The 105,793-nt window shown below is 47.9% G+C and overlaps 11 protein-coding genes and 1 long non-coding RNA gene across 15 annotated transcripts; 9 read left to right on the plus strand and 3 right to left on the minus strand.

Moving 5' to 3' along the window:
- Window positions 1-569: 569 nt before the first annotated feature.
- Window positions 570-1,537, plus strand: LOC137904004 (retinoic acid receptor responder protein 2-like). The gene is made up of 4 exons (XM_068748175.1): window positions 570-764; window positions 832-936; window positions 1,035-1,136; window positions 1,248-1,537. Exons 1-4 carry the CDS (start codon window positions 570-572, stop codon window positions 1,335-1,337), a joined length of 492 nt encoding a protein of 163 aa, XP_068604276.1. The 3' UTR covers window positions 1,338-1,537.
- Window positions 1,538-6,034: 4,497 nt separating this feature from the next.
- On the plus strand, window positions 6,035-6,546 carry LOC137903855 (B-type lectin plumieribetin-like). The gene is made up of 2 exons (XM_068748017.1): window positions 6,035-6,124; window positions 6,280-6,546. Exons 1-2 carry the CDS (start codon window positions 6,035-6,037, stop codon window positions 6,544-6,546), a joined length of 357 nt encoding a protein of 118 aa, XP_068604118.1.
- Window positions 6,547-9,131: 2,585 nt separating this feature from the next.
- Window positions 9,132-9,643, plus strand: LOC137903857 (B-type lectin plumieribetin-like). Its single transcript, XM_068748020.1, has 2 exons — window positions 9,132-9,221; window positions 9,377-9,643. The coding sequence occupies exons 1-2, from the start codon at window positions 9,132-9,134 to the stop codon at window positions 9,641-9,643; spliced, it is 357 nt and encodes a 118-aa protein (XP_068604121.1).
- Window positions 9,644-11,554: 1,911 nt separating this feature from the next.
- Window positions 11,555-12,314, plus strand: LOC137903819 (B-type lectin plumieribetin-like). Its single transcript, XM_068747974.1, has 3 exons — window positions 11,555-11,582; window positions 11,693-11,786; window positions 11,939-12,314. Exons 2-3 carry the CDS (start codon window positions 11,697-11,699, stop codon window positions 12,206-12,208), a joined length of 360 nt encoding a protein of 119 aa, XP_068604075.1. The 5' UTR covers window positions 11,555-11,582; window positions 11,693-11,696; the 3' UTR covers window positions 12,209-12,314.
- Window positions 12,315-13,549: 1,235 nt separating this feature from the next.
- Window positions 13,550-16,060, plus strand: LOC137903831 (B-type lectin plumieribetin-like). The gene is made up of 4 exons (XM_068747989.1): window positions 13,550-13,812; window positions 15,245-15,329; window positions 15,439-15,532; window positions 15,685-16,060. Exons 3-4 carry the CDS (start codon window positions 15,443-15,445, stop codon window positions 15,952-15,954), a joined length of 360 nt encoding a protein of 119 aa, XP_068604090.1. The 5' UTR covers window positions 13,550-13,812; window positions 15,245-15,329; window positions 15,439-15,442; the 3' UTR covers window positions 15,955-16,060.
- Window positions 16,061-17,444: 1,384 nt separating this feature from the next.
- Window positions 17,445-32,098, plus strand: nrbp2b (nuclear receptor binding protein 2b). The gene is made up of 18 exons (XM_068747756.1): window positions 17,445-17,564; window positions 26,694-26,816; window positions 27,357-27,458; window positions 27,536-27,625; window positions 27,844-27,884; window positions 27,968-28,062; window positions 28,175-28,198; window positions 28,307-28,393; window positions 28,693-28,748; window positions 28,836-28,931; window positions 29,021-29,153; window positions 29,326-29,428; window positions 29,515-29,565; window positions 29,652-29,787; window positions 30,117-30,170; window positions 30,342-30,405; window positions 30,710-30,765; window positions 30,897-32,098. The coding sequence occupies exons 1-18, from the start codon at window positions 17,445-17,447 to the stop codon at window positions 30,981-30,983; spliced, it is 1,518 nt and encodes a 505-aa protein (XP_068603857.1). The 3' UTR covers window positions 30,984-32,098.
- A 1,642-nt stretch (window positions 32,099-33,740) lies between these two features.
- LOC137903695 (poly(U)-binding-splicing factor PUF60) lies at window positions 33,741-41,644 on the plus strand. Of its 3 annotated transcripts, XM_068747831.1 has the most exons (12): window positions 33,745-33,761; window positions 34,341-34,440; window positions 34,643-34,738; window positions 35,495-35,584; window positions 36,088-36,138; window positions 37,179-37,340; window positions 37,437-37,529; window positions 38,602-38,815; window positions 38,899-39,131; window positions 39,699-39,813; window positions 40,644-40,891; window positions 40,984-41,644. In XM_068747831.1, exons 3-12 carry the CDS (start codon window positions 34,658-34,660, stop codon window positions 41,281-41,283), a joined length of 1,587 nt encoding a protein of 528 aa, XP_068603932.1. In that variant the 5' UTR covers window positions 33,745-33,761; window positions 34,341-34,440; window positions 34,643-34,657; the 3' UTR covers window positions 41,284-41,644. The 3 variants fall into 3 exon arrangements, with proteins under 3 accessions (XP_068603931.1, XP_068603932.1, XP_068603933.1); XM_068747830.1 differs by lacking the exon at window positions 34,341-34,440 and having other exon boundaries at window positions 33,741-33,761; XM_068747832.1 differs by lacking the exon at window positions 34,341-34,440 and having other exon boundaries at window positions 33,750-33,761; window positions 38,899-39,089.
- A 1,133-nt stretch (window positions 41,645-42,777) lies between these two features.
- Window positions 42,778-76,846, plus strand: scrib (scribble planar cell polarity protein). The gene is made up of 42 exons (XM_068747791.1): window positions 42,778-42,936; window positions 56,868-56,985; window positions 57,946-58,024; window positions 58,127-58,216; window positions 58,464-58,520; window positions 58,703-58,766; window positions 59,318-59,392; window positions 59,564-59,708; window positions 60,167-60,285; window positions 60,401-60,600; window positions 60,766-60,932; window positions 61,044-61,171; window positions 61,255-61,380; window positions 61,461-61,646; window positions 61,753-62,109; window positions 63,307-63,369; window positions 64,759-64,848; window positions 64,923-65,000; window positions 65,079-65,396; window positions 65,836-65,916; window positions 66,024-66,272; window positions 66,404-66,514; window positions 66,593-66,769; window positions 66,835-66,951; window positions 67,065-67,253; window positions 67,382-67,501; window positions 67,584-67,640; window positions 68,336-68,416; window positions 70,708-70,779; window positions 70,973-71,026; window positions 71,191-71,313; window positions 72,145-72,195; window positions 72,749-72,908; window positions 72,994-73,177; window positions 73,248-73,337; window positions 73,415-73,597; window positions 74,730-74,869; window positions 74,986-75,023; window positions 75,266-75,340; window positions 75,968-76,022; window positions 76,116-76,142; window positions 76,708-76,846. Exons 1-41 carry the CDS (start codon window positions 42,778-42,780, stop codon window positions 76,127-76,129), a joined length of 5,040 nt encoding a protein of 1,679 aa, XP_068603892.1. The 3' UTR covers window positions 76,130-76,142; window positions 76,708-76,846.
- A 1,846-nt stretch (window positions 76,847-78,692) lies between these two features.
- kif9 (kinesin family member 9) lies at window positions 78,693-82,209 on the minus strand. The gene is made up of 16 exons (XM_068748270.1): window positions 82,114-82,209; window positions 81,699-81,870; window positions 81,300-81,622; window positions 81,132-81,215; window positions 80,966-81,058; window positions 80,749-80,896; window positions 80,605-80,669; window positions 80,462-80,539; window positions 80,317-80,385; window positions 80,133-80,237; window positions 80,011-80,066; window positions 79,680-79,766; window positions 79,408-79,593; window positions 79,125-79,339; window positions 78,908-79,054; window positions 78,693-78,814 (listed from the first exon to the last, which is right to left on the minus strand). The coding sequence occupies exons 1-16, from the start codon at window positions 82,207-82,209 to the stop codon at window positions 78,693-78,695; spliced, it is 2,046 nt and encodes a 681-aa protein (XP_068604371.1).
- A 2,077-nt stretch (window positions 82,210-84,286) lies between these two features.
- LOC137903622 (uncharacterized) lies at window positions 84,287-85,088 on the plus strand. The gene is made up of 3 exons (XR_011105786.1): window positions 84,287-84,333; window positions 84,510-84,563; window positions 85,045-85,088. It is a non-coding gene; the product is annotated as an uncharacterized lncRNA (long non-coding RNA).
- Window positions 85,089-86,969: 1,881 nt separating this feature from the next.
- On the minus strand, window positions 86,970-89,111 carry cdv3 (carnitine deficiency-associated gene expressed in ventricle 3). 2 transcript variants are annotated; one of them, XM_068747950.1, is made up of 5 exons: window positions 88,732-89,111; window positions 88,006-88,082; window positions 87,509-87,639; window positions 87,225-87,387; window positions 86,970-87,137 (listed from the first exon to the last, which is right to left on the minus strand). In XM_068747950.1, the coding sequence occupies exons 1-5, from the start codon at window positions 88,906-88,908 to the stop codon at window positions 87,014-87,016; spliced, it is 672 nt and encodes a 223-aa protein (XP_068604051.1). In that variant the 5' UTR covers window positions 88,909-89,111; the 3' UTR covers window positions 86,970-87,013. The 2 variants fall into 2 exon arrangements, with proteins under 2 accessions (XP_068604051.1, XP_068604050.1); XM_068747949.1 differs by having other exon boundaries at window positions 86,975-87,137; window positions 87,225-87,390.
- Window positions 89,112-91,654: 2,543 nt separating this feature from the next.
- tmem108 (transmembrane protein 108) lies at window positions 91,655-96,992 on the minus strand. Its single transcript, XM_068748271.1, has 4 exons — window positions 96,908-96,992; window positions 93,776-94,579; window positions 92,737-92,888; window positions 91,655-91,771 (listed from the first exon to the last, which is right to left on the minus strand). The coding sequence occupies exons 1-4, from the start codon at window positions 96,945-96,947 to the stop codon at window positions 91,655-91,657; spliced, it is 1,113 nt and encodes a 370-aa protein (XP_068604372.1). The 5' UTR covers window positions 96,948-96,992.
- Between the last annotated feature and the right edge of the window lie 8,801 nt (window positions 96,993-105,793).

The raw sequence follows: 105,793 nt of genomic DNA on the forward strand, positions 1-105,793 counted from the left end.
TAGCTGGTTTCCAACACGTAAACAGTCAAAAAAAAAGAGACGGATGTAATTCAGGTGCACATCCCAGGAGGTAGACGCTGCCTTCTGAAAGTCACACATTTCTCAGGAGGCCCCAAAGGTCAATGAACTTAGTCGCTGTAGCTGTTTACGTCCACTATGGGGCAGAGTTGAGTCCACCCCGTACCCCAGCACACTCCTGTGCATACATTGGGTCTTGTTGGTATATTATTGCTTTTTTTTTTTAACATGGTTTATTTCTGGAGCGAGGCCTTCCAGTTTTCTCCTTCAGCTTATTCCTTAAAAAGTCTTTGAAAATAAGGACAAAGACACAAAAACAAAAACAAAACACTTGAAATTTGACTCGTGGGCATCTGTTATTTAATTATTATTTTTATTTTATTTAATTCCATTGTGTTGCATGTTTTTCTTGTTCTTTTTTTAAATAAAGCCATTTCTGTTTCCGGCTGGGTTTCTGCCGGGACCAAAAAAAAAGAGGGCTGGATGTCCTTTTGTCCTCGGGAGTGGGTGGGCTGTCCCTTCACTTCAGTTCAAACAGACGCATGAGAAACATGGCTGCTTTGCTGCTGCTGCTGTTCGGCCTCCAAGCGTTGATCTTTTCCGGCAACAGCCAGGAGAACAACTACGACAGACTCCCCGAAACCTTCAGGAACGGCGTGGACCTCGCCCTGGAGAAGCTCCACTCCCATGCCAGAATCCAGCACCATTTTCTCTTCTTCAAAAGCGTCTTACAGTCCGACATGGAGGTAGAGTGCAGCATGTCCTCCCGCCCGTATCGGTGTTGACTGTTTATCTTTGCTGTCTGCCTTTCAGCCTGGGTTCGATGTGAAATATATCTACCACCACTTTTACCTGAAAGCCACCCGCTGTCCAAGAGGAACGACCAACTCCACGTCTTGTCGGTTCAGAAATGACAGAGTAAGTTCTGCCTCATTGATGAGGGGGGGGGGGGTCACAGGTCTGTCCCTAAGCGCTCCGAGCGCTGTTTTGGTGTGTGTGTGTGTCTTTTCACGCAGCCGCTGATGGACTGCATAGCGTGTTACAAAACCTTCAGAGAGGCCGTCGAGCCGGAGCCCAAACCCTACATCCACTGCGTCCACAGGACGACCCTCACGCCGGTCAGTCCGCTCGCCGTGAAGCCGCGTGGGCTCTTACGCCTCGTTTGTGTTGTTCCAACGATGGACACGTCCTTTTTTGTGTGTGTGTGTGTGTGTGTGTGTGACCGGCAGGAGACGAGGAAGACCAGAGAAAAGCACTGCTACGAGCTGGGATACAGGAGCGGAAGCACGATTCTCCTGGCATCAACGGGAAATAAGTGAACGCCCGGACCAATCGTTTCTGTTGTGTTGCCTTTCGGCCTTTGTTTTTGCTCTCTACGTTTAGATCAGTGCATTAATACTAAAGTATTCAAAGTAGTCTTTCTTGTTGTTATGTGATTGGCTCGGCTTGTTTATCTGTTTGTTTGTTGGGATTATGCAACAAACAAAAAAAGTATTTCACCGAAGGCAACCCCCCCCCCGCCAACAGAATTACATTTTGATAATGACTTGAAATTGAAATGGAAAAGATTGTATTTTGATTTTTTAAAGGATTCTTTTATAGACAATATTGAGAAATGTGAGACGAAGACTTCAGAGATGAGATTAAAGCTCCTCCACCGACCGACGTGCACGGCCATGTTTGTTTGTTTGGTCCGACCTTTGGAGCCAGAATGAAGAGCAGTTCGATGGTTTGCGTAGAATAAACGTGGTCCTTGTAATTTAGCAACATGTCAGTGACGCACAACTTCAAAACAAAAAATGAGGGTTGAAAGACAAGGTCATTGTGACGACCTTCACCTCTGGAAACGGTCGTCTCCCCTGCAATGGGACAATGTTCATCTAAAAGTATGAACATTAGGCCAAACCCCTGCATTCATGTAGGCCAGAGCCTGAGCCCCCCCTAACCCCCCCCCCCCCCCCCCCCTGCCGTTTGGGAACGATCGTCTCATTACCCCCTTTCAACAAAGACAAAACAACTAAATTCCTGCCTCCACGTGACCCCATTTTCCTGGGAGCTGATGAAGAGGAGCCTAAAACAGTTCATGACCTTCATGTTTGTCCAGAGGTCATTGGCACGTCGGCCTCGTTTTCCAGGAACCGGGACTGCTCATATAAAGCGCGTCCCGGAATACGAGTGTGTCATTATTCTGCTTTTGTTTCTGTGGAATGTGTTTTTGTTAAAAAACTAGTTTCAACCCGCCTGGGGGGGGGGGGGGGGGGGGTAATGAAAGTAAACAGGCGAGCTCCGTTCCTCTTGCGTTCCAACGCTGGGACGCGTTTTTGGACGTGCGCCGGGAGCGAAGGTTGATCTGCGCCCGCGCCGCGCTCTTCGCGCACACACTGATGGTGATGAGGAGGATGAGGATGGCTGCTGGTCTGCTGCTGCTGATTTGCGCCGGAGCTTTGCTGCGCTCTGCCGAAGCGCACAATCTTTACGACAAGCTGCCCGGTTACTACAAGAAGGGCGTTGATCTGGCGCTGGAGCAACTCGACGCGCACGCCGCCGTGCAGCACCATTTTCGCTTCTTGAGGAGTCTGGAGAAGTCCGACATTGACGTAAGGCCAGTTCGTGATTTGATCGTCATCGGGTTGTTGATTCTTGTTGTTGGACTTGTTGTTTTTCCTAAAAAAAAAAATAAAAAAACTCAAGAAGGAAATAAATTTGAGAAAACCTGGAGAGACAAATGTTGAAATTTACACAAGTAATAAAATAAGATTCTTCAGGTTCGTTTTTTTCTTTTTCTTTTTTAGCAGGTTTGATTTCAGTAAAAAAAAAAGAAAAACTTTGCCATTTTGGATCGATGATGATGATGATGAATATATTTATTAGATAGAATGTTGGAGTACAAGTACAGTCAAACATCCTGTCTCCGTTCTGCCCCCCTGAGTGAAAATCAAAAAAAAAAAGAAGTGGTTTCCAATAGAATTCCCGACAGGATCATCGTCCTCAGAGGATGAACCCGAACGAAATATCAGCATCTATTGCGTCCGGGGCAGATCGGATTTTGCTTTTTCTGCTCTTTCATCTCGCAGGGCGGCTTCGGCTTGAGGTACATCTACCACCACTTTTACCTGAAGCCCACCAGGTGCGCCAAAGGAGCGCCGCGCACAGACGCGCGGCGATGCGCCTTCAGGAACGACAGAGTGAGTGCACGTTAAAAGGCGCGCCCGTTTCAGTGTCAGCAGCGTCACCTTGTCGTTTTCTCTTCTGAATTCCTCCGCAGCCCGTAATGGACTGCGCAGTTTGTTACAAAGCGGCAGACGAGCGGATCGAAGCCAGCCCCGTGCCCTACGTTCACTGCGTCCAGAGACCCAGGATGACGGAGGTATCAACGTTCGTGCGTGTCCGGCCTTGTTTGTTTCCCGTCCGCGCGCGCGCACTGATTGTGAAATCTCGTTCCGAGAACACGCGCGGTCACGGGATCCGTTTATCCTCTCTATCCTGAGGAGGATCAAAGACGTCCTGCAATGAGTCCTCTCTTTGTGTCTTGCTGCAGGAGACAAGGACAACCAGGACAGAGACCTGCAGTAAAATGAGCTACAACAGTGGAGCCCCGACACTGTTGGCGTTGTCGACGCGCTGAAAACTGCAATACTCGTTCATGTTGTAGTAAAAAACAAAAAAAATACTTCTTAGCATAGCCACAGAATGTGCAAATGCAGTGACGTCACCTGGCGTTTCCTGAATGTTGTCAGTCTGGTGTCGCTTATCATATAAAATTATAGTCTGGATTCCCCCCCCCCCCCCCCCCCCCCCCCCAGGGCAATAAACCAGGGTTTGTGTCTGAACTGAATCAAAGTGCTTTTTCACGTTTTTTGGCAGGAAGGCTTTTATTTACAGTTTTCACGAATGTAATGTTTCTTCTTTTAAAGGATAAATATTGTGTAATAAAAAAATAAAAATAAAATGCATTTATGTTTGTTTGATGTGTATAAAGCCGTCCAACAAGGTTCTCGCACCATAACTTTGTAGTGAGTGACACGATGACTCAAATCTCCAGATAAAAAAAAAAAAGAAGCCTGTTCTGATGCATCTCCCAACCAAACACAACCACCATTTGTGTGATGTTTGCACTCTGCCACTTCCCAGCATTTGGTATTTGTGGTTTTGTCGGGGCTATCGGGTGCAAAGTGTTGTGTTCGGGTGGATACCCACAAAGAGGAGCTCTCTTTTTGTTGTCTCCATCTGGAGGTGATGATCCGTGGCAAATTGTTTTGGAGCTCAAACGACCCCAAGAAGTAATAAAAAGAAAGTCATCTTTTCTTGTCAGTTTGAGTTAGAACAGTGATAAGTTTACTAGGTGAATACTCAAAATACATCATTTGGGATTAAGAATCCTCAATTACTGTTTTTTTTTTTATATATAACTCAACAACTTGTATCAGATGGGTGCTTCCACAAAGAAATAAACAGAGACCCCTTGTGGTGATGGCGATTATTGCACGTGAGGATGTTCACTATCTTGACTGCTCCTGATCTTCCTCGCACCTGGCTCTCTCATAACACTAATAATAATAACACATTTTATTTATATAGCGTTTTTCTAGATACTCAAAGTCGCTTTACAAGAAGATACATAAATTTAAAACAACAAAGCAATAGAGACAATAAAATATGAATATGAAAATGAATTAGATACAATTACAATTAGACATTAAAAGCAATTTTAAACAGGTGAGTTTTGAGTTCTTTCTTGAATGCGTGCAAGTCAGAGCCGGCTCGGAGTGGTTGGGGTAGTGAGTTCCGGAGTGTGGGGGCAGCGATGGAGAAGACTCTGTCTCCCCAGGTTCGGAGCTTGGTCCTACAGGGGGGAGGGACAGGAGGTTAGCGTCGGCGGACGGAGGGAACGAGATGGGGTGTGATGGTGGAGAAGATCTGTGAGGTGTGAGGGGGCCATATTGTGGAGAGCTTTGCGTGTGACGAGGAAGACTTTGAACTGTATACGCTGGGGGGGCAGTGGAGGTTTTGAAGGATGGGGGGGGGGGGGGGGGGGTTGAGGAGGAGAGCCTTGGGGAACACCCTGCAATAGGGGGGCAATGGAGGAGGAGCAGTGGTTGATGTGAATGAACTGTTGGGTGAGCTGAATCTGGGAGGTGATCCTGAAGAGGCGCAGCCATTGTGCTCTTTGTTTAAAGATTCTTAAACATTTATTTCAGCGATGTTTCACCACTTTTTCTATAATTCTGTACAAACAGCTTTACTTTCATCAGAATGGTTGACTCCTTGCCTCCATCCTCTGTCTCCACCCTGCACTTCTCATTTTATGTTCAACCAGTTGTGAAATATTTCTATGGAATTATTTCTCATGGTTTCGCCCTTCGCCCTTTTGTTGAAGCAGATTGACTTCTAGAGAACTGAACACGTTCTGAGATAACAAATCGTGTCCATTCTCTTGCTCAGAGTTTGATTTGGCACAAACCTGCGATAATAAACTGATTGAGAGGAACAAAATACAACATTTTTGACTGGCATGATTTTGTGTAGAAAATCAAGTTGGTCAGATGAAAACAACAGAATAGAATATTTTGTTCCAGAACGTTGATAAGGACTATATAATTTTACATTTCATCACTGCATTTAACTCTGATATTCTGACAGAAAACATTCAAACAGTTTTAGATTGTTTGAAATGGAAAATAAAATTGTAAGAATTTAATATATGATTTGAGTTTAGGAATTAAGAGCGACTGAAACTGTGGTAAATTTGATTGTTTGCACCCAGAGGTGTGGCACACCCCTCTTTGACTCCTCCTTCTGTCTCCTCCCACATTTCAGGTGTATAAAAAAGCGTTTTTAACTTCTTTCACTTCACTCCTCTTCCTCTGCTTGCAGTCTGACTGAGGTTCAACATTCAAGCCTGTGAGTATTGACAGTATTTGTATTATTTTTTGCACTTATGGATTAATTCTCATACAACTATGAATTATTTAAATTGATTTATCAACAACATAATTTTTCTTGTTGTTCCAGAATCATGAGCAGGAACTACATGTCCAAAAATGATGAGCTCCGCAGGGGAGACTTCATGGTGTCCAACAACGGAAGGTGGAAAGCTATTTTCCAGGTAAGACTAAGAGGACTAGATTGTTTTCAGTAGGCTGACAGAAGTCCATTAAATTTCACATTAATCTACCTGGTTGATAAAAGATGTTTAAAAAAACATCATCCAGTTTCTAAATATGTTTTTAATGCATCCAAACGTGTCTTTCTGCCCTGCAGGATGATGCTAACTTTGTCATCTATGATGATGGAGAGGCCACCTGGGCTTCAAACACTTGTAGGTCAGATGGCTTCCGCCTGTGTCTGCAGGGTAACTGCAACCTGGTCCTCTACAACAAAAATAATGTCGCCAGGTGGATGTCAAAGTCTGGCAGGTTGGAGACCAACATGTGTCACCTGCAGCTGACCGACGATGGGAAACTGGAGCTGTACAGGGAGGCAGAGAAGATTTGGTGCTCTGCTGAGAGCACCGGGAAGATCCTGTAAAATGTTGTGGTGACATGAATAAAGTTGAAGTCATCTTTACAAGAATACATGAATTGAACAAATCGGATCTGTGATGTGGAATCCAATAAATGCACATTGTCAGAAATTATAAATCTGTTTTTTGCTTTCTTTATGCCGTTCTGAGGAAACTGTGATAGAGGAAAGCTGAAAGTGGTGTCAAATGAACCGACTTCAGTTTTTGGTTGAGAAAAGAATCTGCTATGTTTGTTTTCAGAAAAAGAATATTACAAATATAATTGTTTTTTAATATGTAAAAATATTTCAGTCAAGAGGAACAATTTATATATATATATATAAAAAAGTAATTGTTCATCGCAACAGATGATGATTATGGAAGGGCAGCTCATCGGAGCAACAGCGATCATATTTATCTCATCTGCCCTCCATACATTTACTACCTTCTGGACACCTTCCTGTCAAAAAGTGCATCAATGACTTCCATTAATATCTCGATTTATTTATTTTAATTAATCTCACTGCCATTACAGTAAATAAACAATAAACAATGCATTCTCTAATGTTAGGATTTTATTTTGAAGAAACCTATTGATAAGTGACATTTTAATTTCTGTTTTCCCATTGCAGGCCGATGCATGAAATCCTTCTATTCATGTCATGTTTTTGTTTTATTTCTGAAAATAATTAGTAATTAAAATATTTTAACTGGAATTTAAAAAGTTAAAATACTGAAAATGATTTCATGTTTGTTAGTTTTAAGTACGTTTAAAGTTGTTTCAGTCATTTTTGAAAAAAACAACAACAACCGGCTTCCTGCCATCTCCAAAAAACATGCAAATTGGGTGAATTGGTTACACTAAATTGCTCATAGATGTGTGTATGTGAATGATTTTCTGTCTGTGTGGGGCTCTGCAATGAACCGGCAGCTTGTCCAGCGTGTGTCCGTTGACTGCTGGGATCGGCTCCAGCACGACCTGTGACCCCGTAACGGACAAAGCGGGTCAGAAGAAGAATGAAGGGTTTAGAAAATTATAAAAATACAAAGAAAACTAAATATTCAAACACTGCATTGACATTACAGTATATTCACTCACACACCGTTTTGAACACAGTACATCTAAAAAGATCAGATGCAAAACAATGTGCAGGAAATGGACTCTGGTGTGAGTGTGTGTGGGTGTGTGTAGGTGTGTGTGTGTGTGTAGGTGTGTGTGTGTTCTATGGTCATTCTTCATCTATTCATCCTCCTGCCAATCCTTCTCTTATCTAAAACAGGTGTGACTTCCACAGAACTGATCTATTTACTTTGTGATAGCAAAGTGTCTTTGAGCATCTTTGGTTGAGTTTACGCAACACCAATATGGTTTCTTTCTGTGTGTGTGTGTGTGTGTGTGTGTGTGTGTGCTGTTATAGCTGCATGTACAGTGATATAATATTTGATTCTGGAACATTGCTGAGAAGTAAAGATTCTTAAACATTTATTTCAGCGATGTTCCACCACTTTTTCCATAATTCTGTACAAACAGCTTTACTTTCATCAGAATGGTTGACTCCTTGCCTCCATCCTCTGTCTCCACCCTGCACTTCTCATTTTATGTTCAACCAGTTGTGAAATATTTCTATGGAATTATTTCTCATGGTTTCGCCCTTCGCCCTTTTGTTGAAGCAGATTGACTTCTAGAGAACTGAACACGTTCTGAGATAACAAATCGTGTCCATTCTCTTGCTCAGAGTTTGATTTGGCACAAACCTGCGATAATAAACTGATTGAGAGGAACAAAATACAACATTTTTGACTGGCATGATTTTGTGTAGAAAATCAAGTTGGGCAGATGAAAACAACAGAATAGAATATTTTGTTCCAGAACGTTGATAAGGACTATATAATTTTACATTTCATCACTGCATTTAACTCTGATATTCTGACAGAAAACATTCAAACAGTTTTAGATTGTTTGAAATGGAAAATAAAATTGTAAGAATTTAATATATGACTGAGTTTAGGAATTAAGAGCGACTGAAACTGTGGTAAATTTGATTGTTTGCACCCAGAGGTGTGACACACCCCTCTTTGACTCCTCCTTCTGTCTCCTCCCACATTTCAGGTGTATAAAAAAGTGGTTTTAACTTCTTTCACTTCACTCCTCTTCCTCTGCTTGCAGTCTGACTGAGGTTCAACATTCAAGCCTGTGAGTATTGACAGTATTTGTACAAACTTTTATACTTATGGATTAATTCTCATACAACTATGAACTATTTAAATTGATTCAGGGGGGCAGAGACGGAGATAATCATCACGACTCTCTCCAGATCAATCCCCCACCCCCTTTTTTGTCCACCTACGTTGTACATATTATGTGTCTTTTTAATTTATTGTTATTTTGCATCTGTGGAGGAATTTATTTGTATTTTTATTTATATTGTTAAATGTTGATGATTTATGTACCAAAGACTTTCAACGGAAACAAGACCGCAAGGGCTTTTTTGAAATGCTCCTCTTAGACAGGAGGTTTGACTGTACTTGTACTCTAACATTCTATCTAATAAATATATTCATCATCATCATCATTTATCAACAACACAATTTTGCTTGTTGTTCCAGAATCATGAGCAGGAACTACATGTCCAAAAATGATGAGCTCCGCAGGGGAGACTTCATGGTGTCCAACAACGGAAGGTGGAAAGCTATTTTCCAGGTAAGACTAAGAGGACTAGATTGTTTTCAGTAGGCTGACAGAAGTCCATTAGATTTCACATTAATCTACCTGGTTGATAAAAGATGTTTAAAAAAACATCATCCAGTTTCTAAATATGTTTTTAATGCATCCAAACGTGTCTTTCTGCCCTGCAGGATGATGCTAACTTTGTCATCTATGATGATGGAGAGGCCACCTGGGCTTCAAACACTTGTGGGTCAGATGGCTTCCGCCTGTGTCTGCAAGGTGACTGCAACCTTGTCCTCTACAGCCAAAACGATGGTGCCGTGTGGAGCACAGACACTTACACATTGGAGGCCAACATGTGTCGCCTGCAGATGACCGACGATGGGAAACTGGAGCTTTCCAGAGAGGCAGAAAAAATCTGGAGCTCTGCTGACAGCACTGGAACGAAATTCTAAAATGTTATCATGGCATGAAAAGTTTGTTGAAAGTGAATTATCAGCCAGAAAACTTCATCTTTCCATGTAGCCATGAATTAAACCAAACAAATAAAAGCACATTTTGACCGTGTATTAATGTGTTTTTTCATGATTTGATGGAATTGGTGAAAACGTTTTTGCAATCATTACATAATTTGTGAGAGTTAACAATGAAATACCTTTTTTTCTCATTTTGCTAACAAACATCGGTCGATCTTGAAGTTCATTTTCAAAACTCTTCACACACTCATACAAACACGTGTGGAAACCAAATGTGGACGTCCAAATTTACAGGATGGAGATAACTGATATTTGGAGCTGATATTAATTTGCAGTAAAAGTGAAAACATTGGACTGACAAATTTGGGTAATATAAACTCTAACAGTTAACTTTGTTTAAATGCCATTGAGTATATATTTAATATATTAATATGATCACCATTCTTGTTTTAAGTGATTTATTATAGACAGGTCTGGAGGGACTACAAGTGAGCGGAGCTGCCACTTGTGTTTCTATAACGGTAAAGGCAATGAAGAGGATGAAGAATGGGAAGGCAGCTGGACCGGATGACAGACCTGTGGAGGTATGGACGTGTCTAGGAGAGGCGGCTGTAGAGTTTTTAACGGGGTTGTTTAGTACAATCCTAGAAGGGAAGAAGATGCCAGAGGACTGGAGGAGAAGTGTGTCTAATCTCTCTTCCAACATGGCCTCTGGTATTTTCAAACCAAATCCACTAGATGGCAAACGGTACTTGTATTATCTGCAACAGTTCCTGTGAAGTCATCCACACCGCTGCGTGATTCTTGGAAATCTGGACTGACTACCGTATTTAATCTGGATTGTGCTCACAATGATGCAAACTGCAGTCAGTCCCGAAATTAAATCCTTCTTACTAAATCCTTGCTTCCCTCTCTGAGGCGCCACACAGCGACGCATTAGACCACAGACGCTCCTTATGAGGGTACAAAAGGTGTTTTATCCTTTTTTATTAACACATGAATCAACCAAGCCAGTCTCAACCCTGTCCTGGCTTCGGTTCTGGTTCCAGTGACTGTTGGAGTGTTCTCAGTTTGAATGCAGATTCTGTTGGTTTGGGTTTATGCAGCAATACATTTTTGACACGCTCGGAGAAACATTGCACTATGATACACACGTACACACACAACGCATCGCAGTCTGCTTGGTGTTGAATCATGAAATTGAAGTATATACCACAGGACATTAACAGGTTCAATTTCAATGGTGGCCGGAGGTGTTAGAAATCATGACAACAAAGCAGAAGGTAAAATGAATAAAACTCCTACGTCTCTGCAGTGTCCCTGAACGCCTCCGTTTGGGAGCATCGTCCAGAGGGGGCCCCAGCGGCTCTGAAAGAAAGAAAAAAGAAAAAAGAAAAAAGAATATTTCTTTTGCGAAGACAATATAGCTTTTTTTCTGAGTACGCGATTACTACATGAAATATATTTTCGGGATGCTCTCGATGAGGGCTACGCGTCTGTGGGTGGTGGAGGTTGCTGAGGAGAACTCTCCGCTCGTCATCGACCTCCACATGGCAGTTGGAGGTCGCTCGGGCCTAATAATATTTTGTTCCAGAACATTGATAAGGAAATGTAATTTTTCATTTCATCACTGCATTTAAATCTGATATTCTGGCAAAAAACATTCAAACAGTTTTAGATTGTTTGAAATGGAAAATAAAATTGTAAGAATTTAATATATGATTGAGTTTAGGAATTAAGAGCTACTGAAACTGTGGTAAATTTGATTGTCTGCGCCCAGAGGTGTGGCACACCCCTCTTTGACTCCTCCTTCTGTCTCCTCCCACATTTCAGGTGTATAAAAAAAGCGTTTTTAACTTCTTTCACTTCACTCCTCTTCCTCTGCTTGCAGTCTGACTGAGGTTCAACATTCAAGCCTGTGAGTATTGACAGTATTTGTATTAATTTTGTACTTATGGATTAATTCTCATACAACTATGAACTATTTAAATTGATTAATCAACAACATATTTTTTCTTGTTGTTCCAGAATCATGAGCAGGAACTACATGTCCAGAAATGATGAGCTCCGCAGGGGAGACTCCCTGGTGTCCAACAACGGAAGGTGGAAAGCTATTTTCCAGGTAAGACTAAGAGGACCAGATTGTTTTCAGTAGGCCGACAGAAGTCCATTAGATTTTGTATTATTTCACCTGGTTGATTAAGGAAATTAAAAACATCATCCAGTTTCTAAATATGTCTTTAATGCATCTTTACGTGTCTTTCTGCCCTGCAGGATGATGGTAACTTTGTCATCTATGATGATGGAAAGGCCACCTGGGCTTCAGACACTAATGGGTCAGATGGCTTCCGCCTGTGTCTGCAAGGTGACTGCAACCTGGTCCTCTACAGCCAAAACGGTGGTGTCGTGTGGACCACAGACACTTACACATCAGAGACCAACATGTGTCACCTGCAGCTGACCGACGATGGGAAACTGGAGCTTTCCAGGGAGGCAAACCAACTCTGGAGCTCTGCTAAGAACAGGGGATGGAAAGGCTACTAAAATGTTATCATGGCATGAAAAGTTTGTTGAAAGTGAATTATCAGGCAGAAAACTTCATCTTTCCATGTAGCCATGAATTAAACCAAACAAATAAAAGCACATTTTGACCGTGTATTCGTGTGTTGTTTTCATTATTTGATGGAATTGGTGAAATCTTTTTTGCAATCATTACATAATTTGTGAGAGTTAACAATGAAATACTTCCCCCCCCTTTTGCTAAAAAAACATCGGTCATCCATGCCTTCATCACATCCAGAGATATGGACTCTGTTTGCTTCCGTTTCTCGTGCCTGGATGTTTTTGTGTGTTCTTGTTGTGTGTCTGTGCAACCGTTCTTCAACCCGCACTGTGAGCCTCTTTATGGCTGTTTGACACCTTTTTCTTTGACTGGCCGACACGATTCAGAGCCGCTGGGGCCCCCTCTGGACGATGCTCCCAAACTGAGGCGTTCAGGGACACTGCAGAGACGTAGGAGTTTTATTCATTTTACCTTCTGCTTTGTTGTCATGATTAAATTAAATGTATGCTCATTCTGTGAGTGGGTTGTTTCGTCTCAATGACCATTTCTGGAGCACAAATTGACAGAACGTTAGTCGAGGGCGCGTCTCTCATGAGCTGGGAGTGTGTCTTTTTTTTACTTTTAAGAATTTTAAGCATTTTAAAAACATTTCAAAAGGGACCATTTAAAAATATATATGTTGTTTTTCTTTAAATAATGCACTTGTGATGAGAGAGCCTCAATATTTCCATGCTGATATTACTTTATATCAGAATATCTGACGTTTATTTCTTGGTCTTTATTTGCTCCAAGGAATAAACTAAAGTCCGACTCGGTCCAGGTTGTCAGACACATTTTGTTTTACTTTAGCTTTTTTTTTACTTTTCTTTTTTTAGAATGGATCTGCGCGCCTGCGTAAACGCACCGCGCGCACGCACTGGAGAGTTTACGGTACTCCGTCCACACTGCGCAGGAGCGCTCAGCTTCAGACCCACCGACGCCGACAATGCCGCATGTGGAAGATGGTCGATGAACGAAGCCGCAAAACAGAAACCTGAGGCGAACAGCGAACGCTGCGGGCTCACGGCTTGTGCGCTTTTACCCCGAGGGGGGGCAGATTAGCAGGAAATTATTACGAGGGCAGCCGACAGGGCGCATGAAGTCTGGGGTAGATTATCCACCCTGTTCGGTTCTTCCAGCGACCCATATGAAGGAGGGGGGGGGTCCTCTCTAACTGAGGGTTATCTGTTCATCGGTTTTTATTAAATACCTATTTATTTCTCCATAAGATGCTTTGAGCACCAAGGGATCTTAAAGCGGCTGGTATCATTGGAGGGGGGGATTTCTTCTTTGCGCAGACGAGCGCTCGTCTCGTCTGATCCACAGTAGACGGTGTTGAGGGAGGTGGACACGGTGGACACGGTGGACACGGTGGGCACGGTGGACACGGTTCTGGGCTGGAAATCCGGACAGATCCTGCGTGAAAATGACGATGTCCGTCCCGGAGAGTAAATCAAGATCGGAGGGGAAGGAAGAGGAGAGCGAGGATGAGAGCGAAATCCTGGAGGAGAGCCCGTGTGGCCGCTGGCAGAAACGGAAAGAGCAGGTTGGTGTGTGTGTGCGTGCGAGCGGGTGCGTGCGCGTGCGTGTTGTTAAACCTTTCCGGTTCTGGTCTCCGAACCTTGGTTGGGAGACACCGGGGAGACGTCTTCTCCAGGGCCGGGGCAGCTCGTCCTCCGGGGTTAACCTCCCGACTTCTTCACGCTGGGGGAGAGGGCTGAATTGCAGCAATACAGGACGCCAGACGTGCTGAATTGCTGAAGCTGCTTTATTCTCTTTTGCACTCAAAAACAAGCCTCCCTTTTCCTCTATCGATACCTCCGTCTCTCTCCTCGTTCTGTCTCTCGCTTCCTAGTTCTGTCTCTCGCTTCCTCGCACGCCCTCTCTCTCTCTCTCTTCCACTCACTTTCCTTTCGCCCCGGCTGCGCGCACACACACACACACACACACATCCACATCTCACAACAGTGTGAAGTCTTTAAATGCGAGCGCGCGGTGCGTTTACGCAGGCGCGCAGATCCATTCTAAAAAAAGAAAAGTAAAAAAAAAGCTAAAGTAAAAAAAAATGTGTCTGACAACCTGGACCGAGTCGGACTTTAGTTTATTCCTTGGAGCAAATAAAGACCAAGAAATAAACGTCAGATATTCTGATATAAAGTAATATCAGCATGGAAATATTGAGGCTCTCTCATCACAAGTGCATTATTTAAAGAAAAACAACATATATATTTTTAAATGGTCCCTTTTGAAATGTTTTTAAAATGCTTAAAATTCTCAAAAGTAAAAAAAAGACACACTCCCAGCTCATGAGAGACGCGCCCTCGACTAACGTTCTGTCAATTTGTGCTCCAGAAATGGTCATTGAGACGAAACAACCCACTCACAGAATAAGCATACATTTAATTTAATCATGACAACAAAGCAGAAGGTAAAATGAATAAAACTCCTACGTCTCTGCAGTGTCCCTGAACGCCTCCGTTTGGGAGCATCGTCCAGAGGGGGCCCCAGCGGCTCTGAAAGAAAGAAAAAATAAAAAATAAAAAAGAATATTTCTTTTGCGAAGACAATATAGCTTTTTTTCTGAGTACGCGATTACTACATGAAATATATTTTCGGGATGCTCTCGATGATGGCTACGCGTCTGTGGGTGGTGGAGGTTGCTGAGGAGAACTTTCCGCTCGTCATCGACCTCCACATGGCAGTTGGAGGTCGCTCGGGCCTAATAATATTTTGTTCCAGAACATTGATAAGGAAATGTAATTTTACATTTCATCACTGCATTTAAATCTGATATTCTGGCAAAAAACATTCAAACAGTTTTAGATTGTTTGAAATGGAAAATAAAATTGTAAGAATTTAATATATGATTGAGTTTAGGAATTAAGAGCTACTGAAACTGTGGTAAATTTGATTGTCTGCGCCCAGAGGTGTGGCACACCCCTCTTTGACTCCTCCTTCTGTCTCCTCCCACATTTCAGGTGTATAAAAAAAGCGTTTTTAACTTCTTTCACTTCACTCCTCTTCCTCTGCTTGCAGTCTGACTGAGGTTCAACATTCAAGCCTGTGAGTATTGACAGTATTTGTATTAATTTTGTACTTATGGATTAATTCTCATACAACTATGAACTATTTAAATTGATTAATCAACAACATGTTTTTTTTGTTGTTCCAGAATCATGAGCAGGAACTACATGTCCAGAAATGATGAGCTCCGCAGGGGAGACTCCATGGTGTCCAACAACGGAAGGTGGAAAGCTATTTTCCAGGTAAGACTAAGAGGACTAGATTGTTTTCAGTAGGCCGACAGAAGTCCATTAGATTTTGTATTATTTCACCTGGTTGATTAAGGAAATTAAAAACATCATCCAGTTTCTAAATATGTCTTTAATGCATCTTAACGTGTCTTTCTGCCCTGCAGAATGACGGTAACTTTGTCATCTATGATGATGGAAAGGCCACCTGGGCTTCAGACACTAATGAGTCAGATGGCTTCCGCCTGTGTCTGCAAGTTGACTGCAACCTGGTCCTCTACAGCCAAAACGGTGGTGTCGTGTGGACCACAGACACTCACACATCAGAGACCAACATGTGTCACCTGCAGATAACCGACGATGGGAAACTGGAGCTTTCCAGGGAGGCAAACCAACTCTGGAGCTCTGCTAAGAACAGGGGAAGGAAATGCTACTAAAATGTTATCATGGCATGAAAAGTTTGTTGAAAGTGAATTATCAGGCAGAAAACTTCATCTTTCCATGTAGCCATGAATTAAACCAAACAAATAAAAGCACATTTTGACCGTGTATTCGTGTGTTGTTTTCATTATTTGATGGAATTGGTGAAATGTTTTTTGCAATCATTACATAATTTGTGAGAGTTAACAATGAAATACTTCCCCCCCCTTTTGCTAAAAAAACATCGGTCATCCATGCCTTCATCACATCCAGAGATATGGACTCTGTTCGCTTCCGTTTCTCGTGCCTGGATGTTTTTGTGTGTTCTTGTTGTGTGTCTGTGCAACCGTTCTTCAACCCACACTGTGAGCCTCTTTATGGCTGTTTGACACCTTTTTCTTTGACTGGCCGACACGATTCAGAGCCGCTGGGGCCCCCTCTGGACGAAGCTCCCAAACTGAGGCGTTCAGGGACACTGCAGAGACGTAGGAGTTTTATTCATTTTACCTTCTGCTTTGTTGTCATGATTAAATTAAATGTATGCTCATTCTGTGAGCGGGTTGTTTCGTCTCAATGACCATTTCTGGAGCACAAATTGACAGAACGTTAGTCGAGGGCGCGTCTCTCATGAGCTGGGAGTGTGTCTTTTTTTTACTTTTGAGAATTTTAAGCATTTTAAAAACATTTCAAAAGGGACCATTTAAAAATATATATGTTGTTTTTCTTTAAATAATGCACTTGTGATGAGAGAGCCTCAATATTTCCATGCTGATATTACTTTATATCAGAATATCTGACGTTTATTTCTTGGTCTTTATTTGCTCCAAGGAATAAACTAAAGTCCGACTCGGTCCAGGTTGTCAGACACATTTTTTTTTACTTTAACTTTTTTTTTACTTTTCTTTTTTTAGAATGGATCTGCGCGCCTGCGTAAACGCACCGCGCGCACGCACTAGAGACTTTACGGTACTCCGTCCACACTGCGCAGGAGCGCTCAGCTTCAGATCCACCGACGCCGACAATGCCGCATGTGGAAGATGGTCGATGAACGAAGCCGCAAAACAGAAACCTGAGGCGAACAGCGAACGCTGCGGGCTCACGGCTTGTGCGCTTTTACCCCGAGGGGGGGCAGATTAGCAGGAAATTATTACGAGGGCAGCCGACAGGGCGCATGAAGTCTGGGGTAGATTATCCACCCTGTTCGGTTCTTCCAGCGACCCATATGAAGGAGGGGGGGGTCCTCTCTAACTGAGGGTTATCTGTTCATCGGTTTTTATTAAATACCTATTTATTTCTCCATAAGATGCTTTGAGCACCAAGGGATCTTAAAGCGGCTGGTATCATTGGAGGGGGGGGGGGGGGATTTCTTCTTTGCGCAGACGAGCGCTCGTCTCGTCTGATCCACAGTAGACGGTGTTGAGGGAGGTGGACACGGTGGACACGGTGGGCACGGTGGGCACGGTGGACACGGTTCTGGGCTGGAAATCCGGACAGATCCTGCGTGAAAATGACGATGTCCGTCCCGGAGAGTAAATCAGGATCGGAGGGGAAGGAAGAGGAGAGCGAGGATGAGAGCGAAATCCTGGAGGAGAGCCCGTGTGGCCGCTGGCAGAAACGGAAGGAGCAGGTTGGTGTGTGTGTGCGTGCGAGCGGGTGCGTGCGCGTGCGTGTGAAGTCTTTAAATGCGAGCGATCCGCTCTTTGATCAGGCTTTTTTTAATCATGGCAGTCACGCTGGATCTGTTACGCAATCGCTGAGCCGGGCCGAGTTGTTATTGCCCCCCCCCCCCCCCTGTGTCTTTTGCACCATGAACCAGTGACACAGTCCGTCCATCTGCTGAGCCCCCCCGAAGCCCGGGACACTGTTATTTCTCCCCATCGCCTCCTTGGCTGCAGGATTCCTGCTCTGGAACGCAGGATCGCTGCGCTCTGACGCGAAGTCAAACTAGCAACCATGTGGGCGTGGGCACAAAAAGAATATCTTCAACTGGACCTCTTCCAAAATTAAACCTTTCAGATTTTCGCCCATGCTACACTCTTTACCTAACTGTCCTGTAGTCCATCCAGTAATTTGTCTTTTTTTTTAAATTGCCCCCCCAAAAATGTCCAAATCCACTCAAATTTTTTATGGGCACCACTTTTTAAACATACACAACCTTCCTGCCAAGTTATTTAAAATTGTGCCAAGCCGTTTTTTTGTGTTATCCTGCTCATTCTCCTGTAATTCTGCTAATTAGTTGTATGATCACATGATCAATAAAATGTAGGAATTGTATCCGCTGTAATTTGAACCGGCGGGCGTGGCCTTCGCCCCCAGCTCCAGATAAAGGTCGAGGTTATCTCTCCGGTGCAGAAGCCGCCCGGCCTCACTGGCGCTCCGGAGCACGGAGCATCATTCATGTTGCGAATGGCGTTAATAATAAGAATGAATTCTTCATGTAAATGCAAAATGTACGTCATGATGTTTCTGTCTTTTATGGTGAACTCCTCTTGTGTGGTTTTATAGCTGACAAATATATGCGGAAAGTCCTTTAATTAGAAGATAAAAGGGAAAATGACTTGAATGACTAACATAAGTTCTGGGTTTATTCACTCTTTATCGGGGATAGTGGATCAATGAATTGATTTATCCACTTCTACAGAGTTAAAAGTCTGCTTTACCTTCGTGTCCACATTCAGGCTGACACAGGAAGCGTCATTCACCTGAAGGCTTGGCTCCTAAATATTATGAGCTGAACCAGCAGTGCATGCTGGGAAAGTCCTTTAGCAATCAACTAGGAATGTGGTCCGTTTTGTTGAGTCGTTCACACCTGCACTTGCAGCCGCCCACTTTTGATTGATCACCTGTTCCCGCTCCCACGGCGAAGTTGTCATGTTGTGGCGCGTCTCAGCGGCCTCGTTAGATCCCATCCACCGGAGACCCGGTCCACCCCAAAACCATCGCAGTCCGTCCTGGACAGGGGGTTAACCCCGCGCCCGATGAGATTGTGCCTGGGTGTTACAGCATGGTAATGAACCCACAACCGTGATGGACGCTCCAGCAGCTCTCTCTGGACCCGGGTCCAGCGAGACCACATAGTCGTGGTTCAGATTCGCCGGGTCCAGGGGGTTCCTAAAGGGGAATGTGAAAGGAAGATGCTGTTTTCTGCACTTGCATGCCGACCGATGTGCCACACACGCGTCAATGGTCTCATGCATGTGCCAAATGAGTTGCACTCCATTCGGGCATGTGTGCCGGTTTGACAGCTGCTCCATTCGGATTTCCCCGGAGAGGAAACGCGGAGCAAGGACAGCTTTGATCTTACATCTTCAACTGGTCCCCAGATGATCCATCGTACTGACTTCGGGGATCCCTTGGGTTTTTCTACAAACCCCTCCTAAAGGTCAAAGTTTCTCATCCTGTGAACTATTTCCATGTAATATGATCTGTTTTGCTGACATTCATGGTTTCCAGATGTTGAACCCTATTGACTTTAATCTATGCTGCGACCCCCCCCCCCCCCCCCCCCACCACCACATGATTTACATTTGTGGGGTGCGCTTGACATTTTAACCACACCTTCATGCCCCCCCCCCCTCCCACCCGAGGATGAATGAGGAAAATCAGATTTTGATCGTCGGACCCCAGGAAGGCTAGCCATTGTCTAGGCAACGGCTAATGGGGATCCTAATCAATAAACAAACAAACCTCGTGGATAAATACAATGATATCGTCCTGAGACCCAGCCCTTTGACATGCGTCCTCTGTAGTGGACAAATGTCCACTACAGAGGACGCATGTGTATCTTCAAGAAACACATTTTCAGCCACGAAGGGCACCGAACTCATCCCGAGTCGTGTTGTGAGATGTGAGCTCTGATGTGAACCCAGTGACATGTTCGTGCAGCTATAATTTAACTGTGACTGTTGGTTGTTGGTTTTCCAGTTGAACTCTCCATTTGTGTGGGAAAGACGGAGGCCTGGGAATGACAGAGGCCTGGAACGCCCCCTCCTCTGGGCGCCGGGACGATTTCACAGCACTGTGTGATTTACCTCTCCGTGTACTTTCCCCTTCAGGGCAGGTTGCTTCTGCCAGGCTCGGTTAGCGGTAGCATGCTATCGGTTTCACTCCACGGCTCCCAGCGAGGAGTTTGTGTTCCTGGAATACAGTATTAATTTCCTATCTCCGCATCCAAATTGTAAGGGCTGTAAATACAAACGGCAAAGTGGGACAAACCATTTGCATCAACTTCTCGGTTCTCGTTGGAAGTAGGACAGATGACAAAATGAGTAGAACAAACTGGAACCGAATGGCTGCAAATGGAGCAGGTTCAATATCTATTCTATACGATGTGCAATACTGTCACTAATGTCATTAAAACAGAGCAGCTGGAAGAAAATGAATTATTGACTCTGGTAGTCCCACAGTAACACATTTAATGGAAAACATTTTACACACTGTGACAAGAGAAGCGGAACTACGACTTGGAGAAGGTAGACTGTGTCTAATTTAACACCCCTGGTGCAATGATATGAATTAAAAAAATACACGTTTGCATACATCTTGAGGTATCCATATTCCTCCCGACTCTTCCCTGCGGTCAGCGTATACCGGATTAAACTGGCTGTTAAAAACACGATTTGAAACTTGTTTGAGTCCGTGAAAAATGGTGGAGCTAAATGTCACCTTTAAACCGTTGACGGCCGTAAATGCACCTAATAAGCGGCGACAGTTCTCTGTCAGCGTTTTCCACTCCTGCCGTGTGAATTGAAGCTATACCCTTATTCTCCCGGATGGGAAAACTGTCCTCCAGACTTGTCTGACATGTCTATACAGCATTCGCAGTGTTGCCGTTGTAGATTACATCACAGGACGCCTCTTAGAAATGCCTCCCATCTACTCAAGCGCTGTTGGCGATGTGTTGGAACGATGACATATTTATGAAACAAAGAAAGAGAATTCAGGATTCTGGCATTGAACTCACAGAAAGTTATTCTGTTCGCTATTGAGCCGTCCTCTTTTGTCGGGGTCTGTCGGTCAGAGAATATTAAATTAAATGGACTGAGGGAAAAATTCACTGCACTGCAGGCAACCGAAAATGCTGGACGCTCCGGGTTTGGCTCCGCCCCAATCGCCACCGTTTCTTACCTTTGCAGTTGAACCACACACCGATTTGGATTTGACTAAATTTGCTGCAAAGCTTAACTTTTCAGCCTTTTATTGTGTATATATATATAAAATAAAATAAAGAAGTGTCTGCCGAAATGCTGTTTCAGCAAGAAATCTAATAACAAAGAAGTCAAATTTAAATCAACATCTGATAATACTGGAAGCACACTTGGCTATAAGAGCAGTCTTGGGAGGTGCAGTCGACTTCCTGTTGCGCATGGTAATGTGAAGCCTGTCATAAAGGTCTCCGCTAATGCAAGCGAACTCCCGTAACGCCTCGGGCCTGTTGTTGCACAGAGCAGGGGCGCCGTGATTAAAGGTGCAGTTACGGTTTAAAGGTCAAGGTCCTTCCACCGCCTCCCTGGTGTTTCACGTGACGTCGATCAAAGCGTGTGTGTGTGTGTGTGTGTGTGTGTGTGTGAATATCGGCCATGAAGGCACGACGCGGCTCCTTCACGGTGCCCCACCCCGTGCAGGCAGGTGTAGGTGGAGTAAGGCCTCTATAAACAGAAATACGCCTGTTTTATCTCTAAATAAAGGACAGTTACGCATGCAGACAAAGAGCCCTGTGGAGGAACTGTTTATTTCTTAATATTTAGCACACAAACATGCGAGCATAGATCTCTAATATTTAATCTGCACCCAAAACTAATCTCAGTGATTCTACTTTTCATGGTTGGTGTAGAAAGACACTTAAGAACAATCTAGAACCTTTTTAGATGATGATCCAGATCACCATGTGGACGGTGAAAATCTAAATTACAGTGGGAATGAGCTGCTTGGCGGAGGTCTGCGCTCTCTGAGTGCTTCCCCAGTGTTAACTTTCATTTTAACCCATTGCCCTTTGAACTCAATTTCAACACCTACTTGTGTCTCTCGTGGAAATCGAGGCTAACGCTTTGGGGATGACATCACACATTGTCGCTCTTAACGCCCCGTGCCATAAACTGCGGCCAGGTTTGGCGGGGGTAGGATAAACACCCACTAACTCCCCCACGTGGTGCGTTCACAGACACTCTTATTGAGCTTTGTCTGCAATGTTACATAACAGTAACAGGCACACACACACACACACACAAAAAAAGAAGCTTGTCGTCTCCAGGCGCGTCTGCCAGCGGGCTTCTGTTTGACCACGTGCTGCGGAGCCAGCTCAGGTTAGCGTTCCCTGTTTGGCTTTAACCCCCCCCCAGGAGGACGAACGCCTCCCTGTTCCGTCATCTAATTCGTATTCGGGTTCCTTCTGTCTGGCTTACTTAACAATCTCTCCAACACTTTAACTGCAATCTCCCACCTCTCCATAGTTTCTCCTGCTGGACATTGTTTTCCCACTCCGGTCCAGGTTTTACGAGCCTCCCCCCCCCCCCCCCCCCCCCAGTCCAGGCTTTTTATGGTTGCTGGCCACTGTGGCAAGCTCTCAACCGGGCTTTGCCAAGACTTTGGAGGTTTTACCCTGAGTCATCTCTTTCGCTCGTGTGTGGGTTTACAAGCAGGGAATAGGTAATCCAGTAGGCAGAAATTAGCCTGTTTTTATAGAGGACTTTGGCGGACCCTGTTAGGCAGCTTGTATACCACAGTATATATATATATATATGTTTTGAAAGAAGTGGGACGGGGGCCCAGGTTCAGGCTAGAAGTGCTGCTTCTGTTGCAAAACTAATTGCAAAAAAAGCACCCTCTCATTGGTTTGCGAACAGGCTCCTCTCTCTTTAAGTCTTACTTTGGTGACCAAACTGTGAGGGAGGGGGGGTAAGTCAAGGAGGAAGCTCCATCCAATCAGCAGCCGGCTCCCGACGTCCACCCCACAACCAAACATTGAAACCGCACAAACTTCAGATGACTCATGGAGCGTTGACGCGCCACTCCGTGAAACGGCACTTTCACGACGGGCATGATCCAATCTGAGTGTTCTGACTTGATTCATCATTAGTAACGGTGTTTGATTAGAAAAACTGGTACCATGACCTCAACCCTGAAAAAGATCCTGCTACTTTTTATGGGGCAGTAGTTGAGTAAATGCACTTGGTTACATTCCTCCACTGCCTGCAGGCTGACAGGAAGCATGAATTAAGCTTTCGATACGTGCATTAGAGCCCTTTGCTTTTGTTGTCGTGGGGGAAAGCATCCTGGAAGGCTGAACCAGCAACGCTGGATGCATGCGCTGCTGACGACGCAAACGGCATCGTTCCGTTCGAAAGGGATGCTGGGAAAGAGACCGTCACCGGTACAGATGTGGGAATGGAGCCTTTTTATCTGCCGGGGAGGTGTGGGCTAGACATCTGGGGTGTGTGATCGATTTGGGCATCCTGAATGTGTAAGAGTCGGGAGAATGGAAGAATGCTGCGTCACCAGAGAGCCTTTGATTAATGCCGCTGGTCTGAGACGCTGAGATAAAGAGAGTCCCTGCTGTCTACACCAGGAAACGGTCGAATGGTAGCCATGTTTGTCCCGCAAATCTTCCTTATTTTGGTTTTTTGAAGTGAGTCGGCGTCGGCGATCGCTGCAGAACATTTTTCCTCAATGGGTATTCAGACCGGACTCCCTTTTTTTTTGATCAAAGGTGTGTCAGTTTAATCATAAGTGGCATAAGTGTGTGTGTGCCCCCCCCCCCCCCCCCATGTAGGAGGAAGGGAAGTCTCACTGCAGGGTGCACCTTCGTCCTGAATCTTAATGGAATTATTTCGAGGATTAATCTGACCTGAAACACAAAATCTGACATCATTAGAATTCCAGAGTATAATTAAAGCCAAGCTGAAATGAAGAACATATTTAACAGTGCTACCTGCTGCTGAAGTTAGCGTGCTAGCTCCTGCTAACGGCACCGACGCCAGCTGCACCTTTGTCCCGTTTTGAATCGATCGAGTTTAATGAGCGTTTTGCAGGTCAGATTACTCGATCTCTCCCAGTTCCTTGGAGTAATACTGTAACTGCGAGTTTTTTGTCTTCCAGTCTCTTCCTGTGATAATCTAAGAAACAAATTGAGCCAATTAATCCGAAATGGATTCCTCACAGTAAATGTGCCAGCCTGGAGCATCAGCTGACGACTAAAACTCATGAAAAATAATTAGCACAAGATGCTGCTCAGTTGTTTGTGACGCCGTTAGCCGTGTGCGTGCCTGTCCTGTAAAATCAGCATGGATCGCCTGTAGGGCTGCAGAGACGAACCAGCGGAGGCACGTCGTGACAGATTAACCAACCGAAACGAGAAAAGATGCCGTGGATCCAGAGACGAATGTCTTACGAGTTCCTGCCGTCGGGTTGAGCAGCGCGGAAGTTGATCTCCCTTCACTCCTTCTGCAAATGATTCAAACGCCGCCTCTTATCGCTCCGTCGTGAGCGGGCCTGGGCAGGAAAATGCAGATATGCGATAAAGAACGGCCTTGACTTCGCGCTCGTTTCTTTCCACTTGCATTCAGCAACATCTGAACCGACGTGCATCAAAAAAAAAAAAAAAAACAAAACTCACTGCGATGAAGCGTAAAAGGGGTTTCAGAGGGCGGCGATTCATCAGGTGATGCTCTTTATTGAATTAAGCCGGGCGCTAAAAAACGTGGGATTGATTTCAGTAAATCAAACACAGTTAGTTGTTAATGGATGGAGACACCGGTGCAGAATGAAATGAACAACTTTAACACCAAAGATCCTGCAACCCGCTGAGAGCTTGGAATCCTTTGTGAGAACGTTCATGTTCCAGTTCGGAAGAAAAGTGCAGGTCGAGGCTGTGTTTTTATTTTATTTTATAGCTTTTCTTCACTTCAAAAAACACAGCTAAGGCTGAAATTCAGATTTTCTTCTCATCACAGAGTGGCAGCGACCCCATCTCGCTGTGTTTTGAATGTGCTGTTGGTTTTGCAGCAGCTTTCCTCGCTGTATTCGTCTGCTCTTTTGACCTACCCCGCTGCCCTGCATTCCTCTTTGCGGGGAGCTTTAACCGGCCCGTGAGAAAATTAAAAAGTGAGACATGACGAAGGTCGATGCGACGGATATTTGAACGCGAGCCTTACCTTGTGTGTCCGAACGAAGCCGTGGATCCTTTGACACCACATTTTGTGGCCTATGAGGACGAATCGCCTGAGAATCTGCTCCAGAAAAATCAACATGATGTTTCCGATGATCGATAAATCCATGGTCGTCTAATCGGGAATGGGTCTCACGCTTCCTGCTCGACTAGTAATGCCTGCGCCCTCGTGGTATTTGCCACGCAGGGTGGCGGCGCACAGTATCTGAGACGCTGACCTGATTGTTGCCCTGCACGTGTGACACCGATACTGTGTGATCCGCTATTTATTTTAGAACATATTTATGCATTAGGGTATAAAGTAATGTAATCTAATCCTCTTTTCTCACTGCATCTACGATGTTCCAGCCCTATGCAGTGATTTTTCATGCTTTATAATCTTGTTCACCTCGCAAACATCCAATATTGCATGATGTAGATGAGTTAGGCGTGGCTTTTTTTTTTTGCTGCGCAGAATGCAGTCATTAATGATGAAACCGACGCTGGCCAATCGGCTCGTTGTTGAGGTGCGTGGCGAGGTTCAGAGCAGACGAAGACAAAGCTCTTTGTTGCTGCTAGGCTTATTGGACCCACACAGTCTGAGACAAAGACGCTCTTTCATTAAAAAAAGAAACCAGACCTCCCTAAGGGGAGAATTGTTCTGGAGGAGCTGCTGTATTTTACTTTTACCCGTCTCCTCGGCATCTCGCCCCATCCGCCCTCGGTATCCTGCTCTGATCACGAAACTTTCCGGTCAACGTTCCTAATCGTGTTGTGAAGAACATCACAGCTTCCTGCTGCTTGGGTTCCAGCTTTCAGGGTCTGGTTTCAATGTCGCCTTCACAACATCGAAGTTGTTTTAATGTGAACGCATCATCTTTAAAATCCCTCTCTGTGCTCTAAACCCACCTCTCCTGCAGCAGCCAATCACAGCTGAGCATCTAGCTCTCTGTTTATAAGTCTTACGCCACCGCCACCAAGCAACGGACCCCCCACCCCCACCCCGGGAGGCGAATTCTAGGACTGGGGACCGTGTGTTTCGCAACATCGAGAGAAAATAAACAACAGCAAATCCTGACGCCAGAGAGAAAGCGGCGTTTTCTATCTTATCGATCCGTGTGAGGAAGCGGAGGAATTCCCTCACTCGTCAGTCAGCCCGGAGCATTGTGTTCCGACTCTTTAATACCAGTAATCAGATTATCTTCTCATACAGTGGGGAGTAGTGAGATTATATGTTACGCTTCCTCTGCCGCCTGCAGAAAGAAAACCTTGCAGCTGTTTGGTTGAGAAATATCCAGAACTGGATTGAAAACAATGGAGCATTTCTTCCTCTTCATCCTTATTTTCTTGCTTGTTCCTTGTTATAATGTTACTAGGAATGTTATTGACACAACCTCTGCCAAGGAAATTATGTTGTCACTCTTTTTTTTAATTGTTGGGTGTTTTGCTTGGGAGAAACAACTTTGCAGATTCCCACCACTTTGAAATTCTCCTGTCTCTTTTTTTTCACTGCCTGTTCATAGCTTGTTCGAGAAGCAGAAATGATTTACATATAATATATATGTATACCGGTATCTCTTTAAATTTTAATGTGTTTCTGTCTGCCCCCTACAGGTAAGCCAGGGTAATGTCCCAGGTGTGGAAAGTGCCTCTCTGGCCATGGACACAGAGGAGGGCGTGGAGGTGGTGTGGAACGAGGTTCTGTTCTCTGACAAGAAGGTCTTCAAAGCACAGGAGGTACTTTTATTCTGCATAACAAAGACAGGAACATGTACTGCTGTCGGGTTAAGTCGACTAAATGGCGATAAGTACTGCAATAAGTCATTAGATCATTATCTATCATATCTATTTCCAATCTCTATTCATAATTTGCACTGTCGACCACAAAGCTTGTACTGAAAATTTACTCCGAATCACATAATATGCTTTCATTTATTCATTTAGATACAAACACGTTCCCCATACATTTTATTTAACTGCCGATCAGAGCAGAATGCCTTTTATTCCACGTCCTTTCCTTGCCGAGATTTTAATGATCTTTTCCCATTTGGAATCAATCAATTTGGAGCATTCCCATTTCAATCCAATTTCTGCACATTTTTGCCACTGTGAAACGAAAAATCAAAGACCAAGTCTAAAAACGTTCTCTTCTTTTAAACACATGTTTTTTTCAACAGTTTGTTTCACCCCTGATCTTAAGATCTCATTTTGAACATGCTGTAATCTGAAGATGTGTGTGTGTGTGTGTGTGTGTGTGTGTGTGCCCTTTTTTTTTAGGAGAAGATCAAGGAGATGTTTGAGAACCTGATGCAGGTCGAACACCCAAACATCGTCAAATTCCACAAGTACTGGCTGGACATGAAGGAGAGCGAGGCGCGGGTACGGCCGCTTTGTCCTCGTCCCTCTTTCTCTTCTCTGCCGCTCGTCGGCTTTTAACAGTTCTCCCTCCTCCGCAGGTTATATTCATCACAGAGTACATGTCGTCAGGCAGCCTCAAGCAATTTCTGAAGAAAACCAAGAAGAATCACAAGACTATGAATGTGAAGGTGGGTGTCTGTCGGATACGGTGGGGTGATTCTGCAGTGGTGGTAGGAGGTACTGCAGTCCAATCAGGAGTCATATCCATACTGCTGGATGTCTTCTCAGACACTCACACTTCATCCTGTCTTTTGTCACGCTGCCTTTCTTTCAACAATGCAAAATGACTTCCCTCACATGGATTAAATCTGGTTTCCCCATGTTGCTCTGCTTCATTACATTCCAGGCCTGGAAGAGATGGTGCACCCAGATCCTCTCTGCACTCAGGTGCGGCCCGAGTTCTCCCACTGAGTTCTACTATTTGAGTTTAACGCCATCTCCTTAACCAGATGTTCTATTCTTGCTGGCAGCTATCTGCACTCGTGCGACCCGCCGATAATTCACGGCAACCTGACCTGCGACACGATCTTCATTCAGCACAACGGCCTCATCAAGATTGGTTCAGGTCTGCTCCCCCCAGCAGGGCTTCTTATGCTACTGCAACCAGACTGTGGATTTTAATGCATCCCTCAGAAGAATCAATATCTCAATTGTGCTCAATTTCTTTTTCCCCACAGTGTGGCATCGGCTGTTTGTGAATGGTAAGAAATGAAGGCATTTTGTCGTGACCGTTATTTACATCGGTGTCCTAATGACAGAATCCCTTAACTCCAACTTTTTGATCCGTGGTACCCGTCCTCTATAAACAGTGTTTCCAGATGCCGGTGTCCACGGGAAGGGGAGGCAGCATCGCGATGAGCAGAGGAATCTACATTTCTTTGCTCCTGAATATGGAGGTAAGGAAGACGAAGCTTGTTAATCAATTTATGCGGAATTAGAATTTTTTTTAACCCATAACTCCTCTAATGTTAGAGGAGTAAAAAAAAAAAATGACGATGCAGACAGCACTTGCCCCTTTTCTCCACAATATAATTTAAGAAATATTTAGTAAAATATATATTTTACTACGTACACATTTAACCTGTGGTCGTCCAACTCAATCTGACTGACATAATCTGCATTGATTTTAAGGATTGCGTCGTTCAGTGTCGCACCCGACTCCTCTTTGCTTCTTCTTCTTCACTGTTTTCTCTAGCTGGTGAAGATGATTACGCCATAGACATCTTCTCCTTTGGCATCTGTGCCCTAGAGGTGAGAGACGCACGCCTGCAGGATTGTTCCCTGTGTGTGTGTGTGTGTTTGTGTGATTGTGTTATAATATTTTATTCCTACCCTTAGATGGCAGTTCTGGAGATCCAGGCCAACGGGGACACGGCGGTGTCCAAGGAGGCCATCGTCAATGCGGGTCAATCGCTGGAAGACCCTCTCATGAGAGTGAGTCAACCCACACGGAGCACAGCGGAGCGGTTGGTGCTGCACGGTCGCGCAGTTCTGCGTTGGACTCATCTCTTCGCTTCCTGCAGGAGTTCACCCAGTCTTGTTTGCGTCCCGAAGCCAAGCTCCGACCTACGGCTCACGACCTTCTGTTCCACCGCGTCCTGTTCGAGGTTCACTCCCTCAAACTGCTCGCCGCCCACTGCCTCATCAACAACCAGTGTGAGCGTTTCTCACACCCCTGCTCCCAAGCCCACCAAAGTCTCCTCTTTCAGTTCCCATGACGACATTTATTGTGCTCCTATGTGCGGCAGATGGATTGTATTGCGTATAATTGCATAAAATACGTTTAGTTTCCTTCCAGATGTTAAAACCCATCTTTTGCTTTTTACAGATTTGCTTCCGGAGAACTGTGTGGAGGAGAAAACCAAGTCATTTGATCCCAATGCCGTCATGGCAGAAATTAAACATGAGGACAGACAAGGAGTTCAACTCAAGTAAATCTCACAAACCCAACACGTCCGCTGAATATCCCTTAACTCGTCAAACATTTCCTCAACCGTGCGTTTCCTCCTCCCTGCAGATATTCCCACGTGTCACCTTTGGAGCTGGACAAGTTTCTGGAGGATGTCAAGTGGGTGTGGCAGTTGATGGCTCATTTTGCATTCCTGATTAGCCGGCGACTGCAGCGTGGATTTCATTGTCCTTTCCTCTTTTCAGGAATGGGATCTACCCCCTGATGAACTTCGCCTCGACCCGGCCTCACCCCGTCCCCCGAGCCCTGTCCCTGTCTCAGGAGCAGGTTGAGACGGTCAAGACGCCGACTCCTGAGCCCCAGGAGACGGAAACCAGGAAGGTTAGACTTGCTGCGGATGCTGCGTCCTGTGTTTTATATATTACTCCTCTAAATAAAAGATGAGTTTAGTAGTGCTTTCCCCATATTAAAATACATGGATCAGGTGTTGTGTGAACATTTGTGGTTTATGTTTTTAATTTGCATAAAAATACTATAAAAGCACAATAAGTTTTAAGATTAATTTGACTGGTTGTATTTGGTTTTTAATTTTCATTCATATATTCCTATCTTCATCGTTTTTTATTTTTAATCACCAAAGCATGTTGAAGCAATTTTAATTTTCCCGTATTTCCATGCCTCTTGAAAATGTTTGTCTGCTGGTGTCGCAGGTGGTTCAGTTGCACTGCAACTTGGAGTCGAATGAAGAAGGGACCAAAACTCATGTGAGTTGCATAGTATTACAGGTACTTGGCTTGTTGTAGTATAAACTCGTGTGTAATCATCGTGCATGCTGGTCTCATTACGTTAGCATCTCTGTAAAACTGAAATACAAGTTATTTTGAACAGATATAAACCCACCTTGATTTAAATGAGAATTGTACTTCTCTTCCCAGCTCTCTTTGTTTCTTAAGATGGATGACAAACTTCACAGGCAGCTTAGCTGTGACATCCTTCCAAGTAAGTAAGGATCAGGCCAGTATTGCCCCACATTTTACCTAATGCCCATGAATTCCATGAAAAGGTCAAACTGGCCCGTCCCACCATTTCCCGACGTTTTTATAGCTTCAGCAGACAGGTGGGAAAGTTTAAAGCAAACATTACTTAAATAGGGTTAGATACATAAGATTGTGTATATCAGGATACCGTTTTACTTCAACTCACTGTTCATTTCTGACTTTCTATGACACTAAGAAAATATCCCAACTCTATTTTAGCTTTGCCTTTTGATTTTTGAAACTAACTTTTCACTTGAAACTTTCAGCTGATACCTCCAAAGACCTTGCCAGTGAGCTTGTTCATTACGCATTTATAAATGAGGTAATTATATTTAAAAAATATTTTGTCAGTGATGCACAGTTTCAAATCTTATATATTCTTTAACACCTCTAAGAATAACGTGTGTGTCTCTTTATGTCTTTGTCTAAAACATGTCCCGGTATGCTGTGTAGGAGGACAGCGAGAAGGTTGCAGGATTCCTGGAGGACGCCATTAGCCGACACCGGGTCCGAGTACTTGATTCTGGGAGCACGCAGTGAGGAGGGGCACGACGGCGGCAGGCCCAAACGGACGGCCCGGATTGTTGCCAAGCAACTCGAGAAAGGGAGAACGCAGCATCACATAGCTGGGAAATGAGAGAGGGATGGGAGCTGATCCAGCTGGCGATAAAATGGGACAAAGAGAAGGAAACCCGGGGCTTGACGGCCAGTAAATCATCCCAGAGAGAAGGACAAATGTCACAACTGAGAAAAGAATGGAAAGCAACTCTGGTCGGAGGGTCAGAAGCATCGAGGCTGTGTCCTGCAATCCCACCGAGTGGCGGAAGATTGACAAGCTCCCTGCTGAAAAGGGCTAAGAGGCCTTAAGACATCTTGGGTTTTCCATAATGCCACTATTCAGAACAGACATGTTTCACTTGCTGACACAGTAGCGCTGTTTTCAGACGGACATTTCGTCGCTCATAAGACGCCTTATTTGCACTCCTTTGTCCGCTTTGATTGGTAGTGATTCAGTTTCAATCAATAAACAAAATCACTTTTACAGCCCGTCCCTCACATGCCGGAAATTTTAGCTCATTCCGGTTTCCCGAAATATATATATTCCATCCAACATACACTGTTAATACTCGTTTGGTTGACTTATTTATTTCTCTTTTGACTGTGAACGACAAGCTTGACTTGACTTCAAGTTAATACACCTCTCTGCATTCTTGGGTCAAAGGTTACTTCTCCCAGAGCTCGACATGAAATGCCTAATTGCAGCGACAAGCAATGTGATGATGCCTCTTTTACGTCCGTAGTGCTCTTAAGGGGTTTCCCCTACGAAAGCATTCTCAAAGCCAAAGACTTGAAAAGTGCCTGTGATATGGCAATGTACTTTGGACAAAATCTTCCCATGAATTTGCATCTTTTCCATTGGGAATTTACAAAGAAGTGAGTTTCACAATTTCAAAAGCAGGTTTGTCTCTGGCTCGGTCCCTTCTCTGAGCATAAACCCAGTCAGCTCGCTCTTAGTGTGCAAAGAGTAGTAGCTCATGTTAGACAATTGGAATATATCATATGAAACGTGTAAAACTTTATAGTCCTATCTTTGTGGGCAGCTGGGTGTTGGAGATGGAAAGACTTGTTAATAATAAAAAAAATCATGATGTTGATTGGGTTTTTTTTTGCAGTTCTTCCGAAACATGTAAGGATTTTCTAGTGATTTGCTTTCTCGATAAGTTTAAAAGAAAAAAATCCGCCCGTCAGACCCAACAACAATCTATATTTCTAACATTGAGTTTTCCATTGGCTGCAGGTTGAGAAAAACATCGAACCCCATGCATTTCAGTTTTAGTTCAGTCCGTACAAGCGTGAACTTTGAATCGATTATACTGTAGCCCCCACAAACACAAAAATAGAATACATGCCCCCAGCTATGCCAGCGATTCTTTGTCAAGAACGCGGTGTTGGTTATTTTTCATGAACAGCAACACAATACTGAATTTCCCGATCGTTTTTCAGCCATATTACCTTTTTAATATCATATTTGCTTCGATTTCTTTCCCCTGCAAATCTGTACAGTTTAGGTTTAATAATAATTGCACTGCTGTACAGTTATTGCTTACAGTACTTGCTCTGCTCGCGATCAACCCTTCTCATCAGTGTTTATCCAAAAACAGGAATTCCAGACTTTCATCTACCAGAAGCTGTGTCGTACGTTCGTCTGTGGCTTTTGAAGATGTTTACATTTGGACAATATTTCAATGCAAAGCAGTGCACTATTGTTCTCATCTGATCTAACAAGCTGCATGTCTTAATAGCCTGCGACCATTTAAAACCTTGCATTTTGCCTTTGTCGGTCACCGTTCCGTTCAAAGGGGAACCTGACCAAGAAAATGAATGTTCAGACTGTTCAAACATGAAAAGGAATCATCCATATCAGTCTTATTTTATGTCAAAGGACTTTTATTTTCTTTCATTTCCTTGTGAATCTGTTGAATGAAATTTGCCTTTGGATGTGATTTACTTTAATCGTTTTAATTATTGTAGCTACTGCAATTATATACGATAATAAACAATGTGTGACATGCTAGTTATTTCTGAAAATATAAAAATGCCATTTACAGGATTTTAGGATTGTCTAAAACGTTTTGGAATATATTTTGTTAGCGTTTACACAAATACATTGTCTAGTAATTAATTCCTCTCGCGAAAGAGAATTGGGACTTTCAATTTCCATTTATATGACAATGTAATATAATTACCGTTCTCACTTCTCTCCCCCAGTTACAATATCTGAGATGCTCAGTGTTGTTTTAAAAAAGCCAAAATATTTGATTTATGAAAATATTAAATACTTAAATTTAGAGGGTTTAAAACAAGTTAAATGAGCAATAAGAAGCCATATTGAGAAAAATGCATTCAGTTTTTGGACCATATGAGTCAAAGATTGTTCGCCTTAAGCCAAATTTGTAGTTTGATGTGACATTTCTAAACAGAAAATGTACGTTGAATAACAGAACGTTCTTCTACTTCTGTCATGTTAGGTTTCGCTCCACCAAAACAAATTTTCTTTTATAATTATGTCCGTATTCATTTAACTACAAATACGTAAATTGGTCACTAAGTTGGCAATGATTTTTGTTTTGTAAACGAATAAAGAAATATATAGTAGTGCCGAAGAAATACAGTACGTGAATGAAACAGCGTCCATCATGTCATCGCGATGGTTCAACAATCGCGATAGTTGGATTTCATAATGTAATCTTCTCGCGAGAGTTGTATTGTGCGGGCCTTTCCAAGAAGGTGTGCTTCATGGCGGTGACTGAGACTGCGGTACGTCTATTTCTCGATAAAGACACACTTTAACCTTTTCCCCCACGGTTATCGTAGCGCTAATGAAATGCGGAGCGTGGTGGAATTTGATTTTACCGAATTACACATGGATCGACGTAATATCACCGGGGAAAATACCGTTTTCTTCGTGCGCCGTAATAAAGAATGGCTAGCCACTAGCCAACGTGAGCTAGCGCATTGCTAAGCACAAAGATATCGTCGTTGGATGAATGGAAACCAGGCCTCCCCGATTCTATCGCGTTATTATGCGTCAGTAAACTTTGATTAAGGTCGTTATGCTGTTAGAAAAATGCAGTCCATATCGAGTCGACATAAAGTTGTCTTCGGTTTAAGGTTCGAAATCGGCAAAATAGTGCAAATTAATTAAGCTAGCGTAGGCTAGCGTAATGCTTCGACGAAGGCCGCGGCGAGTATTCGTGTGCGCCGCGCTAACGCGGGATCGAGTACATTCTCAGGAGAGACGCATTGCGAAGTAAAGCTATATAACTGTAGCTGCCTGTTTTTTTTTTTATATATATTTGTTAACGTTAGTCTGAAGGCATTTTTTATTTCCCATAGAATTTGTTGAATTGTTAAAGCTTCTCCCATCAGTCCTCTTCCCCTTGGGGGGGCTTTCCTGCCTCAATCTGGTGGACCCAGTGATTTGCGGGTTTCCTAGGTAAGGAGCTCGTTCGGTAACAACGAGGGGTGTGTGTCGGGTTTATGCTGGAATACCTTAATGATAACCAGTGATGGTTACAACACAGGATATTACAGCCGGGAAAAACATGTAGTTATTGATGTACGGGTTTGCAGATTAGTGCTCCAGGTTTGTTTTTCCAGCATGCACGTATTTATGAATTGTTCATTCTGAATTGCAGGGAGGTGAAGCTCTGATGATGGAGAATGGACAGAGCACAGGCTCCAAGCTTGGCCTTCCTCCTCTCACCCCAGAGCAGCAGGAGGCACTTCAGAGGGTAGCGAAATCTTCATTTCTTGCCATTGTGCATGCGAATGCAAACACACACACACACACACACACACTGGAAGTAATCATGTATCCAGGATGTATGTAATGAAATAGTTGGGGTTGGACATCTTTTAACAATTTCTTTCCTGCTTTTGTGGTTCTACTCATCATTTCTGGGTCTTGTAGGGGCCGGGTCAAACAGGCTGCATGCTTTTTACACAACAGAAAAATGTATTGACATAAAAGTAATTTGCTTTGACTGCCACTCGCTTGATGTCGTTAAATTGTTGGTGCCGACCTCAACGTTTTTTTCAGCTAAATTGAAGTTAAACTTTTGCGTGACCTGTGCTGGAGCCGGACCTGTGAGATGGAAACTGCAGAAGCTGCAAGCCACCGCCATGAAAACTGAGTGTCTGCGAAGTCTATTTAGGATTTGAGACAGAATTGAAATTAAAATTTCTTTACGGTTTGAGTGGAATCCTATTTAAAAAAAAAAAAATCTATACTAATTTTGGTTTTGGGTGGAAAAGGTAACCTCAAAACTACCTTTTTGTCTCAAATTGGTTTTCAATAAAAAAAAATAAAAAAAAAGAGGAATGCCAAAATCGCACTGCTTCTGCTTAACGCTGCTCAACGATGGGTCCTAAACCAGAAATGGAAGCTACCGCCTTCTTATGTGGATATAGATATAAAAAAAATGTCTAAATGTAGTTTGAGTATCCATCATTTGAAGATTAGAAGTAATCATTTTCCCCCTTTCTAGGCAAAGAAGTATGCCATGGAACAAAGCATTAAGAGTGTGCTGGTGAAGCAGACCATCGCCCATCAACAGCAACAACTAACCAACCTGCAGGTGAGATGTGAAACAATTTATGGCTTTCCGGCAAACGACAGTTCTTAATTCCCCTTCAGGGTGCGAGTTGATTCTAGACTAAATGTTTGGGCCCTTTGGCAGACATCTCTTGACGTTGGTTTTGGTAAAGCTCTTTGGGAGTCTCATTCCCTTCTCCACCATGCTGCGAAACAGACCAAATGTGTAGACCCCCCCCCCCCCCCCATGTGCCCCTGCTTCTGCCTCTGCTCTTTTTCAGATGGAGAAGATCGTCACGCAAACATTGGTCATTTAAAGTCTTTTTAAGGGGATTTGTTTTGTTTATTGCTGTGTGGTAATTTGTAATTAAGATTGGGGAGGCAGCTCCCCAAACTGTATGTTGCTTAGGGGGTGTGTGTGAATACAGTGCTAGCTAGCCTAACCACGTCTGTCTGTCTAGCAAAGCATTTACAGTTTTGAAAAAGCAAAGCTAAGGGATATCTAACCTACTTTTCAGCACTTTTTTCATCTTTACTGTCTTTCAGATGGCAGCAGTGACAATGGGCTTTGGAGATCCTCTCTCACCTTTACAATCGGTCAATAGATTATTAAATATTTTGTTTTTCTGTGCGCATTCCCAATGGAAATGGACTGTTACCCCTCTTTTACTGGTTGCTATGGCAACATCCCCTACCCTTTTTTTTTTTTTTTTTTTTTTGGTTAAAAAAAAATCACAGCAACAAATGCATATTTTGTGAGAAACAGTGGCTCTTGACTGCTAGCGTACTTGTGACCATGGCCGTAATCCTTGGCGAAGACGCTTGACTGTCGTTGGTAGCGGAAGCGTTCGTATTCTCCAGTCACAAATGCGATCATTTACGTATATTCACAAAGAGGTTAGCCCACGCACCAAATTTGTAGAGGGTTTACAGACGTGAGGGAAAGTCACTTCTCTTTGACAAATATGCATTTGCGCGATATGAAAGCCGACACTTCTCGGCACGGGATGAAAGAGGGCCAAAATGAGAGAGCCGCTGGAGCAGGGATCTTTTCGGCCATCTCAGTCGAGCTGTGCTATTAAACAAGTCAACGTTGTCCTGCAGTGATTTAGGCACGTTATCTTCTCGCTGGTAGTAGAAGGAAAAGTAGCGGCAGCGGTTAGATGCAGCGCCACCTCGGTGGGTAAACCCATCGCCCCTTAGCCTTGAGAAGAAAGTTTGAAATGCTTTCGTCAAGATTTACTTTTTTTGTTACCTTACTTGCATCCCTGGACTACAGGTCAGTTACTGAAGCCAAACATTTGTGAGGGCTGTGCATGTCAGTCACTTCAGTGTGTTTTCCTCCATATCTCAGAATAGAGGCAACAATTTAATGTCATATGGTGATGTCAGTATTTTATAGCTGTTGTACATGTTAGCCATTTTTTTTTTTTAAGTTCAGTCCAACGATTACATTATCCCATTATTACCCCATCCAGACCACCTAACTTGGAATTGGCTTCTAACTGATTTTTTTTGTTTTTTGTTGGGAAAAACAAGCACAGTAGAAAATACACATTTCTTGTTAGTGTGTGTGTGTTGGACCCCCTTTCTTTTACTCTAATGCTTATCGTATGTTGTTTTCCCCCATTTGGCAGGTGGCAGCTCAGCGGCAACGTGCTCTAGCCATAATGTGCCGGGTGTATGTGGGCTCCATATACTATGAGCTCGGTGAGGACACCATCAGACAGGCTTTTGCCCCGTTTGGTCCGATCAAGAGCATTGACATGTCTTGGGATTCTGTTACAATGAAACACAAGGTCAGTGTCGTGGCACCGAGCGGTAACGCGGTGTGAACCTGCTCAATCTGAATGTGTCTTACGGTGTTTTTATTTTATTTTTTATTTTCCCCTCAGGGGTTTGCCTTTGTGGAGTATGACATTCCGGAAGCGGCTCAGCTTGCGCTGGAGCAGATGAACTCGGTCATGTTGGGGGGGCGTAACATTAAGGTAGGCTGTCAGGAGATCGAGATCTGTCTCAGAAACTGACGACGAAATGGAAACGACACAATTTTTACTGTTTTGATTGGAAAAATAATTTTGTTTCATTTTTTGGGATGCAAGGTCAGTTTATAAATTGCCTTTAGATGTGTTGCTTATGAAATGACCACTGTGACTAATCTCTCTCTCTCTGTGTGTGTCTGTCTGCTGGTTTCCAGGTGCGTGCGTGTGTGTGTGTGTGTGTGTGTCTGGTTGTGGCATCAAATGTACTGTCTGTTTGCGAGATATGCCTCCATGATTTCATCAAAGCTGTTTTAGCGGACAGCTCCTCTGACATTCTCCACGGTGTGTGGCGTTGCTCTTGTGTCCATGATGTGCTGATGATGGGCTGCGCCTGGTTGGTGTTGCTTGGCCGCCCCATCTGTAGTACAGATCCAAATCGCACTTAAAAATCCCCGCCTTCAATCGCGCGCTCAGTTCCGTCGTAAGAGAGAGAGAGGAAGCTGCCGGTGCGTTGCCCTTTCGGTGTAGCCAGCAGCTCGGCTTGTCACACCGAATCTGGACTTTTGAAATATATCCTTGTTAGTTACTTGCAAAAAATTAGCTTTGATTGCGTTTCAACTCGAGCGATATTTGGTACTACATTGATCTTTTTTTTTTCACTAATGTAATGACGATCCACATCTATTTTATGCAACGCGGTAAAACATCTTAAGTGTCCTGCGGCGGTCCGATCCGTTTTGGATCGGTCACAGTTGTAGCCATTAAAATGGGAAAGTCAAGAAATCTGTGTGACAATAGGACTTAAAAGTATTACTTAACAGTTTTCATCGCGTTAAGAAAAGATCGTTACAAGAGAGTAAATCGTGATTTTGGCTATTCTAAAATGTTTGAATCGCCTTCTTTAGATCGAGAGTAGCAAGTCAAGCTAAAGGTGCAGGGAATACCTGAAGGTTAGCATCACGTTCTAGCAGGAGACCTCGGTGGCTGCCGAAGGCTTTTAGAGTTTGCGGTACCGCGTTCTCGGTTGTGACCACGAAGCCCTTGCTCAGTAGCCGTGCTGGTATGATCTGTGCTATAGGTTGGGCGGCCAAGTAACATCGGTCAGGCGCAACCCATCATTGACCAGCTGGCAGAAGAGGCGCGCGCCTTTAACCGCATCTACGTGGCGTCAGTCCACCCTGACCTCTCAGACGATGACATCAAGAGTGTGTTTGAGGCCTTCGGAAGGATCAAATCTTGCACGTTAGCCAGAGACCCCACCTCAGGGCGACACCGAGGCTTTGGCTTCATCGGTGAGCTGGGGGGCTCCTCATTCGCTCGTGCCCTTTCCTGTTACGATTGCTCCGCTAGTAACTTTGGTTTTATTCACTTACAGAGTATGAAAAGCCTCAGTCATCCCTGGATGCTGTGTCTTCTATGAACCTCTTTGACCTAGGGGGTCAGTACCTACGGGTGGGCAAAGCAGTGACCCCGCCAATGCCCCTACTGACCCCTACGACCCCCGGTGGTCTGCCGCCTGCTGCAGCTGTGGCTGCAGCGGCAGCCACTGCTAAGATAACGGCCCAGGCAAGTATGAATCCCTTCCAAAGGGATTTAATGGCCTTCCAGGTAAATATGACCCAGATCTAGCTAGAGTTAACGATAAAAGAACAGATAATATGGGCATAGAATTTCATATCAGGGTGACTGGGAGAAGGCCAGTTTGGTAGGGATCCCAAAAAGAGTAATTGCCCTGTCGGTGTCGCATTTAAAAACCCCTTAAAAATTCAAGATGTTCTGGGCTTGATCGTTTACGAAATAGCTGAAGGTTTTCAAAAAACATTCAGATGTAATTTCTTTTAATATTTACTCGATGACATAAGCTCCTCCCCTTCACTGATTGGGTGTGTAAGCCAAGAGTCGTCTTGGGTTTGCAGTGCCGATGAGTAACCAAACCGTTGTGTTGCGTACACACTGTATGGTCATCGCGACGCTGCCGCCGCCGCCGCCGCTTATTTCCGGCCTCGGATTAGTCGCTTCTTTACGCGTTAATCTGTACCGAGAATGTTCGTCTCATCGAGGAGGAGGAACGGCTGCGCTCGCCCTGTGCCAGACTGTTTGATCGTTGACTGTGCTGCCTTGTGCTGTGCTCTGTGTGTTTCCCTTACCTAATGTCTTCGGCCCCCCTCTCTTAAGGAGGCTGTAGCTGGCGCATCAGTCCTCGGGGCGTTAGCTGCGCCCCAGCTTCTCAGTCAGCAAATGGGAATACCTCAGGCTGTCATGGCTGCCCAGGCACCCGGGGTCATCACAGGTGTGTAGCAAGACATGGGGGCTCGGTTTATTTTATTTTATTGTGTTTTTAGTAAATGCAGGACTTAAAACATGAACTAATTAGCTGGGCTGGGCTGAAAGTACTCGGAGCACAGACCTCCGCCAAGCAGCTCGTCCCCCTCCTAATTGGATTTACACCGTCCACATGGTGATCTGGATCATCATCAAAAGGTTCTAAATTGTTCTTTATCTTTATACATCAACTGTGAATCGGAGTTGATGTGCATTTTTAAGTGTTTTTTTTTTTTTTTTAAACCATAAATGGGTTTTAAAGTTAGTCATATTTTTTCCTGGCCTCATTCTGGATCAGATCCAGAAGACGTTTTGCGTGATAGTGCATGTCGGCCCCCTTTATGTCTGATTTTTGGTGAATATTTTACAAGAAATATATATATGTATATATATGTATATATATATATATATATATATATATATATATATATATATATATATATATATATATATATATAAAAAACCTCAATTATAAGTAAATTGGGAAAATCCGGATAATTTTTTTGGGATCCAGACGGGTATCCGGATCATGCTCAAAATGTAATGAGATCTAATGCATCCATCGTTCTGGATGCATGCTATGCAAATTGATGTATTTGGTAGTGGTTGTTATGGTAATAATTAAATGACATCCAGGCCATGATTTTCATGTTCCTGAATGTGTTAACACATTTGTATTGATCATCAATGATGGCTGTTCACAGCATAGGTATATACTTAATCTAGCTCTGCTCTTTATGGTGCGTCCTGTTGATTCCCATGACTATATCTGTTTCATGCCTGTTTTTTAACTCAAAGGTGTGACTCCAGTACGTCCTCCCATACCAGTGCTTCCCCAAGTTGGTCTTGTGAACCCCGTGCTCTCGTCGCCGCCTGTCCTTTCCAATCAAGCTGGCAGCTCCAACCTACAGGAGAGGAAAGAAGAGAAAGAGGAGATGCTGCAGGACGGTACGGGGCAGGAGATGTTGAGCGATCAAGAGCACATGAGCATCTCGGGCAGCAGTGCCAGGCATATGGTGATGCAGAAACTGCTGCGAAAATCAGAGGTACGGTTTGGAACAGGAGGCGGTAAAGGACAAATTATAACCCCGATGAAAAATGTATTTACCAGAACGTATTAACTTCTTTCCACGTCCAGTCCACGGTGATGGTGCTTCGAAATATGGTTGGACCAGAAGACATTGACGATGACCTGGAGGGCGAGGTGACCGAAGAGTGTGGAAAGTTCGGCGCCGTCAACAGAGTCATCATATACCAGGAAAAGCAAGGAGAGGAGGAGGACGCAGATATAATTGTCAAAATCTTTGTTGAGTTTTCTATGGCCTCGGAGATGAACAAAGCAATCCAAGCCCTCAACGACCGCTGGTTCGGAGGTCGCAAAGTCGTCGCAGAGGTGTACGACCAAGACCGTTTCAACAGCAGTGACCTCTCTGCGTGAAAGATCTGAAATGGTCCCATCAGCACCCGTTCCCTGACCCTACTGTTGCCCTACTCATTTCACCGATGGTGGGCCTATAAAGCTTGTAATTATGTTTTTATTTTTACAAAAATGCTGTTGATATAAATGTTGACTGCCACATGGAGGAAATTCATTCGGAAATATTTGCGTGTCAGGTTTTACTTTGTGATTTGTGAAGACTCCATTTTTCATGTACCGGTAGGTTTCAAATATTTTGTAATCGGATCCTGTGTAAAACATTAAAATATTCTTGCTTAAGCTCCTTTTATTTTTCTGTTATTAAATTGTAGGGACATCAACTTTTTTCCTTTCCTTCCACAATTAAAAGTATATTATTGTCCTCAAAGCGGTTGTTTCTCTGTTCCTTTTATATATTCTTAGCCTTTAATTGATACTCAAATGTACTGGTTAATTGAATGAATTATTTTACGTTAAATTTTATTAATTTTTAATGCTTTGGTTAGTCATATTTTGTTTATTTTCGTGTTAAGTATACGTTATCCTCCCACATGGGTTGACCCGTACTCGCCACCAGGTGGCGCTGTAAAGTAGCTTTGTCTTCCGGTACAGTGGCGCGAGAAACTTTTGGCCTCCGCTGGAGCCCAGCCCCCCACTACTCGCTAAACCCAGCCTACCTCGGCTCAACGAGGGGAGGCGATGCGCCGCCTGCTATCTTCGTGAACTTCGCCTGGAAGTAGCAGTCTTTTCCGGCAGCTTCTTGGACCTTCTTTTGGGATGTTACTACGACGTGAAATTGACCTGTCGAGAACGTGTTTTCGTAATGCTTCTTTTAGCTAACGGTGGCTAATCACCGAACAGCGTTCAGTCAGCTACTAGCCGATGTTAGGCTAGGAGCGACTAGCATGCTAACAACACAGCCGGTGAGGACAAGTACGTCCATGATTTGTCGGAGTCCGGTTGATCTATATTGAATCGATCCGTCGGCCACTCAGCCCGGGGGGGGGGGGGTACTTTAAAGTAATATTTCTGCATAGCTTAGTCTTTGGCGGCTTCATTCTCAGCCAGCTAGCCGCTAGCTTCCGTCTCCTACACGGGGATGGTGGCGGCACCAGCAGGACCAGCTAGCCTCTTTATTGTCTTTGTGAAGACGTGAGCGCAAGAAGCGTGGAAATGAGAAAGACAAGTGCGGGGGTGGGGGGGCGGCGGGGGGAGAAGTTCTCCGTTTTGTGAACGCTTATTGTAATTCCGGGCTAGGTGACGTGCGGGACGAACCTACTCATCATTGAGCAAGGTTGAATTTGAAGCGCAGCATCGAAGGGATTCATTCCGCGTCTCTTCAGTGGATTTCTGGATACTTGTTGGAAGACGGAAAGTGATTTGACATTGTGAGTGAGCCCCGCTTGCCCCAAGACATCCTCTCTCTCTCTCTCGCTCTCGCCGACTTTCGCCCTCCGATGCGGAGATTTCAGTAGCAACCGGCAACCAATCCCCCCCCCCCCCCGGCGGCCGGACATGCTGAAGTGTATCCCTCTGTGGCGCTGCAATCGCCACGTCGAGTCGGTGGACAAGCGGCATTGCAGCCTGCAGACCGTCCCCGATGAGATATTCCGCTACAGCCGCAGCTTGGAGGAGCTTCTCCTCGATGCCAACCAGCTCAAGGAGCTGCCCAAGGTGAGCGCTGGGCAGGGCCGCATCGACACTGCATTGTTATCCCGCTTATATATGTCGAGTGCTTGCAGAAATGTTCGTTTCAGTCACCTATTTCCAAAATAAAAGTCGTCGTTGGGTGACAGAAGCCGCGATTCACCTGCCCAGGTACTTCCTCCTTTACATCAGGCTATACCTCCCTCAGGCCTTGGAAATGGGTTTGGCCGTAACAACGTTGTTACAACAAAAATGTGTTTCAACCATATATTACAGAATATAGTTGTGACTTTTTGTTGTTGTAGCAACAGATAACCAATATAACAGTTGTTGTATCTTATTGTTTACCCGGTAACTACACAGGACCCTTCATTATTTTGAGTTTACTATTGTAAAGATGAAGTGTGTGTGTGTGTGGGGCTGAGGGTCTGGGATATGCTGCATAATCAGAAGACAAAATAACCGGCACACAACAAGTTGTCTTTAGTAATGGCATCAGTTACCCAGTTAAATAGGATGGATGGTGGGAAGGCATGCGCGGAATGAATTGCAGTCCTGCCCACTATTAAAATGTAACAAAGGTTCTTTTTGCAAAGGCAAAAAGTTTGTTTTAAATAGAGCAAGCAGGCCTTGTTAATTCCTTAAAATGGGGCAATGATTGCGACGATGGTCGGAGCAGGGAGTTTGTGTAAATAAACTGGTTGGTAGAAGCCATCTACAATCTCAGATTTCAAGGCACATGCTCGGTGTCGAAGGTTAACAGGACCCCCCCCCCCCCCTGTCACCTACCGTCGTCGTTTCAGGGAGGGGGTCTTATGAGAAATGACATTGTTGCATCAATCTGTGGCAGAATTGTGGGACTTATTCAATCATTTGCTGGAGGTATGCGCTCTCTGGCCTTTTACTTGGCTCTTGCCTTTGCCTTTTTTTTTTTTTTTGCCCAGATGGACAGAGAGTTAGTCATAAAGACACAGAAAGTAGTTGTAGCTGATTATATAACCCGTCTGTTCTCTGCATAAACACCAGGATCAGTTTACCTAACAGGGCATACCTGTGGAGGCCGTGTTTACGTCATGTTAGTTAGCTAATACCTGCCTGCTAGCCACAGCGTGTCCTCGAAAGTGTGTCCAGAAAAGTTTTAGTACAGACAGATCCCAAATATGCCGGGGGGGGGGGCAGAATGTCTCTGTGTGATGCTGGCTTCAACCGGGAGACATTAAATGCGTGCTGACAACATGTCTCGTGTCGTAGCATGCAGACACAAAGCGTTCTGGGCCGTCTCTGATCCTCAGCGTCAGCAGGACTTCGGTGAGGGAGAGGAATGAGGAGGAATGAGAGGTCAGCGCTAGCAACAAGGGCAGCGCCTGTGTGATGAATGGATTTACCACGATGAGTGTGGAAAGAGTCTGAATTCCTTTATGTATTGATGTGTCTGATTCTGTGGACGTGTCCATCTTGTCCTGTTTTCAGACGTCTCTGGTCATTTTTTGTGTATCGGTTCATCTCGCACATCATTCGCATCTTGCACAAGTCAAACAGGTGAATTTATGTATGTGCAATAACATGTAGAGTAAATATGGCTATAAATACAGCCATTTATTACTTAATGATAAAGAGGCGGTCGACTGTTGGGTTAAATGAAACGCGATGCTGGTTGAGGGCTGCTGGGGCTGAATAGGTCGAGCTTACAATGGTAGGGTTTATCGGACTGAGCAGATGGAGATTTAAACCTCCTGACAGTTTAAGTTTGCTGTTACTCACCCCCCCCCCCCACAGCTCTGCCCAACTATCCTTAGATTATGCTTTCTGCAGGGCTGTTTGTTGCATTTTGCACATAAGAATGTTCTTGAGTTTATTGGGCTGGTCGATTTTCTGCTTCTGTTCGTTTTAGGGTAAGATCTTACCCAGGCAGGGATTTTCCTTCACGAATAGGTCTGAATTATAATCTTTCTATGCGAGTCGATTTAGAGAAGGTTTTAGCTCTCCCACTCTTAGTCCTGCCATGTTGGAAGTTGTTTCGTCTTTGCACAAAAACTTCCATCCGGATCTAGAGATTATTTTGAATTTTACATTTTTTTTTTACTAAAAGTGAGCCGCAGGCATCATTAAAGCTCCGGAGCAGAAAATGAGGAAACTATTTTTTAATTCTGAATACACAACGCTGCCTTGAGGGGAGTTTGGTTTGAATCATTTCCTCATTAAAACATGAATAAAGAAACTCTGTATTGGAGCATGTGATGCTTTAATTCTCCAGAAACCACCTGCAGCATCTGACAGGATCCGATCTTGACTGAACTCAATCTGAATTTATTTTTGCTGTGTCGAAGAACCGACCCTGCCTCACAGATCAAGTTGAGGAAGAGGGAATTCTCTTCTTTAGCCGTTTAGGAGTCCCATGACACTTTACAAAGAAGTCTATTCACTCGTCTGATCCCCCCCCCCCCCCACTCCACCTCCAAATATCTGATATCATTGCTCTTTGTCTGCGCCGCACTGCTCCCTGACTAGACGTACATTAAGCCCGCTGGCATATCACGGTTTAAGATAATACTTTCCTGATTGTTGGAGGTCAGTTACACTTGCTAAGAGCACAAGCGGCTAACCCATGTTTTTTGGAGGAAATGTATCAAGTAAAGACCTTTATCTGTGGAGCAGCAAAGATGAACATAAAAATATACAGGAATGACAAATGAAAGTATTTTTTTTTTCATCTATTTGTTCTTGTCTTTGCTTTTCCAGTCTTGAAATGGGGAACAAATCCCTGAAGGGTGTGCCTCCTCTACTCTTTGCAAAACTGGTTTTAAGCATGCTGCTTCCAGTATTCTCGTCTAATAGGACCTTCTAGGTCTGATATGTGACTTGTGTGTCTGCTTCCACAAGGGACGTGGCAAAGTAACTGGTCTGTGATGAAATGTAGGGCCGCTATCAGCCCCCCCTGCTTTGGCACCCCTCGGTGCTTCCCATGGGATCTGCTTGTATGCCATTAAACAGATAACAATCTAAGCGTTTTTCCTCCGGTCCCTCGTGTACCTAGCGAGCTTCTGCTCGCTCGGCGCCGGTGGATTGCATTTATTCCTGTTTGAATTGTGAAGTGTTTTGTTTCGTGTCGTTTTTTTGTCATTTTGATAAAGACCGGGAAATGGCTCAACTTAACCGGGAATGATTCGCGCTCCATCCACCTGGTATTTATTTATTTTTTAAAGTCGGTAGTACTGTAGCCCGTCTGGCAGAGCTGCTGTAATAATGTTAAACATGCACCGATGACCCTTTGTCCTCGCAGTATACTACTAAGTCTGCTTACTGTTCTTTCGAGTTTCCAGTCAACGACAGTCGAGTCCTGGTTTGTTTCTCCCCAGCGACTCGCTGCATGAGGCTAGGCCTAAAGATAAATTACACCTGCCACTGGGCTCTCTTTGGTAAAACCACGCTTCTGGCTCAGCGCTCATTCATTCTCCTGCTGTCTTCTTTCCTGTTTCCATGCAGCATGTCGAAGCTAGAATCGCCATTGTTCACAAAGCCTAAATGGACCTTTAAGTGTGATCATTTTTATATACATTCCAGGCCAGTATATAAGGCTTCCCCAGTTTGTGGGTTGTGTAAAGGACCGCATTAAAAACAGAAGTAGAGTTTTTTTTTCTTTAAAGAACTTTTGCAATAAGGCCCCCACGACCGTACAGGGCCGGGCCGTTTGGCAGGGCCTAGAAAGTATAAGAGATCCAGAGCTTGTGAGTGATCAGAGATTCTTTTTGATGCGAGAGCACATTCAGCAGGTTTTCTTTGTGTGATCTGATGACCAGCTGGTTTCACATCCTGCCCCCCCCCCCCCCTCCCCCAATTTAGTGGGACAGCAGGGTAAGGGGAAGTGTAAGGGGTGGGGGTTATTTTATACCGGAGGTGGATTAACAGGGGAGGGCGGGTGTCTCTTACCTACTCTGGTTGCATGATCGAGTAGCTGAACTCAACTTAAAAATGGTCCTCAGGTCCGTCCGTCCGCCCGTCCGTCAGCACCAGACTCCAGGCTGGTCGTGTCAGGTCAGATGGCCAGAGAGCTGACGGCAGCGCTCTTATATACGTCTGCACAGGGAACATGCATTTTCTGCTTTAAGTGTTCGTCCCACGTTGCAAGTTGAATGTTTATTATCTATTTTTGAGATCACATATTTATTAACTAAGACTTTATTGCTAATTCTATCTTCTTAAATTCCTATCTAATGAATAAAATGGGAAAATAATCATTGCTTGTGAGTTAATTTCACGCAGAAGAATCAACAGTTCTGTGCTGTCACTTCCACCCCACGTGCTTTCGACACGTTTGCGTTTCCCCTCCGTGCTCGGCCTATATCTTGTGACGTAGATCCAACGATGCCTCGCTTCTCTTCATAGCAGTGTGATTTGGACCGAACACTCTGGCCTTGGTCTCAGGCCTCAAAGGTAAACAAGGCGGCTCCGGTGAATAATTGATGACTCTGGTTGGAGGTGGCAGCTGCTCGTGATGGGGGAGAGTCTGGCAGGGCTACAAGTGTTTCCGGGCCACTGTAATAAGACAGAAGCTGTGTTGCTAAAGCTGTTGGTTTTTTTTATGTGTGCTTTTTTTTATTTTATTTTTTTCTCCCCGTTTCAAAAGCTAAGACACGGGAAGCACAAGTGCACAGGGAGTGGTGCGCTTAAATCAACAGTAAAGACACACGCAGACTAAAATGCTGCCTAAAAGCAAATACTGCTTTTGTTGTGCGAGATGGGCCAAGTGGCTGGTGGCCACTTTTTACCAAGTACAACAACAGTAATTTAGTTTAGGGAACTCAGTTTTATCAGATAATTTTAGCCCTTGAACTAACAGCTAGACGAATTTAAAGTAAGTGTTGGGTCAGTAAAATGTGAAGATTGGTTAGTTCCCGCGTTATCTTGTGCCAGATATTTATTCTACGTGAGAAAATTGGCTGATGCATTTGCATATTTTCAACGAGTTCTGATTAGACCACGGTCTCTGCTGTCAGTGAGCGATTAAATCCAGCAGTGACATTTCTTTCGGACTCGATGCTCCTCAGCTCGGGAGCTCCGATCACAATCACGCAAATTGTTCGAGGCAAATGCGTCTGCATGCGGGGCGTCTCTGTGTCAGAGGTCGGGGTGGGATGGCATTAAAACCAACCGCAGACAAACACTGGCCTTTGGACATTGATTGTCTATATCCCAGCACTGTGAAATGTGATAGCCATTATATTATCCACCCAGTCCACTTGCTGTGCCGGTGGCTTTGGAAGGGTGACGGTCATTCTTGGGTTGCTGTTCGGTATGGGGTTGGTAGAAAGGGCATACGGAGCACCACAGCGAATCAAAAGACCCGATCAGCGTCCTGGTCCGGAGCGGCCTGATTTGGCGACGCCCGTGTTTTCTCTTGTTGATTCCTTTTTGTTGGGACCTTCTCTCCCAGCAGGAAATTGGAATAATCAAGTGAACCATGGAATGCCCGGTTTTTGTGAGAACATCTCTGTTCTAGACATTCTTCTGTAGACCATTTGCGGAACTTAAAGTTGAACACGAGGTTTGAGAAAAGCAATCCCACGAAAGCAGCGTTTCTCTTTTTCCGAAATGCTCAGTTTTCGACCGATTCAGATCCTGATGTAAAATAACTTGTGTCTCTATAAACTCACAAGATACCAAAATGTTTTACACTGTATTGAGAATGACTTTGCCTTTTTACTGCAACCTACAAAAGCCACATTACAATTGTTTTTATAGAAGTTTCCCCTCATCTGGTTTGAGGGTCTGAGCCTAGGTCACTTTGAGTTACTGAATTTATGAATATTTCCACATGTAACTTTGCTCACGTACGGTATTTACCTGCTGACTAAGAAAATCTATGATGGGATCATAGTGCTGAGTAGTTTGCATTTCCTCCTTATGATTTATGCCTCGGTCATAATGTCCAGCTGATCAATGCAGAATTCTTACTGAGAGTGTGAGTTGGTCGCCCGTGTGGGGGAAAAAGATTTACAAGCATATTTTCAGACATGAGGAAGTTGGAATTTAACAGTGACCCCTGACCGCCGTTGGTTAATTTGTTACTGAGCAAACACAATATAACGCAGGCTGAATGTGGCGTGCCCCATGACCACAGTGAGGCCTCTGGCAGAGGTGCTGATTGGGCGACTGTTCAGATGGATGGCAGAATAGAATAGAGAGGTCAATAGAAAGAGCAGCAGGGTGCTTCTGGAACCACAAAAGCACGCATGTGTCGCGCTCGGTGATGAATAACAAACAAAGCAGCAACAGGTCTGGAGGAAAAAAGATGGCCGCAGTTCGTGTCCACTGTAGCTGAATATGTACACACATCTGCGTGTTTTGTCAGTGCCCCCCCCCCCCCCCCCAAAAAGCACATCTATTCAAGTCTGGTGCGGCAAGAACGGACTAATTTTTTTACCCACTTCTTTCATTATATTTGTTCTCAGAACTTAACCCTTTCCATCCCTCTTTCTTTTGTTGATGTCTTTGTTTTTTTTGAGCCCATTGAAATGGTCTCAGCAGAACAGCAACATCCGGTGACTGATTCAGCAAGTGTTGACAGTAAGGGCACGACACACAGTAAAAGGTCAGTTATTTTAACACAAGGATTTGCAGCGATAACAATGGAACCCCTTGTGTTCATTGTCAGTGCTTGGTGCTCCCACCAGGCATCTTTTGAGTAATCATTTGTGCCTTAGTCTCTGCTGTGCGAGAGATCAGATCAGGCAAGATCAGGCAGGTCAGACAAACCCATATCCAGCTCCAAGTTTGATATAAAAAATATTCATCTTAGGGTTAAAATTAAAATTTCTCTTGTTTTCTTTTACGTAAAGAGGAAGGAGCCACGATGCACCTGTTTTGTGGAACTTAATAAGTGACACAGGTTTACCAGAATAATTAATTTGTTCATTTATGAAGCTATTTAAAAAAACGTAGAAAGGTTTGGGCTGCGCTCTTGAATAAAATCAGCAATAGCTGTGTTTGCTCTGCACCGTGTGACATCCTAGGAAACACAGGCATTCCCGGAAGCTCCAGGAGTTTTCCCAGCCCTCTGGAAGCTCCGGCGACTGTCCACAAAAACATCTATAGTCCTTCCGTGCCAAGTCAAGGACGAGTGCAGGTTGTATGTACCGAACATGCATCGTATCTGACTGGACTCTATTGCTTCATGCACGCCATGACTGCGTGTGTATGCTGACAGAGGCACAGCATGTGCTATCTGTGTCCCAAGGTATAGTCTGGTTCGGGGGGGGGGGTCAGCATGTACTTGGGGCGAGTGTTCTGGTGCTTCCCGACGTTGATCCCCTCTGGAGTCGTGTGGGAGGGCTGCGCAGACAGCTCTGTAATTACACTGTCTCTGACGCATTCATGGGGATGTCTTGTAATCTTAACTGTGTTCTTGTCTTGAATGTTGAAGTGTTGAACACTCTGCTGCCCCGGTGATTACGAATAAACCGTAATTAAATTCAGACCCGATTACATAAGAGCGATTGGTCTGTCTGTGTTGACGTGACACAGATGTTCAGATTCTGGTTTCTAATCATTAAGCAGACGCGACAGAGATTTCTCCTTCCGCGTTACCATGACAGAACACGTGTGGTGTCTCTAAAGGTAGTGGATCTCCTCGGACCGGTGGTTTGCCTGATGTGGGGGGGGGGGGGGGGCGCTGGCGTTGTCAGGGAGAGTCACCAGATGAGCTGAGGCTTCTCTGTCACTGTGTGCACGGAGGCCCTGGCGATTGCTGCTCCAAATCTGCTTTCAACACGGCAACCTCTGCCTTTTCCTGAGCCAAACATGTCGTACAGAAGCGGAGAGGGAGAGTCGAACTGTCCGTGTCAAAGCCACACTTTGTCCTTGGTCTCTGGAAAAACTACAGCAGCAAAGCACCGGCGCTCTTCAGCAACACCTGAAGCGCGGCGGTTATTTTTCCAGTGAGGCTGGGGTGATCAGAAAACACACAGAGGTGACTTTGTGTTGCTCTTATGCACCGCCTATTAAAGTTTGTTTTGTAGGATTATGTGTGTGCGTTTTTAAATACTCGACGAATTGAAATAATCTGGATTTTAAATATATCGTACTTTCCAAACAGCCAGTGTTAAGAACAAGTTTCATGCCCTAGATTACTCGAGGAGAAGCTGCAGCGCCGGCCTGCTTCTCTTATTGTTGGCCGTTTGTTTGCAGCATGCTTAACTAGCCAGCACATTACATGTGTATACAGCACACAATGCCTGGGACATGTATTGGCGGGGAGTTGCATTGGCTGACGGCGAGCTGGCAGACATACAGCACATACCGGATCCAGCCCATCCAGGAAAGAGCCAAGCGCCCTCTGGACTATAAACAATAGGGCGCCTGGGCTTGTGTCATGTTTGTGGGAACACTGAAAGAGAATGAAACGGCACGTGATGAAGACTGAGAGAGGCGGTTGGGGGGGGGGGGGCTGGTTTCTGATCCCCTTTGAACGCACTCATTTCTACTGTGTGCGAGCGGAGCTGGAGAAACTAAGGCCATTAGTTGAAATAAACTATGAAGTCTGAGTGAGAGCAGAGCGCGCGTTCCTAACGGACATATCTGCAAAGGCAGAACTTGAGGTTCATCGCATGTTTACTTTGTATTCATGATCTGCTTGGTCACGTTCCAGACACCTGTGGGACCAGTTAGTCGTTCCCTCGTTCCTCTTTGTTGTCGTGAATGTGTTTCCGGCCTTCATGTAATGAGGGAATACGACACTGTCTAATAATCGATACTGATCAATAAAGCAAGGGCTCTGATTGTCTATAAGTCTGATAGATGACGGGCCTTTTGAAACCTTAAATGGATGAACCTGAGTCACGCATGAAAGCTCTGCATGTTCTCCGTCTAGCTGCTGCTTTGAATTTGGTTTGGATTGCAAAATGTGTGCTGGGACTTCCCGCCTCTCCTGTGTGTGTTTGTGTTAATCAACTTGTGCGCATGGTGTCCCGGACCAGTCGTGTGTGAGTCTTTTCCGATCGCCGGGATGGTTTTAGTAACCAAAGTAGCGATTAGCACAAATGGTTCTGCAACAGCGGAGGATTAGCAGTCTATTTATAAAATGTGAACCGCACAATTCTTCACTGCACCAAACGGTTGTCATCTGGCAAATGAATTCGTTGTATTTCATCACAAAGGACAAACTGGCTGCAGTTTTCACGCTCGCTGTGAAGTTGAGCGATGCATTTTCCAAAATCCAGCGGCGGTACATTTGCATCCGTCACACCTGTTCAGCCTTCCTCCTTTAGCCGCCTGGGATCATCAGCAGGGATTGACTCCTGTTTATTTTACATGCCGTGTGCTGCGTGATCATATGTACAAAATTACATCGGGGGGGAGGGGGGGGGGGGGGTGGTTGCGCCTTGTAAATGTTGCGGTGTTTATTGGCCATCTTAATGGTTGGTGCAAATTCTGTGGCTGCTGTTTATTTTTAGTGAGTGGTTTGAGGTCGTCATCGGTCTCGGTTGCTCTGGTGATGGCAGACCTGCCATCCTTTACGCGTCAGCGTTAAGGCTGGGCGGGGCTGTGTTGTTTGACGCCGCTAACGTGCAGCGGTCGTCCAGACTCGGCCCGGCCCGACGTCCTGCTCTGTTTGCTGCTCGCTCAGATCAAAGTCAACGGGACAGCTGTAAGTGGATGGGAGTCGGGTCGTCAGTTGGCGCGGCTTGGCCACGCCCTTCTTGTCTGCGTGGCGCCGGAACCGGTTGAGAAGGAGGCACGGCTGAACGTGCCACTTAAAAGAAAGACAAACACTCATATGCACCGTGTTTTATAACGTCGAACGCAACATGAGACGTCAACACAAGCACCCCTGGACTCGCGTCTGAACCTTCACGGCCCTGACACTTCCTGCCAGAGTAAATTATGAATGGCGTTTCTCCAATCATGCTGTTTTGTCTGCATTCTGGTTTAATACTTTCATGCACGTATTTTTGCAATGCAAGCATTTATTTTGCCCTATATGAAAACGCACAACGCACCGTTAGCGTGTGTTTAACTTTTCTTTGTTCTCTCAAACACACCTGGGCTGCTGTGGAGGGAGGCAGAGGAAGTGCGACGTGCGTTTGTAGTTGTGGGTCGGCGGATGCGTGTATTATCAGTGTGTGTTTGGGATTTTGTCGGGAAGCCATTTGAAGCTTTGCGCGCTACATCACTGTCGAGCCTCGCTGAACCACATTGGTGGTGGTTTGTAATTGGTTTTGATTAATAAATGCTTTTGTTTATCAGTCTGCTGTGATAATATGTTCTCCTTCAGTGGAGTGAAAGCTCCGTGGGGATCCATTGTTAAACTTCTATTCTTTATTAACAATCCACCATCATTGCCTTTCTATCCCCTCTCTTCATTGCACGCAGGCTTTGTTTTCTTCTCTGCACAGTCCTCCCCACTGGCTTTCTTTATCTGCCTTAGTCATTCCTGCACTCTCGGACAATGGGGGAATCCCTGGCCTCTGCTTCTTTGAGGGGGGGGGGCGAGGTCTGGCCTGTGACTGACATCCCTGTGTGGGGCTTGCGGCTAGGCCTTTGTCTTTCTGCTGAGGAAAATGGAGGGAATCTAGAGAGAGCAGTGGAAGGGAGGAGGGGGGAGAGGACCGGTTGGAGCGCCATTTAGTGTTTTGTGAATTCTGGGATTTTAAAAGTGCTTTGCAGCGGGAAAGAATTGGTAGCATTGTCTTAGCAGAGCTCACTGTTGGGGCATGTTGATCTTGGTGGCACTTTTAGCTTCATGTAGCTGTGCTGACAAAAACAAAGGGCTTTCAGAGAAGAAAGGCCGATTGTTAATGCTGAGCCGTTTTGTGGCTGAGGTCCCTCCTATAGTGAGTTTACACCACAACAATGGCTGCAGCTCAATAGAAACAAGTGTGCAGTAATGAGGCTGGACCAAGTTACTCAGTCAACCAAACCCTCTCCCCCTTTCATTCCGCCCGACACCAAATGAGTCCGGGCGTGCTCAAAGAGCATGTGCTCTCCCCTTTCTTTGAGCCCCTAACCCCAGTGGTGTGTGTGGTTGCTTGGAAGTGTGGGGGGGGGGGGGGGGGGACATGTGAACTAGGCCAACTGGGGCGCATTTGGCATAAGATTAAATGTATCTGGAATGTGTGTGGGGGCGGGGGGGGGGGGAAGGGAAGTGTATTAATGTAATACACAAATACGACTGTTATGCGAAGGACGGACAGGAAGTTTAATGATGGTGTCATGATGATCGATTAGCTACAGCTCTGTGGGTGAGCTGCACAATAAATGTGCGCTGGAAGAGGAAGTTGGAGTGTGCATCGGCGAGGAAGGCGGAGCCTGCTCTGTCTGTGTGATTTGGAGGGAAGCTGCAAGCTAAACGCCTCAGGCCTCAGCTTACTGCACCTGCAGTAGAACGTTAGACACACGCGGACACACGCAGTCCACATGCACGTGCCACGCACACATTTGCTTCTCGTGTGTAGCTGTGCTTCCATTGGGTTCATTTCTCACATGACGTGAGGTCCACAAACGTTAACGTTAGCACCCTGTGCCGTGTTGTTTTTCACAGCCCATTCCGGCACGCATTAGCCCGCTTGTAGACACTTTGAAACAGACACCCTCTGCTAAAACACGCAAACATGCGCGTTAACTCCGGCCCTCTGAGACGCATGCAAACCGAGTAAGACGCCTACAGTCGGGCCTTGGCAACCTTGAGTAGAGTGCAGATAAGACACACAGGCGTGTGCTGCCTTTAGAGTCTATTATTAATATAAACCATTATGGCTGTTTTAATTGTGAGACACTATCATGTCTCCTGTGACTGAATGTGCGTGCAAGTCGCTCCCGGGCGACGGGGCAGGGCTCCTGCCTTAAGACGTGCTCCAGAGGACCCCACACGCTCCTCTGTTGACGTGGCGATCGTTCACCCGACTTCACTATCGCTCCATTCCTTTTCCAGTGAGCTGAATCCTCCTGTTCACAGTTCCTTCCCTTTAGCAAACAACTCTCACAAGGGCTCATTAAAGGAATTTTCTTATGAAGGAAATGTAGCACACCGGTTTGCGACTCGCAACCTCACTCCCTTGACATAATGGCTGCCTGAATGACTGACTGGCTTCCAATGAAGAGTGGCGGTCCAGTAAACCCCTCTTGTTTTTCTGGATGACCTGTTGACTGTTGGTTCTCCAGTTGTTGGGAAGCAGCCGGGACCTGAGGTGCAGGTTTCGCTTGCATTTTAACGCTTATTTACTTCTCTAAACAACGGTTAGAAAAGTGTCTGTAGTTGTTTCCCCAGAAAAGTAACCGGCGAGCCCGGCCGTGAGCGTCCGGGAGTGAACGGTCGTCATTGTGTGAGCGTTCACTCCTACTCAGAGGGGGGTGATTGCATTACTTGAGCGTTCCCTCGTCGCTGATCGAACTCTGAATGATATCAAGGGAGAGGAATGCACTGATTCTAGAGCTTTTGTTGGGGGGGGGGGGCTTTGCCTGGATGGATGATTGGCTGATCTGATCAATGTGGCAAGCGTTGCGTATTTGTTTCCTTGGTATTAAACCACATTACCGGTGCTGGTTTTAAACGCACCGTTCGCTGTGAGGTTGTCGGTCTTTGGGTCTCGCCTGGTTTCATCCAGCGAGGTTGTCGCCCTTCCTCGGGGCTGGCTCCCATCTGTTCCCAGCTTCGGTCACGTGGCCACGCACGGCTCCCGTTTCCTGTTTCCTGTCATCCGATACCTGTCACCTGCTTCTGGGGGAGCCAACATCCTCTTTGTCTCTCTCCGACTGCGTTCTTTCCTGCGCTCTTATCCTACGATCTCCAGAATGATCTCCATCAGCTGTGGACTCGTGCTGAAAATGCTGGGGGAAATTTCAGAGAAAATCCCCAAACAGATTCGGTGGGGGGGTGGGGGGGGGGGGGGGGTGCACCTCAAACCCAAAACTAGTTAAGAACAGGAACTGTCTCGTTGAGGCGTGAGCCTGAACTGCTCTTCTGCTCCTTTGGCAGGGTGATTGCAGACCAGACGTAAAGTGTGTTCCATCAAATGTTGTACATAAACATCCGAAAAATATGTTCAGATTCAGGGTTAGGAGAAGCAGACCGGAGTGAAACTGCACTGTGTTTTTAAACCCTTCCAATGACAGAAGGGCTTTTAAATGTATCTGGATTTATCGTTCCTGGCGATTGGAAATCAACGACTGTGTTCAGCATTATGTTTCGCTGACAGCCTACCGTTTTGATTTGAATTAAAGTTTAGGCTCCAGACTTTCAGACATCTGTGTGCTCTATGTTGAGAAAGCGTCCCTGAATAATGAGTCTCCTCACATTCCTAGCCCAGAAAACGCCAAGTCCGCAAAATCCTCGGGAGCCCTTTCTCCACTGGAGCGCCTGAGAAGTGCGCCGGTGTTCGACGGGGCAGACAGTGGGTCTTCTGTGGGGCTGAATGAGGGGCTAATGGCTGCATAGCTTCGGCCTGTTACTCACGCGCTTGCTTGGCCATCTCAACAGCACAGAGGAATGTTTCTGAGCGCTATCCCGTTCAGCGACCCGGCTCTTGTGAAAGCACTCGGCGCCGGCGCAGCTCTCCCTTCGGCCCTGCTATTGAACGAGAGTTTATTTGGTTGCCGTTGTCATAGTGCCAGAGGCGCTCTTAGGAATACGATGATGGGATGTTTTTAAAACCGGTTCTGGAAATGGCTCGTGTGAATGTCAAACAGGATGTGTTGTGTGTTCCTTTCACTCGACTGTGCTTGAGATAAAAGTCTGCAACATTTCCAGTTCAAACGTTTAACGGCAGCTGTTAAATTCTGCAGGTGATCCAGGGTCTCGTTTTTATTCAAAGTCTTTATTTTAATGGCCATTTTTTTTTGGGGGGGGGGGTCCATAAGCTTTGCTTGCATACGTGGCAACATTTGAATTCCCCTTTTGATGCGTTCCGGCGAGTTCAAATGACCCGTTCTGCGTTGTTGAACTTCATTATCGCGTGTCTCCACAGCCTTTCTTCAGACTGCTAAACCTCCGCAAGCTCGGCTTGAGCGACAACGAGATCCAGAGACTCCCTCCTGAGGTGGCCAACTTCATGCAGCTGGTGGAACTGGACATCTCCAGAAACGGTACGGGAACAGAGACAGCGGCTCGTGCTGCCGTTGTACCAGCCGTTTACTGGCACTGCTGGCCGGATGATCGAGGACACGGCAGGCATCCATGCAGGAATCTTTGTCTTACCATCAGGATGCAGCTAAAGCTAATGCTGCATTCTGCGACGCCATCAGCTGCAGCGCACACACACACACACACACACACACACACCTTGACCTCTCTGTCCTTGCGCACTGCACCAACACACCGATGCGGAAGGGCCTGCGCCTCAGATATGTGGCATCTGCTGTGCTACAAACTGCATCAGGTGCTGAAGGAGCCGTGTGCATTGGCCTGAAAGGGCCTTTACCATCTGTCTGCCTGCCTGCTGCTGCTGCTGCAGGGAAACACTGCGCCAGAAAAGGATCACAGGCTGCTTGGCTCAGTAGGGATCCCATTTACCTTTAACCCCCCCCCCCCCCCCTACCTGTGCGCTGGACTGAGCAGGCAGGTGTCGATGACAATGACCTCGTCTTCATAGTTGGGACCATGTTCATCCTGCAAAAGAGAAGTCTAAGAAAAAGCAATTTGAAAATGAGCCGTTTATCAGGACCAATATTGGAGCGTTTATATACAAATATGTAAAGAACACTGCTGAGAAGCTGCAGAATGATTTATATACAAAAACACATAGTATAACGAACCGACCTGTCAAGAACCAGTCCAGTTTACACACGACTGTTGTTGGGTCTAATCTCACTCAGATTAGGCGTGAGCGAGATGAAAGCACACGCCCATAAAGACGGGATTGCTCTGTGCGTTTTATGAGAGCCATAAATGTACAACCTGCATCTCTCTTTGTACCGTTTTCCTCTTCCCTTTCTCCCGCGTCCCCGATCCTGCCATCTGGTTGTGATTACAACTAGAATGATTTGCACTGTAGACCCCCCCCCGCGCTGTGTGTCCGTGGTACTGACTCCCTTTCTCTTTTGCAGACATTCCTGAGATCCCTGAGAGCATAAAGTTCTGCAAGGCTTTGGAGATTGCCGACTTCAGTGGAAACCCCCTGTCCAGGTGAGCAAACAGAAACCTTGTGTCCGGCTCCATTGGTCCCGTGCGACGTACAGCTGTCTATAAGCCACCATTTCTTTTTTTGCTCTTGTCTCCCCGCCTCAGATTGCCAGATGGCTTCACTCAGCTCAGAGCGCTGGCTCACTTGGCACTCAATGACGTGTCTCTGCAGACGTTGCCCAACGACGTCGGAAAGTACGTACGCACGCACAGAAACGTATAGCGGGCCGTTTGGTGAGATAAAACCGAGATTTCACTCACATTTCTGGCTGTCATGGAGGAATCGGCTCTCTGCTGTACTCGGGCAGATGGAAGGAGACCCGTCTCTGTGCCAGGCAGCCCAGATGAACAGGCCTGCCATCTGACTAACCAACCTGCCCCCCCCCCATCCTTTCTATTCTTTGCCTGCCAACCCTTTTCACTGTCGCCCCTCCTTTTCCAGCCTTGCCAACCTCGTGACGTTGGAGCTCAGGGAGAACCTGCTGAAGTCTTTGCCCACGTAAGTGTCTCTCTCTCTCTCTCTCTCTGTGCACATGTACAGTATTGCTATTACCCAACACCTCCATCACATGTTAAGTAGGCTTCAAACATTCCTCTGAGTATGTCACGTCATGGGAATGAACGGTATGTCTTTGGCGTTGCAGTCTCACTGCTTGTGCTGTTTTTCTTCTGCAAATTCAGGTCGCTCTCGTTCCTGGTGAAACTGGAACAGCTGGACCTTGGCAGCAATGAACTGGAACTTTTAGTAAGTCAGCAACTCATCCCGAACTATATAACGCAAGATGTACTTAACAAACTCATTAAAATCTAGTAGTAGCGACGGCTGACGTGAATCCCTTTCTCAAATTCACACCTCGGCGATTACGTTCCGAACGGCGGTTTGCCCCGCTACACGCTGCAGAGCCGGTTTGCTGCCCCACAGCAAAGTCTGGTTGTTCTCACATAGACGATGCCTCATGATGCAACAATGCCAGAGGCCGAACATGTGGTTGATCATACGATGAAACATTACCGGCGTGCACGTCTGCTCTGAGCCACCGCTTCACTGACATTGGAGCATTTACACATTAATGTGAGCAGATTTTCGGAGACTCGAGGGCAGTCTACATTTGCTGTGTGAAAGAAAATGAGGTTTTTGGCCTCTTATCAATCAATATTCTAGCACCTGTCTACAGTAAAATGTTTAGCTGCCTGTAATCGACCCCTGTGAGCAGCTTCTTGTCCTCCAATGTATCTGCATTTGCAGCAGGCAGGCACTGACTTTCTTCCTCTTGTCATTCTTTCTACTTCTGTTAGCCGGACACCCTGGGTGCCCTCCCCAACCTGAGGGAGCTCTGGCTGGACCGGAACCAGCTGTCCTCATTACCAGCAGTAAGTGTGGATTAAAGAAAAGCCTTCATAACTGGCCTTTTGGGAAGGACCGTGTATGTTTTCTTTAATATGTCGCTCACTCACGCACAGAAATAAGTTCCGTTGGTCGACTTCTTCGTTTGTTTTCCTGAATATAATGATGCTATTGGTATTTATTGTGTGTGTGTGTAGGAGCTGGGGAACCTCCGGAGGCTGGTGTGTCTGGACGTGTCAGAGAATCGTCTGGAGGAGCTTCCCTCGGAGCTAAATGGCCTCCTGGCTCTCACTGACCTGCTGCTCACGCAGAACGCGTTGGAGGCCGTCCCAGACAGCATAGGTCGGTAACACGAGGAGGACATTGTCCCAGCGAGGACTCGGACTGTTAATGAGTAAATACCAGTGAAATCGTTGCACAACGGTTTGCGATCCTCACAGATGGGGTTTTACAACTCTGGAAAAATGTCTACAAGTATTCTAGTATTCCAGGAGGAGCGTATACTTGTATTTTTTTTTATTTGCCTGTGCAGCTCCGTGCCAGCCGTCACGTTTTCGTTGCAGCAAACTGCAGCTTTTATTTAGCGTTGTGATTTTGTGGAAGCAGGTTACGTTGTTCACCACTGCTGGGCTAAAAGAGCGCGAGATCTCAAATACGAAAGTCTGAAAACTAAGTAAACCTGGACAGGTTTATAATAAGAGCAGCACCGCCCTCTCCTGGAGACATGGTGTAAGTGACGACTAGTGTCCAAGCTAGCAGGATTCTTACCAGTTCTTTTTTCTGCATGTCTCTTTGTCCAGGGTTCCTGAAACAGTTGTCCATCTTGAAGGTGGACCAGAACAGACTGACCCACCTGACTGATTCAATGGGAGAGTGCGAGAACCTCACAGAACTCGTCTTGACGGAGAACCTTTTGCAGGTACCGCGAAGAGCATCCTTGCTCTGACCCAGTATCTGAAGGCTGTTGATACCGAGGTCCGTCTAACATCTGCTAAGCTCATTCGTTAACGGCTTCTCTTTTCCTCCCTCTTAAGTCGCTTCCTCGCTCGCTGGGCAAGCTGAAGAAGCTGACGAACCTGAATGTAGACCGCAACCGCTTGGGAACTGTTCCCAAAGAGCTGGGGGGTTGTGCCAGCCTGAACGTTCTCTCGCTGAGAGACAACCGCCTGGGCAAACTTCCCGCGGAGCTCGCGGACGCCACTGAGCTACATGTGCTGGACGTCGCTGGAAACCGGTAACCTCGTTTAGCTCCCCGGACTGTCAACGAATACAAAGCAGCTCTTTGTTCCAAGAGCAAAGATGTCTGCCATTGTCTCCTGTCATTAAAGGCGTCTCCATTTCACTTCTTCAGGCTCATATTTTCAGTGATTTTTACCCTCGTCCTTTCTCTCTTGTCCAGATTACAAAACCTGCCTTTTGCCCTGACCAACCTCAATCTGAAGGCCATGTGGCTCGCGGAGAACCAGTCGCAGCCGATGCTCAAGTTCCAGACGGAGGACGATGAACACACTGGAGAGAAGGTGTTGACCTGCTATTTGCTGCCCCAGCAGCCTTCTCCAAGCCTCGGTAAGGAGTCGGTAAAATGCAGTCTCACCCAGATCACAATGCAACGGTGTTGTTTTATAGCGATTCAACTCCGTGGCTCGCCTTGTCTCCACCGCGTCTTATTTTCCGCAGAGAACTTGTTGCAGAACAGCGTGGATGACAGCTGGACTGACAGCAACCTGAACAGAGTGTCAGTGATTCAGTTCCAGGAGGAGGCCAAAGCAGAGGAAGAGGATGACGAGGCTGCGGCGGACCACAGAGTGAGCAGTCGCGGCAATCTCGCCCGAGATGCTCGGCATCCCCGTGGTGGTGGAACCCACGTTTACGCTCTTCTTCGTCTCAGGGCCTTCAGCGCAGGGCCACGCCACACCCCAGTGAGCTGAAGGTGATGAAGAAGGTGATCGAAGAGAGGCGGAACGAAGCTTTCACATCACGACCCGATGGAGAAGAAGAGTCCATCGACCTGCAGGTATCAGGGCTTGTTGCTGTGTGACGTGGATCACCTTCTGGAGTGCGTAGACGAAAGGCGCTTCTGGTTTCTGGTTTTAGGAGAAGCGGCTCAGTGACCTTTCCAATCAGAGCCGTGACTCTCAGGTGTCCAATAGCACGCTGTCAGCCACCTCCCACGAGGAGAGGCGCAATGTGACTATTGCCTCGCAGAGAGAGGACTTGGTAGACGGCCACTACCCTCGGGAAGAGGAAGAGCTGGATGAGATGGAGGTGGAGTACATCGAGGTAAACATTTACAATATCTTTTTGACTTTGCTATAAAAGAAAATCGTTATGGCTGCCCCCCCCCCCCCCTTTCAACAAATTGGATCTCTGCCCTGCTTTTCTCCAGCCCACAGTGCACTTTGCAGAAGAGCCCATCATCCGTGGTGGAGACGAAGAGGAAGACGGCGAGAGGAGTGAGGAAGAGGACGAAAGGCCTGCCTTTCCCACGGAGAAGCAGCGTCTGATCAGAAAGGACACGCCGCACTACAAGAAGCACTTCAAAATCACCAAGCTGCCGAAGCCCGAGGCCGTGGCGGCGCTGCTGCAGGGCTTCAGCCCCGATGGCCTCAAGCCCCCGACCCCCCAAGCCGCCGAGGGCGACGACGACGAGGAGGAGGAGGAGGAGGAGGAAGAAGAAAGTCTCGGCACCCCTCTGCACCGTCGCAGGACAGAGGAGCTCGAGGTCAACTCCAGTCAAGTGAAGGTAAAGGAGGGGTCGCAATGGTTTCATGTTCTCTGTAGACGCGCGCTGGCCGTAGACACGCAGGAGCCTGATGCAGCAGGACATCGAGCAGCGCGGCTATCGTGTTGCACATCAAGTCATTTTTAATGCTTAGAATAAATGAATATACACTTTCCTTGCGCATTGCCTCTATGCAAACACTGTACGCATAGAGCGCTCTCACCGCCTTGCTAGCCGCATTCCGTTTGGAGCGCTTATGAAGTTAGCGGCTTCGCATGCAAAGGTCATTCTTCCGAATGACGGCCGCCGCCCTCCAGCTGTGAATCAATCCCTCTGCAGTCGATTCTGTGCTTCCGGTTGAATTGGATTATATCGGCGCTTTTCTTTCGTATATGTGTATGAATATGAGTGAAGACTGCTCTGGCACCGCTGAAGAAATTAATCGGTCTTATTGATCTCATGATTACATCGCATTTGGGCCGAATCTAAGTCAACATTTCGATTGATCCTGCTGGTTGTAGAAGGCCTGCGATCAGACGCTATCGTCTCACCTACCGGTAATCTGTTGTGTCGCTGACCTCAGTTCGACCAGAACATTTATTGGCAGAGCCGGACTGAAGGACCCGGAGAGTCTTTGTGTCTTCAGATTATAATCTTTTGCGAATGTTACAGTTTTTCTAGTGTTTTACTTTTTTCAAACCAAGATGAAACGCTTTGATTTCCTTCCGCCCTTTTTTTGTTGAACTTTCTGTAAATGGCTTTTGGAAAGTCATCTTGTGGAAGATTTTTTTTTGCTTTTTATAGCCTTAAAATGTTCTATAATCTTGTACAGTGTTGCTTTGAACTCGAGGAACTGTTTTATTAAACGCTTGCTACTGGAGGAGTTTGCTTTCCGTGGTTTGGAGGCTGCTCAGTTTTGGCTGTGGGAGCTTTTTCGCCTTCTCTCGTCCGCTCTCTCTTCGCCGTGTGGAGCTCAAGCCCTTGGTCTCTGCCTGTATTTGCTTCTGGTGGCTGGGGGGGGGGGGAGTAAAGTCATTTCAAGGTGAACTAGAAAAGTCCACATTAACCTGCAGAGCAGACGGGAGGGGGCGTGCTTGGTGAAATTTACAGACGCGTTGAGGGTGGTTCGTTTTTCTTTTCATTTGGTGTGTGTGGGGAGCGCATTTTAATTTTAGCCTGACTAATCCGCATGCCTCTCGCTGGTTCCTGTCCTAACAGGGGGTGTCATTTGATCAAGTCAATAATCTGCTGATTGAACCTGCTCGAATTGAGGAGGAAGAGGTCTGTACATACTATTTCCCGTCCAATCTCTCTTCCCGTCCTTCACTCACCCACTCATTCGCCCACCTGTATGCAGAGGTAGCACCTGCAGGAAGTCCACGGTGACCCCCAACGATCAGGGACTCCCTAACCACAACTCATAAGACGAGCGGCGTGGCAGAACTAGATGAAGGACGAGTCATGTTTCACACTAAATCTTTTCCTCTGGTTTTGCAGCCTCTAATCGCGTTTTAGTCGGACGGCTTTGAGGTCCTGACGTATTTAATTCCACGTCTGTTAATTCACTTTAAGATTATGAGGCTCGTAATTTCCGTGTAGTTTAAAGCTTGAGTAGTTTTACTCGGCACCAGTTGATGATTTAACACGCAGGAGCAATTTAAATGCATTAGTCGCAGCTAATGACGAACAAAATGGTTCTTAAAGGATTAATCAACCCTTTTTTATGAATCGTGTGATGCAGCGGAGGAATGTGTGGGGCACATCTTTATCGGACAGCGCCAGGGGGGCGATAGTTCCCACCCGCAGGACGTTACAGGGAGCATTCGCATGTCCGTTGTAGCCATGGCGATACATCCCCAGTCCAGCATCGTGTTCTGCCACGCTTCGTCTCTGTCCTCCTGCTTCTGCCTGCTTTGCTCCTTTCCATCCCATCCATGCTGTGTTGCCCTGAGTGGATGCGCTGTGATGAGGCAAGTCTTCCTCACCTGCTTCCTCCAGGTGGGCCCCTTTTTTTTGTTTTCTCCTTCTTCTACAGTCGATCGCAGGTAATTCAGCCGCCAACCCGAGGAAGAGCTCCAGATTGTTGAAGATGGATGACGCTTCCTGCTCCGTACTCCGCTCTAACTGTTAATAAATGTAGTCACGTGAAGAGGCGCACGGCCGTCATGTGGAGGATTTGAAACTATACGAGATGTAAATGTGTATGAACTGTTTATTCTCGGCGAAGAACGTTCTCATTTTATGGTCCTGTAGTTTCAGCTGAATTGATTGAAGTTGAAGTTCTTTGTCTGTTGCTACGACGACACCACGACGGCGCCCTCATCCAGGACGCGGCATTCTTCTCATCTACCCCTTCACGTTTCCTCTTTTCCTTCCACCTCTCGCTCTTTTTTTTTTGGTCTTCATTCCTCCCCTTTTTGCATGGCTTGCGAGAATGCAGTATAGATAGTGTGTTGTTTTAGTGTTTACCTCACACACACACACACACACACACACACACACGCACACGCACACGCACACACTTTCAGAAAGGTTTAAACCTCTGAATCAAACTGAAAATGGTTTGATCCCGAACACAAATAGTAGCATTGTGGGCTAGTCTGTCCTGAGCCGGGGGGGTGTCTGGAGGCGCTTCACCCGCTGTGCTGACACCCCCTCCTTGACTTGCAGCACACCTTGACCATCCAGAGACAAACGGGCGGCCTGGGCATCAGCATCGCCGGAGGGAGGGGGTCCACGCCCTACAAGGGAGACGATGAGGTCAGACGGACGTCCGGATCGGCTGGAGAAATCCAAATCCATCGGTCACACAACTTTTGCTTCCTTGTCTTTAGGGGATATTCATCTCCCGAGTGTCTGAGGACGGTCCTGCAGCCAGAGCCGGGGTGAAAGTGGGAGACAAGCTCCTGGAGGTACAGCACTTCTCTGTTTTCCAGTCATCCGTTTGATGTAAGAATGGCGCAGGCAGCTCACCCATCCGTTTGTTTCAGGTGAACGGCGTGGACCTCCACGAGGCGGAGCATCACGCCGCAGTCGAAGCGCTCCGCAGCTCCGGCGAAACGGTTTCCATGTCGGTGCTGCGGGAGCGCATGGTGGAACCGGAGAACGCCATCACGACCACGCCGCTGAGGCCGGAGGACGACTACTTCCCGCGGGAGAGACGGAGCAGTGGCCTCGCCTTCAGCCTGGAGGCGACCCCCAGCGGGCCTCAGCAGCGACTCGCCGCCTGCCTGATCCGAAACGACAGGGGGCTGGGATTCAGCATCGCAGGGGGCAAAGGCTCCACGCCGTATCGGACGGGAGACGCGGTGAGAATCGGCCGTCGTCGTCGTCGTTTATCCGTCGGGTAGATCGTGGGAATGCGGAATCCACCGCCGCAACGGCTAAACGGCAGGAACACGGCGGAAACGTCCACCGCAGTAGCCGTCTCGGTCACGGGGATCTTTCCGTCGCGGCGTCTATTCTAGCTGCAGCGTGTCCGGCCGTCACCACGGAGACGGAGATATGAATAGTCTAGCCTCGACACCGGATAGTTCAGCCAGAATCGGACGGGCTGAGGCGTGTATTTGGGTTCGGCGCCGCGCTGCGTTTGCAGCTCCTGCTGCTCATCGAGCACACGAAGAGGAAAGGAGCGGTGAGCGTGAGGATTCAACGGGGGGGGGGGCACAGGAGACTTGTATGTTAAATATATATTTGTTTGTGTAATAATTCATTCATCTGCTTCTAAATGTCCTTCCTCGGTTTTAGGGAATCTACATCTCTCGCATCGCAGACGGAGGAGCGGCGCACCGGGACAGCACGCTGCGAGTCGGAGACAGGGTGATCTCTGTGAGTAGGACACGCCCCCCCCCCCCTCTCATCCTTGCGTATATATTTAAATGAGGCGTTCCCGTTTTGATGGCGTCTCCATGGTTGGGTTCTTACTGTTGATTCAGATCAACGGCGTAGACATGACAGAGGCCAGGCACGACCAGGCAGTAGCGCTCCTCACTGGCACCTCCCCCACCATCGCCCTGCTGGTGGAGCGAGACCCAAAAGCACCGGGGGGCTCTCCAGGTCAATCCAGGGCCAGAGCCCACTCCCCTCCACCGCCGGAGCCATCGGACTCGCCGGACCAGGAGGAGGAAGGCCTTAACCTGCACGGGAACCACCTGAGCCAGATGCAGGATGAGTATCCCATTGAGGTGAGGACTTGGAGCGACTTGGAGCGACTTGGAGCAGCTCTAGATGTGGACGTTACCCAGAGTTCAATGAATTAGGCTTGTGAAGTATTTCCTTTGTGCTACATCTCATTGTCTGCAACCAACGCCAACAGGAAGTGACCCTGGTGAAGTCCGGCGGCCCTCTAGGCCTGAGCATCGTGGGGGGCAGCGACCACGCCAGTCACCCGTTCGGTATCAGTGAGCCCGGGGTGTTCATCTCAAAGGTGAAAACTGGTGACGTTTAAACGCTCTGTAATTCGGATGCGTCCAGCGTCTCACGCTCTACTGAATCTCACCGCCAGGTGATCCCTCACGGCCTGGCGTGCCAAAGCGGCCTGCGCGTCGGCGACCGCATATTGGAAGTGAACGGCATCGACCTGCGTCACGCCACGCACCAGGAAGCCGTGCGGTCCCTGTTGTCCAACAAGCAGGAGATCCGCATGTTGGTGCGGAGGGATCCGTCGCCGCCCGGGATGCAGGTGAGGCATCGGCGTCGGCGTGACGACGGGAAAAGGAATGATGACTCAAATTTGTGTCGCCGCAGGAAATCGTGATCCACAAACAGCCCGGGGAGAAGCTCGGCATCAGCATACGTGGAGGAGCCAAAGGTCACGCAGGAAACCCGTTTGACGCCACGGACGAGGGCATCTTCATCTCCAAGGTCATCATCACATTATTAGATCGATTTCTTTATTTTACGGCGTTTTCCTCACATCTAAAGGACTCTTAGCTCCGATTAGCTGCAGCTTCGACTGAGGTCGTTATTAAAAACAGGTCAGTTCCAGCGGCGCCGCGGCGAGAGACGGCCGACTGCAGGTCGGCATGCGCATCCTGGAGGTGAACAACCACAGCCTGCTGGGGATGACGCACACGGAGGCGGTGCGGGTTCTCCGCGCCGTCGGCGACTCCCTGGGAATGCTGGTGTGTGACGGCTTCGACCCGAGGAAGGTTGCTGCTGTCGAGGTAAAATACCGCGGAAAGGAAATCAAGCGAATCCGATGAATTGAGATGATGCTAAATAAAACACCGCTTCCTCTCGATTTCGTGTATGAAAAAAATTAAAAAAAGCCATGTTTCTGGTCCGTTTCCAGGCGTCTCCCGGCATCATCGCCAACCCGTTTGCAACGGGCATCGTCCGCAAGAACAGCCTGGAAAGCATCTCATCGATCGACCGAGATCTGAGCCCGGAGGAGATCGACATCATGCAGAAGGTGCGGCGCGGTTTCAATGCCGGCTTATGGCGCGGCGCGTTGCGGTAACTGGGAGTGGTAAGGATTTAAATCTCTCCTCCAGGAGTCGGAGATGGTGAGAGAGACGTCGCAGTGGGAGCGAGAAGACATGGAAAAAGTGGTGAGTGACGCAGGAGGAAAGCCGTTGCGGTTTTGGGGACTGTCGAGGGTTAATTGTGCGTCGGCTCGGATCGAGGGTGACGCTGTAGAGGTCGACGCCCAGCTGGGCCCGTCGTTTTTTTTTCTGCTCCCGTAGCGAATGAACAGAGAGAACTTTCTAACGTGTGCGGATTCTATCCTTTCTTTCCCTTCTGTTTCTCTCTCTCTTTCACCTTTGGTGCGTTTGGTGTGACGTAAACTCATCCTTTCATCCCGTCTCTCACTCTCATGGCATTATTGTGTGTCTGGGTGTCTTCCCTTCAAACCTCCTCCTCCTCCTCCTCTTCCTCTCTTTGGTGAAGGAGCGTATGCGCTTGGAGCGAGAGGAGGCAACTCGCCTGCTAGAAGAGGAGACTGAGGTGAGACACTCTTCATCAGGAGGCCTGCGGACGAACCTCGACTGCGACCGCGGGCCGCAGGGTTTCCTTGTTGCCGCGGCGCTTTCGTAGCTTTTTATCTTTATGCTTTACGCGCCGTTAGGGACCGTTATTTTGTCTTCTCGTCGGATTTCCTGACAATAAACTTGTAGAAAGTCACCAGACGGGAACTGCTGTAGGTTCTCTCCTCCAGTAAGACCGATTCTCATTCAGTCACCTCCTTTCTGGACCTCAACCGAGTCCCTTCTCACCTCTTGTTTCCTATTTATTTCTCTTTCAGAACATGCGCTCTGGACCTCTAAAACTCGACTACAAAACTCTGGCAGCACTTCCCACCACCAGCCTGCAGAAGATCAATCGGGTAAGCCTCCCGTCGTCGCGTTCTTCAGGCAGCAGGCGACGACCGGCTGGTAGAAGTCCGGTCTGAGGGGCGAGTTCACGCCTCCAGTTGTACATTGCTTGTGTTTGTGTGCGTGCCATGTTGGAAATGGGCCTTTGTGGCTCAGAATAGACCCGCCTCCTGGAATCCTGAATAGTATTTATATCCGGGGGGGGGAACTGAGCGACCCAAAGCCGGCCGCTTGCCGCTCCGGAAGCAGGAATGTCAGCAGCGTTCCATGTGCGATAACGCCGCAGACAACATTGCAAATGGGCCGGACTTTAAAAATAAAAAGCCATGTCGGTGTGAAGTTGAAGGTCATTCAGTGAAATTCTGACTGGGAAAACGTAAAATAAAGAAAGGAGTAACGAAAGGCGTCCAGAGAGCAGGAACCGTCCCGGCTGACATGTGGAGGAAGGGAACAGCTGCCGACGTGTGATATTTTAAACTTCTACTGGCTCTGAATGGGATTGGGCCTCTTGGGTGGGGGTGGGGTGCCAGACAGGGGGCGAGGGGAGTGTCATCCAAAAACGAGCAGACGCGTGTTCTCAGAGTTGAGACGCGCGGCGTTGTCCCCCTCGCCATCTCACAGGTAAATGGATTCTCATTTCTCGGTTGTGTTCCGTCTCTTTTACGCTGATTGGACGCCGTCGTTTGGTTTGAGACCCGCTTAGACCCGGATATTCCTGCGTGCTGAAAGACCGTTTGAGTAGAGTTTGTGGTACCGTAACAAATTCAGCAGAAGAACACTGAGCGTTCGAGCCCGACTCTTTTCCCGCTTTGTCCTTGAAGCCGCCGTTGGAGAGAGGAAGCGTTTATCGTTTCATTAGGAACAGGAACTCCGCTTGTTTAAATATTCTTCAGTTACCACCGGATCCTAGTTCCCTTGTCGATCAGCTCGTCCCAGCGTGGTCGTCACGGTGACCAACCGGTAGCCTCGCACCAGCTGTCCTCACAGGGTCGGCGCCCTAAAGGGCACTGGAACGCATTCCACCCCAGTGACCCTCATCATTGGAGAGTTAGAGGGAGCCCACGTCACAGCCTCACAATGTCGGACGTATTCTTAGTTTGGCTATTTCGATGATCGGCGGTTATGTCGAGGTCACGGCCAAATGCATTCCAAGGTCGGGTTAGTTAGAGAATAAGATGTGAACGTTCTAACGCCACACATTTACGATACCGATCTGGTTTCTCCTCCTCCTCAGAAGGAGTTGCCCCGGGTGCAGGAGTCAGAATGTCTAGCTTGTGCGATAGTGCTGTTATTTAAGGCGGCGGGCCCGCCGGCGTGGGCTGCAGCAACGCCGTGTCCCCCGGCAGCCGGCAGCGGTTAATGCAGCGCGGTCGGGGATTCAGGAAAGGGTTAACCGTGTGGAGCTTCTGCTGGAGACGCAGAAACAAAAGCCTTAAACTGTTAGCGGCTATGTTAGCGAGGCTAGCTTCTGGTGGATGGATGCTGCGTAATAAACGATCTCTTCCTCTCTCCAGTCCTTTAACGTTCTGATAAACTCCGCTTGACTTTTAGTGACCGTTTGTCCTTTCAGTCTTTGCTCTGTGCCCCCCCCCCCCTCTCTGCCTCTGTCCAGTCCCCGCCCCCTGTAAGTCTAGCTGCTCCCATGGAGGCCCCCCTGCCAGCCCGGTACGGATCCCCCTTAGAGCCTCTGGGCCCCTTAAACCTCCACGTGGAACCCGAGTCCCGTCCCAGTCTGAACACGGCCCCCCTCCAGTCTGACCGGGCCGATTACCTTCACGGACCCCGGCTCCTCCCCCCTCGTGCTGACGGCGGCGGGTCGTCGACGACCATTAGTTCATCGACCTGCGGCGCCGAAGACGAGGAATGCCTGGTGGACTCTCAGCCAATCAGCTTCAACGAGAACCCCTTCTTAGTGGCTAACCGTAGAGGGAAGGGCCGTCCTGCCGGGCAGCGGATCCTGTCGGGACCTCCCGTGGGCTACGGGAAGGAGGGGCAGCTTCAGCCCTGGTTGTTCAGCAAGGCAAGCTGCCTTGCCCGAGGGTGGTTTGGAGGGCAGCATGGTGTGTTCGCTCGCCGTTTGCTGTGTGGCGCCGAGGCTTTCGAACTCGCCCGTTAACCGAAGCGCTGCTTCGTGGCGTCGTCCTCGGTGGGCGTGTCCGAAGTTAAGGGTTGTCTTTGCTAACAAGTTTAACCAAAAAAGCTCCTCGCGTGTCCGATCTGACCGGAAGGTGCCCGATGAGCAGCGGCAGCACGTTATTGATTACCTGGAAAGTTGATGATTTTTCCGTCTTTGTTTTTCCAGGCGCCTTCCTCCGACTTCACCAGGACGGACAGCCCGATCAGGGAAGCGCCGTACTCGCCCACGATCCAACCGGTGAGCGGCGCCGCCTGCTGCCCGTCAGCGTTCACCGCCTGCCATTGTCTTTCTTTTTTTGACGTTTTCTCGCCGTCGAGGTTTTTTTGCTCTTCGCTTTGTCCCCCCAGCCACTGGAGGCGCTCCAGTTGAAAGCTGAAGCCGGGTGGCCACGCCCTTTATTTCATTTACGCCCCTTTTTATTTTCCCGCAGGCAAACATTCATTACACGTCCACTCCTACTGCCAAGGAGGACGCGCCATCATCAGTGAGTGTCACGAAACCCTCGCCTTTGATTTGCTCGCCATTGTTTTGGGAGCGGCCGCCATTTCGTTTTGAGTTTCGCTCATTCTCGGGTTTCGTGTGTCTGAAGTGGAAAAACGTTATTTTTAGGATGAATTGTCTAAAAAATCTGACTCGTCTTCCTTTCAGACGCGACCCGGCGCCATCCAGCCGGTCGGGCGCGTGTGGCAGAGCACCTCCCCCGCCGCCCCGGACGGCAACAGTCCCAACCCCTTCCAGCATGGCCCCTCCCCCTTCAACTCCCAGACCTCTGTAAGACCCCTCACCACCACGTAGCCATGTTTGTTTGTCCACGGCAGCGGGGGGGGGGGGGGGGGGGTACGACCAAAGACGGGTGGAGAGTCGAGAGTCTGTGTTGGAGACGTCGTCCCCAGGCGCGCCTCCTGGAGGAGGAGCGCTGCTCCTGCAGGAGGCGGTCTTCTCCACTTTGTTCTTCCTCTGACGAGCAGCGTAGCGGGGGGGGGGGGGGGGTGTAAAGACGTCTTCCTGGTTGTTTCATCCAGAGACATCTGTCCAGGCCCTACTGTGTCTTTCTCTGGCGCCGCCCCCCCCCCCCCCCCTGTTTTTTCATCGTCTCTCCTCCATCACTCTGTCGTTTCTTCCCACCTCCTCTTTTTCCTCTCGGCCTCTTTTACCACGTGAACCTTCCATGCCGACCCCCCCCCCCCACCTGCAGCCTCGTGCCCCCTCCCTTACCTCGCCTGACGAGTTCCCCATGAATGTCAAGCAGGCATACAAGGCGTTCGCCGCCGTGCCTCGCTCACTGGCAGCGCTGGAGCCGCCGCCGCAGGTAGGCCGCGTTACCCGGAAATACCCCGGGTCAGCATGCTCATTGGTTGGTCTCGCCCCGCCCCGCCCCCGTGTCAAGGGGGGGGGGGGGGGGCTGTGACGTGTGGAATGCGCTCATCGTTGTTGTTTTTTTGTGCTCCAGTGGACTCATATCGCTCATATCGGTGTTTATCCATTTGTAGATCATGTGTGCTTTGTGTACTAATACCCCCCCCCCATCCCCCACCCCCCCACTTTGTACACGCGGTATTCTAATCAGCCTTTGCTGCACTGACTCTGCCGTGTCCCCAGCAGGACCCGCATCCTGCGAGGAACCATTTCCAGGTGAAGCAGCCGTCTCCAGAGGTGAGTGGACATTTTCATTCAAACAAAAGGAGGACGTCTTTAAAGCGGGACACTGAGGGTTTGAGGACGTCCCGCTCCGTCCGTCCGTCTGTCTGTGTTGTGACCAACTGTGTGGCCTTTTCAGCCCCAGTTGGTCAACGAGGTGTTTGATGATGACATAGATGGTCAAACGGGACCCGGTAAGAGTCTGGCCGGCAGGGCCTCCTCCCGTCAGGACTACGTGAGCCTGGCGGCGGTGCCGCGGCGCTCCAGGTGCTCCACGGAGCTGCAGGTACCCCCCCCCCGCCACATCTGGCAGCCCTCCTCTCTGCCTGCGCTTTGGCTTGCCCGGTGGTGGTGGTGGCGGCGGCGGCTCTGCCAGGTTTCTCCCAGAGTCGGGGAGAGACCGCCTGAACCAAATCAGCCTTAATGGTGACGGGTCGTGTTTGTGACGGTTAATTATTCCCTCCTTCCTGCCGTTTCTCCTCTAACGGGACGAGCAGCGAATGCTGGCTGGCGTCCTTGTCTCGCCGCGTTTGACCTTGCCGCTCTGGATCCCTCTTGTCTCCCGTAGAGTCCGTCTCCCGGGGGCAGGGACAGCCCGGAGCAGCGTTCCTTCAGGGACCGGCAGAAGTATTTCGAGATCGACGTGAAGCAGCAGACGCCGGACAAACCCAAACCTCGAGTCTCTCTCGTCGGAGAAGACGACCTCAAGAAAATGAGAGAGGAAGAAGGTTCGCCTCGGGCCGGTCCGTGCGGGTCCTTTTGTTAAAAACGCGGCCGCTGAGACGTGTCCGCCCCCCCCCCCCCCCTCCTCAGAGCGGAGGTTCGAGCAGCGAGCGCGCGAGTACCTGCTGGATGAAGACGACGAAGACGACGAGGAGGAGGACCTGGCCAAGCAGGTGGCGCACATGAAGGCCTCCGGGAAGGTGTTGCTGGACGGCGTGGAGTACAAAGTGGAGCCGGTGTCCCCCCCGTCCCAGAGCTACTGCGGCAGCTCGGGGTAAACGGTGGTTCGTTTGTTTGTTTGTAAAACGCGCGCCTCTTAAGCTAACCGTGCGTTTGTGCGTCAGGCCGTCCTCCGTCGACGGGAGACGAGACTCTCAGAGGAACTCGCTGGAGGACGGCTTCAGGACGGAGCAGAGGCCCGACTCCTCGTCTGGGTGAGTCCCGCCTCCTCCTCCTCCTCTCCTCTCCCGAGTCGTTTCGCGTCATCGCCGCTTCCCGTCTGCCCCGTCAGGTCGATCGCCGTCTGCCCCGGGGAATCGGCCGCTCCCATCCGGACCGCCAAAGCCGAGCGCAGACATCAGGAGAGGCTTCGCATGCAAAGCCCCGAGCTGGCCGTGGCCCCCGACAAGGACCTGTCCCCCGCCGAGAAGCGAGCTCTGGAGGCCGAGAAGAGAGCCATGTGGAGGGCGGCGCGGTGAGTGCGAAGCTTTCTGGCCACAAAGGAACCCGATTGGTTGGCTCGATTTTTTTCATTTACGATAAAATTCCATATTCTATTTATCGCTGGCTCGTTTCTAAATGAATTTGAAAAGACATAATCGTCTTACAACTCGACCCGAAGCTGAAAAGCGGTTTGTTTATTTCACTTTTTCCTCGGCCGCTGTTCTTACCTGGTGACTAATCATCGAATTGGTTAGCGTTAGCATTAAGCTAGCGCGTCTGACGGTAACTATCGTAGCGTCGCAGGAAGCGCAACGCCGAACTGAACTCAGATCTCACGCGGAGCGGGTTCTCTGATTGGTCGTACGGATCAATAACGTGATCGCGTTCCGCCCAGCGCTCCAGATCCCGCCTCTGTGAATCCTAAATGTGTCTGTCTTTTGGTTTATTTCTCTCTTCCTGCCTTTCCTTCCTTTTCCTCCTTTTCCTCCGTCATCCTGGCGTACCTGCTACCCCTCCCCCCTCCCCCCTCCCCCCCCCTCTCCCGTGGGGGCCCAGGCCCTGTGGCCTAGAGGAGGATGTAAGGCAGTATGAGCAGGACCTGGCTAAGAGGCTCTACCAGGCCCGAGTGAGGGCATCTCAGGGCGCCCCCCCCGCCTCCTCATCCTCCTGCTCCTCTGCAGCCTCCCAGCTCAGGTCTGCTCCTCGGCCCCAGCCACCGGGGGCAGACGCACGGCATCGTGGGGGGGTGGGGGGGGGGGGGTGCTTTGGCGCTGTGACCGTGCTTCCGCCGCCGTTCGCTTCCGCACGACTGCTCTTTCCTCCCCCCATTTCTCCTCTGCTTCCGCCCCCCTTTCTGCAGCACCTCGTCGTTCTCTGGACTTCCATGCTAGTATTTGAGCTAACACGCGGTTTGCTGTAGCTATTGGGGGGGGGGGGGGGGTTGAGGGTACGCCTGCTAGCTGTAGCTAGTCCTTTTCCTGGAATGCCTCGGTGTGCAATGAAAGTAAAGTCATCTGGCACAGCAAACCAGGACAAGGAGCCCCCCCCCCCGTCGGCGCCGGTTGACACCACGCCCACCTGCAGCGGCGTTTCCTTCGCCGGTCTTTGCGTCTCTCCTCGTTTCCGTCCCTCGTTGATCCCGCGGCGCTCGTCTTCTGCTGCAGAATGAAGTCTCTGGAGCAGGACGCCCTGAAAGCTCAGATGGTCATCGCCAAGTCGCGGGACGGTAAGAAACGCGGGACATTGGACCAGCTGACGGAGTCGCCCTCGCCCGCCCCCACTCCCTCCCCCACACCAATGGAAGGTGAGGAAGTTTAGCGGGCTGGAACAGACAGCGTGCGTCTCACTGGTCGAGTGTCTTCTGTTCTCCGTCCTGATGCTCGTCCCCTTGTCCCCTCGTCCCCTCTTCTCCTCTCACAGAGCTCGGTCCTCGGACGCTGACCTCCCCAGGCAGGCTGGTAAGCGTCCCGGTTTCTCTAACCTTTTTGACTGACTGGTATTGAGGGGGGGGGGGTCCTCCATCACCACCGCTAGGCTGTCTGCATCCCACCTATATGTTCTGTTCCCTTGTTCCTTTTTTTATTCCTTCTCCTCTTCCTCCTGGCATTTACGTTCTCCTTCCTTTTCTTCTCCTTTCCATCCTCCCCCCCCCCCACCCCTCCCTCGACCTCTGCTCGTTCCCATTCGCTGTCCTTCTTAGTCCATGTCGTCAAAGAAGTTTGACTACCGACAGTTTGCAGCCATTCCTTCTTCCAAACCCGTATACGACATCCAGGTACTGGTTGCATGCTGAACTCCGGAGGCCCAGACTGCCTCCTCCTCCTCCTCCTCCTCCTCTTCCTCCTCCTCCCCTCTTAATCAAGAAGGCATCAGTGTGACTGATCTCTAGTTTTGGCTCGAGGATTGCTCAGTACTTTTGTTTTGGGGCTCACTAACTCTAAAGATGGCGGACCTTCTCTGCACAAACAAAACAGAGCCCCCCCCCTCTTGGGTCGCCCCCCCCCCTCCCTCCCATCCATGTCTCTGCTCACTAATAAACATTCCACAGGTGAAAATGTGACGGCATTCGGTTCGACTGCAGTTCTCACGGCGCGTAAACGGGAAGGAAATGACATCATGGCGTCGCCACGAAGTCGCTGCTTTAACACGCTGCTTGTTCTGCTGTCGGACACTAAACCAGACGTAACCTTCCATTCCCGTAACACCCCGATCTCTCCTGGGGGGGGGTTGACGTTGCTCTGGCTTTAGCGGCTCTTACAGATCCTACGCCGTCTGCTAAACCGGCGGCGTCAACTCGCATCTCATCCTGGTCCCCCCCCCCCGGTGAAGGCTCCCCCCTGGATTGCATCGGTCGGATGACTTCCATCCGACCAGTTGTTCACCGTCTCCTCTTGTCTTCCAGACTCCCGACGCCGTCGGCGACGCCCAGTTCATCAACGACGGCTCCGGGAATCCGGGTGAGTCCAGAAGCCGCGGCGTATTTCAGGTTTCCTCGGTTCTAGGGACAAGCTGGAAATGTCTCATGGACGTCTTGTGTCCTCTCGATTCAGGCTACCTGGGATGAGCGGCTCTCATTGGTAGGATCGTGTGTACGTAACGTGTTGATGCATGTTGTGTAGCTTAAACTCTAACCTGCCAGTTGTGTGGTAAACCTTCTGAACTGTGGGCTCAGGGATGAAGACAGGTGTGTTTAATCTGGGTGTGGTTTATTCTGGGTGGTTTATTCTGGGTGTGGTTTATCTGGGTGTGGTTTATTCTGGGTGGTTTAATCTGGGTGTGGTTTGTCTGAGTGCGCTTCGCCCCCTGCTGCCACCGAGAGACGGGTCGGGCTCTCAGGCTCCTGGTGCAGACTTTGACTTTTAGACGTGCAGATTCACGGGCACCATCTGCTCCGCTGGCTTGTTTTTGTTTTTCTTGCACAAAACATCCACATATATGGGACGCAGGCCGAGGGTTTCGACAAACGGGACAGGAAATGAGTTCTTGTAGTTTCCGGCTGCTCGTCTGAATGTGGGGCTTTTCTCGCAGGTTTCAGAGATTCTTCCGCTGCTCTCGCTCCGAGCCAAGTAAAAAGAAAAACGACAACAAGCAATCCGTGAACGCGCGAGCGCGGCTAAAAGGCGTCCTCTCTTTGTCGTCTAGGGAACGCCGCCAGCCCAGAGGCCGCGGCGCTGCCCGCCACCTCCGCCCTGGAAGAAATGGCTCTCTACAGCAACAAGCGCAAACTGAGGCAGGGTCGCCGCAGCCTGGAAGCCGCCATGCCCACGTAGCACCCGGACGCCAGGACGGACCTCCAACGACGGAACGCATTTAAACGAGACCGTGGAGCGCCGGTCAAAACGTGGGCGGAGTCCTTTTAAACACTACAGTGTCAGGAGAATGAGATTCCCACCGATAACCGCTGCAGAGATGACATTAGTCACTCGTATCCTGCGTGCCCAACACCCCCTCAAAGGGGGGGGGGGGGGGGCACAGAGCTAGCATGGTTAGCTAGGAGTGCTTTGTTTTTAGTTCGACCTTGTAGAAGCGGATCTATTTTTTAAAAAGGAGGTAACCGAAGTCTTTATTTTTTAATTTTCGCACCTCTAATAATTTTTCTGTTCCAAAAATATAAATATATATATACTGGAAGAGAAAAACAAAAAAGTAAATGGGTCATAGCGATACTAACAATATTTAGGCTTTCATTGAATAGAGTAAATGTCAGGGGTGTATATATTCACTGAGGGAACATCCTGCTACCTTCAGCCACTGTTTTATTTTAGTTTTAGTTCTTTTTTTTGCACTACCACTGCCGAGCTTTCTTTAAAAGAGAACATTTTATCTGAAGTAATTTATTGTTTTAATCCTTGAAATCCATTTTACAACGATCGATGCTTATCAGAATAAAACGAGTCCAAGCTTTCAAACGGTGGAATGCGTATCGCTTCATATCGGACGGGACCTCGCCGTCGGGAGTCGACTGTTACATTCCGCCTGTAGACGACGACAGGTCAACGCGTAAACCGCTCCGAGTATCAAACGTCAAGTTTAACGCTTTTAGGATCATTTACTAATTAACGGTACTTGTGTATTTTTTTGGGGGGTTTATCAATGAGAATCTTTCGTTTCTACCCTTGGAATTATTTTTGAGGTGTTCCACAAGGACGTGAAGGTAGCAGGCTTGTTTGTTTTATTTTTTTTTGTCTATGGTTAATTTAAATCTGATGCCACTGAGAAAAAAAAAATCATTTATTATTGTGTGAATAATGTACAAATACTAAATGGGTTTAGAAACTGAGCCAATTGCGACCTAGACTAGAGCGTCGGGACGGGCTTGGTGTCGGGACGCTCTCTGCATGTGTGCTGGGTGTTTTTAAGTTTTTATTGGGAACAAAGCGGCAGAACCGATTAGACATCCAGCTCACTGCTTGACACGGTCGGTTTATTCTTGCAGAATCACAGCATGGTAGCATTTTTAATTGAACGTAGCGGCTAACGATAGCGTTTATGTTTTAGTAACATTTACAACTCCTTTTTTTAAACTTACGATAGCTAAATCTTAGTTTCAGATGGGTTTCACTACATCATTAATGCAGAGTTGATTCTCTTTTGGGGGGGGGGGGGCTTTTACTTGCGTTTCAGTTAGAGAAAAGGGGCCAGATGTCCTAGGGTCGAGGGTTAGCGCTCTTACGAGACTGTAACTAGTGAATTTGTACAACCAAAGAAGTCTATTTTGTGGTTCCAGGAATAATAAAAATTTACTTTTCATTTAAGAAGCCGACTCCTTGTTCTACTTTCGTGCTCGATGCATAAATCCCTTCTGAATGCTGAGGTCTGAGATGCAGGTCTCTGGAAGACGAGGACGACGTCTTTGTCTCTGGAGTAAAGACCTTCGCCCTGCCGGTCCTCTGCAGAGAGGAGGAGGAAATCTTAGCGGGGGTCTTTAAATGATTTCGTTTACGTGGCCACATTTTAAAGGTGCAGGTGTTCGTTTTGGACACCCACCCGTTTCAGCATTCTGCAGCGGGCGCTGTGGAAGGAATCGGAGCTGGGGCTGTCGGGACAAGCGGTGGGACGAGCGGCGGCTCCTTCCTGAGGTCGGCAGGAAGCATAAACATCCAAACACGTTAATAAAATGATTGAACCTACGCGAGACGGAAACCTGTGAACACAAACGGCGCTCTCACCTCTCCGGGGGTCTCCTCCGTGTCCGCGCCCATCTTGTCTTCAGGTGCCGGGAAAGACGTCTCGTACCAGTTCTCAAATTCTGAGACACAAGGAAACGAGCATTTATCCGCTTTCTAAAGTCGAACTTTGTTTTGGCTACAAATGGGCCCTGAGCTGGGGGGGGGGGACTGACCGGAGAGCAATTGTACCCGGCACCGATCCAGGACCTGCTGGCAGTAGTTGACCTCTGCCTTGAGGCCGTGCAGCGCCTCACGTCTCTGCCGGTAGACGGCCTTCAGCTCCCTGAGCTGCAGCGTCGGTGGAGAATCCGTCTCCATCGCTAAATCACAGAAACGTGTGTAACGTGTGTAACGTGTGTAACGTCTCAGAGCGTCGGGCTTCGGGCGAACCGGCACCTCGGCCTCCCGTCAGCTCCTCGTACTGCTGTATGGTCGCCGCGGTGCTGTCGATCCGTCTCTTGACGGCGTTCACCTCCTCGCCGAGCTGTCGGAGGAGGTCCCGGCGTTCCAGCAGCGCCGCTTTGCTCTCCTTATAGACGGCGTTAATCTCGCTGCCTTGTCCGACCTTAAAACACTCAAAGGCTTCGTCTTTGGGCGGAGGAGAGCTGGACAGAGGCCGACTGGTCAAGCTGAGCTGCACGTTAGCGCGGGATAAAAGAGACCGCAGTCCTACCTGTTCCCCGGGTGGGCGGGCTCTATGTGAGGTCCCGGTGGTTCCGGTACGTCCAGGTTCTCCACGTCGGGTTCTTGTGGCTCTTGTTCCTGTTCAGGCGTCTGGACAGAACTCGGCTTTGACTTGGAGACGCTCTTTAAGGGCTTCTTCGGAACCGGACTCCCCTCCCCCCGCCTCTTATTAAAGCTGGGAAGTCACAGCAGAGGTCGGACCTCCCGGACCCGAGACCCGGATTCTACCGGACATGGTTCTGCTCCCGTTCCATCACTCACCCAGACTTCTTGGTCTTGCCCGTGGTTGGACTCGGGCAATCGGCGTCTTTCAGCGGCGGACCGGGATCCACGGCGTCGGACCGGCCTCTGGGCTCCGCCCCCTAAAAATCAACGACTAATCAAGCGAATCGCTCAGACTCCCAGACGACTCATCCGATGACGACTGACCTTCGTCGCCGCCTCGTTAGCGTCTTCCTGCCGCGGCTGAGCGTTCGCCTTCTGCTCCTGTTCCCTGCTCACGAAACGTCCGAAAGAACACGCCGTCTCACGAGAAGCGCCGCCGACGCGGCGTCTCTGAAGGTTCGGGTATCGGCAGGCGGGCGAGACTCACCGAGCGGCACGCTTGAACTGGGCGAACGCTTCTCTGACCTGCTTGATGCTTGTGATCTGCAAAGGAGCCGAGCGGTGAGACCCGAGTAAGAACGGCGGCCGGGTTCTTGGTGGCGTTCTCACTCTGAGCTCCTCCAGGCTTCCCTCGAGGTACCGCCGGACCTGACTGCGGATCTCGGCCCGCTGCGCCTCAGACAGCGGCTCCGACGCCGCGTCCGTCCGGTTCGCCTGGAGGAGGACGGAGACGCGATGGACATTTGGACCCTGGACGTGTGGAGCACGCATCGCGGCGCCGCCGCCTCCTCACCAACACGCTGGAGACGGACAGCTCCTCCTTCAGCAGCCGGATCTCCTTCTCAAGCCTCCTGATCCGAGCCTAATCACCAGAGAGCCCATCCATCGGATCTAGTTTTTTGCTTTTTGCCGATGGCTGGAATAGAACCTGAACTCACCGCTGAATCCGTGCGTTCGTTAACGACGGGGTCGCTCCGGATGCGCTTCATCCTGCTGGCGAAGCGCAGCGTGGAGAGCTGCAGGAAAACGCCGGTCAGCGCCCAGAGCGGGGGGAGAAGAAGAACCGCGCTCTGCCGCTCACCGTTTCGTCCATCTGCGCCGCCTCGCCGTAGACGTTGGCCACGAGCACGGTGTTGCAGTTCCCCCCTAGGGAGACAGACGGCCGCCATCTTAGACCGGCAAACACCGGGGAAACCAAAAAACACCGAAGGCCCGGCGGTCTCACCCAGAGAGTCCTTGAGAACGTGCGTGAGTTTGCTCTGTCGGAAAGGGACGTGGTCCCTGCGGCGGTCCGCCAGCGCCAGGACGGCCTGCTCCAGGAAGGACATGGACCTGTTGATGTAGGCGGCGTCCTTCAGCGTCCGGCCCGCTGCCTGGGAGGAGAAACGGTTGGATGACAACATCCGTCGTCGGCGTCGCTGGTTTGCGTTCGCTGAACGCACCCCGGTCTTCCTCTGCCTCTCCGACCCGGCCAGATCCACCAGACTCAGCCTGGAGGCGACGCACGCGGCGTCGGAGAGAGTCCAGGCGTGACACTGCGGGAGAGTAAATGTATTTGATCGTGTATTTGAGCCGCGGCGGTTGAGCGGTAAACGCCTCCGGACTCACCGCCGTGTGCAAAGTGAAGACGCAGTGAGAGCGAGAGGCGTTCCTGTTCAGGGCGTGGGATCCGACCACGCGATTCATCTCGCCCTGAGGAGAGGAAGAGGAAGAGGAAGAGCGGCTCGATGAAGACTCAACTCCCAGCGAGTCGTCCCGAAAAACGAGATCAACCACCTCAAACAGGAAGCCGAGGGCCTCCTCCTCGCTGCGGACGGCGTGGAGGGACAGACCTCTGACGAACACGCCCGCGTCCGCCGCGTCCATCACCGCCATCCCGCCGGGGGTCGGATGCGGCGACAGCAGGTCCACCAGGGTCTCGTTGTAGATCTCCAGGTAGGACAGGTGAAAGACAAACGAACGCTCCGTCCTTTTCTTCACCTCCCGAAACACCTCCTGCAGGGCGCGAGGAATGATCCCCCTCTGCTGGTACGACTCCGTGGAGCCCGTCATGGTGTACGTCTTCCCGGCGCCCGTCTGCCCGAAACACATCACGGTGCCTGAGGGAACACGCGGCGAAAGGTTAAGGTTCACCGCGAGATGGGCAGCGATCCGATACTGTAAATAAACGGCTACCGTTGTAGCCGTCCAGGGCTCCCAGCACCACCGGCCGGCACACGCGGGCGTAGACGTCCTCCTGAGAGACATCCTGCAGGACTCCGTCCAGCCGGAAGGACCAGCAGCCCGTCGGGCTCCTCCTGGACTCGGGGGGCCTCCAGTCGCTTCTGGTGTGATGGATGTTCACCGTCTGATGAAACACAAGCCGGAATTACTTTTATATTAAAATCACAACTAGTCAAATAAATTCAAGCGTTATCTCAGTAGCTTAAATATTTTTGACTCGCTAATTAGCGGTCATTTGTGTTTAATGGGGGGGACACAGATTCAGGTTAGCTTAGTTTAATCATGTAGCCAAAGAAAACAAAAGTGACTCTCCTCCTCAAATGTAAAATAAATTAAAAGTAAGATATCTGGAAGGACTTTTATTCACCTGCCCGTCTGGGAGACACTCAATAAGGTTGTGGGGGAAGTTAGCCGTCGGTCTGATCCGGACGAAGACTCCGACTTCACCTGTGTGAGCCTCCATAGCTCGTTAACAGCTCGTTAGCAGCTCGTTAGCAGCTCGTTAGCAGCTCGTTAACAGCTCGTTAACAGCTCCTGAGCAGCTGGCTAGCAGCTCGTATAGGGCTCCGTATAGGGCTCGTTAGCGCTTCGTTAGCGCGACGACGACGCATAAAAGTCGCGTTTGACTTGCAGCTTTCTTCATTCTGTACTAAAATATAAAATACTGCTTGAAAATGTGAGAGAAACGTTCATTTCAGCTCACTTGAGCGGCTCGGTTGCTTCCGCGCTGGTTTCCGCTCGCCGGAAAGCAAGGGCAAGTTTCCTGGCAGGGGAATGAGGTGGAGCAGGGGCAACAGGGCGGGCCCGGGGCGCGCCTGGGCGCAATGGAGCGAACTCCATTCGCCCAGGCAAGGCCCTAGGCCTACCCCGCCGCCCCCGGGCCACCCCCACAGTTGGATGCGAGCCCAGTTCCTCCGGCTGTGAGTCGGTAACCCCACCGACCACGCCACCGTACAGGTGAGGAGACCTGAGGTATTAGACCACAGCGTGTTGTTGTGTTGTACTGTGTTGTACTGTGTTGTACTGTGTTGCTGTGTTGCTATGTTGTTGTGTTGTACTGTGTTGTACTGTGTTGTACTGTGTTGCTGTGTTGTTGTGTTGTTGTGTTGTACTGTGTTGTACTGTGTTGTACTGTGTTGCTGTGTTGCTATGTTGTTGTGTTGTACTGTGTTGTACTGTGTTGTACTGTGTTGCTGTGTTGTTGTGTTGTTGTGTTGTACTGTGTTGTACTGTGTTGTTGTGTTGTACTGTGTTGCTGTGTTGTACTGTGTTGTACTGTGTTGCTGCGTCGTGCTTTTTCCTTTTGTGTTACGTGGAGTGGGCGTGTCTCCGACCAGGTGACGTCGTACTGGATTCGAAACCAGTGTCTCTGGTCTAAAGTCAACAATGCTACTGTCTATTTATCCTAACGTTTGACAGGGAGGCGTCTAGGTGGTGTAGTGGGTAGTGCACTTGACTCCCTGCTAAGAGGAACCAAGGCGTGCAGCATTCAGGTTCTTTACAGTAATTTGAGGTTTGTTGTCTGCTCCTCTGCAGCTGCATTGGATCAGCTGATTGATCCAGTCGTTCTTCTCCGCTGCTCGATTCATGTCACTGTGTGTAGTTGTGATGGTGAGATGAACCCTAAACTACAGCGGAGGCAACTACAGCCTGCCTCCGCATTCGGCCCCTAAACGTTTAGGCACCCCCGCCATCATCACACTTTTCCTACAAACTGACCCCGGCCCCCCATCAGAGAAGGAAAAAGTTTGGTTATAAGTAACAATCTCATACTAAAATACGATTCTGCAAAAGCGTTATATGCAAAGACAAAGTGTCACTGTACAGAATTAATGAGTAATAAATAAAAAGAATTTTAAACCGCAACATACTTCTATCGTACAATAATCAGATCGTTCCTCTTTCATTCAGGTATTGTTCCACTTACCAGGTGCCTTCTCAGCTTTTACACCTCTAGAAGCTGAAGATGGTTTCCACCCTGATCCAACTAGCAGAGACGTAAACCAGGTAAAAAAAAAAAAAAAATCCCCCGTCCACCACAACTGACGTACATGAACCTAAATCTGATTTCAGGATACATTTTTTTAAGTGTTGGTTATTGTCCCCTCAGGGAAGCAGAAATGAAAGCCACGCAGCAAAGTGAATGAAGAGGAGACGCCTTTTACTCGTCCCCCAAGATGGCATATTGGTTGTCGAGGGGGGCCTCCAGTCGGCTAAAGTCGATCACACTTACTTGTTTGTATGCGATTTACGGTTAAATAGTCTTTATAGTAAGAATATTTCCAGTGGCCAAATGTGATCAAAAGAGCACTTTGAACTGGGGTTGCAGGACGCCTGACTGCAAGCAGACTTTGCCTGAGTAAGCAGTTAACTTGCCAAGAAATACACAAAGCTGGACTTTGATAGTAAACTAAAACTAAAGTTCAATCTTTTTTTTGTTTGTTTTTGCAGGACAGATGTGTAAAGACTCCGCCCACTGAGATGGGGGCCTTAAAGCAGGCTTGTAAAGGTGGGGGGGGTTGATCACAGTTTCACGATGAGAGGGTCCACGCTTCTGATTTTGGTGGGATTGATTCTCGCAGCCTCGGTGAGGAGACAGTGTATTTTATGCTACTCTAACCTATTACTCTGACTTTTTTTTTTTTTTTGCTTTTACACAAGTGATAAGAGGAATCATTTATTATATACTGTATTTGCGGACACTATTTAACTGGTCACGGTTGAGATTCCTTTAATTCTGATTTTTATGTGTTTCTTTGTCAGTGGACGAAAGGAGACGCGGCGCAGCTTCAAATCAAGAAGGAAATTATTAAAGTGGTAGGTAGAAAAAGTTTTTAAAAGCGATAGCGAGTTTAGGTTTACTGAAGATACGCGCTTCGTGCGTCATTGTGTTGTGTAGCAACAGTGCCGCCGTGTGGCCCGTGGGAGTAATGCAGGCACTGGTATATTCTATTAAGGAGGTAATGAAGGGTTGAGACTTTTCGGGACTTAGTCATATTTAGATCAACCTGTGATTTGATCGATTTAAGATGGGAAAAGAGAATTGAACCGGGAAGACATCCCAGTGATTAACTCTACAGCTGAGAGCTGCCTTCATCTGAATGGATAAAGATGAGAATAAAGTGCATAGGGAGGGTTATAATAAGTAACAATCTCATACTAAAATACGATTCTGCAAAAGTGTTATATGCAAAGACAAAGTGTCATTGTACAGAATTAATGTGTATTAAATAAAAAGAATTTTAAACCGCAACATACTTCTATCGTACAATAATCAGATTGTTCCTCTTTCATTCAGGTATTGTTCCACTTACCAGGTGCCTTCTCAGCTTTTACACCTCTAGAAGCTGAAGATGGTTTCCACCCTGATCCAACTAGCGGAGACGTAAACGAGGTAAAAAAAAAAAAAAAATCCCCCGTCCACCACGACTGACGTACATGAACCTAGATCTGATTTCAGGATACATTTTTTTAAGTGCTGGTTATTGTCCCCTCAGGGAAGCAGAAATGAAAGCCACGCAGCAAAGTGAATGAAGAGGAGACGCCTTAGATGAGCGCCAGGAGGTCGAAGACGGAGCGATGGATGAGTTGCTGCCTCCTACAGAATAAACATTTAAAGTCTGTTGCGTGAGAAGAGTTTATTTTAATGATCAATTAAAGAATCTCTTTTCAAAGAGGAATTGGTCATTCTACAGTTCTCCAACATAGGAAGGAGAGCAGGTTAAATCAACACAGATTCTGCACAGACGCGTCAATTTTAAATGTTCAGAAACTCAGGCCAGACACAATTCACAAGGATCACTTTATTTGTGTTTAGGCTCTTCTTTTTTTTTGACAAGTATCATCCACATCCACCCAAAAGTGTCCCAGCAGGAATCATCGTTTCCCGGTCTCTTTTATGGAAAGGACAAAGAAAACAAATCCAGTTTTTAATTCGCCTCTAATCAAAACTAAGCTTGTAGTAAAAAAAACAACCAAATATCAGACACACCTCTGTTTGGTTAGTGCATCTGGGGAGTTTGACTTTACAGACTAAGTTGCTGTAACTCTCTGGACATGAAGTTACATCGCCGGCAGTGAGGGGGGGGGGGGAGCCTGGATTTAAAAAAAGAAAAGATGTTAAAACTGGGGTTGACTTGTACAACTTTGCCACAAATTAGAGCTTTACGGGGAACTAATGGGCAAAACAACCTCTACAGGGAAAACCTTTAGGTGACGTTCCGTCACCGAGTCAAACCACAGTAAAGCCGTAGCAACCAAAAAGTCAGTTTGGGATGAGAAGGGATGTTAAATTTATCTTTAGCTGAGCATAAAATAAAACCAAATAGTGGATATGAGAAACAGTATCAGGCAAAAAACAGCATTCTTGAACGGGAGGACTTTCCCTCACGCAGGCGTTTGTCAGATTGGAGATCCAGAGGAAAGCAGCAGCCCGTGAGACGACAAGCCACATTCTCTTGGGATGACACAGCAGTTCTGACTCGTAAGGCCACTTTATATAGAAATTTTAATAAACGAGGACCACAACCTATCACTTCTTGTCCATAGATCTACGCAGTGTCATCGCCATGATGGCAAAGGAGAAAGAAAAAAAAAAAATAGTTAAAGAGCCCGACGTCCCTTCTTGTCGGTGGAGAGGTTTGATGTTTGTCACTTTCACCACCAAAACAAGAGAAACCCAGCCCAGTCACCACCAGAGACACCGCCGAGGTGGCGTCGCCACGCAAGAAGCCTCCAACCACGTTAAAAAAACGCATTCCAAATGCCACGTGCGATTGGGTTACAACAATCTCGCAAAAAAAAAAAGAAGACATTTTCACAGAAGTCTGTAAAATCATCTCGCCCGAAGTCGTCTCCGATCCTCCGTGGCTTTTACCGAAGCAAGTCGAAGTCCGGAGAAAAGACGCGCCGCACACCTGCTCCGAGTACAACCCACGAAAAGGGCAGCTACGGTGTCTGTCGCTGCTGCGGGGGGGGGGGGGGGGTCGGACGTTGGGCAGCGTTTCACCGATTCCTTTTCATTTATGCCCTCCTTCAGCAGCCCCTTCGGACGCAGTCCTTCAGTTTCGCCCAGTGTGTGTCTGATTCGTTCAAAATGGAGGGTCGCTGCACGTACTCGAGTAGAGTAGCTGTGTGTGATGCTAAATACCCAGCGTAGAGATGGCGGCAGCATGAGCGTTTGTTAGGACTGCGATCATCAGTGGGGGGGGGGGGGGGGGGGGGGCTGGCCTGGGCTGGGCCGGACCGTGCTGAAGGGGGCGTGGCTTTTACTTGTCCCCCAAAATGGCATATTGGTTGTCGAGCTGCAGCTGCTGCATCGGAGCGCCGCCCTCCTCTCTGTCGCGGGTCTTGTGTTTCACAACCTCGAAAGTCTTCTCCATTTCCCTGTCCCTGAAACGTAAAACACAAACTCTGCTTCAGCCGACTCGCCAGCGAGACGGCGCCGTTTCAGCCGCTCCGCGCTCAACGCTGCCTTACTTGCGCGTTTCCACGTGCTTGGCCGTTGCCAGTAGAGAGGGGAATTGTGAGTCGCTGTGGATCTCGGGAGGCCCCTGCATGTGCGTTCGTCTCACGGTGCCGAGCCGAGCCCCCGGGTGGCGATACACTCCGGAAATCCTTGTCTCGGGCACCTCTACTTCCTCTGCTAATACAAAAAATGAGAGAAAAACGGTCCTCAGGGAGGTGGAACTCGTTTCATTTGCATCGGCTTCCTGAAACCCGTCTGGCCCGCTTCTGCAGAATGCCCGAGTTTCTGCACTCACCCACGGGTGCAGCGGCCGGAGCGGCGCCGGGCTTGTTCCACGGGCCCGACACTTTGTCCGCACTGACCAGAATGATCTCGCCATCCTCACCGACCTCCTCCTTCTCATACTCCTCCTCCTCTTTCTCGTCGCTGCGGACGGGAGGACAACAGATGAGCGGAGGTGAACACAGAACGAGTCATCTGGATCTCGCGTGAAATAATTCAATCTATTTCTTCTATTCAAGAGAGAAAATCTTTGCTTCAGAACAAGCTATAACATGTTTATAAAGTAATTCCGCAATATTGTTCCCTCCAATAAAAGTATTACAGTATACAAGTTTCTTACTTACAGTTTATTTTCAGCTGTTTCAGGTAAAGTACAAAACTTGATAGATTTGATTAACTGTTATATATAAACGGGAAACAACCTGATGCTGTATTATAAACACCGGTTGTCAAATAAACGAGTCATCGTGTCCACAAAGAGTCACAGCAACCCAAAAAACGATGCTGCACCTTATCTGGAGCGCTTGGAGCCGGAGCCCGGAGTAATCCACTTCTTTCTGCTCAAACTCTTTCCACTCTTCATCCTCCTGGGGACACGGAAACAGAAAGACAAAAAGCACACTCTAGTCAACGGTCGTTTTACAGAAACTCATTTAAATAAGGAAAAACAAATCTACGAAACGGGTTTACAGAGGTCACACCCAGAACAAGATGTTCGACCATCGTTTAAACGTCACACTAATGTTAATGTCGTTCTGCGGTTAAAGGGCAGTCGAGCCACGAAGGGGGGGACAAATGGCGGTTCGGCCTAGCCGGACCGGGAGCCACCATTCAGAGGGAGGAATGACAGTCTCCCCACGCGAACACAAGGCCAGCGACGAAACGCTACGCTTAGCACGTAAGCGAGTCGCAGAAGTGTCATAGTACGACACGAAAAGGAAGGAAATGCTGTTCGAACGAGCTCAAGACGAGCGTCGTGCGTGTTTTTTTTTTAAATCGTCACAATGCGTGGCAGGAGAATCCATATGCTACCTTAGCTAGCAACCGGCGTTTTATGCTACCGCGTCAGAGCAGCTAGCCGTTAGCATACTCGCAAGCCTCGAAATCCGGTGGAAGAATTGTAAGAAATGAGATCTAGCTCAATAAGTAAACATATTATGACAATAAACTCCATTTGATAAAAGCCCAGCTGCTAAACAATAAAGTAAAAAAAAAAAAAAAAGTCAGAGTAGTTACCTTTTCTATCTGTGCGTCTTGATTTTCGTTTTTTGTCGATTTTTCTTTCTCCCTCTTGGTTTTTTTCAGCACCACGGCCGGGGCGGGCTCCTTGCCCTTTCCTCTCTCTTTCTTCTTCTTTTTATCCCGCTTGGCAAAGAAATCGTCCAGACTCTTCTCCGGTGGAAGATCCGCCATTTTCAAAGCGCAACGTTAACAAGTTTGCTAGCTTAACCCACCAATGACAAATGTAACAAATCTGCTCTCAGACAACGAGAACAGCTGCGAGAACCTCGCGAGAAGAAATCACTTCCTCCTAATTTAAAGATCGAACGTCCGATACAGGCCGACAAAGATCCCCACCCTTAGATCCCCGGCTGCACTGTCAACCATGCCATGCACGGGATATTTGACAAATCTGTATCGTGACCCGGAAGAACTGCGATGATAACCCGGAAGTAATACGGAAGTGCTACGTCATTCATGTAGAATGTTTTTTTTAATTTTTTTATTTACTATTAGTTTTCATTGCATTTTAATTTTGACACATCTTGTCAAATCTAAAAACAGCGTCTTGATAATACGTATAAGTGTATAAATAGCACTAAATCGTATCTATGAATGAATATATATTCAATATTCGAAATTTACTGCTTTTTGTGTTTGTTTATATTTACCTATTTTTCATCAAAGTTTCATGTTCATCTTGAATTATCTTCGCTCAGTTTTGTAATAAATAAATAAATAAATAAATAAATATATTTTCTTGCACATGTATTTTAAGACATGAGGTGCATTAAAGCAACTTCTCACATTATTAAGTAAACAGGAAACTGATTTGAGAGAAAACATGTCAGCAGCACTTAGATTTTTTTCTTAACTGAAAGAAAATCCTGTTTTGTCTTAGCGAGGAAAAAAAAATCTCCAATAGTTGTGGAAAATCTGTTCAGACAAAACATTCTGAACAAAATATGGTTAATCACTTAAAGAATTTCAAGTATGGGCCCAAATAAGTAAAGCTTTGGCTCCGTCAATAGAAGTCAAATCCAATTAAACCTGCCCTCAGCAGTAAAGCAGGCTTTTAAACAGTTATTGAACTGAGGTCATGTTCCAAAAACCTGCTGGTCATTTGTCCAGATACAGTCCTGGTACACAAAGAGAAAATTCCAGCACACAGCATGAATTGATGTGCTGCGCTGGGCGAGGCGGCTACCGCTGCTTTGTCGAACGTGGAAAGACAATATGACAAAATGCTGTTTGGAATTTGTTTTAAAGAGGATAGATGAGAATGATGAACGAGTCTGTTTTTTTTTTCCTTTGTTTTATTGCTCAGCAGTAAAAAGTACAGTGTATACTACAGTACAAAAAAATACATAATGTTTAACACTGCACCACTGAACGTTTTGCAAAATGCTTTGAGCGTGCAGAATAAGAAGCCCAGCTGTGTGCACCCGATGCAGGAAATACCAATATGTGTAACCGCCCTTCGGCGTCTGCCATCACTTTTAGAATCAGCGATCTCAGAACATTTCACAAAGCAGAAAACCTTAAGCGACGACGGAGGCAGGCAGCGCTGAATATTGGTGAGATCTGCAACACTGCACAGCGGAACAGAGGACAGAAGGACCGCAGGCTCCAAAACGCAGCCAAGAAGCCAGCACGCCTTTTGCATTGAGCATCCTGTGCGTGTGTGTGTGTGCTCACTGTAAATATTCAGCGTGCGCTATTTATCTCAGCAGCTCATAAACAGTCATTCAACATTTTGGCAGAGATTGATGGAGGGATGCATTTACAGTGTTTTCCTACAGCGCTGAGGTGATGTAGGAAACAGACAACAAGCAGACAGACAGAGGACACAGGTAAAACGGAGCTGCAGGCGACACGTGGCGTTGCCTGACTGAAAGTAGCACAGTGATATTTGGTTAAGGGGTAGCCTCCACACTTTACTGCACATTCCAACAGTCGCCTTAAAGCGCACACACACACACACAAACTGATATATAAAGGGCCAACATAAGGAATTAAGACAACTATGTGGTCACCTCTTTAGAGAAGCTGGTGACAAGAGGGGGGGTTCTGCTCGTCTCCACCATTCAAATCTGGGCCCGCATTTATCAAGGGGTTAAAGGTCAAATTTTGGACCCAGCTGAAATGAAAAATAAACTTCACACAAAGTGCTCCTGAAATGAAACCAACTCCAGAAGCACCAAGACTGGAAAACATCCATTTTCTTGTAGACGAGACGATCGCAATCATTTCTGTTTCAATTTTTAAACCGTTTTTTAAAAGTTAAAACTCATTTAAACTTGTAAAAGTTGATTCTTGTGAGCAGCAGAAACATGATTTGAACACACCTCGATAAATTATCCCCCAGTCGATATCTCGACACACGCTTGAATAAATCCACGTCTCTGATTGGCTGCTCAGATTTCATTCACTTTTAGCTACTTTTATCATTCTGGAAACTGTAATCCCCCCCCCCCCCCACCACCACCACCACCAAATTCGTAGGTGCTATATTCAAGTTCAACAGGCTATAAGTATTTTGGGATTTATTTGAAAGGAAAATAACATCGCAGAGAACAGCTTAAACATCGTTACACCACTTTCCTCTCTCTCTCTAAAGCAGTTTTCACGTGGCGACATCCGCAGCGCACTCGCCGCCGTCATCGAGCCGCTGCGATGAAACAAAACCACAAACACTCTTGTATTCTATAAAGACAATAAAAACCCTTTATCACAATTAAGCCTTTCTGTAGAAAATGTACATCAGAAAAATATGCGGGAGTAAATAACGAGTCTCTCCATCACTCTTCTCTCTGTTCTTTGTGTTGGTCATGTGCAGTATAAAGTCAGTCTCTGAATATTTACCACGTGTATAAAATAGACAAAAAGCAGGGAGGTGGATGGGAACAGCAGCCCCCCCCCCCCCCTTTTTCTGTCTCTAGATGGCAGAAGCTTTGTCTCTGTTGATGAAGAGGGTCTCCTGGCAGAAGGGGTTAACCAGGACCATGCTGCTGCCGCTGTAGTCTCCATTAGGGGGTTGACAGGTGTCGTAGTCCTGCAAATGCAGACACATAAAGTGTGTTAGCAACGGCTGACCGGCGAGGCGGAGCTGGGATTCACGCTGCAGGATCTGACAAGATCCAAGATCCAAAGATGAAGAAGCTTCGCGTGCGGAGATTACGAAGGGGAGGGATGTGGAAATGGTTGCTGAAGGTGAGTCAGCAGTAATGAGGCAGTGCTGCAGGAGGGAGGTGTGAAAAAGCAAAATGCCTTTGCAGCAGGAAGCAGGACATTTAATGAGCGTGATCAATCAAATCGAGTCAAACGGAGTCCTTTAGGTGAATGATCATTTCTGACAGGGTGAAAGCGATTAAAAACATGCAAAGAGAACAAAGCGATGTGCATCCAAAACGATGAGGGAAAGGAAAGGACTGCAGGTGTAACACCAATGTGAAAATTATAACTTGTACTGTGATATAATGTCCACCAGATGGCGCTGCAATCACTGAAACGTGCACAAATTACAGCGTCATTTTGTCACTATTAAAAAAAAAGGCCCAAAGAAATAGATAGACAAAGACATTTCAAAATAAAGTTACTCAACTTGAGAAAGACAGTATTATGTGAGGTTTTAGGCCAAATGTTTTGTGTTCTAATTTAACATTAAATAAAATTATAACAGCCAAATATTGTAAAATTGTCCAAGTATTAATAATAAAAATGTCATATTTCACATTTAATTCATCGTGTAACTTCTTTACTAAATATCTTCACATTTATAATCACATTTTATGATAAAATGAAACCACAAACATTTAAAAAGCCCATAATATGCACTCATAATAACAAGACCCTGATAGGAACAGAGTTTAATCTTCACACTGAATACCCTGCAGGAAATGCTTTATCGTTGGCCCTCTCGAGAACCCTTTGCAGCTGGTAGGACAGTAATAGCGTCGTGCTGGCGCTCCGGCCTGCAGGCCCCGAGGCCTACTGACGAAGAGTCAGAGCCGTTTGTACCTCGCTCTCCAGAGTGTGTATCTCTCTGGGCAGCTCCACGGCGTGCCTGCTGAAGTAGTCCATGGTGATGGCGTTGTTCCAGTAGCTGAGGTTGTTCTCCGGATTCGAAGACTTCTTCTTCCTCCTCATACAGCAGATCGTCAAGAGCACAGCTAGGACAAAGGAAGAGAGAAAGGTAAAAAAAAATAAAAAATAAAAAGAGTGCTCCTGCTTCAAACAGCCTCTGAAATCGCCTTCGCCAGCTGCTCAGGGCGCCGCTGGCCCGTTTGCCGCGGCGCTGATACGTTTGGATGAAAGCAAAAATCCAACAAACAAAACTGTTAAAAATTGGCTACTGGATAATGAAATTGTGCCTTTGAGTTATTGCGTGCTGCCGGTACATAAAAAAAATGAAAGTTGCCTCTCAGTTTAAAAAAAAGAACCCATTTTAGGAATCATGAAAGAATATTTAATTATGAAAGAGGAAGAAATCTTTTCTCTAATAGACCAAAGGAGGAACGGTAAAGCCTGAGGAGGAACGGAACAGCCAGATGGAAGCACTTTCCCAGCCTTATTATGTTGCCACGCGCTTCTATTTAATTTAAAAAGGCGTATTTAAATGATTGACATCGCTGAGAAAACCCGAGTATGAAATGAAGAAATTCTAACATGTTAATTACGAAATCACTCGGCTGTCACCTGAAGCGAAAGGCTTTGCCCCCCCCCCCCCCCCCACCCAGGGGAGAACGACTAAGAGCATCTGTCTGACGCCGTTTAGTTCGGATTAGCATTAAAACTAGAGGGAAATGGGAATAGCTCCTAAATACTCAGATGAGAGTTTAGCCTCTTGCTTGTTGTCATTTTACTGTATTTTATCAGCTTCTTTTTCCAAAATCCTGGATTTCGTCGCTTCCCTATGTCGCCACCTTTTATGCTAAGCTACGTTTGCGTGCCAGAGATGCAGCATTTCATGTTACAGCTCTAGCGGGTTTTAAATCAGGGCCACCCGACCTCTGCAAAGATCTCGTTACAATCCTGAGTGCGTTCTGCTGCTACTTACAACACGAGGACGCCGTGACGCTGATGGCGAGCACGATCCACACTATGTCCATCCTGCTGAAGCAGATGGTCGTGCGGGACGGCGGCGATTCGACGGTGGGGCCTGAGCTGTTGCCCGGCAACCACGGGTCCTGGGTGGTGGCGGGAACCTGCCTGTTCAGGAAGTTCCCGCTGGCCGTGGGCGGGGGTTCCCATCCACTCCTCTGATTGGACGCCTCCTCCACGGAGCCGTTGGGGAGCAGCCCGCCGTGCGCAGTTACATTCCCCGAGCCGTACCCCAGAGGGGCATTGTCTGTGCCGTTACCTTGGACCACCTGGCCGCGCCCCCCCTCTGTGGTGGTCTCGTTGGGTGCGGTGTGGTTCTCTGGGATGGATGCTGGACTCTGTGTCAGGCTGCGCCCAGTGGACGGGGCTAGGGAGGACACGGTGGACGTTTGACTCGATGGCGGGCTGCCCCCCGGGGTGACAGACGCTCCCTTCGGCTCCACCTCCAGTTCAGCGGTCGGGGGCTCGTTCATTGCGTGCACCTCCCTCAGGGCGATGGAATGGCGCTCCCCGAGTTTCAGGCCCAGTGCAGAGGCACTGCCGGGGAGGATGATGTTTGAGGGCCTGCTGCCCCCTTTGGAGGTCCAGTCCCCGCTGCTGGAGCCTTCATGATGCCAGTCCGGGGAGCGAGGTCCGGGGCCAGACGGGGGTCCGGCGTGAGCGGCCGCCATGGAGACAGGATCCCGGGATGACTGGAGGAGGTGCAGCTCCTGTGCTGATGAGAGCAGTCCTGCTGATAGCGCTAGGAATGCTAAAACACCTGGAAAGATGGAGAGACAAAGCTAAAGATGAGCAAACAAAGCGGTAAAGTACCCGCTAAACTTCATGGATTACTAAATCACTTCTGTGTAAGGATGCATTTTCAGATACCCGTCCACTTAAACATCATTTCTCCCATTCAGTGAGTAGAAACCAGCTATTAGCCAAGTCCCTGTGGGGAGCCCTATTACATTTTCCAGGCAATAAGAAAGTCATCCGGGACGACGACGTGCACAAACGTATTAATTTCCTCTCCAGCCCTACCTCCACAAAGACATGCACCAGAGCAGCGGGCCGGGGAAGTGAATGAATTAACCAGAGAGGTGATTGAAAAGGCCCCCAGAAGCAAGCCCAGCTTCACGGACATCCATTATGGAAGGCACGGGGAAGAACGGCGAGGTCGGACAGGCTGGGGAAACCTGGGAAGAGGAGGCCCAAGGTGTAGCTGGAGTGAGGGCGGGCGAGGTGTCAGTGATGAGAGCATAAAGGTTGGATTAGCGGTATTGAACCGAGGAGCAAAGGGGACACTCGGGGGAGAAAGGGAAAAATATAGGAGGAACTTTTCCAATTAAAGCCCAAAAAAAAAAGAAGCCGTCTCCCGTCTACTCAGCGTGATTCTTTTTAAACTATTGTGCCTGCTGGCTGTTTTCACACCGCGTTGACACAAAAGAGGCCCAACGAGCATCTTTGCTCAGGAGAAAACGAGAACAGCAAAATTGTCGCGCTAAATTTCTGCAGTGACAGTTAATTAGAGGTTTTGGGGGGGCTTCTGCTTCCTGCTTTACAGGACCGGAGGGTGACAAAGATAGGAGACCCAAGTTTCCCCTCTGCCCTGCGAAATCAATGGATGTTGCTATCAGTCGACCAAAATATCGTTAATTTTAGGCAAATCGGGCCTGAATAGATTTAACCCTAACCCCCCCGGCTCACACTCACACCAACATGTTGCCTCCACTGTCTGCATCCCTCAGCCGACCGTCACAGAAAGCCACATGCCAACATCCCGGAGACAGACAGACAACACCCGCGTAAAAATGATTGTGAGATCACGCCCCCCATATATTTGACAAACGCTGTCAACGCTGCTTTCCGTTCACTGAAGCCGAAGGGAGGGAGGGAGGGAGGAATTTCAGCACGAAACCTGCTGGATTAGGCCTCTTTGGAATGCGTGGCAAGCCGGGGACATTTGTCACGCGCCTCCTCCGTTGATGCCATCGGGGGGGACACACCAATAAATCATGTCACGAAGCGGGACCCTGCGCGCTGATCAAACACCGCCAGTCATTCGTTGTTAGCCGCCATTGGCCCCGACTGACCTCGACGCACCTAAAAAAAAAAAAGGCGTCCGCTGCTCCTAACAGGAATACCAGGTCTGTTTGTTTAACAGAGCTTTCATGTGTTAGACATGGGAGCATCCTCATGTGGGGGACGCATAAAGACAGGGTGTGTTTGTCTGCCATCATGGGCAGAGTGTCTGTCCTGCGGGGGGGGGCGCAGAGAGATAGTGTACATCCTGTTGGAATCGTCCCGGCCCGATGAGGATTCAGATGCGAGCCCCGAGATAAGCGGGGGGGGGGGGGGGGGGGGCTTTCGTAACAGGATAATGGCTTCCTGTTTCAGTGCCTCGATAATTGTTTGCCAGGTTGCAGCGGCTTTGAACCGAGACGTGTTTACCCGAGACTCAGGCGGAGGGAGAATGTCAAAAACAAAAACAACAAAGAATCCTTGTGCTGCTGACTGGGATAAAGGTTTAGCTGCAGTCGCTGCGACAGCGGCGAGCAATCTCACAGGAAGGAGACACGCCAAGCAGGAAGCCGACTGGAATGTGGGGCGAACACCAGATCGCAGGCCTGAAGTTCCAGATAGGTGACCGGGGGACAGAAGACAAAGTCCTCCTGCTCTGGTGTCCCTCGTGGTTTCTTATCGTCCGCCTCCATCTGTCTGCAGCGCAGCCGAAGGAAGACGAGGCCAATCTCAGCCGCTCCAAAGAGGGAGAAATGAGAAAACGGGCCTTCCGGGTCTGCACGGCGGGAACCCTGACCTGCACCTGCTGGACGCGTTGAGCTTTCAAAGGCCGAGTGAAAGAACAAGAAGAGGCTTGAAATACAAAGGAACCCAAAGCGTTGACTCAAACCTGTCCAGATTAAAGTTCTAACCACGCTCCTCCTCCGCTGCAGCTCGACCCGGTCTAACTTTAACACTTCTGAGGGATTGAAGCAGATTTGTCCGCCTACAGGGTTCGGCTCTGCTGCCCCGAGGGGGGGCGGGGGGGGGGGTTGCTGCATAAGTGAGTTCTGGGTCACCGGCTGCCCGACCCGGGTCTACTCACTCAGCAGCTGGCAGCGCAGGACCTGCAGGCTTGTCTTCATGGTATCATGTGATCCGGCTCCTTCTCCACAGTGCTCATGGTTCTCTAGTGGGGGGGGGGACACAGAGGGGGGTAGGTTAAAACTCACATTTCTTTTTTAACCTTTGACAATTTAGAACTTCAAACCATCTGTGGATGACATGAAGTGTCCGGCATCATCCGCCAGTCAGGATTCACGTCCAGTGAAACCCTCGTGAGCAGTAAACCAGGCGTGGCTAGAACCACCCTGTGTTGCCGTGGGAGATGAGGCAGCAGCAAACGAGAGCACAGGTAAATATGAAGGTGCCGATCCTTTCACAAGACTTGGCTCCTCATTAATGCCCCCCCCATCCTGGACTTCATCCGTCATCCTGTTTACAGCCACGGAACTCTGGCAGCCCTTTAAAGCCTGTAAAATATGCAGAGCTACAAAAAATGAGCGATTTAATCCCAGATTAGTTTGCAAAAAACATTCCGGTATAAATGGCGGAAGCAACAGCTCGACATTTCCCGAGCAGCGGGGCTGTTAAATATTTCAGCGTTGTTAAATATTCATATACTGTACTACAGTAACTCGGATACATTCAGCTGCAGCATCTTTATCTCTAAATGACAGTAGAAAAAAACGTCTTCCCAGATGCTGTGCTGCTCCTGATTCAAAGCGGCGACTATAATGGCTCCGCCACAGCGTTGCGAAAGAGATGAGGCTGCAAGAAAACAGGAGAATCAGCACAAGGTGTTGGTTTTTTTTCCCTTCTCCCCGGCGCCACTTCGCTGCAAGCATCACAAGCAACACCTGTGGCGACAGCGCGATGCTGCAGCGCCTCGCTTCTCAACGTGCGAATGAGCTGAATGTCAGGGAGCACACACGGGCCGGTTGAGCCTCTCCGCTGTGATCGGCTCAGCTTTGCACAAACACGATGGCAGGAAGGATCTCGCGCAGAGATGCAGCCGCCATCTGCAGGAACCGCTTTTTAAAGTCATCCAAAATGAAAATGCCCTGCATGAGCAAATTCTCCATAATCAGAGGAGAACTTGTGACATTTGAATTTCACAGTAAAATATCACAACTAACTCTCTTATCAACCTCTCTGCAGCGCTTTGGAATCTGACAACCCTTCGGGCTGTCTGTGCTTCCCCAGCCAGACTTCCAGGATCATGTTTTAGGGTCTCACCAGTAGCAGAAAATCCCACAAAGCCCTTTTCTTTTTTAAATCTGTGCTGTTCAGCCTGAATGTTCAATAGAACCTGGAGTCGAGTAGAATGGGTTCTCGCTTAAAAGTGAAAAAGGTGGCAATGTCACGCGTACCCCAGGAGGAGGGCGGATACTCGCATCCTATGTGGGCGGAAAATAAAGAGCAGCAGTGAAAGAAACATTTAAAATACCGAACACAAACGTGACATCAGCATCAGATTCTACAATAATACAAACATCATCGCTTGATTATTTTGCACCGAGCTCTTCCTGTTGGAGAGGAGGGGGGGGTGGAGTGCACGGAAACTAACGCGCACACAGATGACAGCCGTCACCATAGCAACCCTAATAGTACATCACACTCCAATTCGTTCATGACGACAGTCCGTGTCTCAAAACAGTGCTGAGAATAAGAAAAAGGGGAGGAGCTATGGAATGAAAGAAATGAGAGCGCCGACCAACAATGCGTTCGACTGCAGGCTTCCGGGTCGCTGAAGGTTCCACGCCGCCGCTCTGAATAGCATCCCTGGAGGCGACGCAGGTGAGAGGTCGGATCCAAGGTCACCTGAGATGTGGGGGGGGGGGGGGGGGGTAACAATGCTTTCAGTTTTGGACTTCCGTCCATTCTGTGCAGACGTGTGTGTGTGTGTTTCAGCAGGATGGCGTCTTGCCCGGAATGGCCGCAGCCTGAGAGGAGGAGGAGGAGGAGGGAAGTGTGGGAGTCGACAACAACGGTGTGAACTACAGCGTCGTGGCCCAACAGACGGCTGATAGGGGACCTGCAGCCGTTCTGGTTTGATGGTGCCGGAGTCTCACGGTGGGGTTTATCTCTTCATTATGAACCAGAGGGCGCTCAGAAGCTTTACCTTCGAGGGCGACCTTGCAGAACGAGCAGCTCTTTGGCAGCGACCATGTGAGACTGACTCGTTGCGTAAAAGCTGATTTCTATATAAAGCCGGGAACAATTCCATTCTCCCGTTATTACAAACCGGCGCCGCGGACTTGAGAACACGGGGAAACTATGAATGTGATAGCATAATTGCCCAGCCGGGGTAAACACAACAACTGAACGATTACAAGTATTGATTCGATGCAACAACAGGCCTGAATTAAATGCAAACTGCGAGGCAACAGAAGCAGGAATCGGTTTCCAGGGAGCTTCTAATCGTTCCATCCCCGGTGACGGCTTTATTGCTGAGTCATAGCGCCGATGGGCCGCGGGGTGAGTTGTTTAGTGCTGCGTCATGGAGACTGGCTGGTGATGTGCGCGTTATCAATCAGGCCCCGTGCAGCGACGTAACAGTCATTAAAAGAACATTAGGCTCCCAGCATGCCGTTCACTCCGGCTGTATCCCCCCGAGGAGGCACATCATTCCTTTCTGTCCCAACCAAAGACGCCTTTTGCACCGAGCGCGTTAGACACGTGAACCTGCCGTTTTCGGTTTTGATATATTTGTGCAGAAAGACGAGTATTTTGATCATATAGAGCAAAAAGAAATAAAAAATGGACGTCAAAGGAGTCGATTTTGACGCGTTTGTTTCAGCAGCAGCTTCATATTCTGTGACGGTACTGTGGAAGCCTGCCGATGGAGCGTGAGGCACCAGTGAATCATCCTTCCTGGACGCTATGAAGCTTTTATGCGTGCTAGTCACTTCAGATATTACTGCGACTGTTCTTTTAGCTTTCTGTGTCCATTGTTCTACGTGCCAAAAACACAAAATGTCAGCTTCGCTCTCGTATCGCATCAACAATGGAGGAGCTCGTTGTGGCTCCCGCAGGATGAATGAATCTCCATTTGTGAACTACTCCCACTCGGGGGGGGGGGGAGCAGCACTCGGGGCCGACGGAGGAGGACGCGAATACCGGCGGCGTGCTCTTCATTACTCACCGCTAGGACCGATCGCTATAACGATAGATCAGAGCAGGCGTGGAAAGTAGCCTCGCGTAGCTTTAGGAACATGGAACAGACTACGTGGGCGTGGAGGTAAACGGTACCGAGTCACAAGAGCGTGCCCAACCATCAAGTGTCATGTGAAGTCAAGTCTTCCTTTAAAGTCAAGTCACAATTCAACTTGAAATCAAGTCCTATTTTCAGACCGAGAATGAGAAAAGAATGTCACAAGTCTCAAATAGGTCGAGTTTGTCTAGTCCAAGCTCGGGTTTAAGTCCTCAAGTTCATGTCAAGTCCTTAATATACCAGCCCCCCGTTTGACGTAATCAATGCAGGTCTCGTGTGTTTTCTCAAATCAATTTAAATCTTGGAGGCGTAAAGTCTAGTCACACAGCAGTCCAGTCCAAGTTAGAACCCATTACTTTTGAGACACAAGTCAGTTAATCAAGTCTCGAGGGTACAGAGTCTCTTCTGGACTTAAGACCCAGCGTTGCATTAAAATGTTGGCAGCCAGTGGAGAAACCGGGTCGGTTTGAATATTAGCCAACAGAAGACTCCACTACAGAGGACACAAATCTGCCCACCTCATGCGACACATCAGCAGGAAGCGAGTGGACCAATCACGACGAGGGCACAGAGACAACGGAAACAGAAGAAGCGACGCTTCACAACACAATTCCATGTATGGAACGCCACGGAGTGGAACGCTGCTCGACGACTCCCCATTGATGGATTCCTCCTATAAGACATCCCACGCGGGTAACCGTGTTTTTTGATTGTTATTGACGACACATGGAGTAACACACCCGGAGACTCAGACACCTGTATTACCTACAATTCTTCTGTACTATCTTACCCCCCCCCCCCCCCCCGCCCCCCCAGAGACGAATTTAGCCAGACAGTAAAAAGAAGAGACATTGGGATGCAGCTCAGCCTCGCTACTGTCGTCATAAATATCCTCCCCTCCTCCTCTGCCTCCCTCCTCCTCCTCCTCTCCTTAAGCGACCCCCGGCTGAGGCGAACAGAAAATGAAAGTGTGAATTCTTTGCCCTTTGTGATGCTCATCTGATCAAAGTCTCATCTCAAGCTTCCGTCTCGCTAGAATCTTAATTCACACCAGAGAAATAGTCTGGGAGCCGTTTGATGACCTCATCGATCGATCGATTTGATCACCGCCGGATGGACAAGCCGCCACAGGATCTTACAAAGCATTAGTACTTCTTATAAGAGACGAGAAAACAAGCTTAAAGAGTTACTCCAATTTTACATTTCTCCGCTTCACCACAGAGAATTTGTCATTTCGACTCATCATGTAAGTGTCAGCTCGCAAAAGGAAAAGGGCAAGCAATTATTACGATCAGGGATTGACATTTGTTCAACGATGCAAGCTGAATTCTGATGAGTAAAGTGCTTTAAATGACACTTTTCATGCCAATTCTTCAGTGATCATTAAAACCCTACAACTTTGTGTACGTGCACGCACGTGCACCTTGTTCTGTCGGTGTCCCTCTGCACCGAAGACATCAGCCCAAGGCTCCGTTGAGACTGCGGAGAGCCCAGTGGACGCTACAGCCCGACTCGATCAATAAAAGGTGTTTGCTTTATAAAGCAGGCGCCTGTGGAAGGAGGCCGGTTTGCATTCGGGCTGCACGGCGAAGGATTCACGGCACCAAGCAACGGGTCACATCAAAAGCGTGTTCACTCGTTCAGAATGGTGCAGGATGACAAACCCAGGGTTGCCCCATCTGGGCGTGGGCGTGGCCTTACTCTTCTCTGTTACTTCACCCACAACAAAACATGGATGCAGGAAAAAACACGCTTAATCCCCTCCGACCATCACAACGCATGTAACAGGGTGGGAACCGGCTTATTGCAACACGCCGACTGTTGAGAACGAAAACAAACGGTTGGCCTCCGATGGAACGCAGGTTATCATTATTAATAAAGGTTTTTCCCACTTTTGGGATGAGGATTTCCACTGGGGGGGGGGGGGGGGGGGTCAGATAAAACCAGACGACTTTTACATATCTTACTGTAAGTAGAAAAATCTGACTTTTATTGTGAAATCCTGCATGGAAAGCTGTGATGAATCAAAACAAGTGAACTTCTAAATTTTACATCCAAATAAAAAGCTTCAAATGAAGCACGCGGGATTGGAACGTCTTTATGAGCGGGAATAATAACTCGTAGATCGAGTTAACCTTTGCAAATGCTTCAACAAAGGAATCTATAAAAGGAAATTCAAAAGTAGGAAAAAAGGCTCCTGAACAATGAAGGCAGTGAATTCCAAAGCCTTGACCACATTTCCCTTCCTGTCCGTCTTGAAATGCATCTCTTCCTTTACCAACAGAAGCCGAGTCAGGACGGGAAGCGAGGACCTTCGGCATGCACGGGAATCTGCATTCCAAAGGAGGAAGTAGATATTCTTTCCAGAGTGTTTCTGCACTTCCCGTTTCAGTAAAGCACACACACACACACACACGCACACACACACACACAACGCTCCAGGAAGCTCCTCGCTCATTCCTAAATTTACCTCTCGACGCAGCCTCTTGTCTTGTGACAATGGCAGGAATGAAAAGCAGAATAGCAAAGCAGAGGCTGCGCGGAGCCAACTGGGATGAGGGAACGAGATGAGCGACAGCCGTAGAGAACGTCCAAAGGTTCCAAAGATTTCCCGTCGGGAAGCTGAAAGTAACAGATTACACACCCAGGATGAAGCACTGAGGTGAAGACGCTCCCGACACGTGGACCACCTTGGAAACGCTCCCGGTTCACACCTTGTTGTGATCTCCAATGAGAAGCAGCCATTAATATCCTGAAAGCATCCAAAAATAATCTGTGAAACTGGGCCGTGCAGCTGATAATTGCCATCCGTCTCACGGTGCCAGGCTCAGCCGCCGCCGCCGCCGCCGCGAGCAAAACAAGACAATTATTGAGTATCTGTTTTGAAATCAGACACAACTCCAACACAAGAAGCAGCGTTGAGCAAGAGGATCAGGGCGTTAGCCTCAAAACCTCAAGACTATTTGAGTGAACGACCTCTGTCCTTTAAGACGTGACCTTTAGCGCGGATTAAAAATGCAGCAGCCGTCAAATGCGCTCTCTGATGGATGCTTTTTAGAGGAATAATGATTCAATCTGTGCAAACACTCGGGACGATGATTAACAACGCCCGTCCGAGACGTTCGCACCGCATCATCTCGGGGCGCCGACGTTTGCGTCTGCACCGACGGGCAGTTCATCAAACGCTCTCCAGGAGGAGAATGTGTCACCGACAGACGTTTAATCACCAGAGCTTTTGATCCTGTGCCATCGATCATGGCTGAATTAATGAATAGGTAAATGACAGAGGAACACGGCAGACTCAGCACGGTTTAGATGGGACCTGTGACATCACACACACACACACACACGCGCGGACACACACGGTTATGGAAGCTTTGTTCTTAGACGTCACGAATCTCGGAGGACAAATAAACGAGTGACGAATCAAAGACAGAAAAGATTCCGCGCTTTCCTCCATTAGTCATCAGCCGGCGATGGAGGATTCCAGACCAGTGAACTGAAGACAATAGAGTTCATTTTCCTGCTACTAAAACAAGCAATGATCTCACTTTGTGCAGGAAAAAAAACTCTCAATGCTGCTAAATAAAATCTGCGTATCTGAAAAATCCTTTTATTCACGGCAACCTTCACGTTTTCTCTTTGCCTTTGAATGCTTTGAATTGAATTCACACATTTTGCAGCTTCGCTACTGATTACGTCGGGGCTTTCCTTACATTTGTCAGCCGTCTTTATCTTCAGGCGGATGAAAATGACTTTGTTTCTCCCACTTCTGTGTGCAAACAGAATTATCGGCAGGAACAAAGGCTGGGGGCGGGACATTTAACTCTCAAGGTGCTCTCAAGGTCAACAGCGCATTAGCGTGCACTGCGATGCCAACACCATAAATACATTGAACATTTCAGAATAGTCGGACGTTGAACGTTCTCTTTAAGAAAACGATGTCTTCATTCAACCGGTCCTGAAGCTGCAACCTCTGGTTTCAGACTCGAACCTCCTCAGCTCTGCAAATCACGAGCCCAAAGTCTGCGTGTGCGAAGCGAGCAACGAGATGAGGAGTTAATTCCACAACAGCCGTGCAGGGACGCCCATCAGGGACGGGAACAATCGGTGCAGCCGCTGCAGGAGAGTTTCACGCCTCCTAAACCGCTTCAGAGACATCCTGCGCATCAACCCAGCAGTTTCATGTTGGCTACTGCTGCCCGTCGTTCTCGCCGGGCGCCACGGCACAAAACGGGAAGATCTGGGGGGGGGGTTTCTATCTCAGTGGCTCAGAGGCAGAAACGTACGAATGTATAAAATGTGAAAACAGCAACTGCAGGAGGGGAAGAGGGAATATGTCCCGATGGCTGGATCGTCACAAAGCAAGGCATCGCTCTGACGCTGTACACGCTAGCCTTATGAGCTAATGCCGCTGTCTCCATGGTGATGAAGCCACCGGCACCACACACACACACACACACACACACACACACACCACACACACTCCAGGTGACGTCCCGCTGCGTTATCATGCAGTTTTTCTTTTAAACGGCGTGTGTGAGGATTGATTTGGAGAGCCTGACAACTTATTCCGTCTTATTTAGTATTAATGCTGCCTCCCCCCCCCTCCCCCCCCACACCCATCTTCTTCGTATGTGCCTTTACCTCAGGTGACCTCACAAGAGGACTCCAGCCCCCCCCGCCCATCAATCAGGCTCTCCAGGAGCCATGAAATGAGATATATGCCGCACGGGCAGCACGCAGAGACCAAACTCAGGACCGCCATACATCCTGGCGTTGGCGTTGGCGTTGGCGTTGGCGTTGGCGTTGGCGCTGTCCCCGGCTCGGTCTCAGCTTGAGTGTGACCGGCTGGCTTCGGTTATAAAAGCAGAGGGCGTGTGTTTGGGCATGTGGCCTGCAGGTCGAGGGCTCCTCGCTCCTCAACGTATGGCGGCGCATTAATCCGCAGCCTCCATCGGATGCGTCAGGCCAGTAAACGGGCTTTGATGTTGATGGAGCGCCCGCTGAAAGGCTCTCTGATAAAAAGATAAAAGGCTTTTTATGTGTCGTTTGGTGACGGAATAGCAAAAGAAGCTGGAGATTCGATTTCTTATTTCTTTAAAAGCACTTTTCTCGGTGAGCGGAGGGAGAGACTTGCTTTTTAAAATGAATGTTAAAATGTGAAGCCCTTTTTTATTCCAAACTCACTCGACAAATCAGAACGGAGCGGCCACCCTTAGTCCCGCCCACCCAACGATTTAGCAGCCATTGTTCTTTAGCCTGCCTTATTAGCGCGATCGCATTATTCTGCCTTAAATAACCCATTCAGGGTGGCCCCTCGGGTCCCTTTTTGGCACACGGGGGGGGGGCACTGGTGGGTGGAGGTGCAGATCGGAGTGGCATGGCTGAAGCTGAGGAATGTCAGGAATCCCCCCCCCCCCCCCCCCCGTAAACACCTCATGCTCCGACGGTCACGTCCCTCTTATCTTTGCATGGCTGTCGCCCCCTTTAATCAACATGCTGGTTGGTTGTTCATTACCACCCCCCCCCCCCCCCTTTTCTCCTGTAACCACTTTTCCTGCTACAGACTAGTGCAGGCGTTTTTTATTTAGTTACCTGAGGCACCACATCACCTGCTTTTATCAGAGAGACCCTCAAAAGGCCGGTCTGATACGACTCTAACTAGCAGAAAGGCTTGAGAGAGAACGTTTTGGAATCTCCGGCTCCTTCTCA

The sequence above is a fragment of the Brachionichthys hirsutus genome, chromosome 14 (genome assembly GCF_040956055.1).
Source record: "Brachionichthys hirsutus isolate HB-005 chromosome 14, CSIRO-AGI_Bhir_v1, whole genome shotgun sequence".
Taxonomy (NCBI): domain Eukaryota; kingdom Metazoa; phylum Chordata; class Actinopteri; order Lophiiformes; family Brachionichthyidae; genus Brachionichthys; species Brachionichthys hirsutus.

Coding starts and splice junctions, on each gene's coding strand:
- kif9 (XM_068748270.1), bottom strand. CDS start 82,209: ATGGAGGCTCACACAGGTGAAGTCGGAGTCTTCGTCCGGATCAGACCG. Junction 80,540..80,604: donor CGGCGCAGATGGACGAAACG/GTGAGCGGCAGA, acceptor GTTTTCCTGCAG/CTCTCCACGCTGCGCTTCGC. Junction 78,815..78,907: donor CCGGGTACAATTGCTCTCCG/GTCAGTCCCCCC, acceptor CTTGTGTCTCAG/AATTTGAGAACTGGTACGAG.
- tmem108 (XM_068748271.1), bottom strand. CDS start 96,947: ATGAAGACAAGCCTGCAGGTCCTGCGCTGCCAGCTGCTGA. Junction 94,580..96,907: donor CCTGCGCTGCCAGCTGCTGA/GTGAGTAGACCC, acceptor CCATCTTTCCAG/GTGTTTTAGCATTCCTAGCG. Junction 91,772..92,736: donor TACACACTCTGGAGAGCGAG/GTACAAACGGCT, acceptor CTGCATTTGCAG/GACTACGACACCTGTCAACC.
- LOC137903855 (XM_068748017.1), top strand. CDS start 6,035: ATGAGCAGGAACTACATGTCCAAAAATGATGAGCTCCGCAGGGGAGAC. Junction 6,125..6,279: donor GGTGGAAAGCTATTTTCCAG/GTAAGACTAAGA, acceptor TCTGCCCTGCAG/GATGATGCTAACTTTGTCAT.
- nrbp2b (XM_068747756.1), top strand. CDS start 17,445: ATGACGATGTCCGTCCCGGAGAGTAAATCAGGATCGGAGGGGAAGGAA. Junction 27,885..27,967: donor CAGATCCTCTCTGCACTCAG/GTGCGGCCCGAG, acceptor TCTTGCTGGCAG/CTATCTGCACTCGTGCGACC. Junction 28,749..28,835: donor TTGGCATCTGTGCCCTAGAG/GTGAGAGACGCA, acceptor TCCTACCCTTAG/ATGGCAGTTCTGGAGATCCA.
- LOC137903695 (XM_068747830.1), top strand. CDS start 33,741: ATGGCGGTGACTGAGACTGCG. Junction 33,762..34,642: donor TGGCGGTGACTGAGACTGCG/GTACGTCTATTT, acceptor TCTGAATTGCAG/GGAGGTGAAGCTCTGATGAT. Junction 36,139..37,178: donor CTCTCTCACCTTTACAATCG/GTCAATAGATTA, acceptor CCCATTTGGCAG/GTGGCAGCTCAGCGGCAACG.
- scrib (XM_068747791.1), top strand. CDS start 42,778: ATGCTGAAGTGTATCCCTCTGTGGCGCTGCAATCGCCACGTCGAGTCG. Junction 68,417..70,707: donor GCCTGCAGAAGATCAATCGG/GTAAGCCTCCCG, acceptor TTGTTTTTCCAG/GCGCCTTCCTCCGACTTCAC. Junction 71,027..71,190: donor AGGAGGACGCGCCATCATCA/GTGAGTGTCACG, acceptor TCTTCCTTTCAG/ACGCGACCCGGCGCCATCCA.
- cdv3 (XM_068747949.1), bottom strand. CDS start 88,908: ATGGCGGATCTTCCACCGGAGAAGAGTCTGGACGATTTCTTTGCCAAG. Junction 88,083..88,731: donor AAGACGCACAGATAGAAAAG/GTAACTACTCTG, acceptor CCGTGTCCCCAG/GAGGATGAAGAGTGGAAAGA. Junction 87,391..87,508: donor TCCGGCCGCTGCACCCGTGG/GTGAGTGCAGAA, acceptor TTTTTGTATTAG/CAGAGGAAGTAGAGGTGCCC.
- LOC137903857 (XM_068748020.1), top strand. CDS start 9,132: ATGAGCAGGAACTACATGTCCAAAAATGATGAGCTCCGCAGGGGAGAC. Junction 9,222..9,376: donor GGTGGAAAGCTATTTTCCAG/GTAAGACTAAGA, acceptor TCTGCCCTGCAG/GATGATGCTAACTTTGTCAT.
- LOC137904004 (XM_068748175.1), top strand. CDS start 570: ATGGCTGCTTTGCTGCTGCTGCTGTTCGGCCTCCAAGCGTTGATCTTT. Junction 765..831: donor TCTTACAGTCCGACATGGAG/GTAGAGTGCAGC, acceptor TCTGCCTTTCAG/CCTGGGTTCGATGTGAAATA. Junction 937..1,034: donor GTCGGTTCAGAAATGACAGA/GTAAGTTCTGCC, acceptor CTTTTCACGCAG/CCGCTGATGGACTGCATAGC.
- LOC137903831 (XM_068747989.1), top strand. CDS start 15,443: ATGAGCAGGAACTACATGTCCAGAAATGATGAGCTCCGCAGGGGAGAC. Junction 15,533..15,684: donor GGTGGAAAGCTATTTTCCAG/GTAAGACTAAGA, acceptor TCTGCCCTGCAG/AATGACGGTAACTTTGTCAT.
- LOC137903819 (XM_068747974.1), top strand. CDS start 11,697: ATGAGCAGGAACTACATGTCCAGAAATGATGAGCTCCGCAGGGGAGAC. Junction 11,787..11,938: donor GGTGGAAAGCTATTTTCCAG/GTAAGACTAAGA, acceptor TCTGCCCTGCAG/GATGATGGTAACTTTGTCAT.